The 135,615-nt window shown below is 44.4% G+C and overlaps 2 protein-coding genes across 2 annotated transcripts; both read right to left on the reverse strand.

Annotated features, from left to right (window-relative positions):
- Nucleotides 1–14,762: 14,762 nt before the first annotated feature.
- Nucleotides 14,763–77,396, reverse strand: klhl6 (kelch-like family member 6). The gene is made up of 7 exons (XM_068041929.1): nucleotides 77,005–77,396; nucleotides 66,815–66,980; nucleotides 54,174–54,623; nucleotides 41,358–41,595; nucleotides 29,103–29,305; nucleotides 25,512–25,725; nucleotides 14,763–16,377 (listed from the first exon to the last, which is right to left on the reverse strand). The coding sequence occupies exons 1-7, from the start codon at nucleotides 77,262–77,264 to the stop codon at nucleotides 16,076–16,078; spliced, it is 1,833 nt and encodes a 610-aa protein (XP_067898030.1). The 5' UTR covers nucleotides 77,265–77,396; the 3' UTR covers nucleotides 14,763–16,075.
- LOC137375176 (ADP/ATP translocase 3-like) lies at nucleotides 73,935–75,045 on the reverse strand. Its single transcript, XM_068041931.1, has one exon. The coding sequence runs from the start codon at nucleotides 75,028–75,030 to the stop codon at nucleotides 74,107–74,109; it is 924 nt and encodes a 307-aa protein (XP_067898032.1). The 5' UTR covers nucleotides 75,031–75,045; the 3' UTR covers nucleotides 73,935–74,106.
- Nucleotides 77,397–135,615: the final 58,219 nt, after the last annotated feature.

Here is a 135,615-nt window from a genome sequence, read left to right on the forward strand (position 1 = left end):
TAAACACTGGGGAATAGTGGGATATAGAGAAGTTAAACAGTGGGGAATAGTGGGACAGAGAAGTTAAACACTGGGGAATAGTGGGACATAGAGAAGTTAAACACTGGGGAATAGTGGGATATAGAGAAGTTAAACAGTGGGGAATAGTGGGACAGAGAAGTTAAACACTGGGGAATAGTGGGATATAGAGAAGTTAAACAGTGGGGAATAGTGGGACAGAGAAGTTAAACACTGGGGAATAGTGGGACATAGAGAAGTTAAACACTGGGGAATAGTGGGACAGAGAAGTTAAACACTGGGGAATAGTGGGACATAGAGAAGTTAAACACTGGGGAATAGTGGGACAGAGAAGTTAAACACTGGGGAATAGTGGGATATAGAGAAGTTAAACAGTGGGGAATAGTGGGATATAGAGAAGTTAAACACTGGGGAATAGTGGGATATACAGAAGTTAAACACTGGGGAATAGTGGGACAGAGAGAAGTTAAACACTGGGGAATAGTGGGAAAGAGAAGTTAAACACTGGGGAATAGTGGGATATAGAGAAGTTAAACAGTGGGGAATAGTGGGACAGAGAAGTTAAACACTGGGGAATAGTGGGATATAGAGAAGTTAAACAGTGGGGAATAGTGGGACAGAGAAGTTAAACACTGTGGAATAGTGGGACATAGAGAAGTTAAACACTGGGGAATAGTGGGATATAGAGAAGTTAAACACTGGGGAATAGTGGGACAGAGAAGTTAAACACTGGGGAATAGTGGGATATAGAGAAGTTAAACAGTGGGGAATAGTGGGACAGAGAAGTTAAACACTGGGGAATAGTGGGACATAGAGAAGTTAAACACTGGGGAATAGTGGGACATAGAGAAGTTAAACAGTGGGGAATAGTGGGACAGAGAGAAGTTAAACACTGGGGAATAGTGGGATATAGAGAAGTTAAACACTGGGGAATAGTGGGATATAGAGAAGTTAAACACTGGGAATAGTGGGACAGAGAAGTTAAACAGTGGGGAATAGTGGGACAGAGAGAAGTTAAACACTGGGGAATAGTGGGACATAGAGAAGTTAAACACTGGGGAATAGTGGGATATAGAGAAGTTAAACACTGGGGAATAGTGGGATATAGAGAAGTTAAACACTGGGAATAGTGGGATATAGAGAAGTTAAACACTGGGGAATAGTGGGACATAGAGAAGTTAAACACTGGGGAATAGTGGGATATAGAGAAGTTAAACACTGGGGAATAGTGGGACAGAGAGAAGTTAAACACTGGGGAATAGTGGGATATAGAGAAGTTAAACACTGGGGAATAGTGGGACAGAGAGAAGTTAAACACTGGGGAATAGTGGGATATAGAGAAGTTAAACACTGGGGAATAGTGGGATATAGAGAAGTTAAACACTGGGGAATAGTGGGACATAGAGAAGTTAAACACTGGGGAATAGTGGGATATAGAGAAGTTAAACACTGGGGAATAGTGGGACATAGAGAAGTTAAACACTGGGGAATATAGGGACAGAGAAGTTAAACACTGGGGAATAGTGGGACAGAGAAGTTAAACACTGGGGAATAGTGGGACAGAGAGAAGTTAAACACTGGGGAATAGTGGGACAGAGAAGTTAAACACTGGGGAATAGTGGGACAGAGAAGTTAAACACTGGGGAATAGTGGGATATAGAGAAGTTAAACACTGGGAATAGTGGGACATAGAGAAGTTAAACACTGGGGAATAGTGGGACATAGAGAAGTTAAACACTGGGGAATAGTGGGACATAGAGAAGTTAAACACTGGGGAATAGTGGGACATAGAGAAGTTAAACACTGGGGAATAGTGGGATATAGAGAAGTTAAACACTGGGGAATAGTGGGACATAGAGAAGTTAAACACTGGGGAATAGTGGGATATAGAGAAGTTAAACACTGGGGAATAGTGGGACAGAGAAGTTAAACACTGGGGAATAGTGGGACATAGAGAAGTTAAACACTGGGGAATAGTGGGACATAGAGAAGTTAAACAGTGGGGAATAGTGGGATATAGAGAAGTTAAACACTGGGGAATAGTGGGACATAGAGAAGTTAAACACTGGGGAATAGTGGGATATAGAGAAGTTAAACACTGGGGAATAGTGGGATATAGAGAAGTTAAACACTGGGGAATAGTGGGACATAGAGAAGTTAAACACTGGGGAATAGTGGGATATAGAGAAGTTAAACACTGGGGAATAGTGGGACATAGAGAAGTTAAACACTGGGGAATAGTGGGATATAGAGAAGTTAAACACTGGGGAATAGTGGGACAGAGAAGTTAAACACTGGGGAATAGTGGGACATAGAGAAGTTAAACACTGGGGAATAGTGGGACATAGAGAAGTTAAACAGTGGGGAATAGTGGGATATAGAGAAGTTAAACACTGGGGAATAGTGGGACATAGAGAAGTTAAACACTGGGGAATAGTGGGATATAGAGAAGTTAAACACTGGGGAATAGTGGGATATAGAGAAGTTAAACACTGGGGAATAGTGGGACATAGAGAAGTTAAACACTGGGGAATAGTGGGACATAGAGAAGTTAAACACTGGGGAATAGTGGGATATAGAGAAGTTAAACACTGGGGAATAGTGGGACATAGAGAAGTTAAACACTGGGGAATAGTGGGATATAGAGAAGTTAAACACTGGGGAATAGTGGGACAGAGAAGTTAAACACTGGGGAATAGTGGGACATAGAGAAGTTAAACACTGGGGAATAGTGGGATATAGAGAAGTTAAACACTGGGGAATAGTGGGATATAGAGAAGTGAAACACTGGGAATAGTGGGACAGAGAAGTTAAACACTGGGGAATAGTGGGACATAGAGAAGTTAAACACTGGGGAATAGTGGGATCTAGAGAAGTTAAACACTGGGGAATAGTGGGACAGAGAAGTTAAACACTGGGGAATAGTGGGACATAGAGAAGTTAAACACTGGGGAATAGTGGGATATAGAGAAGTTAAACACTGGGGAATAGTGGGATATAGAGAAGTTAAACACAGGGAATAGTGGGACAGAGAAGTTAAACACTGGGGAATAGTGGGACATAGAGAAGTTAAACACTGGGGAATAGTGGGATATAGAGAAGTTAAACACCAGTATCACCAGTAACCTGTCTCTAGATGCAGAAATCAACAAGCGCATGGGTAAGGCTTCCACTGCTATGTTCAGACTGGCCAAGAGAGTGTGGGAAAATGGCGCACTGACACGGAACACAAAAGTCCGAGTGTATCAGGCCTGTGTCCTCAGTACCTTGCTCTACGGCAGCGAGGCCTGGACAACGTATGCCAGCCAAGAGCGACGTCTCAATTCATTCCATCTTCGCTGCCTTCGGAGAATACTTGGCATCAGGTGGCAGGACTATATCTCCAACACAGAAGCCCTTGAAGCGGCCAACATCCCCAGCTTATACACACTACTGAGTCAGCGGCGCTTGAGATGGCTTGGCCATGTGAGCCGCATGGAAGATGGCAGGATCCCCAAAGACACATTGTACAGCGAGCTCGCCACTGGTATCAGACCCACCGGCCGTCCATGTCTCCGTTATAAAGACGTCTGCAAACGCGACATGAAATCGTGTGACATTGATCACAAGTCGTGGGAGTCAGTTGCCAGCATTCGCCAGAGCTGGCGGGCAGCCATAAAGACAGGGCTAAATTGTGGCGAGTCGAAGAGACTTAGTAGTTGGCAGGAAAAAAGACAGAGGCGCAAGGGGAGAGCCAACTGTGCAACAGCCCCAACAAATAAATTTCTCTGCAGCACCTGTGGAAGAGCCTGTTACTCCAGAATTGGCCTTTATAGCCACTCTAGGCGCTGCTTCACAAACCACTGACCACCTCCAGGCGCGTATCCATTGTCTCTCGAGATAAGGAGGCCCAAAAGAAGAGAAGTTAAACACTGGGGAATAGTGGGACATAGAGAAGTTAAACACTGGGGAATAGTGGGATATAGAGAAGTTAAACACTGGGGAATAGTGGGATATAGAGAAGTTAAACACTGGGGAATAGTGGGATAAAGAGAAGTTAAACACTGGGGAATAGTGGGACAGAGAAGTTAAACACTGGGGAATAGTGGGACATAGAGAAGTTAAACACTGGGGAATAGTGGGACATAGAGAAGTTAAACACTGGGGAATAGTGGGACAGAGAAGTTAAACACTGGGGAATAGTGGGACAGAGAAGTTAAACACTGGGGAATAGTGGGACAGAGAAGTTAAACACTGGGGAATAGTGGGACATAGAGAAGTTAAACACTGGGGAATAGTGGGACAGAGAAGTTAAACACTGGGGAATAGTGGGACAGAGAAGTTAAACACTGGGGAATAGTGGGACAGAGAAGTTAAACACTGGGGAATAGTGGGACAGAGAAGTTAAACACTGGGGAATAGTGGGACAGAGAAGTTAAACACTGGGGAATAGTGGGATATAGAAAAGTTAAACACTGGGGAATAGTGGGACAGAGAAGTTAAACACTGGGGAATAGTGGGATATAGAGAAGTTAAACAGTGGGGAATAGTGGGACAGAGAAGTTAAACACTGGGGAATAGTGGGATATAGAGAAGTTAAACAGTGGGGAATAGTGGGACAGAGAAGTTAAACACTGGGGAATAGTGGGACATAGAGAAGTTAAACACTGGGGAATAGTGGGATATAGAGAAGTTAAACAGTGGGGAATAGTGGGACAGAGAAGTTAAACACTGGGGAATAGTGGGATATAGAGAAGTTAAACAGTGGGGAATAGTGGGACAGAGAAGTTAAACACTGGGGAATAGTGGGACATAGAGAAGTTAAACACTGGGGAATAGTGGGACAGAGAAGTTAAACACTGGGGAATAGTGGGACATAGAGAAGTTAAACACTGGGGAATAGTGGGACAGAGAAGTTAAACACTGGGGAATAGTGGGATATAGAGAAGTTAAACAGTGGGGAATAGTGGGATATAGAGAAGTTAAACACTGGGGAATAGTGGGACATAGAGAAGTTAAACACTGGGGAATAGTGGGATATCGAGAAGTTAAACAGTGGGGAATAGTGGGACAGAGAGAAGTTAAACACTGGGGAATAGTGGGATATAGGGAAGTTAAACACTGGGGAATAGTGGGATATAGAGAAGTTAAACACTGGGAATAGTGGGACAGAGAAGTTAAACACTGGGGAATAGTGGGACATAGAGACGTTAAACACTGTGGAATAGTGGGACAGAGAGAAGTTAAACACTGGGGAATAGTGGGACATAGAGACGTTAAACACTGTGGAATAGTGGGACAGAGAGAAGTTAAACACTGGGGAATAGTGGGATATAGAGAAGTTAAACAATGGGGAATAGTGGGACAGAGAGAAGTTAAACACTGGGGAATAGTGGGATATAGAGAAGTTAAACACTGGGGAATAGTGGGATATAGAGAAGTTAAACACTGGGGAATAGTGGGATATAGAGAAGTTAAACAGTGGGGAATAGTGGGACAGAGAGAAGTTAAACACTGGGGAATAGTGGGACATAGAGAAGTTAAACACTGGGGAATAGTGGGATATAGAGAAGTTAAACACTGGGGAATAGTGGGATATAGAGAAGTTAAACACTGGGAATAGTGGGACAGAGAAGTTAAACACTGGGGAATAGTGGGACATAGAGAAGTTAAACACTGGGGAATAGTGGGACATAGAGAAGTTAAACACTGGGGAATAGTGGGACAGAGAGAAGTTAAACACTGGGGAATAGTGGGACAGAGAGAAGTTAAACACTGGGGAATAGTGGGATATAGAGAAGTTAAACACTGGGGAATAGTGGGATATAGAGAAGTTAAACACTGGGGAATAGTGGGACATAGAGAAGTTAAACACTGGGGAATAGTGGGAGAGAGAAGTTAAACACTGGGGAATAGTGGGATATAGAGAAGTTAAACACTGGGGAATAGTGGGACATAGAGAAGTTAAACACTGGGGAATAGTGGGATATAGAGAAGTTAAACACTGGGGAATAGTGGGACATAGAGAAGTTAAACACTGGGGAATAGTGGGATATAGAGAAGTTAAACACTGGGGAATAGTGGGACATAGAGAAGTTAAACACTGGGGAATATAGGGACAGAGAAGTTAAACACTGGGGAATAGTGGGACAGAGAAGTTAAACACTGGGGAATAGTGGGACATAGAGAAGTTAAACACTGGGGAATAGTGGGACAGAGAAGTTAAACACTGTGGAATAGTGGGATATAGAGAAGTTAAACACTGGGGAATAGTGGGACATCGAGAAGTTAAACACTGGGGAATAGTGGGATATAGAGAAGTTAAACACTGGGGAATAGTGGGACATAGAGAAGTTAAACACTGGGGAATAGTGGGACATAGAGAAGTTAAACACTGGGGAATAGTGGGATATAGAGAAGTTAAACACTGGGGAATAGTGGGACATAGAGAAGTTAAACACTGGGGAATAGTGGGACATAGAGAAGTTAAACAGTGGGGAATAGTGGGACAGAGAAGTTAAACACTGGGGAATAGTGGGACATAGAGAAGTTAAACACTGGGGAATAGTGGGACAGAGAAGTTAAACACTGGGGAATAGTGGGACATAGAGAAGTTAAACACTGGGGAATAGTGGGACAGAGAAGTTAAACACTGGGGAATAGTGGGATATAGAGAAGTTAAACAGTGGGGAATAGTGGGATATAGAGAAGTTAAACACTGGGGAATAGTGGGACATAGAGAAGTTAAACACTGGGGAATAGTGGGATATAGAGAAGTTAAACAGTGGGGAATAGTGGGACAGAGAGAAGTTAAACACTGGGGAATAGTGGGATATAGAGAAGTTAAACACTGGGGAATAGTGGGATATAGAGAAGTTAAACACTGGGAATAGTGGGACAGAGAAGTTAAACACTGGGGAATAGTGGGACATAGAGAAGTTAAACACTGGGGAATAGTGGGACATAGAGACGTTAAACACTGTGGAATAGTGGGACAGAGAGAAGTTAAACACTGGGGAATAGTGGGATATAGAGAAGTTAAACAATGGGGAATAGTGGGACAGAGAGAAGTTAAACACTGGGGAATAGTGGGATATAGAGAAGTTAAACACTGGGGAATAGTGGGATATAGAGAAGTTAAACACTGGGGAATAGTGGGATATAGAGAAGTTAAACAGTGGGGAATAGTGGGACAGAGAGAAGTTAAACACTGGGGAATAGTGGGACATAGAGAAGTTAAACACTGGGGAATAGTGGGATATAGAGAAGTTAAACACTGGGGAATAGTGGGATATAGAGAAGTTAAACACTGGGAATAGTGGGACAGAGAAGTTAAACACTGGGGAATAGTGGGACATAGAGAAGTTAAACACTGGGGAATAGTGGGACAGAGAGAAGTTAAACACTGGGGAATAGTGGGATATAGAGAAGTTAAACACTGGGGAATAGTGGGACAGAGAGAAGTTAAACACTGGGGAATAGTGGGATATAGAGAAGTTAAACACTGGGGAATAGTGGGATATAGAGAAGTTAAACACTGGGGAATAGTGGGAGAGAGAAGTTAAACACTGGGGAATAGTGGGATATAGAGAAGTTAAACACTGGGGAATAGTGGGACATAGAGAAGTTAAACACTGGGGAATAGTGGGACATAGAGAAGTTAAACACTGGGGAATAGTGGGATATAGAGAAGTTAAACACTGGGGAATAGTGGGACATAGAGAAGTTAAACACTGGGGAATATAGGGACAGAGAAGTTAAACACTGGGGAATAGTGGGACAGAGAAGTTAAACACTGGGGAATAGTGGGACATAGAGAAGTTAAACACTGGGGAATAGTGGGACAGAGAAGTTAAACACTGGGGAATAGTGGGACAGAGAAGTTAAACACTGTGGAATAGTGGGATATAGAGAAGTTAAACACTGGGGAATAGTGGGACATAGAGAAGTTAAACACTGGGGAATAGTGGGATATAGAGAAGTTAAACACTGGGGAATAGTGGGACATAGAGAAGTTAAACACTGGGGAATAGTGGGACATAGAGAAGTTAAACACTGGGGAATAGTGGGATATAGAGAAGTTAAACACTGGGGAATAGTGGGACATAGAGAAGTTAAACACTGGGGAATAGTGGGACATAGAGAAGTTAAACAGTGGGGAATAGTGGGATATAGAGAAGTTAAACACTGGGGAATAGTGGGACATAGAGAAGTTAAACACTGGGGAATAGTGGGATATAGAGAAGTTAAACACTGGGGAATAGTGGGATATAGAGAAGTTAAACACTGGGGAATAGTGGGACATAGAGAAGTTAAACACTGGGGAATAGTGGGACATAGAGAAGTTAAACACTGGGGAATAGTGGGATATAGAGAAGTTAAACACTGGGGAATAGTGGGACATAGAGAAGTTAAACACTGGGGAATAGTGGGATATAGAGAAGTTAAACACTGGGGAATAGTGGGACAGAGAAGTTAAACACTGGGGAATAGTGGGACATAGAGAAGTTAAACACTGGGGAATAGTGGGATATAGAGAAGTTAAACACTGGGGAATAGTGGGATATAGAGAAGTGAAACACTGGGAATAGTGGGACAGAGAAGTTAAACACTGGGGAATAGTGGGACATAGAGAAGTTAAACACTGGGGAATAGTGGGATCTAGAGAAGTTAAACACTGGGGAATAGTGGGACAGAGAAGTTAAACACTGGGGAATAGTGGGACATAGAGAAGTTAAACACTGGGGAATAGTGGGATATAGAGAAGTTAAACACTGGGGAATAGTGGGATATAGAGAAGTTAAACACTGGGAATAGTGGGACAGAGAAGTTAAACACTGGGGAATAGTGGGACATAGAGAAGTTAAACACTGGGGAATAGTGGGATATAGAGAAGTTAAACACTGGGGAATAGTGGGACATAGAGAAGTTAAACACTGGGGAATAGTGGGATATAGAGAAGTTAAACACTGGGGAATAGTGGGATATAGAGAAGTTAAACAGTGGGGAATAGTGGGACAGAGAGAAGTTAAACACTGGGGAATAGTGGGACATAGAGAAGTTAAACACTGGGGAATAGTGGGATATAGAGAAGTTAAACACTGGGGAATAGTGGGATATAGAGAAGTTAAACACTGGGAATAGTGGGACAGAGAAGTTAAACACTGGGGAATAGTGGGACATAGAGAAGTTAAACACTGGGGAATAGTGGGACATAGAGAAGTTAAACACTGGGGAATAGTGGGACAGAGAGAAGTTAAACACTGGGGAATAGTGGGATATAGAGAAGTTAAACACTGGGGAATAGTGGGACAGAGAGAAGTTAAACACTGGGGAATAGTGGGATATAGAGAAGTTAAACACTGGGGAATAGTGGGATATAGAGAAGTTAAACACTGGGGAATAGTGGGACATAGAGAAGTTAAACACTGGGGAATAGTGGGAGAGAGAAGTTAAACACTGGGGAATAGTGGGATATAGAGAAGTTAAACACTGGGGAATAGTGGGACATAGAGAAGTTAAACACTGGGGAATAGTGGGATATAGAGAAGTTAAACACTGGGGAATAGTGGGACATAGAGAAGTTAAACACTGGGGAATAGTGGGATATAGAGAAGTTAAACACTGGGGAATAGTGGGACATAGAGAAGTTAAACACTGGGGAATATAGGGACAGAGAAGTTAAACACTGGGGAATAGTGGGACAGAGAAGTTAAACACTGGGGAATAGTGGGACAGAGAGAAGTTAAACACTGGGGAATAGTGGGACAGAGAAGTTAAACACTGGGGAATAGTGGGACAGAGAAGTTAAACACTGTGGAATAGTGGGATATAGAGAAGTTAAACACTGGGGAATAGTGGGACATAGAGAAGTTAAACACTGGGGAATAGTGGGATATAGAGAAGTTAAACACTGGGGAATAGTGGGACATAGAGAAGTTAAACACTGGGGAATAGTGGGACATAGAGAAGTTAAACACTGGGGAATAGTGGGATATAGAGAAGTTAAACACTGGGGAATAGTGGGACATAGAGAAGTTAAACACTGGGGAATAGTGGGACATAGAGAAGTTAAACAGTGGGGAATAGTGGGATATAGAGAAGTTAAACACTGGGGAATAGTGGGACATAGAGAAGTTAAACACTGGGGAATAGTGGGATATAGAGAAGTTAAACACTGGGGAATAGTGGGATATAGAGAAGTTAAACACTGGGGAATAGTGGGATATAGAGAAGTTAAACACTGGGGAATAGTGGGACATAGAGAAGTTAAACACTGGGGAATAGTGGGACATAGAGAAGTTAAACACTGGGGAATAGTGGGATATAGAGAAGTTAAACACTGGGGAATAGTGGGATATAGAGAAGTGAAACACTGGGAATAGTGGGACAGAGAAGTTAAACACTGGGGAATAGTGGGACATAGAGAAGTTAAACACTGGGGAATAGTGGGATCTAGAGAAGTTAAACACTGGGGAATAGTGGGACATAGAGAAGTTAAACACTGGGGAATAGTGGGATATAGAGAAGTTAAACACTGGGGAATAGTGGGATATAGAGAAGTTAAACACTGGGAATAGTGGGACAGAGAAGTTAAACACTGGGGAATAGTGGGACATAGAGAAGTTAAACACTGGGGAATAGTGGGATATAGAGAAGTTAAACACTGGGGAATAGTGGGACATAGAGAAGTTAAACACTGGGGAATAGTGGGATATAGAGAAGTTAAACACTGGGGAATAGTGGGATATAGAGAAGTTAAACACTGGGGAATAGTGGGATATAGAGAAGTTAAACACTGGGGAATAGTGGGACAGAGAAGTTAAACACTGGGGAATAGTGGGACATAGAGAAGTTAAACACTGGGGAATAGTGGGACATAGAGAAGTTAAACACTGGGGAATAGTGGGACAGAGAAGTTAAACACTGGGGAATAGTGGGACATAGAGAAGTTAAACACTGGGGAATAGTGGGATATAGAGAAGTTAAACACTGGGGAATAGTGGGACATAGAGAAGTTAAACACTGGGGAATAGTGGGACATAGAGAAGTTAAACACTGGGGAATAGTGGGATATAGAGAAGTTAAACACTGGGGAATAGTGGGACATAGAGAAGTTAAACACTGGGGAATAGTGGGACATAGAGAAGTTAAACAGTGGGGAATAGTGGGATATAGAGAAGTTAAACACTGGGGAATAGTGGGACATAGAGAAGTTAAACACTGGGGAATAGTGGGATATAGAGAAGTTAAACACTGGGGAATAGTGGGATATAGAGAAGTTAAACACTGGGGAATAGTGGGATATAGAGAAGTTAAACACTGGGGAATAGTGGGACATAGAGAAGTTAAACACTGGGGAATAGTGGGACATAGAGAAGTTAAACACTGGGGAATAGTGGGATATAGAGAAGTTAAACACTGGGGAATAGTGGGATATAGAGAAGTGAAACACTGGGAATAGTGGGACAGAGAAGTTAAACACTGGGGAATAGTGGGACATAGAGAAGTTAAACACTGGGGAATAGTGGGATCTAGAGAAGTTAAACACTGGGGAATAGTGGGACATAGAGAAGTTAAACACTGGGGAATAGTGGGATATAGAGAAGTTAAACACTGGGGAATAGTGGGATATAGAGAAGTTAAACACTGGGAATAGTGGGACAGAGAAGTTAAACACTGGGGAATAGTGGGACATAGAGAAGTTAAACACTGGGGAATAGTGGGATATAGAGAAGTTAAACACTGGGGAATAGTGGGACATAGAGAAGTTAAACACTGGGGAATAGTGGGATATAGAGAAGTTAAACACTGGGGAATAGTGGGATATAGAGAAGTTAAACACTGGGGAATAGTGGGATATAGAGAAGTTAAACACTGGGGAATAGTGGGACAGAGAAGTTAAACACTGGGGAATAGTGGGACATAGAGAAGTTAAACACTGGGGAATAGTGGGACATAGAGAAGTTAAACACTGGGGAATAGTGGGACAGAGAAGTTAAACACTGGGGAATAGTGGGACAGAGAAGTTAAACACTGGGGAATAGTGGGACAGAGAAGTTAAACACTGGGGAATAGTGGGACAAAGAGAAGTTAAACACTGGGGAATAGTGGGACAGAGAAGTTAAACACTGGGGAATAGTGGGACAGAGAAGTTAAACCCTGGGGAATAGTGGGACAGAGAAGTTAAACACTGGGGAATAGTGGGACATAGAGAAGTTAAACACTGGGGAATAGTGGGACAGAGAAGTTAAACACTGGGGAATAGTGGGACAGAGAAGTTAAACACTGGGGAATAGTGGGACAGAGAAGTTAAACACTGGGGAATAGTGGGACATAGAGAAGTTAAACACTGGGGAATAGTGGGACATGGAGAAGTTAAACACTGGGGAATAGTGGGACAGAGAAGTTAAACACTGGGGAATAGTGGGATATAGAGAAGTTAAACACTGGGGAATAGTGGGATATAGAGAAGTTAAACACTGGGGAATAGTGGGACATAGAGAAGTTAAACACTGGGGAATAGTGGGATATAGAGAAGTTAAACACTGGGGAATATAGGGACAGAGAAGTTAAACACTGGGGAATAGTTGGATGTAGAGAAGTTAAACACTGGGGAATAGTGGGATATGGAGAAGTTAAACACTGGGGAATAGTTGGATGTAGAGAAGTTAAACACTGGGGAATAGTGGGATATAGAGAAGTTAAACACTGGGGAATAGTGGGATATAGAGAAGTTAAACACTGGGGAATAGTGGGATATAGAGAAGTTAAACACTGGGGAATAGTGGGATATAGAAAAGTTAAACACTGGGGAATAGTGGGACAGAGAAGTTAAACACTGGGGAATAGTGGGACATAGAGAAGTTAAACACTGGGGAATAGTGGGATATAGAGAAATTAAACACTGGGGAATATAGGGACAGAGAAGTTAAACACTGAGGAATAGTTGGATGTAGAGAAGTTAAACACTGGGGAATAGTGGGATATGGAGAAGTTAAACACTGGGGAATAGTGGGACATAGAGAAGTTAAACACTGGGGAATAGTGGGATATGGAGAAGTTAAACACTGGGGAATAGTGGGACATAGAGAAGTTAAACACTGGGGAATAGTGGGATATAGAGAAGTTAAACACTGGGGAATAGTGGGACATAGAGAAGTTAAACACTGGGGAATAGTGGGATATAGAGAAATTAAACACTGGGGAATATAGGGACAGAGAAGTTAAACACTGAGGAATAGTTGGATGTAGAGAAGTTAAACACTGGGGAATAGTGGGATATGGAGAAGTTAAACACTGGGGAATAGTGGGACATAGAGAAGTTAAACACTGGGGAATAGTGGGATATGGAGAAGTTAAACACTGGGGAATAGTGGGACATAGAGAAGTTAAACACTGGGGAATAGTTGGATGTAGAGAAGTTAAACACTGGGGAATAGTGGGATATGGAGAAGTTAAACACTGGGGAATAGTGGGACATAGAGAAGTTAAACACTGGGGAATAGTGGGATATAGAGAAGTTAAACACTGGGGAATAGTGGGACATAGAGAAGTTAAACACTGGGGAATAGTGGGATATAGAGAAGTTAAACACTGGGGAATATAGGGACAGAGAAGTTAAACACTGGGGAATAGTTGGATGTAGAGAAGTTAAACACTGGGGAATATAGGGACAGAGAAGTTAAACACTGGGGAATAGTGGGATATAGAGAGGTTAAACACTGGGGAATATAGGGACATAGAGAAGTTAAACACTGGTGAATAGTGGGACATAGAGAGGTTAAACACTGGGGAATAGTGGGATATAGAGAAGTTAAACACTGGGGAATATAGGGACAGAGAAGTTAAACACTGGGGAATAGTTGGATGTAGAGAAGTTAAACACTGGGGAATAGTGGGATATAGAGAAGTTAAACACTGGGGAATAGTGGGATATAGAGAAGTTAAACACTGGGGAATATAGGGACAGAGAAGTTAAACACTGGGGAATAGTTGGATGTAGAGAGGTTAAACACTGGGGAATAGTGGGATATAGAGAAGTTAAACACTGGGGAATATAGGGACAGAGAAGTTAAACACTGGGGAATAGTGGGATATAGAGAGGTTAAACACTGGGGAATATAGGGACATAGAGAAGTTAAACACTGGGGAATTTTGGGATATAGAGAGGTTAAACACTGGGGAATATAGGGACATAGAGAAGTTAAACACTGGGGAATAGTGGGATATAGAGAGGTCAAACACTGGGGAATATAGGGACAGAGAAGTTAAACACTGGGGAATAGTGGGATATACGGAGTTTAAAGACGAGGTAATAGTAGAATTTGGAAAATTAAACACTAGGGAAATTAGGCATATGGGAACACAAGAGCAAATGTAGACTATTCAACCACTCAAATCTGTTCTGCCATTCAGTTAGATTGGCCGGAATTTTATGGTCAGCAGCAAAGCGACGATGTTTGCCGTTGACCGCTGAGTAATGTGAACTTAGCTAGTTCATTGGCTGCGGCAAGAACGTTTTGGGCAGCAAGGCCTGCTGATGAAAGGATCTGTGAGGCCTAGCAGCAAGGTGCATTCCTCGTGAAGCCATTGCCACTGATGACATCACGAGCTGAAGACACACCCCTTGAGGTCAGTCTTCAGCTCAAAGGCAGGTGTTTCATAATGATTTTAAGTACTTTTAAACACTTGAGGCACTTTTTAGAACTTCTAGAAACCTTTACATACTTTTGAACACTTTAACAAACATTGACTGCTCAGAATTTTTCAGCTCGGCTCACAATTTATTTTTTTCTTTGGTTTCTGCAGTTTTATCAGCTCAATTTAATTACATGTATTTATTTGCCTCTGAAACTTTATGTAAAAATTATGATATTTTATATTTTTTCTTATCTGTGAGACTTTTGCATCATTTAATTTTAATCCCTTTTACCTCCCTTTTATCTGAACTTGAGCCTGAGTATCCCTTGCAGTTTCCCAGTTTAAACTCTCTTCCTCCCTCCTTCTCCCGACCTCTCACCCCTTTTCCCATAGTGATCAAGCTGCAGGGACATCATCTGGGGACTGTACAAGCAGAGTATGCAATGCGCAATTAAGTTAGAACTATAACAGACACACACGCACACTAACAAACATTATCTCGATATTGTACAAAATGTAGTTTAAAGGCTCCAATCAAAGCCGAATTAATCTGAAATTTAAAAAAACAGACAATTTTGGGAAATAGCATCATTAACAGCTGGAGGGAACATGTTAGAAATGTGTAATGTCTGAGAGGGATTTATAGCATCTCATACATGGCCGATGTGCTCATTGGTAGGCTTTATGCCTGCGAATATCTGCTCTAATTTAAATAGTGTAAAATCCAGTGTTACTTGTGGGTAATCAGCCCAAATTATTGCAGTCCAGGTCCCCGCCATTTGACAAAGTGGCTCAGTGGGACTGTCATCGGAGGCTCCTCCAGAGCACATTCTCAAGTGCAGCAACTTCCTGTTGCCAGCATAAATCTGCACGTGTGCATACCAGCAGTTGCGGCTTCCTTCTGACCCCAATAGCGGTGAATGTTGCTATTAGGACCACAAAATCCAGGCCATTTTGGTTGATCTGTATCTTTACTCTAATCACCCACTTTGCCTTACAAGCTTAGACTAATCAACCCCTTCCCCCAATTTAACCCTTTTAACCAGTGTGGATTCTCTCTATATCTTTCTGCTCCTGGCATGGTTCCTCTATATCCCACTGTTCCCAATGTGTCTCCATTATATCCCAATGTTTACCCAGTGTATATCCTCTATATCTAGTGTGTAGCTGCTTTATAAAAAAATTACACAAGGAATCTTTTCGGATTAGACTCCGGTTTCCAGATGTTTTGACGTTGCAGTGTTTGTCCCAGACAGCTCATTTGCAATGATTGTACAGTCAGTTCTCTGGTGACATGCAGAGGGAGCAGATCATGTCGACAGGAAAATGTTACATTAAATGCATCCAACTGTTGTGATAGAAGCTCCGGACAATACAGACACTCCAAAAGCCCTGAGGCAGGAGGCGAGTAAGTTGCCCACGATTCTGCTATCTGTCATACGGAGACCGCTCCTGGAACAATGCGACGGACGTGTGTGTAAGATTTCCTAACGGTGACACTGCCGTGGTGTGATACGCCACGGGGCAAGACGCACTCCTCCGTCAGCTTTTGCTTCTCCGTGTCCCAGCACAGCACAGTGGCAATAACCTCGTTCTTCTCGTCACGGCCCCCTGTGATAAAGAGTTTGTTGTTGCACGCCGCGATCCCACAGCTGGCACGCTCATGACCAAACTGTGTGACGAGAGTCCATGAGTCCTCAATGGGGCTGTAGCAGTAAAGGGCCTTCATTGCACCACCTTGGGAAAGAGAGAGAGAGAGAAACTAAAGCAGCAGTCAGAGATTATTGAGGCTGAAACATGGTAGAATGTAAACCAAGGATGGACATTTGGTCCAAGGACACTCCAGTTCAATATTCCATTATTACAGTGTAATGAAACCAAAGGGAGATCAAAGTTCTCCCCCTCATGTACCAGTTGTCTTACCCATGCTTACATCTACAACCCACCCCACACTCCACCTATCTACAACCTCCCCCATCTTTTGACTCCATGCCCACACCATATCCCTCACCCCCACCTACTCAACTCTCCATATCCCTCACCCCCCTACCTACTCAACTCTCCATATCCCTCACCCCCACACCTACTCAACTCTCCATATCCCTCACCCCCACACCTACTCAACTCTCCATATCCCTCACCCCCCACCTACTCAACTCTCCATATCCCTCACCCCCCCACCTACTCAACTCTCCATATCCCTCACCCCCACTGATTCAACTCTCCATATCCCTCACCCCCACCTACTCAACTCTCCATAACCCTCACCCCCCACCTACTCAACTCTCCATATCCCTCACCCCCCACCTACTCAACTCTCCATATCCCTCACCCGCCACCTACTCAACTCTCCATATCCCTCACCCGCCACCTACTCAACTCTCCATATCCCTCACCCCCACCTACTCAACTCTCCATATCCCTCACCCCCACCTACTCAACTCTCCATATCCCTCACCCCCACCTATACAACTCACCATAATCCCTCAACCCTGCCTACCTAACCCTCCCTATCCTTCAACCCCAGCTACACACCTCGCTATATCCCTCACCCCACCTACCCAACTCACCATAACCCTCAACCCCACTTACGCACCTCTCTCCATATCCTTTAACCCCCACCTACACACCTTACCATAACCCTCACCCCCATCTACCCAAATCACCATATCCCTCACCCCCACCTACCCAAATCACCATATCCCTCACCCCCACCTACCCAACTCACAATATCCCTCAACCCACCTTCCCACCATAACCTTCAACCCCACCTAGCCACCTCAACATATCCCTCAACCCCACCTTCCCACCATAACACTCAACCCCACCTCCCGACCTCACCATATTCCTCACCCCATCTTCTCACCATAACCCTCAACCGCACCTACCCACCTTCTCACTATATCCCTCAACCCCACCAAGCCACCTCAGAATATCCCTCATCCCCCCACCTACCCAACTCATCATATCCCTCAACCCCACCTTCTCCCTATACCGCTCAACCCCATCTACCCACCTTCTTACCCTATCCCTCTAGATCTTCTCTCTCCAGAATCACATCAAACCGTCCCTTGACCTCATTGTCTGCTTCAATGTTCTTCTCCAGGTAACTTATTCTTCAACTCATTTGCACCTTTTTGCCTGCCTTGCTTCCTTTTGAAATTATAACTTGTGTCCCCTGCTGATTGAATCCAGTTTCCCAAAAACAATTCCTTCCATCAGCGACTCTTTTGGTACCTGTTTTGGATTTATTAGCTAACTACTCCATGTGATAGTTACAATGGATAGAAATTAATCTCCTGAAGTTATTGTAAAGAAGTTTCTTCAGTAACAAAAGATTGTCCATAAGATGGCGCTGTTGTTTGCTCTTCACTATTGTCACACAACAAAAATAGCATTAGCTTTTACAGCAACCGCGAACACAAGAGAGCTGCATTTTTCACAGATGCCAAATTAGAGAACTTGGAAAAGCTGACAAACAGCTTCAGAAAATCTGACACAGTCCAAAAAGAGCTGACAACTCAATAAGACAAAGAACAACTGAAACACAATACATAATACAGGCCTGTGGCCAAGGCCCACTGCCTCAAGATGCTGAAAACGTCAAATAGCTGGTTGTTGGTTTTGGTATTTTTATTGATGTTTTGGGCCAAATTCCACAATTCAGTTTGTTGTTTTGTGAAGCTGCAACCCAATGGCTTCATGTATAGGAAACGTCAGAACGGAGCCCCTCGAGCCTCTTCCGGCATTCAGTTAGATCATGGTCGATCTGCATCTCAACTCCATTTAGCCACCTTTGCTTCATATCACTTGATACCCTTATCCAACAAAAATCTATCAATATCAGCCTTAAAGGTTCCAATTGTCCGAGCTTCACAGCTTTCTGGGGAAGAGAGATCCAGATTTCCACTACCCTCTGTGTGAAAAAGTGATTCCTGATTTTATTCCTCAATGGCCTTGCTCTAATTTTAAGCTTATGCCTGCTTGTTCTGTAATTGCTCCATCAGTGAAAATATCTTCTCTACATCTAGCCTATTGAATTCTTTTAATTTTGTAAAGACCTTAATTAGATTACCCCTCAACCTTCTAAAGGCAAGAGAATACAAGCCAAGTTTATGCAACCTATCTTCATATAAGGAGAGGTGAGAGTGACTCCCATTGACATCAAGGCAGCATTTGACCGAGTATGGCATCAAGGAGCCCTCACAAAGCTGAAGTCAATGGGAATCAGAGGGAAAACTCTCTGCTGGTTGGAGTCATACCTAGAGCAAAGGAAGATGGTTGTGGTTGTTGGAGGTCAATCATCTCAGCTCCAGGACATCACTGCAGGAGTTCCTCAGGGTACTGTCCTAGGCCCAACCATCTTCAGCTGCTTCATCAATGACCTTCCCTCAATCAGAAGGTCAGAAGTGGGGATGTTCGCTGATGATTGCACAATGTTCAGCACCATTCGCGACTCCTCAGATACTGAAGCAGTCCGTGTAGAAATGCAACAAGGCCTGGATAATATCCAGGCTTGGGCTGAGAAGTGGCAAGTAACATTCGTGCCACACAAGTGCCCGGCAATGAATATCTCAAACAAGAGAGAATCTAACCATCTCCCCTTGACATTCAATGGCATTACCATCGCTGAATCCCCCACTATTAACATACTGGGGGCTACCATTGATCAGAAGCTGAACTGGAGTAGCCATATAAATACCTTGGCTACAAGAGCAGGTCAGAGGCTAGGAATCCTGTGGCGAGTAACTCACCTCCTGACTCTCCAAAGCCTGTCCGTCATCTACAAGGCACAAGTCAGGAGTGTGATGGAATACTCTCCACTTGCCTGGATGCGTGCAGCTCCAACAACACTCCAGAAGCTCGACACCATCCAGGACAAAGCAGCCCACTTGATTGGCACCCCATCTACAAACATTCACTCCCTCCACCACTGACTCACAGTGGCAGCAGTGTGTACCATCTACAAGATGCACTGCAGCAATGCACCGAGGCTCCTTAGACAGCACCTTCCAAACCTCCATCTGCCACAGTCTTGCCCGCTCACTTAATCTGTTTGTGTCCCTTTGCAACTTTCTGCACCCAACCCCAAAGCTTACTGTGCTAACTTCGTATTTTCTGTAAACTTGTATATAGCTATGAAAAAAATCAGGCTTGTCAGCAAAGTTAAAGCTTCTGTAATAAAAGGGACAGTGGCAGCATGGATACAAGGTTAGCTGAGTGATAGGAAACAGAGAGTAGTGGTCAATGTTATTTTCGGACTGGAGGAGGGTATACAGTGGGGGTTCCCCAGGAGTCAGTGTTGGGACCCCTGCTTTTCTTGATCTATAGTAATGACATAGACTTGGGTGTACAAGGCACAATTTAAAAATCTGCTGATGACACAAAACTTTGAAGTATTGTGAACTGTGAGTCAGATAGAGATAGATTTCAAGAGGACATAGACAGCCTGGTGGAATGGGTGGACCTGTGGCAGATGAAATTTAATGCAGAAAAGTGTGAAGTGACACATTTTGTTAGGAAGAACAAGGAGAGGCAATATAAAGTAAAGGGTACAATTCTAAAGCGGGTGCAGGAGCAGAGGGACATGGAAGTATATGTGCACAAATCGTTGAAGGTTGCAGGGTAGGTTGAGAAAGCTGTTTATAAGGCATATGGGTATCCTGGGCTTTATAAATAGAGTACAAAAACAAGGAGGTTATGGTGTATCTTTATATAACCTTGGTTCGACCTCCACTGGAGTACTGTGTCCAATTCTGGGCACCACCCTTTAGGATGGATGTGAAGGCATTAGAGAGGTTTCAGAAAAGATTTATGAGAATGGTTCCAGAGACGAGGGACTTCAGTTACGTAGAGAAGGTTGAGAGGAGATTTGATAGAGGTGTTCACAATCATGAGGGGTCTGGACAGAGATGATAAAGTGTTCCGATTTATGGAAGGGTCGAGAACAAGAGGACATCGATTTAAGGTGAACGGCAAAAGAACCAACGACGACATGAGGAAAAACCTTTTTTTACGAATGAATGGCTGGGATTAGGAATGCACTGCCTGAGAGTGTGGTGGAGGCAGATTCAATTGCGGCTTTCAAAAGGGAATTGGATAATTATCTGAAGAGAAAAAATTTGCAGAGCTACGGGGAAAAGGTGAGGGAGTGGGACTATGTTATAACCGAGGTGGGAGGAGTACACTGTCTTTTCTAGTCCCACTTCTCCGCAGGTCACAAAATATATTTTTTAAATGTTTACCCAGTTACCGATTTGGTCAATCATATATTCTACTCTTTATCCCAGAATAAAATACACCAACCAGGTTTCTTCAGTAACGAAGCAAAGCATTAACACAGAGATTGAAATATGAAACTTCCCTTTTTAAATTCCTTACACACACAGTCGCACACACACTGAAAAAAATACAGAAATTCTCTCTGCAGAGATCAGTTGCATAAAACAGACAAAAAATAAATAAATGAGAACAGAAAGTGCCGGAAATACGCAACAGATCTGGCAGCATCTGTGTAGAGAGAAACAGAGTTAACGTTTCAGGTCAGTGACCCTTCATCAGAACTGGCAAAAGTTAAAAATGTAACAGTCTTTGAGCAAGTGAAAGGGTGAAGGGGGGGAAAGAAGAACAAGAAGAAAGGACTGTGATAGGATGGAGGGGGGAGAGATTAAATGACAGATGTCACAGCACAGAATGCAAATAGAATGCTAAATAGATGTAGCGAAAGATATAGCAGGAGTCGAGAGAGAGTGCTAATGACAGAATAATGAACAGTTCGGCACGAAAGCAAAAACATGAAAAACAAGCTTAAGACTAGCACATGGTTTAAAAATAAATAAATAATATAGTATATATACATTTATATTTTAAAAAAGCAAAAAATGAATACTTTGGCCAAATACTTGCTAAATCTTGAAGAAAAAGAGAGTAGCTATGGAAGGATGTCAGGCGTCCCTTTTGTCTGGCTTCCAGGTATACGGAAACGGATCACTGAGATCTTTTCAGAAGCAATTCGTTCTGGAGATGTCGAGAAATCGTCTAGTAGACTTTCTAGGAGACATGTGGCATCAGGGGTTTCAGCCAACACACAATTGAATCACAGGGTTTTTCAGCTTCTCAGGAGAGATGCAGCACTGGGGATTTTAGCTCTCTCACACTGGATCTTTGCAGGGTTTCTTCAAAGAGGTAGAGGAAGAAGCGAGCTGGGTTGTTCCTTTTTCCTTGGGTGGCAAAACCAACTGTCTTCAAAACAGTTCACACCCCAACTGACTTGAAAACAATATCCAAAACCCCAAAACAGAAAGTAAACCTCTTGACCTCCATAAACCTTGACATGTGGCTTCTCTGTAAACATCTTTTCCAGGTCACCAAGGTATCTGTTGTTTATTGCTTAAAGCACATGCCTTCCAGCAAGGTCATTTTTAAACAACATCTCAGTGTCCATTCCATGAACTGTCAACAACAAAGCAAAGTCCTGCTTCTAAGAAATCTTCAGCTTTCCAGTGACTCCATTGCTGGCATTTATTGCTCATCCTTAGTTGCCTTGGGAAGATGGTGGAGGGCTGCCTTCTTGAACTGCTGCAGTGGTTTGATATGACTGAATGACTTGCTAGGCCACTTCAGGGGCCAGTTAAGAATCGATCAGATTGGTCTGGGGCAGGATTCACATATAGGCCAGACTGGGTAAAAATGGCAGGTTTCCTTCCCAGGACATTAATGAACCGGATGGGTTTTTGAATGACAATCCAACAGCTTCATAGTCCCTTTTCTGGTATCAGCTTTTGAGATGTTAAGATCCAGAATTATTTTTAAATAGATTTCAAATTTTCAATCTGCCATGGTGGGATTTAACCTCACATTTTCTGGATCATTAGCCCAGATCTCTGTATAATTAGTCCAGTAACAACCACCACTTCTACCCCTTCCATTGGAAAAGGCAATTGCTCCAAGCATAAAATATGGAATTCATATGAATTTTGCTACGGTAATCTGGATTGTGCAATTACCATAGAGACGTCAATTGGGTTTAATTGTGTGTGTAATAAGCCATTTAAAATATATTTCACCAAATGTGCGTTTTGTTAGAGTTGTCACTCTCATGTGGACTAATTTCAAAGGAATTCTGTTCCAGTCCCTGATGGAGTAGCATTGTTGACACTTTGTAATCTCACCCCTGGCTCACTACGAAGGCTATTGCAGTTGCAAAGTAATGTTTATTTCACCCGCCCATCAAACTTCCTTGTAGTTTGTACCCGGTAGAGATCTGATAACTTACGCACTCCAAAATCTGCTGGTGTTTTGTAATCACAATCAGAGAAATTCTATAAGAATCACACTATGCTTTTTGCGGTTAAAAGTTGTAAAATAAAATTGTGAATTCAATGTGAAGTGCATAGCCTGTCCGCACTGTGCTTTCTCTTTAGATGCTGATTTTATTTTTTTTTAATCCTTTGTGAGACCTTTTTGGCAAAGTTCCCTGATTTCAGCTGTCAAACACGTTAAAGTTGACCTCAAACTACACGCTTGAAATTCCTGCCTTTAATGCCTGCTCCTCATCTCCCTCATACGCTTGTAAGGAGCAGCACAAGTTCAGACCATAGCCAGCACCTTGAAGCATTGCTATTTTCCCCTGTGTATTGGTATAGGTTTATACAGGCTGTAATCTTACTTGTTATTGGCTTATATCGATGAGCAGCCAATATCACTAGCCCTGACTCACTAACTCACATAGCTTCCTACCACTGCTCTCACACTCCTATAGCAGCATTTCTGGTCGAAATTGCGCTGTACCCAATCGCCCTGGCTTCACATGCACAGAGGATACATCCAGTAATTTCAGTGGAGTGATCTCTGGTAAAGTACTGAGAGAAGGTTTGAATTGCTCCCGAAATTGAGAATGTTTTCATCAGCAAAAACTTGCATTTATATAGCACCTTTGATGCAGCTGCACAGACACTAAACTGACACCAAGAAAGGAACATAGAACTGATGAGCAAATGCTTAGTCAAAGAGCTCGTGGGAGGTTTTAAGCACCATCTTAAAGGAGAAGAGAGAGGCAAAGAGGTTTGGGGAGGGAATTGCAGAGCTTAGGACCCAGGTGGTGAAGGTACAGCCACCAATGGTAGGGTGAAGGAAGCACAGAGTTGAAGGACGACAGAGATCACAGTCTCAGGATAAGGGGTTATCCATTTAGGATTGAGATGAGGAGAAACCTCTTCACTCAGAGGGTTGTGAATCTTTGGAATTCTCTACCCCAGATGACTGTAGGTGCTCAGTTGTTCAAGACTGAGATTGATAGATTTTTTGGGCACTAAGGGAATCAAAGAATATGGATATGGGGTGGGAAAGTGGAGTTGATGTAGAAGTTTAGCCATGATCTTACTGAACGGTGGAACAAGCTCGAGGGGCCGTGGGACTTACTCCTGCTCCTTTTGCCTTTGCTCTTATCTCGGAGGGTTGTAGGACTGGAGGAGATTACAGAGATAAGAAAGGGCAAAACCATGGACTGATTTGAACCTGAGGATGAGAATTTTAAGATCGAGACTTTGCTGTATAGGGAACTAATGCAGGTCAGTGAGCACAGAGTGATGGGTTAATCGGATTTTTAATCGGACTTCATGTGAGTTAGGATACAGGCAGCAGAGTTTTGGATGACCTCAGGTTTATGGGGGTGGTGGTGGAAAAGGGGAGACCGGCCGGAAGGCCAGCAATGCAGAAATGGGTCAGAATTGCTGAACGTTCGCTCAAAACAGAAGCATGTGGTTGGCAACTGTGATTTTACAGTGTGGGTGGAGCAGAGGCGTGCATCTGCTAGCCAGATGTGGAGGAGTCCTCTATTAGAAAAGTTCCACTCCAAACAGCGAGGCTGGAGCGTTTGGGTAGGGGGGAAGTGAAAGTGTTTGGGCAAACAATAATGTGCAAAAAAGCATGTGACAAGACAATAATAACGACATCATAAGACATATCCAAAAAAAACTAGTCAGCTCCAGCCTTAAGAATGGATGTTCCGCATTGAACACTACGGGAGCCCAAAAGTGACAGTTCTAAATGGCTGAACAACAACCAAAGAGCTGAGCAATGTGGATGCATTGGTTACCTTTCAATAAATTTCAATGCTTGAATGAAGCCTATGCACAATTTGAAATCTTCAAAGTTCTTCTACAGCTATTTCGACCCAATCCCAGAATGCCCGCGTGCTGGGTGTACGACATGGGGTAATCGGCCCTTTTATATACCACCGTTAAAGTTATCAGGCCAGTCAGAAATACCCGCAAACAAACAGGAAAAATGCATTTCTATGGCCCCTTATCTTCACAGCAACCCTCAGAGAGTTTTAAACCATTTAATGACACTGAGAGGGTCCAGAAAAGGTCATTCTGGGTATCAGGAATTCAAGTTATGAGGCAAGGTGAAGGAATCTGTGCTAGATTTCTTTGGACAAGAGCTGGCTTGAGAGGCCATTTCTCGACAATGGTCTACTAGCAAAGCACATGAGAAATCGGGATCTGGTAATTGGTGTGAAATTGGAAAAATCAGGAGGGAAATCAGGAAGTACTATTCACACTAAGGGCAATGGAAATCCAAACTCTCTTTTCCAGAAAGCAACGAATGCTGGGACATTAGAAATTTTCAGTTCTGAGATTGATCGATTTTTTAACAGGTAAGGTTGCTAATGGATATGGATCAAAGGTGGGGTAAAGGTGTGGATCTGAGGTACAGATCAGCCATGATCTAAATGAATGTCCAATGGCCTTTACATGTCCTTCTGTTCCTTGAACAAAAAGTTATACCCAAACTCTTTTCCCAGATGTTAACACCTACACTCACCATGGACAATACCACAGCAAAGCAAAGTACCGCAGTCCACATACCTACAACATAAATGTGGTCATTGAATGTAACGGCATTGATGCACTTGGCTTCAACAGGCATGGGTGACTTGAGGCTCCATTTATTGGGTGCAGGGTCATAGCATTGGGTCCTGTCTGTGGCCAGCTTCCCATTGGGTCCTCCTCCAATGACGTAGAGCTTCTTATTGTAGGTAGTGGCAGCAAATGAACTCACATTTACAAGGAGCGGAACGACCTGCAGCAGAGGGAATAATTTGAGTCATGATTAACTGATTCACAGAATGAAAGGAAGCTATTCAGAATAAGGGTTGTGATTGCTTAAGAAAAGTAAGAGAAAAAAATGTACTTTAGTTTCTCTGACTCTTCCCTTCAGCTTCTCTCCATCACCACCTCTACCCCTCCTACCCCCACCATCCCTGCCACCCCCTCCATTGCTGCTTCACATAAAATCCCCCAGGGACAGGGGCAGGTAGAAGAACTCCATGTGATATCAAGAAATAGCTGAGCACACTGGATACAGCTAAGGTTATGGGCCCTGACAACATCCCACTGTAGTACTGAAGACTTGTGCTCCAGAACTGGCTGTGCCACTAGCCAAGCTGTTCCAGTACAGCTACAACACTGGCATCTACCTGGCAATGTGGAAAATTGCCCAGGTAGGGCCTGTTCACAAAAAGCAAATCCAATTACTACCCCATCAATCTACTCTCATTCATCAGCAAAGTGATGGAAGGTGTCATGGACAGTGCTATCAAGCAGCACTTACTCACCAATAACCTGTAAGAAGAACGATAGCAGTCGCATTGGAACAACACCACCTGCAAATTCCCCTCCGAGTCACACACCATCCTGACATGGAACTATATCGCCGTTCTTTTATTGTCACTGGGTCAAAATCCTGGAACTCCCTCCCCAACAGCACTGTGGTTGTACCTACACCATACGGACTGTAATGGTTCAAGAAGGCAGCTTACCACCACCTTCTCAAGGGTAAATCAGGATGGACAATAAATGCTGGCCTTGCCAGCGATGCTCACATCCCATGAACAAATTCCTGAGTAATGAAAGGTAATAATGAGGTGAAGCAAACTAGCAATTTATCTTGTACAACTAATACAGTAACAAGAAGTGCCATTTACATAGTACCTGTAACATAAAAGGACACCCCAAGGTACTTCACTGAAGGGTCATCAGCTTGCCCGAATATGTAAATGAGGCCCACAGACCAATTCCTGCTGATCCTCGGGCCTCCTGGTTCAGGCATGACTCTGCAGCACTGAGTCCAGGCCTGGAAACGGGCCCAGACTAAATTCTGCCCCATATATGTCTCAATCAAGGTGAAGATTAGGAAAAACTTTTTCTCATATAGTATAGAAGACAGAACAGTCTCTGAAAGGAGGGAATTGATTCATGGGCAATTCACACCTTGAGAAAAGAGCTAGACTGCAAGCTGATGAGAATGGCGGGGGTGGGGGTCAGCACAGGGTAGAGCACTGACTGAGTCTTTTAAAGGGATGAAGTATTCCTTCAACTATAGTCTCAACAGGTGACATGCAAGGCAATTTCATGAGGGAATAATCATGCATGGCTCTGGATGGAGCAGAGTTGATAAGCCAAATTGCCTTTTCCTGGTTTACATTTTCTTATCTTAAATAATGAGAAGGCGTGGAGATGGGATTGATCCTTCAAAAAGAGTTGGATTGAGTTGAATGGCTTATTCCTGTTTCCTGGCTCAGAAACTAGTGGGTTCAAGTCCCACTCCAGGATCTTGAGCACATAATCCAGGCTGACACTCCAGTACAGTACTGAGGGAATGCTGCACTGTCGGAGGTCATAGAGTCATAGAGTTATGAAGCACAGAAACAGGCCCTTCGACCCATCATGTCTGTGCCGGCCATCAAGCCAATCTGTTCTAAACTGATTTTCCAGCACTTGGCCCATAGCCTTGTATGCTATGGCGTTACAAGTGCTCATCTAAATACGTCTTAAATGTTGTGAGTGTTCCTGCCTCCACCACCTCTTCAGGCAGTGTGTTCCAGATTCCAACCACCCTCTGGGTGAAAATATTTTTCCTCAAATCCCCTCTGAACCTCCTGCCCCTTACCTTAAATCTATGCCCCCTGGTTATTGACACTTCCGCTAAGGGAAAAAGTTTCTTCCTATTTACCCTATCAATGCCCCTCATAATTTTGTATACCTCTATCAGGTCTCCCCTCAGCCTTCTGTGCTCTAAGGAAAACAACCCTGGCCTATCCAGTCCCTCTTCATAGCTGAAATGCTCCAGCCCAGGCAACATCCTGGTGAATCTCCGCTGCACCCTCTCCAGTGCAATCACATCCTTCCTATAGTGTGGTGCCCAGAACTGTACACAGTCCTCCAGCTGTGGCCTAACTAGCATTTTATACAGCTCCATCATAACCTCCCTGCTCTTATATTCTATGCCTCGGCTAATAAAGGCAAGTATCCCATATGCCTTCCTAACCACTTTATCTACCTGTGCTGCTGCCTTCAGTGATCAGTAGACAAGTACACCAAGGTCTCTCTGTCCCTCTGTACTTCCTAGGCTCCTAGCACCCATTGTATATTCCCTTGCCTTGTTAGTCCTCCCAAAATGCATCACCTCACACTTCTCAGGATTAAATTCCATTTGCCACTGCTCCGCCCATCTTACCAGCCCATCTATATCGTCCTGTAATCTAAAGCTTTCCTCCTGCTGTCTTTCGGATGAGATGTTACACCAAGGCCCATCTGCCCTCTCAGCTGTGCATAAAGGAACCCATGGCACTATTTGAAGAAAAGTAGGAGAACCGTCCTTTGTATCCTGGCCAATATTTCTCTCTCCACCCATATCAAAAAAAAGCCAATTATCTGGTCATTTATTTCATTGCTGCTTGTGGGATCTTGTTATGCACAAATTGACAGCCGCACTATAACAGTGACTACACTTCAAAAGTACGGCATTAGCGGTAAAGTGCTGCGGGATGTCCTGAGATCATGAAAGTTCTATACAAATGCAAGTTTTTCTATGTAAAGGTTAACTACAGAATAGTAACAGCACATAGATTGGAACAATTTCTTGATTTTGTCAAGCAACTGGTTAGCTTTATATCTACTTTAAATGTTTTATTTTATTTTAGGTGTTAGCTGTGATTCAGTTGGTTGCATTCTCATCTGAGTCAAAAGGTTGTGGACCAGATCCCACTCCAGAGATTTGTACACAAAATCTAGGTTGACAATCCAGTGCTGTGTTCTCAGAGTTGCCGTCTTTCAAATGAGATGTTAAACTGGGGCCCTGTCTGCTCTCTCAGGTGCACATAAAAGACCTTGCTGTGTACAATTTGCGGTTGTGTTTCCCTGCACTACAAGAGTGACTACATTTAAAAGGTACTTCAGTGGCTGTGAAGCACTTTGGTACGTTCTGAAATCATAAAAGCCACAATCCAAAAGATGTGATACCCAGGCGTGACAGAAGTAGCATTTCAGAAAAACTGTGACACAGGAAATAAAGTGTGAAATGTACAGGAAGTACACACTATACAAAAAAACTCAATATACTATGGACTGGCATTTACATAGATAGTACGATTGTCTGATGTTCAGCTTGAGAGATACCTCTGTCCAGCAGTTGTGAAAGGGATCGTATGCTTCCACGCTGTTGAGGCGCGTAATACCATCAAAACCTCCCACTGCATACACCTTGCCACTCAGAACTGCCATCTTGTGCCGCCACCGTCCAATGTTTAAGTATTCAACCTGAATCCACTTATTTAAGGAGGCGTTGTACTTCCACACCTCGTGCTGCGTTTCCTTACCACCTGGAAAATCCCACAGAACATAGCTATTAATCTTCCAAGCACTGACCTTCCTCCCCCCGCCCCACAACCCCCCCCCCCCCGCCAAGGTGATTTTTCCCTAAAAGGGATTTTTGATAGTTGTAGGTCTTGAACCTGGGACCTTGAGATTGAAAAATACACCCCATTTTTAACAGACATGAACTTACTGGGCTGCCAATCACACCATGAGAAATATCAGGCTCCTTCAACCATCTACCTGCTTGGTGTATACTGCATCATCTGCTTTGCATGGAACAGTTCGGAAGGTTCCCACAGTAGCCTTGTGTGTAAAAAAATAGGCCAGTGTAGCAGCAAACCATACAGGCAAGAAAGGTCACAGGTTTGATCCCCAGACTGTGCTGATTCATACCACTGATACTAAAGGCAATATGAATGGACTCAGCACACTCAGCCACCATGTGGGGAAAATAAATCAGCCAATGTTTCACTGGCCCAGATAGACAATACACCTGTGTGATTATCAGGTGTGGCAGGCTGGGGCTCAGTAAAGATGTTTCCCCACCACCCCCCCCCCCCCCCCACCCAACCCCCCACAATTAAGAAGTTAAGCCGACACAAATAGACTTGACTCAGGCATGAAGAATGGTCACTTGGGTGAGGTACTGGAGATAGTGTCTGTCGAACTAAACCCTGGTGACAAACTAGAAGTTGTGGAGGAGCAGAGCGATTTGGGAGTCCAAGTGCACAAGTAACTCAAAGCTAGTGGACAGGTACAAAAATAAATCAAACAGGTTAATGGAATGTTAGCCTTTATCTCAAGGGGATTGAACTACAAAGGGGGAGGAAGTGATGCTTCAGTTGTACAAACTCATCTGGAGTACAACATTACATTCTGGGCACTTAACAGGAAGGACATACTGGCAGTGCAGATTCAACAGAATGATGTTTGACCCTGAGATGAGCTCTAAGGGGCTTAGAGGGTTAAGTTACGGGAATAGACTTCAGGAGGACATAGACAGACTGGTGAAATGGACAGATACGCAGGAGATGAAATTTAATGCTGGAAACTATAAAGTGATGCATTTTGGGAGGAAGAATGAGCAGGCACAATATAAACTAAATTGTACTATAGTGACGAGGGTGTAGGAACAGCGCGATCTGAGGGTATACACACATAAATCACAGAATCACAAAATTGCTACAGCGCAGGAGGAGGCCATTCAGCCCATTGTGTCTCCAAATGAGCAATTCACTTAGTGCCAATCTCCTGCCTTCTGCCCACAACCCTGCACATTTTTCCTTTTCATATAACTGTCTAATTCCCTTTTGAATGCTTCAATTGAATCTGCCTCCACCACGTTCTCAGGCAGCGCATTCCAGACCTTAACCACTCGCTGTGTGAAAAAGTTTTTCCTCATGTCACTTTTTCTTCTTTTGCCAATTACTTTAAATCTGTGTCCTCTCATTCTCGATCCTTTCACGAGTGGGAACAGTTTCTCCCTCTGTCCAAACACCTCATGATCTTGAATACCTCTATTAATTCACCTCTCAGCCTTCTCTTCTCCAAGGAAAACAGTCCTAACTTCTCCAATCTATCTTCATAACTGAAGTTCCTCATCTCTGGAAGCATTCTCATGAAGCTTTTCTGCACTCTCTCCAGTGGTTTCATATCTTTCCTAAAGTGTGGCACCCAGAACTGGACTCAATACTCTTAGCTGAGGCCGAACTCGTGTCTTATACAAGTTCAACAAAACCTCCTTGCTCTTGTACTCTGTCCCTATTAATAAAGCCCAGGATATTCAGTGTATTCACACCTAATCTGTACTAATGCATTGTCTTTCAACACACCATTAACATATTGTTTGCCTTTGCTCCGTGACCTTTTGGTCAGCTATGTGGCCTGGTCCAATCTGCACCTTCTCCTTTGTTATCTCTTGCCCCACCCCCACCTCACTTGCTCATAATCTGTGACTTTTCTAATATTTGTCAGTTCCGAAGAAGGGTCACTGACCCGAAACATTAACTCTGCTTCTCTTTCCACAGATGCTGCCAGACCTGCTGAGTGATTCCAGCATTTCTTGTTTTTGTTCCAGGATACTGTATGTTTTATTCACTGCTCTCTCAACCTGTCCTGCCACCTTCAATGACTTATGCACATATACACTCAGGTCCCTCTGCTCCTGCATCCCCTTTAGAATTGTATCCTTTATTTAATATTGTCTCTCCATATTCTTCCTACCAAAATGAATCATTTCACTTTCTCTGCATTGAACTTCATTTGCTCATTCCACCAACTTGTCTATGTCCTTTTGAAGTTCTACACTATCCTCCTCACAGTTCACAATAATTCCAAGTTCCGTATCATTCGCAAATTTTGAAATTGTGCCTTGTACATCAAGGTTTAGGTTATTAATATATATCAGGAAGAGCAAGGGTCCCAACACTGACCCCTGGGGAACTCCACTACAAAGTTTCCTCCAGCCCAAAAACATCCATAATTACTATTCTCTGTTTCCTGTCACTCAGCCAATTTTGTATCCATGTTGCTACTGCCCCTTTCATTCCATGAGCTATAATTTTACTCACAAGTCTGTTGTGCGGCATTGTATCAAATGCCTTCCACATCAACAGCATTGCCCTCATCAACCCTCTCTGTTACCTCCTCAAAAAACTCCAGTAAGTTAGTTAAACATGATTTTCCCTCAACAAATCTGTGCTGGCTTTCCTTAATTAATCTGCATTTGTCTATGTGCCAATTAATTTTGTCTCGAATTATTGTTTCTAGAAGTTTCCCAATCAGTGAAGTTAAACTGGCTGGCTTGTAGTTGCTGGGCTTATCTTTACATCCTTTTTTGAACAAGGATGTAACATTTGCAATTCTCCAATTCTCTGGCAGCAGCCCTGAGTCTAAGGAAGACTGGAAAATTATGGCCAGTGCCTCCGCAATTTCCACGCTCACTTCCCCTCAGTATCCTTGATGCATCTCATCCGGTCCTGGTGCTTTATCAACTTTAAGTATAGACAACGTATCTAATACCTCTTCCTCATCAATTTTAAATCCTTCTGGTGTATTAATTACCTCCTCTTTCACCATTGTCTAGGTAGCATCTTCTTCCTTGGTAAAGACAGTTGTATTCATTTAGCACCTCAGCTATTCCCCCTGCCTCCAAGTGTAAATCCCCTTTTTTGTCCCTAATCAGCACTACTTCTCCTTTTACCACCCTTTTCCTATCTATATTCCTATAGAAGACCTTTTATGTCAGCTGCCAGTCTCTATTCAGACTCTCTCTTTGCTTCTCTTATTTGCTTTCCCACTTCCCCTCTGAACCTTCTATATTCAGCCTGGTTTTCCATTATATTATCCACCTGACATTTGTCATAAGCACACTTTTTCTTCTTCATCTTAACCTCTGTCTCATTTGTCCTCCAGGGAGCTCTGGGTTTGTATAAAAGCAAAATACTGCGGATGCTGGAAATCTGAAATAAAAACAAGAAATGCTGGAATCACTCAGCAGGTCTGGCAGCATCTGTGGAAAGAGAAGCAGAGTTAACGTTTCGGGTCAGTGACCCTTCATCCAATGAATTACCCGAAACATTAACTCTGCTTCTCTTTCCACAGATGCTGCCAGACCTGCTGAGTGATTCCAGCATTTCTTGTTTTTATTTCTGGGTTTGTATACCCTACCTTTCCCCTTCGAGGGAATATACTTTGACTGTGCCTGAACTATCTCTTCTTTGAAGGTAGCCCAATGTTCAGCTCCTGTTTTTCCTGCCAACCTTTGATTCCAATTTATTCGACCCAGATCCATACTTACCCCATTGAAGTTGGCTTTCCGCCAGTTCATTATTCCTACTGTAAATTGTTCTTTGTCCTTTTCCAGAGCCAACCTAAACCATACAATATAATGATCACTGTCCCCTAAATGCTCTCCAACTGATGTTTGATCCATTTGGCCCATCTCATTGCCAATAACCAGGTCCAGCAGTGCCTCCCCTCTCATTGGACTGGAAATATACTGCTGTAGAAAATTTTCCTGAACACACTCTTGGAACTCTTGCCCCTCTCTACCCTTTACACTGCTACTATCCCAGTCTATATTTGAATAATTAAAGTCCCCTATTATAATTCCTGCACCTCTCTGTAATTTCCTTGCAAATTTGTTTCTCTACATCCTTTGCATTAGTTGCTGGCCCATAGACGACACCGAGCAATGTTTTTGTTCCTTGGCTCTAGCCAAATAGATTCGGTCTTCGACCCCTCTGGAACATCCTTTTTCTCCAGCACTGCAATGTTCTTCTTAATTGATACCACCATCCCTCCCCCTTTTATCCCTTTCCTACCTTTCCTGAATACCTTGTATACAGGAATATTTAATACACAGTCCTGCCCTTCTTTGAGCCAGGTCTCTGTTATAGCAACAACATCATATTTCCACATGTCAATCTGCACCTGTACCTCACCAGTCTTATTAACCACACTCCGTGCATTCACATACGTGCACATTAAACCTGATTCAGATGTTATTACTCCCTCCCTTACTCAGACCCATCTACAACTTACTATTCCCGACTCTAGTGCTATCTATCCCTCCCAGTATTCTGTGCACATTGGTATTGCTCCCTGATATTTCCTCCTGGCTCCTACACCCCTGCCAAGTTAGTTTAAATCCTCCTAACAAATTGCCCACATGGAATTCAGTCCCAGCTCTATTTAGGTGCTATCCATCTGGCCTGTACAGGTCCCATCTCCCCCAGAGTCAGTCCCAATGTCCCAAGAATCTAAAGCCCTCTCATCTGCACCATCTTTCCAGTCATGCATTCATCTGCTTTATCCTCTTATTTCTGTACTCACTTGCACATGTTACTGGGAGTAATCCGGAGAGTACTACTTTTGAGGCCCTGATTGCTAATGTCCTACCTAGCTCCATAAATTCTGACTGCAGAACCACATCCCTCTTTCTGCCTATGTCGTTCGTACCAATGTGTACCAAGACAGCTGGGTGTTCACTCTCCCCCCTCAGGGTGCTCTGCAGCCATTCAGTGACATCCTTGACCCTGGCACCAGGGAGGCAACACACCATCCTGGATTCATGTCTGCGGCCACAGAAACACCTGTCAATTCCCCTATCGCATCACCTATCACTATTGCTCTTCCAGTCTTCCTTGTACCCCCCTGTATAGCTGAGTCACCCGTGGTGCCATGAACGTGGTTCTGGCTGCACTCTTCAGTTGAACCATTGCTCTATTAGTATTCAGAACTGAATACTGGTTGAAGAGTGGGATGCACTCAGGGGACCCCTGCACCATCTGCCTGTTTCTACTTGACTTTCTTATTGTCACCCATTCCCTCTCTCCCTCTGTACACTTAAGCTGTGGGGTGACTATGCTATCCACGAATCTCTCAACCTCGCGGATGCACCACAGGGATGCCAGCTGCTGCTCAGGTTTGGAAACCCAGAGCTCGAGCTGCTACAACTGATGATAATTCCTGCTCAAGTTGTTATCCAGGACATGGGAAGTGTCCAGGAGTTTCCACATAGCACAGGATGTACATTCTGGAGCCGCCCTGCCATTCCTCTATCTGTTGCTTAATAACCTTGCTATTCGTAAACCTTTCGAATGCTAACAAACCTTACTAATACTCATAAGCCCTACTAGTACTTAATATACCTTACTAGTAGTAATAAACCTTACTTTAAAAAAAATAAGACTGATGAGTTTATTCTCTAGTTTATATAAGATAAGTAGGAAATACTCACCAGCCAATCACCTAACTGCTTCCCTACGATATCACACCTCAATTTGTCTTTCCGAGCATGGGCTCTAAACCTACAGACTGTCCACAATGACGGCTAGCTCTGCTTTGCTCTCGCTATTTCCTATACCTCTCCAAGTGAACTCTCACTCTCTCAGCCCTGTTTTAAGCCTGCTCCACTCTTGCTGTTTCCTGCCATTTTCTGAGTGAACTCTTGCTCTCTCAGCGCTGTTTTTAAGCCCCACACCGCTCTCAGTTTCCCGCTGCTCTCTGAGTGAACTCTTGTTCTCTCCCCACTCCACTCTCGCTGTTTCCCGCTGCTCTCCGAGTGAACTCTTGTTCTCTCCCCACTCCACTCTCACTGTTTCCTGCTGCTTTCCGAGTGAACTTGCGTTTTCTCGGTGCTGTTTTTAAGCCTGGCTCCACTCTTGCTGTTTCTTGCTGCTCTCCGAGTGATTTCTTGTTCTCTCCCCGCTCCATTCTCACTGTTTCCTGCAGCTCTCCGAGTGAACTCTCACTCTCTCAGCATTGTTTTTAAGCCCGGCTCTGCTCTCCCTGTCTCCTGTCGCTCTCTGAGTGAACTCTCGCTGTCTTCATGCTGTTTTGAAGCCCGGCTCCTCTCCCTCTCACCACTCTCCGGGTGAACTCTTGTTCTCTCCACACTGTTGTAAGCCCAGCTCTGCCCTTGCTGTTCCCTACCACTCTCCAAGTGAACTCTCGCTCTCTCCACGCTGTTTTAAGCCCGGCTCCATTCTCATTGTTCCCCGCCGCTCTCCGAGTAAATCTTTGAAGGTGGTGGGACAAGTTGAGAAGCCTGTTAAAAAATACTGGATCCTTGGCTTTATAAACAGAGGCAAAGATCACAAAAGCAAGGTAATTAAGCTAAACCTTTTAAAAATATTGGTTATGCTCCAGCTGGAGTATTATGTCCAATTCTGGGTCCACACTTTAGGAAGGATGTCAAGCGCACAAAAGACATTTACCAGATGGTAGCAGGGTGAGAGGAAAGACTAGAGAAACGGGTTGTTCCCCTTAGATCAGAGAAGGTTAAGGGGAAATTTAAAAGAGCTGTTCAAAATCATGAAGGGTTTTGATAGAGTAAATAAGGAGAAACTGTTCCAATGACAGAAGGGACAGTAACCTGTGGACACAGATTTGAGGCAATTGGCAAATGAACCGGAGGCAGCATGAGGTGAATTTTCTTTATACAGCACTCCCTCAGTACTGACGGGAGTGTCAGCCTAGATTGATGTGCCAAGTCTCTGGTATGGGACTTGAATATACAACCTTCTGACTGAGAGGCAAGACTGCTACCATGGCTGACAAAAGGTAATTGAATAAATACTTGAAGGAGAAAACTTTGCAGGGTTATGTGAAAAGGGATGGGGGAACTAGATAGCTCTTTCAAAGAGTCAGCACAGGCACATTAGGCTGAATGGCCTCCGTCTGTGTTGCATCATCCCAAGATTCTATGGCAGGTTCCATCAACTTGTATTCCTTCAGTGTAGAATTTCACGAGGTGATCTAATTGAGTTATGTAAAGTGATAAAAGGATTCAATAACGTAGATACAGAGTAGCTGCAGGCCCGATTGTAACCCATTCAGAACCTACCCATTTGCACAGAATTAAAATCGGGTCAAATTTCTTCCGGTGTGGGGATCCAGAACAAGAGGACATAATCTTAAAATTAGAGTTAGGCCATTCAGGAGCAAAATCAGGAAGCCCTTCTTTGCACAAAGGAAAGTGGAAATATGGAACTCTCACTCCAAAAGATTGTGAATGCTGGAAGAACTGAAACTTTCAAGACTGAAAACAATAGGTTTTTATTAGGCAAGAGTATCAAGGGTATCAAAGGAGAGTAAATAATGTTGAGGAACAGGTCAGCTAAGATCAGATTGGCAACTATCTGGGACTGACCCAGACTGTTTGCAATCTTCGTGTCATATTTGACCTTCTCAAGGGCAATTAGGGATGGGCAATAAATGCTGTCCTAGCCAGAGATGCCGACATTCCGTGAACGAATAAAGAAAAAGGAGAAAAGACCACCCATTTCCACCTCCGCAACATCACCCGATTCTGCTCCTGCCCAGCCCATCTGCTGCTGAAACCCTCATCCATGCCTTTGTTAGCTTTAGACTTGACTATTCTAAGGGACTCCAGGTCGCCCTCCCACCTTCCACCCTGCATAAAATTGAGGTCATCTAAACTTTACTACCTGAGCCCTAAGTTGCACCAAATCTTGTTTACCCACCAGCCCTGTGCTCACTGACCTACACTGGCTCCCATTCACCATCACCCCTGTGCTCACTGACCTACACTGGCTCCCATTCACCATCACCCCTGTGCTCACTGACCTACACTGGCTCTCATTCATCATCACCCCTGTGCTCACTGACCTACACTGGCTCCCATTCACCATCACCTCTGTGCTCACTGACCTACACTGGCTCCCATTCACCATCAGCCCTGTGCTCACTGACCTACACTGGCTCCCATTCACCATCACCTCTGTGCTCACTGACCTACACTGGCTCCCATTCACCATCAGCCCTGTGCTCACTGACCTACACTGGCTCCCATTCACCATCACCTCTGTGCTCACTGACCTACACTGGCTCCCATTCATCATCACCTCTGTGCTCACTGACCTACACTGGCTCCCATTCATCATCACCTCTGTGCTCACTGACCTACACTGGCTCCCATTCACCATCACCCCTGTGCTCACTGACCTACACTGGCTCCCATTCACCATCACCCCTGTGCTCACTGACCTACACTGGCTCCCATTCACCATCACCTCTGTGCTCACTGACCTACACTGGCTCCCATTCACCATCACCCCTGTGCTCACTGACCTACACTGGCTCCCATTCACCATCACCCCTGTGCTCACTGACCTACACTGGCTCCCATTCACCATCACCCCTGTGCTCACTGACCTATTTGTTTCCAGTTAAGCAATGCATCAGTTTTGAAATTCTCATCCTTGTGTTCAAATCCGTCCTTGGCCTGTCCCCTCCATTTCTCTGTAATCTCCTCCAGTCCTACAACCCTCCAAGATGTCTGCATTCCTCCAATTTTAACCTTTTGTGCATCACCAGTGAAGGGCTTTGGGATGTTCTACCTCATGAAAGGCGCTATGTAAATACAAGCTGTTGTTGAATGGCAGAGCAGGATTAAGGGACTGAATGGCCTAATCCTGTTTTTGTGTACCCCAGCTAAAATCACTGCCTACAGGTGACAAGGGGAGAAAACCAGGAGGGAAAACAAAAAAAGCTCTGGGTCTAACAACACAATGGAGGAGTGTGTTGCCAGAGTAAATGCAGCTTTGATTCATGAATACAAAAAATAGCACTCTGAGCATCCCCATAATCTCTTGCCATAATTCCTGTTGGTATCTTTATTTCCTCTCAGAATGCTGTCTCCAATGTTTTCCATCAGTGAAGTCAGCCTGGCAATGGGCCAATTTGAACAGAACTACCATTCGATTTATTTTAGGAGCTGAACAATTGTTTACCCAGCTGCCAGAACCAGGAATGGGACATGTGTAGCATTTTTGTTCTGAATTTTTTTGTTCATTGGGAGGAGGGTTACCGGTGCTTACTGAGCTCCCTCAAATACACCAGGTTGGGTACAACACAGGTAAGATACAGAGTAAAGCTCCTTCTACACTGTCCCATCAAATACTCCCAGGGCAGGTGCAACACAGGTAAGATACAGAGTAAAGCAGTTTCAGGGTGAGAAACTTGGGTCTCAAACCAGCGTCTTCAACTTAAACAAGGGCAATTACAGAGGTATGAAGAAAGAATAGTCTATTTTCCCAGCCCACTTTAGACTACAGGGAAAGTCAGTAGATGAGCAGTGGCAGACTTTTAAGCAGATATTTCATAACACTCAGCAAACATTTATTCCAGTCAGAAGGAAGGACTCGAAGAGAACAATGAACCACCCATGGATAACAAAGGAAGTTAAGGAGAGTATCAAATCAAAAACAAAGGTGTACAATGCAGCGAAAACGAGTGGTAGGCCAGAGGATTGGGAATTTTTTAGAAACCAGCAGCTGATGACTAAAAAACTAATAAAGAGGGAGAAAATTGATTATGAGAGTAAATTGGCAAGAAATATAAAAACACACAGTAAGAGCTTCTATGGGTATATTAAAAGGAAGAGAGTAGCTAAAGTAAGTGTGGGACCCTTAGAGGATGAGACTAGGGAATTAATAACAGGGAACAGGGAAATTGCAGATAATTTAAACCAATATTTTGCATCAGTCTTCATGGTGGAGGACACTATAAACATCCCAACAATAATAGATGAACAGGGTATAAATGGGAGGGAGGAACTTGTAACAATCTCTATCATGAGGGAAAAAGTGCTGGACAAACTGATGGGACTAAAGGCAGACAAGTCGCCAGGACCTGATGGCCTGCATCCAAGGGTTTTAAAAGAAGTGGCTGCAGATATAGTAGAGGCATTGGTTATAATATACCAAAACTCATTAGAATCCGGTAGGGTACCAGCAGATTGGAAAACCATTAATGTAACAACCCTATTCAAGAAAGGAGGGAGACAGAAAGCAGGAAACTATAGACCAGTTAGCTTAATATCAGTCATTGGGAAAATGCTAGAATCCATTATTAAGGAAGAAATGGCAGGACATTTAGAAAAACATAATGTAATCAAACAGAGTCAACATGGTTTTATGAAAGGGAAATCATGTTTGACAAATTTGTTAGAGTTCTTTGAGGATATAACAAGCAGAGTGGATATAACAAGCAGAGTGGATAAAGGGGAACCAGTGGATGTTGTGTATTTGGATTTTCATAAGACGTTTGATAAGGTGCCACAAAAAAGGTTATTGCACAAACTAGGAGCTCAGGGTATTGGGGGTAATGTGTTGGCATGGATTGAGGATTGGCTAACACACAGAAGGCAGAGAGTCGGGACCAATGGGTCTTTTTTAGGTTGGAAAGCCGTAACTAGTGGGGTGCCACAACGATTGGTCCTAGGGCCTCAACTATTTACTATCTATATTAATGACTTAGAGGAAGGGACAGAGTGTAGTGTATCCAAATTTGCTGACGATACAAAAATAGGTGGGCAGGCATGTTGTGATGAGGACACAAAGAATCTGCAAAGGGATATAGATAGGTTAAGTGAGTGGGCAAAAATTTGGTAGATGGTGTTCAATGTGGGAAAGTGTGAGATCATCCACTTTGGTCGGAAGAATAAAAAGTGAGATTATTATTTAGATGGAGAAAGACTCCAAAATACTGCAGTACAGAGGGATCTGGGTGTTCTTGTGCATGAAACACAAACGGTTAGCATGCAGGTGCAGCAATTAATTAGGAAGGCAAATGGAATTTTGGCCTTTATTGCTAGGGGGTTAGAGTTTAAAAATAGGGAAGTCATGTTACGACTGTACAGGATGTTGGTGAGGCCACATCTGGAGTACTGCATACAGTTTTGGTCCTCGTATTTAAAGAAGGATATACTAGCATTGGAGGCAGTTCAGAAAAGGTTCACTAGGCTGATTTCTGGGATGAAGGTGTTGTCTTATCAAGAGCGGCTAAACAGGTTAGGCCTTTATTCATTGGAGTTTAGAAGAATGAGAGATGATCTAAAAGAAACAAAAAAGATTTTAAGGGGGCTCGACAGGGTAGATGTTGAGAAGATGTTTCCACTAGTGGGGGAATCTCGAACTAGGGGACATAATTACAGGATAAGGGGACACTCATTTAAAACTGAGATGCGAAGGAATTTCTTCTCTCAGAGGTTGGTGAATCTCTGGAATTCTCTACCTCAGAGAGTTGTGGAGGCTAGGTCACTAAATGTATTTAAGGAGGAGGGAGTTAGATTTTTGAAATCTCGGGGAGTCGAGGGTTAGGCAGAGAAGGCCTGAAAGAGAAGTTGAGGACTGGGACAGATCAGCCATGATCTTATTGAATGGCGGGGCAGGCGTGAGGGGCTGAATGGCCTACTCCTGCTCCTATTTCTTATGTTCTTATGTTCTTATACTCCGTCCCATCAAATACTCCCAGGGCAGGTACAAAACAGGTAAGATACAGAATAAAACTCCCTCTACACTGACCCATCAAACATCCCAGGGCAGGCACAGCGCAGTTGAAATAGAGAGTAAAGCTCCTTCTACACTGTTCCATCACTAATCTGTGCTGAGATTCATTGCTCATTCTGGTTGCCTGAAGTGGAAAGTGACCAGTCCCCAGGCCTCACCTTGGCAAATGCAAAATAAGCAAATAAAAAGAACTGTCGCAGTGGGTAGTGGGACAGATGGCTCTAAACTTGCAACTCACCTGAGATGTACACCTCATTGCGGAATGTGATACACGCAAACTCCACCCATTTCTTGTTCTCACTCTCCATCTCCAGCTCCGTGATGGGCAGCTTGGCCACCTCCAGGCGACTTCGCCGGAGTGGGTCCAAACAAGTCACCTCCGACACAAACTTCTCGTCCTTCGTACAGCCACCAATTATCATGAAGACCTCTGACTGGAACTCCTGCATCCTGGGCTTTGTCCTCTCTGAAATAATCTGTGCCAATGAGAAAAGGGATGAGTGTAAAAGCCAGCAGCATGAAGTTCAGCTTGACTGAGTCCTGTGAGACAGAGTGTATAACTCGGGCAATTTGATAAGTATGGGAATTCGGTGCAGCGATCCAAGAGTGGGAGCTGAAGAATGTGTGACCTGAGAGCTGAAGCCCAGAGGCATTAATTAGGTGAGCAGGTAGGTGATTGTTTGGTGAGTTTAAAGGTTTTTTTTCCCTTTCTAAACTGGGGCAGTAGTTTAATTTTGTATTGGGGAAATTTAAGTATTGTATTAAATTTCTAGCTTAACCTGTTAAACTATTTAATATAACTACACATTATCATACACTGATATTTCTAAACGTGAAACCTAATTAGTTACATAAAACACAATAGAGATGGCAGAGCAGGTGATGTGTTGCAGCTAATGCATGTGGGAGCTGGTGGACACAAGTGTGATGCACAGCAACCACATCTGCAGTAAGTGTCTCAAGCTCGAGGAACTTCGGCTCAGATTTGATGAGCTGGAATCCGAACTTCGGACACTGTGATGCATCAGGGAGGGTGAAAGTTACGTGGACACATTGTTCCAGGAGGCAGTCACACTCCTTAAAATAGGCACTTCAGATTTGGTCCATTCTCAGGGACAGGAGGGTGTGGCTATGAATGAAACAGGTATGGGGATCCAGAAGGTAGCACTAGAGGAGCCTCAGCCCTTGCAGCACTTGTCCAACAGGTTTGAGGTTCTTGCAGCTTGTGTGGTTGAGAGCAGGGACTGCAGGGAGGATGAGCAAACTGACCACAGCACCATGGTACAGGGAACCATTCAAATGGGGGAATAAAAAGGAATGTAATAGTAGTAGTGGGCGGCACAGTGGCGCAGTGGTTAGCACCGCAGCCTCACAACTCCAGCGACCTGGGTTCAGTTCTGGATACTGCCTGTGTGGAGTTTGCAAGTTCTCCCTGTGTCTGCATGGGTTTCCGCCGGGTGCTCCGGTTTCCTCCCACCTCCAAAAGACTTGCAGGTTGATAGGTAAATTGGCCATTGTAAATTGCCCCTAGTGTAGGTAGGTGATAGGAGAATGGTGGGGATGTGGTAGAGAATATGGGATTAATGTAGGATTAGTATAAATGGGTCGTTGTTGGTTGGCACAGACTCGGTGGGACGAAGGGCCTGTTTCAGTGCTGTATCTCTAAATAAAATAGTAGGGGACAGTATAGTTAGGTGGGATAATACTGTTCTCTGAAGCCGAGAGCGTGAATCCCGAAGGCTGTGTTGCCTGCCCAGTGCCAGGGTTAAGGACATCTCCTTGGGACTGAATAGGAACTTGGAGTGAGAGGGGAAGGATCCAGTTATCGTGGCCCATGTAGGTACCACGACATAGGTAGAACTAAGAAAGAAGTTCTGCAGAATGGGTATGAGCAGCTAGGGCCTAAATTAAAAAGCAGAACCACAAAGGTAATAATTTCTGGATTACCACCTGAGCTATGAGCAAATTGGCTTAGGGTAAATAAGGTCAGAGTGTTGAATGCGTGGTTCAAAGATTGGTGTGGGAGAAATGGGTTTCAATTCATGGGGCACTGTCACAGGTACTGGGTAAAGAGTAAGCTGTACCATTGGGACGGCCTTCACCTGAATCTCGCTAAGACCAGTGTCCTGGCGAATCATCTAACTAGTTCTGTAGAGAGGGCTTTAAATGAAATAGTGTGGGGGGAGGGGGGGGGGAGGGTTTAGGTGAGGGGAAATGTAGACAGTTAACGAGTAAGGACATGGCAATAGTGCAGGGCAGAAATAGGGGTAATGATATACAGAGTGTTACAGGAAGGGACAGAATGTACAAACATAAGAGTGCACCAGAAAATAAGGTCAGAGTAGGGGAAAATAGTAAAAAGACATAATTAAAGGCACTTTATCTGAATGCATGCAGCATTCATAACAAGATGGATGAATTGACAGCACAAATATAAATAAATGGGTATGATATGATAGTCATTACAGAAAGGTGGTTGCAAGGTGACCAAGGCTGGGAACTAAATCATCAAGGGTATTTGACATTTCAGAAGGATAGGAAGAAAGGAAAAGGAGGTGGGGTAGCTCTGTTGATAAAGGATGAGATCAGTACAATTGTGAGAAATAATCTTGGCTCGGAAGTTCAAGGTGTAGAATCAGTTTGGGTGGAGATAAGAAATAGCAAAGGAAAGAAATTAATGGTGGGAGTAGTTTATAGGCTCCCTAACAGTAGCTTCACTGTAGGACAGAATAAAAATCAAGAAATAATGGGCACTTGTAAGAAAGGTTCCGCAATAATTGTGGGTGATTTTAATCTTCATATAGATTGGACTAATCAAATTGGCAAAGGTAACCTGGAGGATGAGTTCATAGAGTGTATTAGGGTCAGTTTCTTAGACCAATATATTCTGGAACCAACCTGGGAGCAGGCTTTTTTTAAACCTCATAACATGTAATGAAACAGGATTAATAAATGACCTCATAGTAAAGGATCCTCTAGGCAAGAGTGATCATAACGTGATAGAATTTCACATTCAGTTTGAGGGTGATAAATTTGGTCTGAAACTAGTGTCTTAAACTTAAATAAGGACAATTACAAGGGTATAAAGACAGAGTTGGCTAAAGTGGACTGGGAAAATAAGTTAAAAGATAAGGCATGAGAGAAGCTATGGTAGACATTTAAGAAGATATTTTGTAACTGTCAACAAAGATATATTCCATTGAGAAAGAAAGAGTCTATGAGAAGGATGCACCATCCATGGCTAACTAAGGAAGTTAAGGCATCAAATTAAAAGAACAGATGTACAATGCTGCAAAGATTAGTAGCAAAAAAATAAAGGGTGAGAAATTAGAGTATGAGAATAAACTAGCAAGAAATATAAAAACAGATAGTAAAAGCTTCTACAAATATATAAAATTGCCGACAAAAGAAACATGCTGTCGAAGCTTTTCATCTTACACTCATCAGGACAGACACAAGAATGGCAAATTTCAAAGGGAGCAACAATTTATATTGCATGTGAAAAGGGTGCTGATTGGTTGGCAAGTTGACTCTGATCGGACGAGGCGTTGCCATGGAGAATGCACCAGGGAACTACTGTCCCCCATGCTTTTGTTTAATTCAAAAAAGGCACAAATCTTAGACATGTTCTTTTTGCCTGCGGAGGCCCGGCCCCTGCATATGAATAAATGTAGCTTCTAGCAAGCGTAAATGAGCCATTTTGTGAGCCCAACTGATAATCGTAAATTGGTTGTTTGTAATTTTTAGCACACTCGGGATTGTTCAGCAAGTACTGTCCAATTAGAATTAGAATTAGAACATTACAGCGCAGTACAGGCCCTTCGGCCCTCGATGTTGCGCCGACCTGTGAAACCATCTGACCTACACTATTCCATTTTCATCCATATGTCTATCCAATGACTACTTAAATGCCCTTAAAGTTGGCGAGTCTACTACTGTTGCAGGCAGGGCGTTCCACGCCTCTACTACTCTCTGAGTAAAGAAACTACCTCTAATATCTGTCCTATATCTATCACCCCTCAACTTAAAGCTATGTCCCCTCGTGTTTGCCATCACCATCCGAGGAAAAAGACTCTCACTATCCACCCTATCTAACCCTCTGATTATCTTATATGTCTCTATTAAGTCACCTCTCCTCCTCCTTCTCTCCAACGAAAACAACCTCAAGTCCCTCAGCCTTTCCTCGTAAGACCTTCCCTCCATACCAGGCAACATCCTAGTAAATCTCCTCTGCACCCTTTCCAAGCTTCCACATCCTTCCTATAATGCGGTGACCAGAACTGCACGCAATACTCCAGGTGCGGTCTCACCAGAGTTTTGTACAGCTGCAGCACAACCTCGTGGCTCCGAAACTCGATCCCACTACTAATAAAAGCTAACACACCATATGCCTTCTTAACAGCCATATTGACATGGGTAGCAACTTTCAGGGATTTATGTACCTGGACACCAAGATCTCTCTGTTCATCTACACTACCAAGAATCTTCCCATTAGCCCAGTACTCTGCATTCCTGTTACTCCTTCCAAAGTGAATCACCTCACACTTTTCCACATTAAACTCCATTTGCCATCTCTCAGCCCAGCTCTGCAGCCTGTCTATGTCCCTCTGTACCCTACAACATCCTTCGGCACTATCCACAACTCCACCGACCTTAGTGTCATCCGCAAATTTACTAACCCACCCTTCTACACCCTCTTCCAGGTCATTTATAAAAATGACAAACAGCAGTGGCCCCAAAACAGATCCTTGCGGTACACCACTAGTAACTAAACTCCAGGATGAACATTTGCCATCAACCACCACCCTCTGTCTTCTTTTAGCTAGCCAATTTCTGATCCAAAGCTCTAAATCACCTTCAACCCCATACTTCTGTATTTTCTGCAATAGCCTACCGTGGGGAACCTTATCAAACGCCTTACTGAAATCCATATACACCACATCCACTGCTTTACCCTCATCCACCTGTTTGGTCACCTTCTCGAAAAACTCAATAAGGTTTGTGAGGCACGACCTACCCTTCACAAAACCGTGCTGACTATCGCTAATGAACTTATTCTTTTCAAGATGATTATAAATCCTGTCTCTTATAACCTTTTCCAACATTTTACCCACAACCGAAGTAAGGCTCACAGGTCTATAATTACCAGGGCTGTCTCTACTCCCCTTCTTGAACAAGGGGACAATATTTGCTATCCTTCAGTCTTCCGGCACTATTCCTGTCGACAATGACGACATAAAGATCAAGGACAAAGGCTCTGCAATCCCCTCCCTAGCTTCCCAGAGAATCCTAGGATAAATCCCATCTGGCCCAGGGGACTTATCTATTTTCACACTTTCCAAAATTGCTAACACCTCCTCCTTGTGAACCTCAATCCCATCTGGCCTAGTAGTCTGAATCTCAGTATTCTCCTCGACAACATTTTCTTTCTCTACTGTAAATACTGACGAAAAATATTCATTTAACGCTTCCCCTATCTCCTCTGATTCCACACACAACTTCCCACTACTATCCTTGATTGGCCCTAATCTAACTCTAGTCATTCTTTTATTCCAGATATACCTATAGAAAGCCTTAGGGTTTTCCCTGATCCTATCTGCCAATGACTTCTCGTGTCCTCTCCTTGCTCTTCTTAGCTCTCCCTTTAGGGATTGCGGAATCACATCTAACGTTAGACATTAGATCTATAGAAAGTTTAAGGCACAGAAAGCAGCCACTTGGTCCATCGTGTCTGTGTCAACCGAACAATTATCCACCCATTCTAATCCCACCTTCCAGCAATAGTGTTTATGTAATTACGTATTCTAGTAATTATGTTCTGAGCTTTGCAGATACAGCCTGGTTGAGTATGGTCACGTCACTATATCATGGCAATCTAGACATGCTGCCCTTTTCTGAATCCGTATTCATTGAACTTATGAACTTAGCAACTCGCACAGTTGAGTTTAACATGGTTTTATGAAAGGGAAATCATGTTTGACAAATTCATTAGAGATCTTTGAGGATGTAATTGGCAGGGTGATAAAGGGAACCCAGTAGATGTAGTGTATTTGGATTTCCAAAAGGCATTCAATAGGTGCCACATAAAAGGTTACTACACAAGATCGGAGCTCATGGCGTTGGGAGTAATATATTAGCATGGATAGAGGATTGGCCAACTAACAGGAAACAGAGAATCGGGATAAATGGATCATTTTTGGGTTGGCAAGCTGTTAGTAGTGGAGTGCCACAGGGATCAATGCTGGGGCGTCAACTATTTACAACCTATATTAAAGACTTAGATAAAAGGACTGAGTGTATTGTAGCCAACTTTGCAGACGATACAAAGATAGGTAGGAAAGCAAGTTGTGAGGAGGCCACAAAGAGATATAGATAGGTTAAGTGAGTGGGCAAAAATTTGGCAGATGGAATATAATTTGGGAAAATGTGAGGTTGTCCAATTTGGCAGGAAGAATAGAGAAGCAGAATATTATTTAATGGAGCGAGATTGCAGAATTCTGTGGTACAGAGGGATCTGAGTGTCCTTGCACATGAATCACAATACATTAGCATGCAGGTACAGCAAGTAATTAGGAAGGCAAATAGAATGTTGGCCTAAATTGCAGAGGGATGGAGTATGAAGGAGGGCACTGGTGAAACCGCGCCTAGAGTACCACGTACAGTTTTGGTCTCCTTACTTTAGGAATATACATGCATTGGAAGCAGTTCAGAGAAGGTTCACCAGGCTAATTCCTGTGATGAAGGTGTTGCCTTCTGAGGAAAATTTGAGCAGGTTAGGCCTATACTGATTGGAGTTCAGAAAAATGAGAGATGATCTTATTGAAACATGTAAGATTCTGAGAGGGCTGAACAGGGTAGATGCTGAGAAAATGGTTCCCCTCATGGGGGAATCTAGAAGTAGGGGGCACAGTTTCAAAGTAACAGGTTTCCCTTGTAAGAATTAATCTCTGGAATTCTCTTCCCCATAGAACAGTGGAGGCTGGTTTATTGAATATATTCAAGGCTGAGTTAGACAGATTTGTGATCTACAAGGAAGTCAAAGATTATGTGGGGGCAGGGAGAAATGTGGGGTTAAGGACACAATCAGATCAGCCGTGATCTTATTGAATGGCGGAGAAGGCCCGAGGGGCCAAATATCCTACACCTGCTCCTATTTCTTATGATTTTATGCTCTCATGATCAGAGTTATTCCTTTCTTCATTTGCTCTTGGATTACCCTGAAACAACATCAAAATGAGAAACTTTACTCTATTCTATCATAAGAAGGTTCCAGGTTGAATCCTTAGGCTAATCTCAACCAACCATGCGATCAATTGGTCTCAAGTATTGGCATCAAAACTACCCTCAAGTGTCAACCTTGGCTCCGTGGGTAGCACTCTTGCCTCAGAGTCAGAAGGTAGTGGATTCACATCTCCCTCCAGTACTTAGACTGAAACCTTAGTGCTGTTCTGAAGTAGTGCTGCACTGTCAGAGGTGCTGTCTTTTGGATGAGATGTTAAACTGTGGCCCCTATCTGTCCTCTCAGGTGGAAGTAAAAATCCCCTGGCTCTGTTTCAAAGAACAGCATTGGAGTTATCCCCTGTGTCCTAGCCAATGATTGACCCTCAAACAACTTCACTAAAAAACAGATCATCTGATCGTTATCACATTGCAGTTTGTGGGAGTTTGCTGTCTACAAAATTAGCTGCCAGGTTTCCTATATTACAACAGTGACTACACTTCAAAAAAAGTACTTCATTGGGGTGCCCTGAGGTTGTGAAAGGCAAGTCTTTGTTCTTTCTCAGCATCCCTGTCAAGGGAAATAACTGAGCTGGCTGTGATGCCATCTTGTTGAATAGTCCACTCAATGTTCATTCTTTGATTTGGATGAGAACGATTGCCACCTACAGAACTGGACCTCAGTGAGCGTCAGCACCTGTGAGAAAGCCCAGTTAGAAAATTGTGAGGGAGAAAACATAAATTCTATTGATGGTTGTGTTCAGGCATTTTTAATATTTCATTTGAAAGGACCGTGCCAGAAGAAATTAAATGTTGCATTGGAGTGCATGAATCTCTGTGATCTCTTCCTGCTGAACACTTGACTACACCCTCCCTTGCAGAGGGAAATTTTCAGGTGTATCTGCTCCATCATTAAGACAGCCTACTTCCATCTCCCTAACATTACCCTTCTCTACCCTGCCTCAGCTGATCTGCTGCTGAAATCCTCACCCATGTTTTTGTCACCTCCAGACTTGACCATTCCCATGCGCTCCTTACTGGTCTCCCAGCTTGAACCCTCTGTAAATTTCAACTCATCCAAAACTGCTGCCCATATCCTAACTCATCTAAACTGTGTCACCCATCACCACTGTGTTCGCTGAGCTAATTGGCTCCCGATGTAGCAACACCTCACATTTAAAATTCTCATGTTTTCAAATCCCTTGATGGCCTCACTGCTCCCTATCTCCGTAATCTCCTCCAGCCCTACAACCCTCTTAGATCTGTACTCCTCCAGTTTTGGCCTTCTGTGGATCCCTCACTTCCTTTGTCCCACCTTTGCTGGTGTACCTTCAGGGGTCTGGGCCCTTAACACTGGAATTCCCTTCATAAACCTCTCTGCCTGTCTATCTCTCTCTCCTCCTTTAACATCCCCCTTAATATTTACCTCTTTAACCAAACTTTTCGTCCTTAATTGTTCTAATTTCTCCTTCTTTGATTCAGTGACAATTTGTGTCTGATTACACTCCTGCAAAGTGCCTTGAGACATTTTATCAGGTGAAGGTGCTATATAAATGCAAGTTGTTGTTGTAATGTTGGGCTAACAGGCAATTGCCTGTGCCTCCTTAACTAACACAGGACACATACAATGCTTGAAAAACAAATATATTTCTCTGGTGCAGTATCCAATACAGTGCATCCTACCCACTAGGAAAGGATATGCTGGAGACACTTCCTGTAAGAACAGGAAATGGGTCCATCCAGTCCCATTATCAGAGACTAGGGGTGGGGCCAGAGATCAGCTTGTGGGGGAAAGCTTTTTTTAAACTTGCATTGAGGTCAACAATTTAAACTGTTGCATGGCCTCATTGTTCAACTGCTATAAAGGGTACATTTATTTCAGCACAGTCTCTATCTCTTCCACTGTCTCCATATCTAACTCTGTCTCTCTCTTTCTAGCTAGCTGTCTGAGTCTTTCTGGCTCTCTCTTTGTTTATCACATTCTTTTTATCGTCCTATGTGTTGTAGGACTTCTTACTCTGTGCTGTTTATTATCTGCAAATTTAAATCCAATCCTGTTCATTTCAGGGATTGACTGTTCCTCCAATCTGCTGGTGTTGAGTTTCATTTCAAATCCCTGTTGGTTTTGAGGCCTTGCTATTTTTGAGGTCCTGCTGGTTTTTAGGTCCGAATGGCTTGCTGCCACAGGATCGGTTTGAATTAGCCCAGATCTGGATACCTTAAAGTCTGCAGCACAGGATGAAAAACATCCATTAAAAACCCACAAAACCAGACATTATTGCCCCAGTGACATCAGGAATACAAAACAGAGCCTGGTCAAAAAAACAGACTGTGGCCAAGAACCAGCCAGAGACAGCCTATCTGGAGGAGGAAAGATAGAATCAGGAGTGGGGACAGCGTCCAGAGGCTCACTAAACCATTGGTTTAGGAGAAGCTTTCCTATTACTAACCAGTGCTGATATTCATTTAAACGCAGAGTGTGACTATTGCTATGCCACTGCTTTATACTATCCCTCAGTGGCTGGTTTCAAGCTGGATGGCTCACTTCCTCTACAGGCTGTGATCCTGTCAGCAGTAGCAGTTCTTGTCTCCTGTATTGCGTCAGGCCCAGTGTGGTTCCCCAAGCTTTTCCCCTTGTCTTATCGACTCTGCCCCTGCCCCTTTGTAAAGCATCTCCCCACCCCCACCCTGACAACTAACAGCTCTATCATTTAGCCGCAAATGTTGGTGCTGCCATGACGACTGTATCAGCCTCAGAGATCGCCATGACTAGTGCCATTTTATGGCCACGGACCACACAGAAACAAGAATTCAACATCTCATTTGTGAAGTTGCTGCCAAGGGACAGTTAGAAGAAGCAGTATGGTGATATGTTTCAGTAAAAAGCCTCTCATTGGGTGTGTTCATGGAACTGAGCTCCCTTAATGACATTTCTAACACTGAATTACTTTTACCCCCAAAAAAGGAACGGAGGTGGACACTCAACTAATAATTAATTTGCTGCTGCCTTGTTCTGCTAAAAATAATGCTTTATGTCCTTTCAACTCTCACTTCCACTTGCTGTGCTTTCCCTGTCTACATCTCCCTACTAATTTCTTTCTCTTTCTATCTCTCTTTCTCTCATACATATTGTGGGGAGGGGGGCAAATTGGTATGAGTTCTGCCTGATTCTCAGATTTAAAACAGGTGCAGGATCTATCAATTTCTGAATGTCCTGCACCCAAAATGTCTCACCAACATGGCTACCGCCATATTGATATTTGTGGTTTTTAGGCACTCCTGAGATGCATTGGACCAATTTAAATATGGAAATAGAGGTCCGAAGAATGTCTCAGGACCCTTCTGCAATATTCACCAAAAACTAGGTGGAGTGTATACAGTGTAGGCTCCAACTAATTTCAGAGTTCCACAATGGTCTAACCAGCAATCCTTAGCTTAGGAGAAAATGACTAAGTTAGGATAGCTTGATGTGAGCAGAAAATATTGAGTATCTTGAAAATTGCAATGGGACAAACTAATTTAAGAATAGTAGGAAAGAACGAAAATGAGCTCTTCATGGCCATGTAAGAAAACAGATTAGTGATTTTGAGACAAGGGAACTGGAACTATCTGATACAAATAAGGTTAGAATGAGACAAAGGCAGCAGTTGAGAAGAAGTCAAACATAACTCAGTTCAGCTATGCTTGTTTGTTAATCTGTATCAATGTGGTTTCTCGCACAAGTTGAGTCTTAACGTTTGCATAACAGCCATGGAACCTTCTACTTGTAAGTATATAGAGATATATCGCTTACGTATACTCTCAGAATGCTGTCTAATATCAATAAATATTTGCCAATGTACCAGTGACTAATGTTTTTTAGAATCTGTTCATTAAGGTTTATACAACAGCTTCCTCTAGAGCCAGAATAGGCCCCCCCAGCATTCTGTAATTATTAACACGAAGTCCGAAGACCAATTTTGGGAGATCCTTGGGTTAACCTCTTAGGGTACATGCTGCAGTTGCGCTGCTCATAGCACACTTGTAGTCAATTAATTAATTTCTACCCCACTTTCTTACTTTGTCTCTCTGTTGCTAATTTTTTCTCTTCATCTCTCACTTTCTCTAATTTTTCTGGTCTCCCGTTCTTTCTGTTTCTTCCTCCATCTCTTTGGCTCACTTTTTCTCTCCATATTTCTCTCTGTCACTCTATCTTTCTTACATACATTTTCTCTCTCTCACTCCGTCACATTTCATTTCCATTTCATCATGCTGGCCGGACTGATGAGATCCCAACCCAGTTTAGATTGTACACAGCACAGTCCTGACAAGTCACAATAATTTGCAGCATGAGGCTAGTTGTATTGTTTTAAGAAGTTTCCTCCCTCCTCTCCTGAAGGTGCTGTGAATGATTCCCTGGATAACGCCTAGTAGCATAACAAAGTGTCAGGAATGCACATTGGATGTAAGATGGCAATACAGTCCAAATGGGAAAGTCATGAATGCTGGATAAACAAAAGGATTCGTGGGTTCAGGTACGCAGATCATTAACAGATGCAAAATGTGATCGTAATGGAATACCAGGAGGTTTAGAATTTGAAAGCAAGGTAGTACTACTGCAGTTACATAGAGTGCTGTCAGACCTCAGGTTTGGGAATCTCAACTATGGAAGAAAATATTGGCCAAAGTCCATTATTGATTCAGCAGAAGGATAGTTTGTAGTTCTATGAATCTGCACATCTCGCAGGGAGCTTCACCTGCTGGGAACACGTCGAGAATTTGGACCTGTGACCACTGTGACTTTCTGTCTATAATTCCCAACATCAATGGACAAAATTCTGCACAGAAACACAGATTTGTAAAAGGTCTCCCTGTGGCCTGAAGGACTCATGAAACTAGGAAAACTTGCTTTATATTCCTTCAGGATAAGGGTGCTCAAGGCTTGATCTGATTAAGGTGTTTAAAATAATGAAAGGAACTAATAGGGTATGAGGGTCTGACTCTCTTTAGAATTTCAGTCAAGCCTGTTAAAAGTGGCCATCCTCTATATGTTACACCAGGCCGCTCAACCGTGGAGGGCATCACCTTCGGGCCCAATCGTTTTTTTCAACTGACAAGTGCACATGTGCACTTTCCAGAGGAATTCACCGAATCATGATCAGAAGCAGCCTGCTTTCCCCTCTCTTGGTTAAGCTGGTCAGCCAGAACCCCTCGCCTGTTGCTTAGCTGATACCAGTTTCAATTGAAGCTGGGGTCATCTGCATTGAATGACACAGCCCCATATTGGGCAGTGGCTTTACCAACTGGCGCGTCAGAAGAACTCACTCTTAGTTATCCCAGCTGACTGAATCCAGCTGTCAGCTCAGTGGTAGTACTCAGACCTCTGAATCAGATAGTTGCAGGTTCAAGCACCATTCCAGAGACATCAGCACACCATCTAGGCTGAGACTGCAGTGCAGCAGCAAGTGAATGTTATGCTGTCAGAGGTGCTACCTTTCAGACACGACATTAAACTGAGGTCTTGCCTACCCTCTAAGACGAATGTAAAAGATCCCAGGGTGCTGTTTTGAAGAAAAGCAGAGGAATTCACCCTGGTGTCCTCAGCCAATATTTATCCCTCAAGCAACATCGCAAAAACAGATTATCTGGTCAAGTATCTCGCTACTGTACACAAATTGGCGACCGTGATTCCCTACATTACAACAGTGACTACAGTTCATTGACTGTAAAATGCTTTGGGACATCCTGAGGTTGTGAAAGTTGCTATGTAAATGCAAGTTCTTTATTTTCCATTTCCACAGTCACCACCACAAACCAGCACAATCTGAAAGAAAAGTTTGGAATGACTATATCTGACCTCATTGCCTGACAACTGGTACATCCTGGCTTCTTGCAACAGATGAAATACGTCAGGATTTTCCCGAACAAGTTCATCGCCTTCCACTCGCTCCACAAAGTACCAGGGGTCCAGGAGGGGCAGGCGGATGTGCCTCAGGACCTGGCACAGCTGATGTCGCCTCTCAGGCTCTCGGTAGCGCACCCAACGCATCACCGTCTCAAACACCTGCTCCTCCTCCGTGACATAGAGGTCATCGCTTCTGAGAATTTCCGACAGAATCTCCGCCGGCAGCTCCAGGAATTCCTCGTGAGTCAGGACCTGCGGGAAGTGCTGTATGATGTAGTTCTGGACGCATTTCCTCAGGCTATCCAGGGAGTGAGTGTCGGCCAGCCTGAGGATCCCCACACAGTTGTCCGGGTGCAACGCCTCCGTGAGGAAGCTGGCACAAGCATCCACCATCCGCAGGAACTGTCAAACAGGAAATAGGCACATAGTCAGCAGTAACAGAATGCCTTCCCCCCCACCATCCCACCCTTTGCTTTTTTGATCCTGCCCTCTCTCTCTCTCTCTCCCCTTTCTCTCCTGCCTCTTGCTGGACTTAGTCCCTCATTCTCCACCACTTCATCCATTTTTCACATGTGAGCTCGTACTGTAAGTACCTGCAGACAATTCAACCATGGGTTGTATCACAGCCAAGCCCGATCCTGATGACCACAAACATATAATAGGAGCCACTAAATAATGGAAACCCTCACTGATATTTTTCCCTCCCTAACCCCAGGACACTGAGGCCAACTGTAGCATCCCTGCCATGTCTCCTCTCTCCCCCACCCCACCGCATCCACCCCCACGATGAGATCACTAAAGTCAAATGAGGCTTGTTTATTAAGTAGAGCAGCAACATTCAGCTTTACAGACCATAGCTGTGCAGGAAAAGAAATAAGAAGTTGCATTTATATAGCGCTTTTCACTACCTCAGGACATCCCAAAACGCTTCACAGACAATAAAATACTTTTTGCAGGAGAGTCACTCATGTGATGTAGGAAACACCAATCCAATCTCTGTGGTTAGATGGTGAGTGTCAACAGGCTAATTAACTATAGAGGGACAAACAACCAAGCCTGATCCCATTTTATCACATGCAGGAATTTCCCATCTCATATAGTATCTTGGCTTGTTGCTGGCATTATTGCCTCTGAGTCAGAAGGTTGTAGGTGTAGGTTCATAGCCCCACTCCAGAATTTGAGCAAATAAATCTAGGTCGACATTCCAATCCAGTACGGTGGGAGTGCTGCACTGTTGGAGGCGCCATCTTTTGGATAAAACATTAAACCGAGGCTCAGTCTGCTCTCTCAGGTGGCTGTGAAAGATTAATTTTATGGAGAAGGACAATAAGTTATACGAACATATGAGTCTATGAATTAGGAACAGAAGTAGGCCATTCAGCCCCTCTAGCCTGCTCCACCATTCAATAAGATCATGGCTAATCTGTTTGTGTCTCGAGTTCTGTAGTGCTCTGACAAGTATTTATCTTTCAACCCACACTACCAAAAAAGAATTCCCTCATTGCTGTTTGAGGGACCATGCTGTGCAAAAATTGGCTTCCACACTCACCAACAAAACAACAGTGACTACACTTCAAATGACAACCTTGGCTGAATGGTAGCACTCCTGCATCCGGGTTAGAAGGCTATGGGTTCAAGTTCTACTACAGCGGCTAGGCTGACACTTCAGTGCAATGCTGAGGGAGTGCTGCATTATCACAGATTGTGTCTTTCTAATGAGACAATAGACTGAGGTTCCATCTGCCCTTTCAAGTGTATGTAAAAGAACCCAAGGCATTCTCTGAAGTTGGCCATTTCTCCCTGGTGTCCTAGCCAACATTAATCCCTCAAACAACATCACCAAAACAGATTATCTGCTCATTATCTCATTGCTGTTTGTGGGACCTTGCTGTGCACGAATTGCCTGCTGCAGCTCCCTACATTACAACAGTGACTACTTTACTGGCTATAAAGCTCTTTTGGTCATCCTGAGGATGTGAAGATCGCCACTTAAGTGCAAGTTATTTCTTTCTCAAGGCCCACAGTGTGCTATTCTGTGCTCCTCATCATAGGAAGAATATTGGGGAAGGTTCAGTTAAATTCAGTGGAAGAATATCAGTAACAAAAGTTTATAGTTATGGAGATGAGCTTGAAAACCAGGACTTTTTCACTGCAACAGAGAAGGTTGAGGTGAATCTATAAGAAGATTTCAAAAATATGAAGAGTTCTGAGAAGATAAGCATAGTGAGATTGTTTCTACTGGTTGGCAAACCAGTAACAAAGGGGCACACAGTGAGGCAGATGTTAGGTGAACTCTTCATACGGGGATTTATTAAAACATGGAAAAACTTTACCACAAGTGGCTTTTAAGGCACAGGCTACAGCACCACTTAAAATGGAATTGGATAAATAATTGTAAAAGTAGAATATAATATACAGAGAAAGAGGATCAGAGCAGACAGTTGAAGACTGGCACAATAGGCTGAGCAGTCTCCTGTGCTGTAAGTCCTATGATACTCAATGTTCTTACAGTAGGTGAGCAAAAGTTAGATATCAAGCACTGCAATAGGTTGGTGTTGTGGACTCCAGCTGCACTCCCTGGAGAACAGTACAATCAATGTGAAAAAAAGGATGCCAGGTCGTATGGTGCAATGGGTGAGTCACTGGCCTCTGGGAGTCCAAGTTAATGCAATGGACTTCCTCTTCTGTCTGCTAGAAATAAAGGATCTATGTGAAATAAGTTCAGACAGTCTCTAACTAATATCTAGTGGGCAAGGAGCCACAGATAAATCATAGCAATCTCACTCAAAAACTGAAATGGAAAAATGTCATGTTCGAGTTGAGAAGCAAAATGGGTAAAATCATGTTATACTAGGGGTGTTCTATAGGCCTCCAAATAGTGAGAGAGAGATAGAAGAGCAAATCTGCAGGGAAATCACAGAGATGTGCAAGAATTATAGATTGGTGATATTGGGGAATTTTAAATACCCAAATATCGATTGGGATAATTCCAGAGTAAAGAGTAAGGAGGGGGAGGAATTTCTGAAATGTGTTCAGGAAAACTGCCTTGATCAGTATGTTCTCAGCCTAACTGGAAAGGAAGCATTGCTGGATCCAGTGCTGGGAAATGAGGTGGGCCAAGTGGATCAAGTGTCTGTCAGGAAGCACTTGGATAAGAGTGACAATCATATCATAAGGTTTAGACTCGTAATGTAGAAAAGCAATTAACAAAATAAGGTACAACGTCTAGATTGGAAGAGGGTTAATTTCAATGAGATGAGAAGGGATCTAGCCAGGGTAGAATGGAATCAAAGACTGACAGGAAGAGCTGTATCGGAACAATGGGTTATCTTTAAGGAACAGATGCCTCAGGTACAGATTAGGTACATTCCAATAAGAGCAAAAAGTAAGGGAACCAATAACAGGACTCCTTGGATGATGAGGGAGATAGAGATTATGAAGAAACAAAGAAAGAGGGTTCGTGATGCATGTCAGGTGAATTCTTCAAGTGAGAACCAGGCCATATACAATAAGTTGAGATGGGGGATGAAGAGGAAAATTACACTGGCAAAGAGAAAACATGAAAATAGAATGGTAGTCAACATAAAAGGGAACCCAAAACTCTTCCACCAGAATGTAAATAGTAAGTAGATTGTAAGAGATGGAGCGGGATCTATTAGGGACAAAGAGGGTAATATATGCTTAGAGGCACAGGGCAAGGCTTATATACTTAATGAGTACTTTGTATCAGTGTTCACTAAAGAAGTGGAATCTGACAAAATATTGGTAGGAGCACTGGATAGGGTAAAAATTGAGATGGGGGAGTACTAAAAAGGTTGGTTATGCTTAGGGTAGATAAGTCACCTGGTCCGGATGGCTTGCATCTCAGGTTACTAAAGGAAGTGGGGATGGAGATTACGGAAGAGTTTGCCATAATCTTCCAATCTTCCCTGGATGCAGGGGAGGTGCCAGAGGATTGAGTAGTGGCAAATGTGGCACCCCTATTCAAAAAGGGTTTAAAGACAGTCCTAGCAACTACAGACCAGTTAGTTTAACATCAGTGGTGGATAAGGTTTTAGAAACAATAAGCAGGGGGGGGGGAAATCGACACATTTGGAGAAGTTTAAGTTAATTAAGGATAGCCAGCATGGAATTGTAAAAGCCAGATCATGATTGACTAATCTAATTGAATTTTTTGATGAAGTAACAGAGATGGTTGGTGAAGGGAATGTGGTGGATGTTGTTTATATGGATGTTAAGAAAGCATTTGGTAAGGTAACACATAAAAGGCTGATTAACAAAACTGAGGCTCATGGAATAGGAGGATCAGTGTTCAATTGAATAAAAAATTGCTTAAGGATAGAAAACAACAAATCGTTGTAAATGGTTGTTTTTCAGACTGGAGGATGGTAGACAGTGGTGTTCCCCAAGGGTCAGTACTGGGACCACTGTTTGTTTTGCAATATATAACTGACTTGGATCTTGGAATACAGAGTAGAATCTCAAAATTTGCCGATGACACCAAACTTGGAGGTGTGGCAAACAGTGAGGATGATATGAACCGCCTGCAACAGGACATAGATAGGGTGGTAAAATGGGCAGACAGGTGGCAGATAGAATTTAATAATGACAAGTGTGAAGTGATGCATTTTGGCAGAAGGAATAGGGAGAGACAATATATACTTAATGGCACAGTTCTAAAGAGTGTGCAGGAACAGGGGGTCCTGGGGGTGCATGACATCGATCTTTGAAGGTGGCAGGACATATTGAGAGTATGGTTAGTAAAGCATATGGGATCTTGGGCTTCATAAAAAGAGGCATTGAGTACAAAAGCTGGAAAGTTATGCTGAACCTTTATAAAGCTCTGGTTAGGCCCCAACTGGAGTACTGCATCCAGTTCTGGTCACCACACTTTAGGAAGGATGTGAGGGCCCTTGAGAGGGTGCAGAGGAGATTTACCAGAATGGTTCCAGGGATGGGGGGATTTTAGTTAAAAGGTTCGGTTGGAAAAACTGGGGTTATTCTCCTTAGAGCATAGGAGGGTGAGGAGAGATTTAATAGAAATATACAAGGTTATGACAGGCTTAGGTAAGTTAGAGAGGGAAAAACTGTTCCTATTAACTAATGATACAAGGACTAGGAGATGCAGATTGAAGGTTTTGGGCGAGAGATGCAGGGAGAATATGAGGAAGAACGTTTTTATGCAGCGAGTGGTAATGACCTGGAACTCATTGCCCACAAGGGTGGTGGAAGTGGTGACAATCAGTGACTGCAAAAGGAAATTGAATGGTCACTTGAAGGAAATAGACTTGTAGGGCTACGGGGATCAAGCGGGGGAGTGGGACTGACTGAACAGCTCTGTGGAGAGCCGGCATAGACTTGATGGGCCAAATGGCCTCCTTCTGTGCCATAAATGACTCCATGACTCTAGTGTAGTCGAGCGTGTTCTTCCAAAGTTAACTCTGAACCATATTTAGAGGGAGCTTTACTGAAAACCTTTACTATAACTGCCCTAGAAAGGTTTGGTGGGACAATATTGGAGAAGCTTTATTCTGTATCTAACCCATGCTAAACCTGAATTGGGAGGGCTTGGTGAAATTAAGTAGTGGGGAGGTATTTATTCTGCAGCTAACCTGTTCTGTACCTGATCTGGCAGTATTTGCTGAGAGCGTGTGACAGGAGCTTAGTTGCAGTCATGGCTCAGTTGGTGGCACTCTCACTTCTGAGTTAGAAGGTTGTGGGTTCATGTTCTACACCAGTACTGTAGCACAATAATCAGGGCTGACACTCCAGTGCAGCACTGAGGGCGTGCTGCTTTGTCAGAAATGTCATCTTTTGGATGAGACATTAAGCTGAGGATCCGTCTACCCTCTCAGGAAGTAAACGTAAAATATCCCATGGCATTATATTGAAGAAGAGCAGGGGAGTAATCCCAGTGTTTGACCAAAAACAGATTATCTGGTCATTATCATTGCTGTTTGTGGGAGCTTGCTGTGTTCAAATTGGCTGTGGGGTTCCTACATTACAACAGTGACTACACTTCAAAAGTATTTAATTGGATGCAAAGTGCGTTGTGATGCCCTGTGGTCGTGAAAGGTGCTATATATATGCAGGCTTTTCTATCTTTACTCTGTATTTAATCCATGCTGTACCTGCCCGGAGTGTTTGATGGAACCATGTGGAAGGAGCTTTACTCAGTGCTGTCCTGACTATGATTAAAACTCACTGGACCTATGGAATGGAAGATGCTCTATTCCCTAGTGGTAACCTCTTTTTGCCTTGAACATAAATTTCACAAACAAAATCATAAACAAGAAAAGTGCTGCAGGTGAGGCGACAAGGGGGTGGAGTTTTGACATTGTGTAAAAGATTCCTTTGTGACACAAAATGTAGGAAACCCAACAAGGGAGGCAGCACTCCAGGCCTCGTGATGGGAAATTAACTGGAGGAGATTAGACAAGTAAGTTTGGGAGAACATCTGGGAAGGAGGGATCACAATATAATAAAATTTAAGATAATGATTGAGAAAGTTAAAGATAGTACAAAGACCAAAATAATAAATTGGAAAAAGCCAACTATTAGAGAATGAGATGAAGCTGAGGTGAAAAAGATTGACAATGAGGCAGAACAACAGTCGGTAATATTTAAAGCAGCAATCAGTCGACTTTAGGATAAATGTTTTTCAGTAGAAAATAAGAATAAACTAGCCAAGAATGAGATGCTATGAATTAATAAAGAGGTAAGGATAAAACTATCTAAAGTAAAGGACATAAGCAACGTCCAAAACAACAAAGAAGAGGATGGCAAAAGGGAATCTGATGATTTTAGGAAAGAGGTTAAAAAGACAAAGTGGAAACATGAAATGAAAATGTCCCAACAAACATAAAAGGAGAGTAAAATATTCTATAGGCACTTAAAAGTAGAATTAAGATAGGAATAGGACAACAAAAGGATGAGCGGAATAAATTCACTGGGGACAGGGATATGAAATGGCAGGAATACTGAATAAATACTTTGCCCCAGTTTTCACTGAAGAAGCTGACAAAGAGGAAATGACAACAGTAGAGGTCAAGAGGGTTATTATAATAGTTCAGATAGAAAAAAAGGAGATGCTAGACAACCATAAGGAGGACAAGATCCTGGGTCCACATGGACTGCACCTGCAGATAATCAAAGAGACAAGGCAAGAGATAGCACTAGCTTTAATATCCATATACTGTATAAAAATTCCATAGAGAAAACAATAGTGCACAAGGACTGGCTAACAGAAAATCAAATTCATATCTTCACTTGGTTTTACAGAACTTGAGTATTCTTAAAAAAAAAAGAGACAAGCTGTCAAAGCTTTTTGGCTTGCACTCATCAGGACAGACACAAGAATGACAAACCTCAAAGGGACCAACAATTTATTCAGCATGAGAAAAGGGTGCCGATTGGTTGGTAAGTCAACTCTGATTGGTCGGGGCATTGCCATGGAGAATGCACCGGGTAACTATTGTACCCCACACTTTTGTATAATTCAAAAAGCCTGCAAACTGGGCATGTTCCTTTGGCCTGCAGAGGGTAGGTCCCTGCCAATGAATATATGTAGCTTCTAGCAAGCGTAAGTGAGCCACTTTGCGAGCTCGACTGATAATCTTAAATTGGTTATTAGTGTAATCCTTAGCACACTTGGGATTGTTCAGCAAGAGCTGTCCAATCGCGGAATCACATCTAACACGAGACATTATGTTCTGAGTTTTGCAAGTGTGGGCTGGTTGAGTACGGTCACTACTTTGCCTATTGCGAACAGCTGAAGGGACATGCTGTTTGATTCGATTCGCCAGTCATTGGGACATATGGCCTACATACATGGCATCGCACTGGCACTGCAATGCATATACACCGCATACTCGTTTGTGTGGTAGGCAGAATACCATTTGCTCACAGTGCAGGTTTGACACTGAAATAGGGCACATCAAAGCTATACTGCAGGATAATGGCAATACCAATCAGATCATTGCTCACAATGTATTGCGCATACTTATAAATGGGCCTAAAGCCATCACTTTCGGACCTGAAAAGTACCTCAAATTACCCTGGAAGATATCTCAAAAATTTGAGCAAGAGGTGAAGCTAGTCTTTTCACACTGCTACTACACAGTAGCAACCTGAGTGGTATTTTCCAATAACAGGATGCTGCCATCAAGCCATACATCCCAGCAACTGGCGGATCCTATCAAACAGCACGTCCCTTGGGGGTCAACAGTTCTCTGGTGTATTCTCTATGGCAATGTCTCAACCAATCAGAGTCAACTTGCCAACCAATAAGCACACCTTTTCTCATGCAGTATAAATTGTTGCTCCCTTTGAAATTTGTCATTCTTGTGTCTGTCCTGATGAGTTTAAGATGAAAAGCTTCAACAGCATGTCTCTTTTTTCAACAATACTCAATTCCTATCTTCAAAAAGGGAGATAGAACTGATTCAGAGAACTTTTCACCAGTTAGCTTAATATCAGTAGTTGGAAAAGTATTAAAAGATGAAATAACAAAACATCTAGAGACAGAGAATACAATAAAAAAAAGCATGATTTTCTGAAAGGAAGTTCATGTTTAATCAGTCTTACTGGATTACTTGAAGAAACAGCAGAAAAAGAGTAGACAGAAGCAATGCAGTGGATGTGGTATACAGGGACTTTCAGAATGACTTTGATAAGATGCCACATTACAGCCTCATGACAAAGGTTGATTGAAAATTTGATTGAAACATATAAGATCCTCAGGGGTCTTGACAGGATGGATGTTTCCCCTTGTGGGAGAATGTAGAACTAAGGGGTCACTGTTTAAAAATAAAGGGTCACCCATTTAAGACAGAGTTGAGGAGAAATCTTTTCTCTCAGAGTCTTGGGAATTCTCTTCCTCACAAGAGGGTGGAAGCAGAGTCTTTGAGTATTTTTAAAGCCTGGTACTGCCTGTGTGGAATTTGCAAGTTCGCCCTGTGTCTGCGTGGGTTTTCTCCGGGTGCTCCGGTTTCCTCCCACAAGCCAAAAGACTTGCAGGTTGATAGGTAAATTGGCCATTATAAATTGTCACTAGTATAGGTAGGTGGTAGGGAAATATAGGGACAGGTGGGGATGTTTGGTAGGAATATGGGATTAGTGTAGGATTAGTATAAATGGGTGGTTGATGTTCGGCACAGACTCGGTGGACCGAAGGGCCTGTTTCAGTGCTGTATCTCTAATCTAATCTAATTATAGAGGTAGATAGATTCTTGATAAGCAAGGGGGTGGAAGCTTATCGGGGTAGGTAGAACTGTGGAGTAATCAGTTCAGCCATGAACTTATTGAATGGCGGAGCAGGCTCAAAGGGCCGAGTGGCCTACTCCCGCTCCTAATTCATATGATCGTATGTAGGTCAGGGTCTGTGGAGTCAACAGTCAGGTAGCACAATGGATTGAAAGATGGCTACAAAACAGAGGGCTGGCACATAGGGAAGTTTATCAGACTGGTAGAAAGTGAAAAGTGATGTCCTGCAGGAATCCATGCTGGTAACATTATTGTTCACCATATATTTAATTAATTTGGGCTACGAAACTGGAGGTACGGTGCCAAAATTTGTAGATGACACCAATTTCACTAATAACATGGAGGACTGCATGAGAAAACAAGAAAACATATGCAGGCTTGAGGAGTGAGCAGATAAATGGTAAAACAAATTTAATATAGCCGTGGTTTATTTAGTAGGATGTGTAAAGAGGAAGGTGATGTTAAATTTATATAGAACCTTGATTAGACTGCACTTGTGTGCTGTTCTAGTTTCCATATGACAAAACGATTACTGAAGCACTGGAGAATGTGCTGAAAATATTTACAACTATGTTACCAGAATTGAGAGGATGCAACTATCAGGAAAGATTAAGCAGGCTGGGGCTCTTTTCTCTGAAGAAGAGAAGACTAAAAGAATACCTAAAAGAGAGATAAAAGCAAAATACTGCAGATGCTGGAAATCCGAAATAAAAACAAGAAATGCTGGAAAAGCTCAGCAGGTCTGGCAGCATCTGTGCAGAGAGAAGCAGAGTTAACGTTTCAGGTCAGAGACCTTTCATCAGAGGTGTTTAAAATTATTTAGGAGTTGGATAGGGCAGATGTTGAGAAACTGGTTCCACTGTAGGTGCGTCCAAGGAGGAATAAGTATAAGATAGCTACTAACAGATCAAATAAAGAATTTAAGCAGAATGTTGAGAATGTGCAACTCATTCCCACATGGAGTAGTTGAAGGAGATACATTGATGCATTTAAGGGAATACATACATGAGGGAGAAGGAAGTAAAGGGTCATGGAGTTAGGGAAGAGAAGAGTTAACTATAGCAGAAGGAGACTCCTGTGGGGAATAAACACCAGCACAGGCCAGTTGGACCAAATGGCCTGATTCTGTGCTATAGAGGTTTCAGAGTAAGAGAGTTACTGCAGAGACAGCAAAGTGCACTGGTGTGTAAACCACACCATCCTGCTGTTTACAGACTAATCTGGACACGTGTGTGTTCAAACCATCAGGGGATACCAGTCACAAAGCATAGATGACAGACAAATAATAAACAAGCTGATGACTGCATAGAGTTGGGGATCCAGCCATCCGGCTTGTTCAATGGAGATGCCATCAACTTCAGAGAAAGGTGAGGTGACTGAAGCCTGTGGAGGAGTTTCAAATCAAATCAGAATGACTGCAAGTACGTGGAGTGGAAGATGAGATGTTTATCAGTCTGTAATATGCTTTATCATTCACTATTCAGGGAAACGATGCACAGTTTGTGGTTTGATGCAAATACTTCAGTCTATGTCAAAGATTCCAAAGGATCATGTGTAAACAAGAGATATTTCACTGTAACATTGAAGTCAATAATTGCCTTTAGGGGAATGTGGGTGGGGGAGGGCTGTGGGGGACCACCAGTGTGCTGCCCTTCACTCACCAAGAACAACACGTTTGCCCTCTAACAGTCTTTGCCATCTCACCCCTGATGGGCATTCATCTCTGCTCATTGATGTGCTGATGATAATCAACCACCGAACTCCATGATTAGCCACCGGCTATTTACGTCAAATGAGCTGGCTTGTATCTCAGATATTTTCTAATGCTATTTTAAAGCATCCTCAATGGCCAGTGGAGCTCTTAGCTAGTTGAGTGAGAGTTGAGTCTTTGGCTGATTTTAGTCCACAGGTGTAAATTGGTTCTAAATGATTAAGAACTTCTGCAATCTTCCCCTGACAGGTCAAGTGCAAACAGTGTTCAATTTTCTGGTGTAAACCTTATTTGCATAGGTACTCACAACACCAGGTGCAACCTCAAATTGGTGGTGGGTCCAACTTAAGTGAATAAGGTAATTAAAAGTGGGAAAGAAAAATCAGAAAGCTTTAGGAGACTGTTAGAAAGTGATCCGAACTCAAGATGAGTCTCCGGCAAGGTTAGAGGAGCAGGGGATCAAGCCGTGAAGGGAATCTGAGAGACAGGTACATGTCTGCCCACAAGTGACAGAGCAGTCCAGCGGCCATGCTGCTGTTTGACAGCTGCTAAAGTTGAGGTGGTGCGACAGGAGCTGCTTGCAAGGAAGATGACCCTCTATACCACCCCATGGTACTATCACCATTGGGCAGCATTGCAGCAAGCCTGCAAAGAGAGGCATCTTCTGCACATCTGCAGGCCCTATGTTGCATGGTAGCTGCAGGAATCTTTACCACAAATAACACAGCTTGGCAACTGCTCTCTGCTGGTTCAGATCCTCAGAAGACTTATCCCTGTGGTCTTTGCCAGGAAGGCGTTCCTGGATCTGCTGAGATGGTTGGCAGCTGCAGCCAATAGATTACCTTGCTACATTTTTTTTTTACATATAGTGTGAGGTAAAGAACAACCTGCTGTGATTGGAGTGTTTCTGGAAAATCGTATAGGACAACAGTCAGTCGGGCATTCACACGTCGTAGTGATACCACCCGGGATCCGCTGCCACAGCTGCCCGTGAGAAGAGGAGCCTTCAGCAGCTTTGTGTCTGCCAAAGTGAGCTAATTTCATCTCCATCTGCAGATGTGGGGGCCAGCAGGAGGGCATGGAGCACCTCTCGGGCAGCCTGACCTGCCTCGCATCCCCCTTGTAGGCCCTTGTAGGTCATCAGTTTCTTCAAAACAAATCACCTTGGCGAGTTCCAATTAGGAACCTCATTAGTTGCAATAATTTGCTGGGGGCAAAAAATATATAATAATTAAGAACGACTGGCACAAAGGCTCATGAAAACCTAAGTAGCAGTAGGAAGAATAAAAAAATTGGGGAAAATATTGTTGCATTCTATGCCCTATAAAGTAAACTTCTGAACTGTCAATCCCTAGCAGCCCTTTGGTTTCATAGCCGCAGACTGTAATTGACATCTCGTGCATCCTTTTGCTGCAAAATGGGTGTTCCATCCTCATTTGAATATGGAAATGAATGCCCAGCCTGCTGCAGATGGGAATTCCACCACCTCCCACCACCCACCTCCCCCAAGTCTTCACCAGGAAATCCCCCCAATTTAACACCCATTTTGCTGCATCAGTCCCTGTGAGTGACGATATAACAGATGAAAACTGTCCCCGTAGCAGAGGTTTTGGCTAACCTGAAAGAGACTGGCAGCCTCCAGTATCCTCTGGACATTCTGTCTGGTGATGTCGACTTTGCTGGTGTAGGTATAATCCAATAACGTCTGCATGGTATCGGCATCAACCCCCTTAATCACTATCTTTTCTTCATGCTTTTCTTTAAGGTCATTGCAAAACATCGCCCTGGGAGAGAAAGGAAATCTCGCATGAGACAATGATTCATTCATTCTCTTATTTTTTGGCAATTCCTCTTGTTGAAATCGGATCACCTGGAGTCAGGTGGAGGGTGAGTTAGGTTTGATTGTAAATTGTTCCATGGTCATCATTTAATTCTACCCCTGTGATCAGGCTATGAACCGTGCAGCACAGAAGGAGGCCATTCAGACCATCTTACTTGTGCTGGCTCTTTGAAACAGCTGCCCAATTAGTCCCGAAACCCACTCTCCCGATAGCCTTGCAAATTTCTCCTTTTCAGGTACATACTCAATTCCCTTTTGAAAGATACTACTGAATCTGCTTCCACCACCCTTTCAGGCAGTGCATTCCAGAAACTGACTGCATAAAAAAGTTGGCTTCATCTCCTCTCTGGTTCTTTTTCCAGTTATCTTAAATCTGTGTCCTCTGGTTAACAACCCTCCTGTTGGTGGAGACAGTTTTTCCTTACTTACTCAATCAAAACTTCACAATTTTGAAGTCTCTCATCTTGTAAATTTCCTCTGCACCCTCTCCAAGGCCTTGACAACCAATAACAAGAAGAGGAAGAAAACCTTAGGGGAGTTAATTCCCTCTCAGTCCCAAATCTGCCCCCCTTTACATGGCAACCAACTCTAAATTTATCTTAAATGGGTCAACAGAAGGTTGCGAATTTGTGTCCTACTCCAGGACTTGAGAACAAAAAGCAAGGCTGACACTCCAGTGCAGTATTGATGGATTGCTGAAAGAACAGGTTCCTGTGATGAGCTAATCGCCAGGCTCCTTCTCAAAGAAAAGCTGCCTTGCTAGAGCCTCAGTAAGTAGGCCCGAGCTCAGTAGCATCCTGGGAGAAACTGAGAAATGGATAAGCTACTCGAATGTATGAGGATTAGAAGATGCCAAGAGCCACGAACAATCTACAGTATCTTACTGAGGACCTTCTAACTGCTATTTATATTGAGGTGGCACGCTCATTTCCGGAAGTCACCTGCATTTTTGGCACATGGATGTTTATGCAGGCATAATTTACTGGCATATTTTCCATCAACGAGACTATATGAAGGGTCTGTAGCAACCCAACCCTTCTGGGGTGCATCATAGCCTGAAGTCACCAGCAAATTTGTTCTACCTTGTGCCATCAGCAATTGTTTGAGCCTTTGTCTGCTTCTCAGGCTGGAAGATCTTAGAAGCCCAGGGCCCCCTGAAGCCTCAGACTCCCGACTATCAATCGGAGCAAAAGGTTACATTCCTGAAGCAGCACAGGAGAGAAGAGGGATCATAAAACTAACCCCAACACTCCCCAAGCCTTGTTCCTTTAGTTCGAATATCTGTTCGAGGCGGAAATATAAGCCTATATGCAAGTGAAACCAATATATATAAAGGGCTGTAGTTTAAAATATAATAGCCTCCGCAATTCATTCCCAGACTCTCACTTCACGACTAATGTGCCCACATTGAGCATAGCAAAGTAGTGAAGACTGAGTCTGAATGCAGAGACTGGTGTAACTGTGCTGGGTTAACGTGGGAATGGGGAATAGGAGCATAGGGTTTGGTGAGTCTGATAATATCAGAGGGGGAATCGATTTGATCTGTCTAGAATGCTTATGTTTGAATTTTGCCCTGAGTATATAAATTTCCATCTTAAGGCTGCCTGATAAAACAGTGACTAGTTGAGCTATCAAATCAGCAAGGCCACAAATTTGCTCCCAAGTCTGTGTTGCAGATGGCCGATCTCAGCCTGAGTGGTGTTATGGGATTGGCGATCTCACCCTTTCATAATTGCCAACCAGCCGTGTTCAGAGTGAATGTGAGTTTTCTCAGCCGCCATTTGTGTGACATGTGTGGCCCCTTTAACATTTGGAGATTTTCAGGGCCTCAAGTTGCTGCACAGGGCCTTGCGTGAAACATCTCTTTTGCACATTCACTTAACATTGCACATCCTTAGAATAGATATATCAGACAGGGAGAGAAATTTATGTACTAATGCCTGCTATAACAGGACGATAATAGTCTCAAAATATATTGGTAACCTCACTGCCCCGTTATCACTGACGAAGGGGCCAGCAATATTATGAAAGGGGCCAATCATGGGGCATCCAGCGTGCCCGTCTGTTTCAGGAAGTAGGCCTCATTTTAATATCCAAAGCAGGATCTTAGGACGTTGATGCCATTTTTGATGAGAATTGATTGGAGCCTGCATCATCTATAGCCTGACCAGTTCCACAGTTGCTGGAACTGAAATGCCCAGCCTCTGGGCCCCACAAAAATAATTTGGGAGAATGCTACACCAGGATCTCCAGCCTCTGCGATCACAGTTCCCACTGCAGTTGCCTTGATTACCAGAAGCATGTTACATGGGGACACGTGATTAAGATAATAAAAAATAGGAGCAGAAGTAGGCCATATAGCTTCTCAAGCCTGCCCCGCCATTCAACAAGACGGCAGATCTACATCAACTCCAATTTCCTGCCTTATGTCTATATCCCTTGATTCCCTTCAAGCCCAAAAATCTATCAATCTCAGTCTTGAATATACTCAATGACCGAGCTTTATGGAATAGAGAATTGCAAAGATTTACAACCTTCTAAGTGAAAAAGAATTCTCTCCATCTCAGTCCTAAATGCTCATTCCTTATCTTGAGACAATGCCCCCTAGTTCTAGACTCACCAGCTGGGGGAAACAACCTCTTAGCATCTACCCTAGGTCCAAACATATGCTGCTGCTTTATCATCAGGTCAGAAATGGGGATGTTCACTTATGATTGCACAGCATTCGCAACACCTTAGAAACAATCCTTGCCCACGTACAGCAAAACCTGGACAACCTTGAGGTTTGGGCTGATAAGTGGCAAATAACATTCACACCACACAAATGCCAGGTAATGACCATCTGCAACAAGAGAGAATCTAACCACCTCCCCTTGACATTCAACAGCATTGCCATCACTGAATCTCTCACCATCAACATTCTAGGAGTTACCATTAACCAGAAACTTAACTGGACCAGCCATATCAATACTGTGGCATCAAGAGCAGGCCAGAGGCTGAGAATGATCTCATCCGCACAGCAAAAGTAAGTGGCACTTTGTGGTATGGCTCCGTTTGACCTGGATGTCCCCACATGGAGTGGCACATGGGTGCCACTGCCATGTCAAAGACAGGGAGGACAGGCAGGGAGGCTTGATGCCACATGAGTGGCTGCATGTGTGAAAGAACTCACCTCCTAACTCCTCAGAGTCGGTCCACCATCTAACAAGTCAGGAGTGTGATGGAATACTTTCTACTTGCCTGGGTGGGTGCAGATCCAACAACACTCAAGAAGCTCAACACCATCCAAGACAAACCAACTCACTTGATCAGCACCCTATCCACCACCTTCAACATTCACTCCATTCACCATCAGCCACAGTGGTAGTAGTGTGTACCATATACAAGATGCAACTCGCCAAGACTCCTTTTTTCAGCACATTCCAAACCCCCGACCTCTACCACCTAGAAGGACAAGGGCAGCAGATGCATAGGAATCTTAATGGTAAGTTAATTATGTTGTTCAAATACAGAGGTGCAGTGCATTGTTTAATTAAGGAGTGAGAACCAATATAGAGAGAGCCTGCTGGGACATGAGAGGGAAGCAGGAGGCAGAGTTATGTTATGCTGCATTCTGTGAAAGGATCTGTGCCTAGCTTCATTCTTCACTATTTGGCTTGGATCCATATAACAGGGAACACCACCACCTGCAAGTTCCCCTCCAAGTCACACACCATCCTGACTTGGAACTATGTCACTGTTCCTTCACTGTCGGTGGGTCAAAAACCTGGAACTCTCTTCTTAACACTGTGGATGTACCTACACCAGATGGACTGCAGCAGTTCAAGAATGCGGCACACCACCACCTTCTCAAGGGCAACTGAGTATGCACAACAAATGCTGGCCTCACCAGCGAAGCTTAGATCCCATAAAAGAATTTTTTAAAACCCTGTCAAACCCCCTAAGAATTTAATGCTTCTCAATGCGATCGCCTCTCATTCCTCTATTCCATTTTACTCAATTTGTCCTCATATGACAGCCCTCTCATCCCAGAAATCCATATAGTGAACCTTTGTTGCAACCCCTCTAAGGCTTCCTTAGGTAAATGACCAAAACTGTACACTGAACTACAGGGGTGGTCTCGCCAAAGCCTTATATAATTGCAGCAAGACTTCCTTACTCTTATACATCTCCCTGCAATAAAGGAGAACATACCATTTGCCTTCCTAATTGCTTGCAGGACCTGCATGTTAATTTTCAGTGATTAATGAAAAAGGACATCCAATTCCCTCTGCATATCAGCATTTACCAACCTCTCACCTTTTAAAAAGTATTCTGTTTTTCTATTCTTCCTGCCAAAATAGATAACTTCACATTTCCCCACATTTTACTCCATCTTCCACCTTCTTGCCCTTCAACTTATCAATGGAATGTAAAAGAGGCTGAGCCTTCGAAATTGGGGCCGTCTCTTTGCGTGGATGTGGTTGACTAGCTCCCAACTATTAAAATCGACCCCACAAGTTGGTGGGGGGGGGGGGGGGGGTTGTGGGAGGAAAGGGAGTGATCTTCCAAACTCATCACCAAAGGCTAGAGTTGTGTGACAGGCACAAGGATCAACATAATCTCCTCGAGACTCAGACTCTGCATGAAGTTCGCTGCCTCTACTGGTTGACTAGCCTGTTACCGTAGGTTGTGCAGATATATGGTCTTCCTATTGATCTAGTGGATAAAACATCACCACTATTTTTTGTGGAGTATCTTAGAGCGGATAAATAGTTAGGGCAGCAAAGTCACTTAAGATCTCTGCAGTTCCTGGGTCACTCAATGTCGTGTCATTCCTGGTGGTCCTTACTTTCATCTGGCATCTGTTTAGACACCCCAATCCCAGTCAATTTGGGGATGCCTCCTTATAAGCAGCTGGGATTTATTTACCAAGTGACCCTTCTGTTTACTCAGAGGACCCATATTTTCACCAGCATTCAAGTTTTCTCATGTTTCCTTTTTATTTACGTTTCCACTCAATCCTCCAACAGAAGTTTCACTATTGTAATCACAGTTTGAAAAGAGATGATCCAAAATGCACTGAATAACAAATTTACAGAAAGAGAAGTCTGGTAATTTTCACTTGCAACAGAAACTGAGGTTTGATTAGAAACCTTCAATATAAATGTATCATCGCCTTATGAAGTGTGTTCTGTAACAAGCTGAGAATGTGTCGTTTGTAGTGTATGCCTGGCATTGGGTTACAGAACTAGCTCAGACTCTACAATTTCAAACCACACATCTTGCTGAATAAATAGTTAGGCAGAGAATGTTCACTGATCTGAATTAATGGAAGCAACAGAGGGCATGTGGCAGAAAATTAATTTTTTAAATTACAAGGAGGTTATGCAAAAAGATTCACACACGAAAATTCGGAACTAAAGGTTTTAAAAATGAAAGCTTTGTAACCTGGCCCTGCTCGGTAACCTGGCCCTGCTCGGCAACCAGGGCCCTGCTCGGCAACCAGGGCCCTGCTCTGGCTCTGCTCTATAACCAGGCCCTGCTCTATAACCTGTCCCTGCTCTGTAACCTGGCCTTGCTCCGGCTCTGCTCTGTAACCAGACCCTGCTCTGTAATCATTCTGCTTTGTAACCAGTCCTGCTGTGTAACCTGGCCCAGTTCCAGGGTTTGTCCAAAAATATTAACAAGCTGTCAACCATGGTTCAGAGGTAGCTGCCTCACCTATGAATCTGAAGATTGTGGGCTCCAACTGCACTCCAGAGACTTGAGCACATAGTCTGGGCTGACAGTTCAGTGCAGTCTTGTCAGAGATGCTATTTTCAGATGCAACATTAAACTTCTCAGGTGGACATAAAAAAATCCCATGACACTATTTGAAGAGCAGAGCAGTGACCAGTGACATGGCCAATATTTATCCCTCAACCAACATCACAGAAACAGATTACCAGATCATTATCACATTGTTGTTTGTGGGACCTTGATTCTGCATTTCCTACAGTACAATAATGATTACACTTCAAAAGCACTTAATTGGCTGTAAAGCACTTTGTGACATTTTGGGGTTGTGAGAGGAGCTAGCTATATAAATGCTATGTCTCTCTTTCTTTCAATAGTGGTTTCTAGCCTTATAATTATTCCCTTTACGGCTTGATGCTTCTGCAACCCCATCCTGTGAGGTATGTGCTGTAGTGGGGCTGATGTCAAGGGGTGGGCTTATATTCCCTCGCAAACCTGCTTCATTGGCTGCAGGCAATGATGCAGATATGAACCTTCACTCCACTCCAAGGCAGCACCTGTTGAAGTTCTGGAACACAATTCCCCTGTGCCATCCTGGATTTGCCTTGTCTTGAATGTTTTTTCGTGAATATTAGAATTAGAATTAGAATTAGAATATTACAGCGCAGTACAGGCCCTTCGGCCCTCGATGTTGCGCCGATCATCTGACCTACACTATTCCATTTACATCCATATGTCTATCCAATGACCACTTAAATGCCCTTAAAGTTGGCGAGTCTACTACTGTTGCAGGCAGGGCGTTCCACGCCCCTACTACTCTCTGCGTAAAGAAACTACCTCTGACATCTGTCCTATATCTTTCACCCCTCAACTTAAAGCTATGTCCCCTCGTGTTTGCCATCCTCATCCGAGGAAAAAGACTCTCACTATCCACCCTATCTAACCCTCTGATTATCTTGTATGTCTCTATTAAGTCACCTCTCCTCCTCCTTCTCTCTAACGAAAACAACCCCAAGTCCCTCAGCCTTTCCTCGTAAGACCTTCCTTCCATACCAGGCAACATCCTAGTAAATCTCCTCTGCACCCTTTCCAAAGCTTCGACATCCTTCCTATAATGCGGTGACCAGAACTGCACGCAATACTCCAGGTGCGGCCTCACCAGAGTTTTGTACAGATATGGAATGACTAAGTTTAGAGAATGATTGTGGTCACTTAATATGGTCGATTCACAACTCAAGCCAACAGAAAGATACCAGATGGGCCCCATAAATAGGTGTAACTTAACAGTCCATGAATGTACAAGATATGTTACAAGTACAACACTGGTTCACGCAACATTGACGTCTGACCATTTAGACAAACTTCTTGAATTCATCGTACAAGACCAGCACGAAAGCACCACCCATGCCTCTGAGCACATTGGACCAGGCACCCTTGAAGAAAGCTTTGCCACCCTCATCCCGAAGGATCTTCTTCCAGCAATCAAGTGTTCCTTTATACATGATATCAGCTCCTTTCCGACCAGACTGCATCATCATACGACGACGAACAGTATCAAATGGGTAGGATGTCACACCAGCAACAGCTGTTACAGTCTGAGCTATCATCCAACTGACCACAATATGGGTGTTCTTAGGATCTGGGAGCATTCCTTTAGCAGTATCATAGATGCCAAAGTATGCAGCTCTGTAAATGATGATGCCTTGTACAGACACATTGAAGCCCTGGTATAACCCTTTGATGCCGTCTGACTTGAAGATCTTGGTAAGACAGTTACCCAATCCTGAGAACTCCCTCTCTGCCGCTGACTTCCCAACATCAGCGGCCAGACGTGTTCGGGCAAAATCAAGGGGATAGACAAAGCAGAGCGATGTAGCACCAGCAGCACCACCGGAAGCCAAGTTACCAGCAAAGTAACGCCAGAACTGTGTCTTGTCAACACCACCAAGGAAAAACTGTTTGTACACATCTTTGAAAGCAAAGTTGAGAGCCTGTGTGGGGAAATATCTGATCACATTGGCCAAATTACCACGCCAAAAGGACAGAAAACCTTGCTCTTTCGGGATGCGTACAACACAGTCAATGATCCCTTTGTATTGACTCTCTACTGCGATCTGTTTGCTTGCATGTTGCACCTTTAGTAGGTTGGCTGTGAGACCATTCCATAGGCTCAGGACACCTTTTGTCTTCATAATTTGCTTGAAGCAGTCCACAACCCCAGTAAAATGAACATCAACACCTCCATAATGGGGGAGCAGGGGACTCTGTGCCTGCATCTTTCTTTTAACAGTTTCAAAAGGGAAGGAGAGTGTTTGGGCAACACCCGCTGCCAGACAGCCATTCGCAAAATTCTGGAGAGGAGTGAGTTTCACACTGGGCTTATTCCAGAGCTTATCCAGGTTATTTTCAGTGTGGTGCATCACAAAGACAGTTTAACGCCTTTTTGGGAGGTTGCAATGTTTTACAGTGCTTGTTCCACTGGGGTTGGGGGTAGGAGTGTATTCTTGATCTGTCCAGACGGTACCCGTGGGACAGTTACTCTCCCCCAGAGGATGATCCACTGGGAGTCTCTCTCCCCCCAGTCACCTCTGAGGAGGATTAATCTCCTTGCAGTTATCCACGGGGAGTCTCCTTCCCGACAATGACTCGCAGGCCATCACTCTCCCCATAGTAACCTACTAGGAGTTGCATGTAAAGGGTGGTTCAGTGGTACTACTCATCTCTGCGTCAGAAGATAATGGGTTCAAGCCCAAGTCCAGGCTTGTGCACATAATCTAGGCTGACATTTCAGCACAGTACTGAGGGGAGGTGCTGCATTGTCAGAAGTGCTACCTTTCAGGTAAACTGGCTGTACTTGAAGATCAAGGGCATTCTCCTAGTGTCCTGGCCAATATTCATTCTTCAAACAACACCAAGAGGGTCAGTTTAACTTTGGTGTAAAACTGATGACGTCAATTCAGTTGCCTGTTACCTCTCTCCTGAAAATTAAGTTTGGGAGAAATGTATAACAGGCGACTGAATAATTATTACCCCTTTCACACTATCTCCCAAAAGTGAATTAACTGGTCATTATTTCATTGCTGCCTATGTGATTTTTCTGTGCACAAATTGGCTGCTGCGTTTGCTTACATACCAACACTGACTACACTTTGAAGGTAATTCATTGGCTATCAAGTACTTTTAAGAGTTCTGATGACATAGAAAATGTTATATAGATTCTTTATCAATTTCAAACAAAAGCAAAAAATATATGTGATGAAAAGGTGCCTGATGCACAAATGTGTGAGCAGGCCTATCAGCTTGCTGTCTGCAGTGGAACACACTTCTTTTGAGGTACTTCACTCCTCACACCCCTTTGTACTTTTAAATGGGCCTCTGACCTGTCTCACGCTTTGAGTTGCCAAATCAGCTTGAATGTATTCCTGCAGGTTTTGCCACATGATCTTCCACCTCCATTGGCCCTCTACAATCAAACAGCCTTACTTTCCATTCTGAAAATTTCTATAACTACTAAATGAAAGTGTTCAAAGAAAATGACAAAACAAAATTTATTAATGGCCCTATAATTTTTCGCTTGGATTGCTTGCTGCAGTGCCAGGAGATTAGCAACGTTTGCTCATAAATCTCACTCCTTGAATTTCCCCAATGTTCTGCCATAACAATTACAGATCAGCAGTCACTGTGTGAAAGAGGAAACCACACTGAGACATCAGGAACAACCCAGCTGACTCTAACCTTATTTATCAGCAATGGTAATTCAACAGTGAACAGAAGGATGGGTACAGAGTTTCAGAGAGCAAAGGAGTTGGTCACACAATAGTGAGGAACTGGAGGATTGTTATTGAATATTTATTTATTCATTTTTTTAGTCTGCAGTCTCCAGTTCAAAAATGAGACTGCCAAGGAACATTTGTGGAATAGTTTAACTCAACTGACAACTTCGATTTATATAATGCCTCTAACACAGTAAAAACATCCCAAGATTCCACACAGGAGAATTATCAGACACAAATTTGACACTGAGCCACATAAGGGGATATTAGGGTGGGTCATTAAAAGCTTGGTCAAAGAGGGAGGTCTTAAGGAGCTTCCTAAAGGAGACGAGAAAAGTGAGAGGCAAAAAGGTTCAGGGAGGAAATTCCAGAGTTTCGGGCCTAGATAGCTGAAGGCACGGTCACTGATAGCAGGACAAAGGAAATATCAAACGTTCTCGCCATGTGAACAAAGAAAAATACTCATTTTTGGCCCACCTGAAGTAACTGCTAGCAGCTGCCAGGACCACCCTGTGGCAGGAGAACTCCCTGTCATCCACACACAGCACGACGTCTGTCAGGGACCTTTCCAGACGCAGGTCTTCCAGGCCACCCTGGAGGATGGAGCAGAACCCAGTGTCGTCGAACATCATCTTCCCGTCAGATGAGCCCTCTGTAAGCCCCTTGACAGCCCAGGGGTGTTTCCCAGCCTGACTGCTCGGGGACTTGTCGGTGCTGCTCTCCACCATGTCTGCCATGTCGCATACTACTGTCTGATTGCTCCACTCTCCGCTGACTGTCGCAGCGTTTTGAGGTTTTGGAGTTGGTTGTAATGTTGCCCTTTGACGGATTTCCTGCTCACAACTCTTTTCTTATCAGAGACCAACACACTTGCAGAACAGGAAGAGCTGCACTTTCTCATTTTTCTCCAACACCCCCCATCACTAACCTGCCTTTCTTTCATGGAGTTTAGTTAGCCCACTGCATGTTAGTAAATAAATACTTCTCGTTTCAATCGCCTTTCCTTTGTGTAAAAGGGACTTGAACATGATGTACAGATACAGCTCCGGTAAAATAAGATAGTGCTCTATGCCAGGTTGGCATTGCATGCTAAGGTCAAAGCAGGGTTTGATTGACCTCAAAATCCATGAGTTTGCAAATCAAGAGTGTCAGTAATGATCTGAATCCTCAAACCATGTTGCGGTCAGTTCCTGTCCGAAGGATAACCTTCCTCAGAGCATAGTGTTTACTGATTGCTGTTTGTAGTATATATAAATGATTTGGAGGAAAATGTAGCTGGTCTGATTAGGAAGTTTGTGGATGACACAAAGGTTCGTGGAGTTGCGGATAGTGATGAGGATTGTCAGAGGATACAGATCGGTTGGAGACTTGGGCGGAGAAATGGCAGATGGAGTTTAATCCGGACAAATGTAAGGTAATGCATTTTGGAAGGTCTAATGCAGGTGGGAGGTATACAGTAAATGGCAGAACCCTTAGGAGTATTGACAGGCAGGGAGATCTGGGCGTACAGGTCCACAGGTCACTGAAAGTGGCAACGCAGGTGGATAAGGTAGTCAAGAAGGCATACGGCATGCTTGCCTTCATCGGTCGGGGCATAGAGTATAAAAATTGGCAAGTCATGCTGCAGCTGTACAGAACTTTAGTTAGGCCACACTTAGAATATTGTGTACAATTCTGGTCGCCACACTACCAGAAGGACGTGGAGGCTTTGGAGAGGGTACAGAAGAGGTTTACCAGGATGTTGCCTGGTCTGGAGGGTATTAGCTATGAGGAGAGGTTGGATAAACTCGGATTGTTTTCACTGGAACGACGGAGGTGGAGGGGCGACATGATAGAGGTTTACAAAGTTATGAGCGGCATGGACAGAGTGGATAGTCAGAAGCTTTTTCCCAAGGTGGAAGAGTCAGTTACTAGGGGACATAGGTTTAAGGTGCGAGGGGCAAAGTTTAGAGGGGATGTGCGAGGCAAGTTCTTTACACAGAGGGTGGTGAGTGCCTGGAACTTGTTGCCGGGGAGGTGGTGGAAGCAGATACCATAGAGACGTTTAAGAGGCATCTTGACAAATACATGAATAGGATGGGAATAGAGGGATACGGACCCCGGAAGTGCAGAAAGTTTTAGTTTAGGCAGGCGTCAAGATCGGCGCAGGCTTGGAGGGCCGAATGGCCTGTTCCTGTGCTGTACTGTTCTTTGTTCTGTTGATAAAGGCAGTGACAGCAACAATTTTTTATTGGGCAATTACTTTTTTTTTCTTTGATCTCTCTGAGGACAATGACACTTGTTGAGGTTCAGTCCCTTGGGCTCCGAACAGTTCATACACTGGGTTGCAAAGCTGCCTCTGTCTGTGAGTTCACAAAATTCGAGCACTAATGCAAAGCTGTATCGCTGCAGGACGATGAGAACCAGTACAACAAGTGTGATGAACAGAGTAGGCAATGGATCTCAGCAAAATACAGTCACCAGATTGATTGGGGGTCAATCATGGAAACTCGTAACCATGGAGGTGCTGAGTATTCTCAGTTAGTTCTGAGTATGTTTGGATTCAGTGCAGTGCCAAAGTCTCTCAAAGCACCAAGACCATCTCAGACAAGATCTCGTCACTAGACTAAAATGAAGCAGGCCTACCAACAAGTAATATCTTTTGGGGTTGTGGGATATCAGCTCGAATGGGATTGTTCTCTACCTTTTGTTCTTGTGCTCCATCAAGCTTTCCCAAGTCAGGAATCACATGGGTTAGGTGTTGCGTGAAGCTTCCTTCATACTGTCCCATCAAACACTCCCAGGGCAGGTACGGCAGGGGTTCGATATCGAGTAAAGCTTCCTCTATCCTGTCTGATCAAATGCTGCTTGGTAGAGCATGTGTTAAAAGCAGAGCAAAGCTGACTTTGCACTGTCCCCTGAAACATTCCCGAGTCACATGCATCAGTTAGATACAGAGAACAAACACTTCTGCCAAATACTCCCAGACCAGGAACAGCACAGGTTGGACACAGAGTCAAACTTCCTCTACACTGTTCTAACAAACGGTAACAAGTCATGCACATGCCCAACGGTGGCAAGGCTCCGTGGCGACCCTCCCTCCACCCCACCGCTCGGCAACTGGGCCCGGATTTGAATATTTAAATAGCCACTTACCATATATTATTATGCATGCCACTCCAATTCAGCCATCAAGTCACGACCTTCAACCGGACGTGCAGCACTCATGTGCCTTAAATTTCACATCCAAGAAAAGCCGGCGGCACCGAGGCGTCAGTCCTCGGAGCCTGTGAAGGTGGGTGGATGGCTGTTGTGAAGGGCGTCTCAAATCTGCATTCATGAAGGGGAGAACCGTGTAGCCTTCTTCCGTAAAGAGGGCCACTCTGCGGTCGTGAACTTTTGGGGTTGGGTTGGGGGGTGAAGGGGGCTGACTCTGCATTCAGCCAACGATGTTTGGGGGAGGGGTAACAATGGCAGTCCATGACTCCTTTATATGGGGTGGGGGCCACAAATAATAGCCAGTTTAAGGTCATGTTGCTGGTGGTCCAATCCAGGCAAGGGCAATAATCTAATTGTGGTCATGCTGCCCCACTCTTACTTAAAGCTAAGACGGGCAATGTCATGCCATACCATATAGGTGATGATGGAACACAGCTGAAGCACCAATTCACATCACTCTCTGACCTGACCGACTGAAGGTGCCATTGACCGACTGAAGGAACCAAGTACACCTGCAGCGTAGAGGTGGGGCTGGTCCACTCTGTTGATCTTGATCCAAGTGCCGTGAGGAGCCATATCCACTGGAGGCGGAACCAAGAGGCAGGCGTAGCCCATGTCGAAGCTCCCAGACGTGAGCAGCAGCAGCCACCAAAGTGCATTCGAGACCAGAGACGACAGGGGGTCTACAGGCCCCACATGACATACCTGCAGATGTCAGCAGTGTCAGACGCAATTGCGGATGTCCAGAGAGGTGGTGACCTCTCAGTGTACTGCCGAATAATGACCTGTAGCTGATGGGCTTTGCTGGACACCCTATGCCTGTGGCCCTCAAAGTGACTGTGGCTCCTAACTTTTACGCGTTCACATCATTCCAGGGACCCACCGGTGAGTTGTGTGGCTTTTCACAGTCAGCAGCGCACTGCTGTATCAGGGAGGTCACCGATGCCTTGTACAGGAGGGCTGGTGACTATGTATGCTTCAGGCCAGACCCTGAGAGTCGGCACCAGAGGGCCCTCAGATTTGGGGCCATCATGGGATCCTCACAGGTGCAAAGGGTCATCGACTGCACGCATGTGGCCAAAAAGGCTCCAGCCGAACAATCAGGTGCATTCCTGAATAGAAAGGGTTTCTACTCACCCAACATGCAGCTGGTATGTGACCACAGGAAACGCTTCAGGCAAGTGTGTGCCCGCTTTCCAGGCAGTTGCCGTGACTCATTCATCCTGCGTCATTCTCAGGTACCAATGGTCTTCACTGCACCAGCTCAGATCTAGGGCTGGCTTCTTGGGGACAAGGGCTACCCCTTGAAGACATGGCACAAGACACCGGTGAGAAACCGCACGTGATGCAGAGGAGAGATACAACGCCTGCCACGGCTCGAGCTTCCATTGAGCAGGCGATCGGCATGCTGATGATGCCTGGATAGATCAGGTGGCCCTACAATACTCACCAGAAAGGGTAGCGCATCATTGCTGTGTGCTGTGAGGGGTGGAGGGAGGCCTTGCAGGATGTTGAGAGATGGGAGCAGGAGACATCCTTGGATGATGAGGGCACAGAGGGGTTGCAGCAGCATCCACGTATGGGAGGACAGAGAGCATCGATGCAGCACAGACATGGTGAGCAGTGAGCAAGGGATGCTTGGCAATGAGTTATTGCTGAGTGCATCCATACAGTGCCACATCAGGCGTACGGGCATGGCAATGATGTTATTCCATACATTGGCAGTTCTGTCAGGTCATTGATGTAAAAGGAGGACACATATTGGTACATGGTGGAATTCATTATTCAAACAGGAAAAAGGAGACACATGTTAGAAAAGCACATTTAGTGAGAAGGAATTAATACATAGGCATGTCACCTGTGAAAACCCTTATGTGTCATGATGTCCTTTTAAAATGTTTGTGGGTGCTCCTTCATGGTGCAACTTCTGTGCTGGCAGCTCGACTGGAAGCAGGCTGCTGATCAGGACACCCTTTGGCTTTGGATGTCTTGGGCGGTCGTCCTCTGGGCACCTCTGGGCGGGCCCCAGCTGCCTGAGGGCCTCCTTTACCAATGCAGGGCTGTCCTCAGATGTCATGGCTGTTGGAGCTGGACTCACCAGTGAAGGGGCTGAGGAGCTGTTGTCCACATTGGAATCACTCTGAGGAGAGACACCAGATATGGAATGCTGGCTCACCTCCTCCCTCTCAAGGCTCGTAGGAACCTCGCTGGTCTCCTGAGAAGAACCAGTAGCAGGGAAACTTTCCAGGCGCCTGGTCTCTCTCTTGCCTAGCCACTGCTACACCCAAGTCTGCGTGCATCATTGGAATGTGGCTCTCCATAAGAGTCACCAAACTCTCCATGGAGGAAGCCTGGGACATGGCAGCTGTCATAGCCTGGATGGACTCCCCCATCATCCGCTCAAGGCTGCGCATGGTCTGTGGCATCTCCACCAGAAGTTGCATTCCCTCTCCCTGCATCTCCAGCATGCCCAGTGCTGTTGACACCAGAGGGTCATCATCAGCCTGGGGCTCAACATGGGTCCTCCAACTGTCAGAAGCCTCAGATGTCTCAGCCTCAACCAGCTGTTCGAGCGCATGTGTGGTGCTCTGACCAGCTTGTGAACCAGACTCTAAAGCCGAACGGAATCGCACCGAGGTGACTGTATCTGCGCTGGTGGAAGGTGCGGGAGTGTCATTGGACGCTGTGTCCTCTGAAGATGTCTCTTCCTCAGAGGTGCTGGAAGTCTCCAGGGTCTCTGATGCCGACTCTGCGCATTGCCCTGCAAGATACAATGTACAATGTGAACATGTCATGAATAAGACAGCATTGTGTCCAGAAATGAAATGTTTTGGGTAATCATTGTGTTTGTCATAGAACTGTATGTTCACCTGGGACCACAAGCTCCATGTCCGAAAAAGCACATCCTCCCTGGCTGCCAGCTAGCTCCAGGGCCTCCTGCTCAGCCTGTGTTGGTGGTCTAATATCTGGCATCCCTCCACTGGTCCTGGAGGCCTCCCTCGCATTGTGAGCCCTCTTCGCCTGGAAGAGCAAGGATGCAGATATTGAACATTGCCAAACAACAACATGATGGGTGTCACAACAAGGGTATTAAATCTAAAGGTGGGGGAAGCTTAATCTGAAATATGTACTCAGCCTGTATTGTAGGTGCCATGCTCTGAGCAGCAAACGAGGGCGAGTTCTTTCACACATGCAGCCACTCATGTGCCATCAATCCTCCCCACCTGACCTCCCTGTCTTTGACATGGCAGTGGCACCCATGTGGGGACGTCCAGGTCAAATGGAGCCGTACCACAAAGTGCCACTTATCTTTGCCGTGCGAATGAGATCGTTCATCCTTTTGCGGCACTGGACCCAATCTCTGCGGGTGACCCCACGGCAGCTTACCTCCTCTGCCATCTCCATCCAGGCTTGCTTGGTCAAGCGGGAGGGCTTCTTCCTACCATCACTGGGGAAAAGGACTTCCTGCCTTGCTTGTGCAGCCTGGAGGAGAGTGAGCAGGGAGGCATCGCTGAACCATGGAGGCCACCCTTCTGCGCTCCTCTGCCATCTCCGGTATCTTGCAAGGGTAGTTGTTTTGCAGCTAGGGCTCTTCACACCTCACTGCTGGCTGGTCTGCTCCAGCAGCAAGGGGTTAAATGTGAAAGAGGCTGTCTGCAGGACTGGCTGTCATTTAAATATGGTGCCAGCACCTGCTGCCTTGTCAGCGGACGCCATTCACGGCGTCATAGAGTCCACCCCCTCCATGTGATTGGGCGGGGGGGACCGACCCGGGCATGATAATCAGCCGCTGTGCACGAGATCGCAGCTGCTCCGTAGGTGCGGGCCGCCATTATTTTCGCCCACTGCCGAGATCGGCGGCGAGCTCCTAAAACCCAGCCCTTGGTCTCAGAAAAGCACACCTGCTGCATTAGTGTTTCCTCATGACCTCTCCAAGGGAGATTGTTAATTCAGTTCCAATTTGCGCCAAAAAATGTGAGCAATTGCATGCTGTAGTCACATGCCCACTAGAAACTGGTATTAGCTGTCCAAATGCAATGCAAATAAAACCTATAAAGCAGACACAGACCTCACAGATCTTATCAGTTTGGTCTACATTCAGGTCCCAGGGTGAAAGAACAGTGTCTAATGAACTGTGGCAGCCAATTTGCATTCATTATTTCAGTCTCTGTTCATTCATTAGAGTATTTCCATGATGCTACATATTTTTGGCGGTAATTTTTACCAATGAGTTAGATGAATGGGGAACAGCTGTGACAGTTTGAGTGCTCTGTGCATTTTATTTTGCCTGCAAAAGGCAATGGAACGGTTTGGTTTATCTTAAGTAGACTGGAATATAAAAATGAGGAAGTGTTGCGTCAGTTGCTCACAGCCTTGGCCAGGCCCCATCAGGAGCATTGTATTCAGTCTTGGGCACCATATCTCAGGAAGGATATATTATTGGCCTTAGAGGGAGTACAGCACAGACTCACTAGAGTGATACCAGGGTTTAAAGGATTAAATTATGAGAACAGGTTGTATAAATTTGGATTTTATTTCCTGATGGAATTGGTAATCTGGAACTCTCTTCCCCAAATGGCTGTGGATGTTTGGTCAATTGAAATTTTCAAGTCTGTGATTGATAGATTTTTGGGTATCAAGGAATATGGAGCAAAGATGGGTAAATGGAGTTAAGGTATAGATCAGCCGTGATGTAATAGAATGGTGGAACAGACTTGGATAGTCCTACTATGTCCACTCAATTTGCCTTCAGCAAGTGTAACCTCAGGGCCTAAACAATGTGGCCTGTTTGAAATGCCTGCCAAGTTAATACTGAAGGCTCAGGCAAATATGCTATATATATCCACACTGTTAGTTCAATCTAGCTATTTGCTTAGCGTCGTTAAAAGTTATATTCTGGCTGTCATCCTAATCATTGGATTTGTTGCTACCCTGCATCAGAGGAAGTTCACTTTAACCTTTAAACTCCACTGTACTGCTAGTAGAAGTGGGCCTATAGTTCCACAAAAGCAGCTGTTCCATTGAGACAGTCTGCTGATTATCATGGATATCCTGTCTCACTTTGAGTTTTGTACCCTTCCCCTCAGCCATTTCCAATAGGACATTTTAAAGTCCAACCCTTGCTCTGTTCTCTTCCACTACGTTTGCAAGGAAAGCCTTGTGGAATCTCAGGAATTCAGTGGACAATTACTGTCTTTTATTGGAGTGACCGGGGGGGGCGGGGGAGTTGTGGGGGGGGGGGGGCATGGGGGTAGGGGAGGAGGGAGGGACCTTGGGGTAGAAGCACAATCTTTGTGAAAACATTTTTAACAGAGCCTACTTTGCTTTTTTTTTCAAACATACAAAGCATATCATCACATACAGAATATTACGTGAAGGTCTTACCGTACATTTTCCTCTACAAAACTCAAAGATTGTGCCTTCTTAAATCTTCCAACTTATATCCATAATACACTATCTTTTTCTAACTCTCCTATTCCCCCATCCCCATCCCCTGAAGAAACTGATTTTTACTAGAGCAGAGTTCAATGGGCTCTGGCCCTCCCTCTCTATTTTGACAAATTACCACTATTTATGCATAACCCTAGACTTTGAAAGTCATCTAAAGAAAGAAAGAACTTGCATTTATATAGCGCCTTTCACAATCTCAGGAGGCCCCAAAATGCTATATATTGAATGAAGAGCTTTTGAAGTGCAGTCACTGTTGCAAGGTAATAATCATGGCAGTCAATTTGTGCACAGCAAGCTCCCACAAACAGCAATGAAATAATGATTGTCCATTTTAGCTGTTGGTTAAGGGGCTAAAGTTCTACTTTGAATAGTGTCATGATGTCATGATTCTTTTACGTTCAGCAAACAGGGCAGTTTTAATGTCTCATCTGAAAGACGGCATCTGCAACAGTACAGCACTCCCTCAGTCCCGAGAATACATGCTCAAGTCTGGCGTGGGACTGGAACCTACAGCCTTCTGAAGCAGAGGAGAGAGTGTTATCAACTCAGCCGTAGCTAATAGGCAATATGACCATATGGAGCATCACAGCTGACCAAGACCCTGTCTTATGCCAATGTCCATAGATGTGCACTTTCCTTTCAAGCCTAGGGGCACTAAGACAATTGTGTTGTTGTAGAGCGAGGCCATGTTCTTTGGCAACTGGGCTGACCGATCCTTTGTCCCCTTCACCGTCAGGTCAGATTACCTGAAGGTGCTGGGGATATGGTTCGGAAGGGCCGGGGCGTGCACCAAAACATGGGAGGAGCGAGTAGCCAAGGTACGACAAAAGTTGGGCATGTGGGGGCAGCGATCTCTCTCCATTGTGGGTAAGAACCTGGTCATCAGGTGCGAGGCGCTCACGTTGTTGCTCTACGTGGCGCAGGTCTGGCCCATACCCCACTCCTGCGCCGTGGCAGTCACCCGAGCCATTTTCCGCTTCGTCTGGGGATCTAAAATGGACCGGGTCCGGAGGGACACGATGTTCAAATCTCTGGACAAGGGCGGGAAAAATGTACCCAACGTGGCCCTCATCCTGATGACCACCTTCGTGTGCGGCTGCATCAAGCTGTGTGTAGATCCCCAGTACGCAAACTCCAAGTGTCACTACGTGCTGAGGTTCTATCTGTCCCCGGTGTTGCGAAGGATGGGCCTGGTCACATTGCCGCGGAACGCTCCATGCAGTTGGGTGGTGCCGTACCACCTATCCTTCGTGGAGCAGTTTCTGCGGGAAAACACCTTTGACCACCGGTCCATCAGGCAGTGGTCTGCACGGAATGTCCTCAAGGCCCTACGGGAAAAGGAAACGGTGGATCCTGTCGGATGGTTCCCCGAGCAGACCGTCAAAGTCATTTGGCGGAATGCCTCATCACCAGAACTTTCAAACAAGCACCAAGACGTAGCTTGGCTGGTGGTGAGAAGGGCCCTCCCCGTCAGATCCTTCATGCACACCCGAAGTCTCGCCCCCTCCGCACAGTGCCCCCGCGTTGGCTGTGGTGGGGAAGAGACGGTCGCCCACCTCCTCCTGGAATGTGCCTTTGCAAAGCAGGTGTGGAAAGAGATGCAGTGGTTTTTGTCAAGGTTCATCCCAAGCAGCTCTGTAACACAGGAGTCTGTGCTCTACGGGCTGTTCCCAGGGACGCACACCGAGACAAACATCAACTGCTGCTGGAGGACTATCAATTCGGTGAAAGACGCCCTTTGGTCTGCCCGAAACTTGCTGGTCTTCCAGCGCAAAGAGTTGTCCACCACCGAATGTTGCAGACTGGCACATTCCAAGGTCCAGGACTACGTGCTGAGGGACGCACTAAAGCTTGGGGCAGCCGCAGCAAAGGCTCAATGGGGAAAGACCACAGTGTAAGGTTCCCCCACCAAGCTGGACTGAGGGGCTGGATCAATGGGAAACCCCTCGAACTGTATCGTTAATATTCTGAATTGCTGTAAATGTAAAACTGTAATTGACATGACAATTGTGAAACGGAAGGGTTGGGAAGAAACTCATGACAGTATTGAAGGAAACTGATCTCCCTTGCAATGTTTGTATTTTTTGGTGCTGTTTGGAAACTGTTTGGCAATGTAATTTTTACAGATGTTTATGAATAAAGTATATTTTGGAAATAAAAAAAATAAAAAATTGTGTTGTTTCTACTATTGCCTCAGCTGAGATCAGCTCACCTCATGCAGACCAAGTATCAAACCTGGGAACTGTCTGGTCTGTATAATTCTGTACCCCAGCACAATGTTATGAACCTACTCTACCAGCATGAAGAAGCAACTGTTGAGTTATTAAGGAGGGATAATCTGGAGGGCATTGCCACTTCGGATGGATGTACAAAACTGGTGTAAATCATATTAATGATATATTCTACCATTTGCACAGTGCACAATATCACATGTCCTATAACATATTGATTATACAGAAGCACATAATGGTGCATGTATTGGCAAGAGGATACACAAATGGGTCAGTGTGCTTATGTTCTCATTGTGGGTGAAATTGGTCTTTGCCAGCCACAAAAAATGAGTTTCTAGCCAATGGGCAACATGTGTTACACACGACCAATTGAAATCAATGGAAAAGATTCATGGTGTAAAACTGTTTGTCAATTCTCTAGGATTCCTTTTCGTGCTACCATCAAAAACCAATTGCACCCTCATAGTGTCTTATCTTCTCTTTCCAAAGAACAAGGAGAATCCAATGGTCTACACGGTGCACCCAAAGAACATCACTCACTGAGGTACCAGCCAGCCCCAGCCCAATCCCACTTGAAGCTGGCACTAGCATAGAGACATATTATTGGAAAAGTTCATTGTGATGTGAGGCAGGAAGCAGAGAGTGAGTATGATTAAATAGTGGTGGGGTGAGAGTTCAGCTGGTCTAGGGATGCTCAGTGCCCTGCTTGAGTTGCAAGGTAATCCAGACCTTAGCCAGCCTGCTTCACCATACAGGCTGTTTGAAGATGAAGTCTGTGTTGATGCGTGTTGAGATGCTTCTGCACCCATAGTGGTTGCTTAGTTATATTCAGCCAAAGATCGCCTGCATTCCACTCTTCCAGTTAAGAAATGGGTACAAGAATAGCAATCTGCCTTTACATGAAATTTGGAACATCCCAAATCACTTCAGAGTGAGGACCTGTACACCAAGAAGGGTTGGAGTAGAACTGGAGGAGATAATCAAGAAGTTGGGTTCGGTTTCAATAGCCAGGAGAGACAGAGAGGGTGGAGAGGTTTAGAGTGACAGTTCCACAGTGATAGGAGGATTATGGTTGACAGCTCTGTCACCAATAGTGGGACAGCCAAGGAGTCAATAGATAGTAAACCAATGCTGGAAGAGTGGAGGGTGGGGTCTGAAGAAGGTTGCGAAGGTAGGTTTAAGTAACACCATGGAGGGATTTGTAAATCAAGATGAGCAATTTGGAATTAATGCAGTGGAATGACTGGTGAGCAGGATTTAGCTTGTGATAGAATGGGGGCAGTGGAGTCATGGATGAATTGGAGATTGTGTAGGGTGGAGTTGAAAAGCACCTGAAAGGCACCCAATGACCACAGCAGTGACGGTTAGCTAGGGATAGACATTGGTGAGATTACTGAGATACAAATAGGCAAGTTTAGCAATGGACATAAATATGTTCCGAAGAAGGGTCACTGACCCGAAACGTTGACTCTGCTTCTCTCTTCACAGATGCTGCCAGACCTGCTGAGTATTTCCAGCATTTCTTGTTTTTATTTCAGATTTCCAGCATCTGCAGTATTTTGCTTTTATTTTAGTGTGATATAAATATGGAGTTTGAAACAGAGCCAAAGAGGACACCAAGTTTATGCACTAAAGGCCTCAAGTAACTAAACAAACAGAAGGGGAGTAGGATAGGTGAAAGAGAGCTATCGTGCAAAAAACAGGATTGCTTCAGTCCCACTAGTGTTGAGTTGGATAAAGTTCTCTCTCATCCACATCATAATGTCTGATAGGAACAGCATGCGAATTCATGATAGATGGCCCTGCCATTATGAATTGCCCCTAGTATAGGTAGATGGTAGGGAAATATAGGGACAGGTGAGGATGTGGCAGAAATATGGGATTAGTGTAGGATTAGTATAAATGGGTGGTTAATGGTCGGCACAGACTCAGTGGGCCGAAGGGCCTGTTTCAGTGCTGTATCTCTAAATCCAAAAATGGCCACTGTTCTTTCATCAGATAGATCAGTGGGAATCAGATGGAGACATGCTCCAGAAGTGGTATCTCTGGTGCTGATTCAGTTGCAAATGCAGATAATGGCCCTGCAGATCACCAGTTGGCTATGGAGCTACCCTTTAGTGTGGTTCCCTCATCTAGAGGAACATACTCAGCATATACTCAGCCAACAGGAAGAAATTCACAACACACAACAGTTGACATGGGGGTAAAACACATGAAGTGTGTGTACCATAAGCACTGCAAAACCCAATAAAATTAATAATTTCTAATATATCTAGTAGTCTGTCATTCTTTTATTGCACAGAAAATAACGCATCAGTTGTCCAAGAGCCAAACAAAGTGGTGGCTCCTGAAATGCTCCCTGCGATGCAACAGTTGAGGGCAGTGGTGACATTCACAGCCTTTGGTAGTATATTCCAGAAGATTGACTGCTTCTACAAGTTTTCATGACTAGGAGGCACACCTCAGGCACAATCTCCCACATGAACTTGAGCATCTTCAAGTACGATTCCTCCACCATGTCCAGGTAACTGACTTTGTTGAGGTGCACCCACTGCGTTTAGCCAAACCCACTGTGAATGTCCATAGCCCTCTGCACTCCAATGTTATCATTTCCTCACTTAATATTGGGCAAAGAACACCTTTGAACTATTGTCTTCCTATTGCCATGGTAATATTTGGAATATCTGACTCGGAGTAAAAAACTCCCTGTTCAATTTGATTGTGCAGTCATATAATATTGAACTAGTTTATCATTGGTGAGTTTAACAAAATGTTTTTTCCTTGTTTTCATGAGTATTCATTAATCTGTTTAAGAATATCAGTGCCATTTTAACCATCGATAAATGGCACTTTCTACCAACAATATGCCACAGTCTAATTCCCCCAAAACATATTCCCAGCCAGTGAGGTTCAATACTGGGAGCACAATTCCCATAAGGGCGGCTCTCATGTTTTATTCGCATCGACTGTCTTGCTAAAATTAGCAGAGAGGAAATTCTGGTGCAAATTGTCTGCTTCCAGCCTGCCTCTAACCAAAAAAGAATTGCTTTTAACAAAAGAAACAGGAGGATGTGATGCAGGAAACCTAAAACGGGCATTGTAAATATTTGTTTGTTTAGTGGGATAATTAATTCTGTTTAGTTCCTTGTGTTGATAATGCTTGGAATTTGAATGTTGAAGGATTTCACTCATGTTTATCTCTATATGCCAGTCATTGACAGTTCTTGGAACACTTCTTTCATTGCAGAACAATAGATTTATGACTGAAAAGTGATTCAGATGCAAACAATGGAGTTTGCATATAGCACTGGCCTACAGCACTGCTTCAAAACCAGCTCTATGATATAGAATTAAAATCATATCCCTATGTAATACAGTCACACCTACCAAAGGACTTAAGTGAATCGCTCCTGATGACTAAAGAAACACCAGACTAGTATATCCTTTTCAGGATTATAAAAGGGAACTGACAAAAATAATTCAGACAAGGCAGTTGAATCCCAGGAGAGACAATTAATAAATGAGGCAGTTAGGAATAACAAGGAAAGTCAATGGATTTTTGTTGTGCCAAAAATTGACAATTGAATTGTGAAATAAATGACCAGGTAAGGGCATTAAGTTGGACAGTATGCATGGGAGTCAAGTGGCATTAGTGGAGAGGGCAGGATTGAAGCATATGGTAAGAAGATGGGCAAGAGATTGATGAAAAAGCAATGGACCTGTTAAGCCTAATGAGCTTTGCTTGTTCCTGAAGGTTTGGCAACTGCCTGAGGCTGCTCGCAAGCTTGGTGTCACATTTGAACCCAAGATGAGCTTCCAACCACATATCCACTTCATTGCTATGCCAAATGCTTCCACCTCCATAACAACACCCGACTCTGCCCCGCCTCAGCTCATCTGCTACTGAAACTCGCATCACTACATTTGTTACATTTAGACTTGACAATTCCAGCACTCTCCTTACCAACCTCCCATCTTCCACCCTACTTAAAATTGAGCTCATCCAAAATTCTGTTGCCTGTATCCTAACTCGCACCAAGACTCATTCACTCATCATCCCTGTGCTCATTGACCTACAATAGCATTCAGTATGGGGCAATGGCTCAATTCTAAAATTCTCATGCTGGTCTTCGAATCCCTCCATGACCTTGTCCCTCCCTGGGCAGGACCGGGACTGATGTCCTCGGGGGAGTATTTGCCAGAGTGGTTGGGGAGGGTTTAAACTAAAATGACAGGGGGATGGGAACCTTTGCAAGGAGTCAGAGGAGGGGGGAATCAAAAACAAGAACAAAAGACAGTAAGGGGAATAAGAAAAGTGATAGGCAGAGAAATCAAGGGCCAGAATCAAACAGGGCCACAGTGTAAAATAGTGGGAAGGGAACAAGTAATGTTAAAAAGACAAGCCTTAAGACTTTGTGCCTTAACACGTGGAGCATTGGCAATAAAGTGGATGAATTAATTGCACAAATAGATGTAAACAGGTATGATATAGTCGGGATTACGGAGACATGGCTGCAGGGTAACCAGGGATGGGAAATGAACATCCAGGGGTATTCTGTATTTAGGAAGGACAGACAAAAAGCAAAAGGCGGTGGAGTTGCATTGATGGTTAAAGAGGAAATTAGCGCAATAGTGAGGAAAGATATTAGCTCTGACGATGTGGAATCTGTATGGGTAGAGCCGAGAAACACTAAGGCGCAAAAAAGTTAGTGGGTGTTGTATATAGACCCCCAAACTGTAGTGGTGATGTTGGGAATGGCATTAAACAGGAAATTAGAGACACATGCAATAAAGGGACATCTGTAATTATGGGTGAATTTAATCTGCATATGGATTGGGCAAATCAAATTAGTCACAATACCGTAGAGGAGGAATTCTTGGAGTGTATACAAGATGGTTTTCTGGGCCAATACGTTGAAGAACCAACTAGACAACAGGCCATCCTAGACTGGGTATTGTGTAATGAGAGAGGAATAATTGACAATCCAGTGGTGCGAGACCCCTTGGGGATGAGTGACCATAATATGATAGAATTCTTCATCAAGACGTAGTTGATTCTAAGACGAGGGTCCTGAATCTTAGGAAAGGAAACTAAGAAGGCATGAGGCGCGAGTTGGCCATGACGGATTGGGAAACGTTACTTAAAGGGATGACGGTGGATAGGCAATGGCAAACATTTAAAGAGCATATGGATGAACTGTTTATCCCTGTCTGACACGAAAGTAAAATGGGAAAGGTAGCCAAACCATGGCTTACAAGGGAAATTAAAGATAGCATTAGATCCAAGGAAGAGGCATATAAATTTGCCAGAAAAAACAACAGACCTGAGGACAGGGAGCAGTTTAGAATTCAGCAAAGGAGAACCAAGGGATTGATTAAGAAGGGGAAAATAGAGTACGAGAGCAAGCTTGCAGGGAACATAAAAACTGACTGTAAAAGTTTCTATAGGTATGCGAAGAGAAAAAGATTGGTGAAGACAAATGTTGGTCCCTTACAGTCAGAAACAGAGGAATTTATTATGGGGAGCAAAGAAATGGCTGACCAACTAAATGCATACTTTGGTTCTGTCTTCACAAAGGAGGACACAAATATCATACCAGAAATGTTGGGAAACACAGGGCTTAGTGAGAGAGAGGAACTGAAGAAAATCAGTATTAGTAGAGAAATGGTGTTGGGGAAATTGATGGGACTGAAGGCCAATAAATTCCCAGGGCCTGATGGTATGCATCCCAGAGTACTTACGGAAGTGGCCCTAGAAATAGTGGATGCATTGGTGGTCATCTTCCAAGATTCTATAGACTCTGGAACAGTTCCTGCAGATTGGAGGGTAGCTAATGTAACCCCACTATTTAAAAAGGGAGGTAGAGAGAAAGCAGGGAATTATAGACCAGTCAGCCTGATGTCGGTAGTGGGGAAAATTCTAGAGTCCATTATCAAAGATTTTATTCAGAAGGCTTTCGACAAAGTCCCACATAAGAGATTAGTGTGTAAAATTAAAGTGCATGGTATTGGGGGTAGTGTATTGCGATGGATAGAAAATTTGTTGGCAGACAGGAAACAAAGAATAGGGATAAATGGGTCTTTTTCCGAATGGCAGGCAGTGACTAGTGGGGTACCGCAGGGATCAGTGCTAGGACCCCAGCTATTCACAATATACATTAATGATTTAGATGAGGGAACTAAATGTAATATCTCCAAATTTGCAGATGACACAAAACTGGGTGGGAGGGTGAGTTGTGAGGAGGATGCAGAGAGACTTCAGTGTGATTTGGACAATTTGAGTGAGTGGGCTAATGCATGGCAGATGCAGTATAATGTGGATAAATGTGAGGTTATCCACTTTGGTAGCAAAAACAGGAAGGCAGATTATTATCTGAACAGCTATAAACTGAGAGAGGGGAATATGCAGCGAGACCTGGGTGTTCTCGTACACCAGTCGCTGAAGGTAAGCATGCAGGTGAAAGAGGCGGTAAAAAAAGGCAAATGGTACGTTGGCCTTCATAGCGAGAGGATTCGAGTACAGGAGCAGGGATGTCTTGCTGCAATTATACAGGGCCTTGGTGAGGCCACACCTGGAATATTGTGTACAGTTTTGGTCTCCTTATCTGAGGAAGGATGTTCTTGCTATAGAGGGATTGCAGCGAAGGTTTACCAGACTGATTCCTGGGATGGTGGGACTGACGTATGAGGAGAGATTGAGTCAGTTAGGATTATATTCGGTGGAATTCAGAAGAGTGAGGAGGATCTCATAGAAACCTATAAAATTCTAACAGGACTTGACAGGGTAGATGCAGGAAGGATATTCCTGATGGTGGGGGAGTCCAGAACCAGGGGTCATAGTCGAAGGATAAAAGCAAAATACTGCAGATGCTGGAAATCTGTAATAAAAACAAGAAATGCTGGAAATACTCAGCAGGTCTGGCAGCATCTGTGGAGAGAGAAGCAGAGTTAACGTTTCAGGTCAGCGACCCTTCGTAGAGTCATAATCATAGTCCCCTGTCATAGTTTCAGGATATGGGGTAAACCTTTCAGGACTGAGATGAGGAGAAATTTCTTCACCCAGAGAGTGGTGAGCCTGTGGAATTCGCTACCACAGAAAGCAGTTGAGGCCAAAACATTGTATGTTTTCAAGAAGGAGTTAGATATAGCACTTGGGTCTAAAGGGATCAAAGGGTATGGGGCGAAAGCAGGAACAGGTTACTGAGTTGGATGATCAGCCATGATCATAATGAATGGTGGAGCAGGCTTGAAGGGCCGAATGGCCTACTCCTGCTCCTATTTTCTATGTTTCTCCCAATCTTTGTAACCTCCTCCAGTCCTACAACTCTTTGAGATCTCTGCACACCTCCAATTCTGGCCTCTTGTGCATTCCTGATTTTAGTTGCTCCACCATTGGCAACTGTGCCTTCAGCTGCTTAGGCCCAAAGTTCTAGAATTTCCTCCCCAAACATCTCTACCTCACTTTCATCTGTTAAAATACTCCTTAAATCCAACCTCTTTGACCAAGCTTTTGGTCATCTGTCCTAATATCTTCTTATGTGGCTCAATGTCAAAATGTTGTTTGATAATGCTCCTGTGAAGCACATTGGATGGTTGATTGGTAACTGTGTTATGTGGTGTGGTACTGAGTGCCCTGTCTATGTTGAGTTAGTTGAGATCAGCTGAAGCAGCAAGAGGGATGATACAATTGAGCTAAGGTGGGGGAAATCTAACATAGCATTATATTTTAGCCACTGCAGCTAATCTTAATAATTAATAGATCTGAAAGTTTGGTCTCAGCAACTTGAATAATTTATTAATACTTCAGCCTTATCTTATATTAATATATCAAACATAGTAAACATGCAAATCCTGCACAATCACAGTAACATACATCACTGGACAAACCTTAGATACCCACAGGATGATCTCCAGAGTCCAAAATCCAAGCTGCACGTTCTTCACCAGGAGGCTGTCCTTCTTTATACCCTGTTGTGATCCATCTATGATACCTGACTCTTTGTCTTCCCTGCAGAGTTTGGTGGGAAGCCAGCAATAGCAGCTGGATCTTGTCTAGTCTGTGATTTACAAGAATGCATTCCTTTGTACCTTCAGACTAACTTGCTTATCGTTAATTATGTCAATTCTTATAGTTTCACAATCATAGGTATAAACAACCTGAATTATAATCTAATCAATCCTATTACATGCTCTTGCTTAATCCTACATTATGATTAATGGTAGACAAAGCCCTGTCCTTTCTTCTGAACTCATTCAGTTCTATTTGTATTTGTATTTCTATGTATTTGTTAAGTTTTTACAAAAGTTTAATTTGACCCCTTCGACCTATTGCTGGCTATAGTGTCACAGTTCATGTAATAGAGAATGTCCAACCACATAACACCAAAAACTAAAGACCAATACTGTGCCATAATGTCCTGCCCTCGCTGTGGTCTAAATCACGTCATTTGTGGTGCTTGGAAAATGCTGATGTTACTTTTCTTGGATTGCAACCGTGACTCAGCTTCCCATCCAGCAACACTTAAAAGTTTAAGAGTTATTGGGTTGAATTTTAATTTGCAGGAACACATGTGTTTGGGAGCGGCTAGGGGGTTAAAACTGCTGCAATTGACAGCACACTGGGAAACCGGTTCCAAACCGGCAATTCCCGCATTTCACTCCAGTACGACAGGCTGCGTGAGCGCAACCCCCTCGGAAGAGGCGGGTTGTCAATTACCACATGTTAATCACTCAATTAGAGCAATATTTCAACATACATTTGAGCTTAGCGTTACGAGATTTCCAGGCCTTCCTGAAATTCACCAGTGAAAGCAAGGTGAGTACACAGCAGCAGTTGAGGGGGTCAAATTAACCTCAAGAAAATATGCCAATAAATAATCAATACTCACAACTGCTTTCTTACTTGTTGGTGGGAAAGGGCTTGTTCAAAGTGCTTTTGGTGCGAGGTTACTTCCTGCACTTTGGAGATCTGATCTATCAGATCAAGACAGGTGCCGCTTATCCTACCTTAGATTGGACCTCAGATGAGGACCAAGATGACCAGCAGCAGGTACAGCACACGCAGCAGCCTGCTGCTCACACACCTGTATTTGCACAGCAGAGGGGACCAGCAGAGCAAGGACCTGCAGAGAGGGTTAGCTCACTAGTGACACTACCCATGAAACAGGGCCTACAGAGAGAGACTGAGTTTCCGTGACATGTCTGAACACCAGTGTTTCAGGGGGCTCAGAATGTCATGTTAGGTCAGACATCTGCAGTCTTTTAGAAGCAGGCCTGCTGGACCTGTTACAAGCTCACAGGACAACAGTCTTGCTTGTCCTGTGTCTTTACTGAACTGAACTTGTGATGGCTGCCTGCAGTGAGTGCCTCATGGTCGAGATCACATGACTACGGTAAGCCAGGAGGCACATTAGTACAGTATTGCATTTCTATCCCAAACATTCCCCTTGCATACAAAAAATTGCATGCATTATCATTTACACTGAGTTGCCCATGCGTGTTCTCATGCATTAGCAGTTCATTATTCACGTCAGTCTCTGCACATGCATTGCACACATAGTCTTTAAATCGTGCCAGTCTCTTAATGGTGCGTGTGCGTGCTGTCGTTGGCTGTTCAGCTGGGTGATTTTCCTTCTCTGGGGAGTGTCATTCCTGTACCACGTTGCCGCGGTAACTGTTGTTCCATTTTTATTGTTGGAGCGCTGTGGACCTCTGGGATTGATGGTTGTTCTGTGGTGTGGGCAGGTGGTGAGTTCACATCTTCCTGATCGGCCGCCTGCAGTGACGGAACTCTTCTCCAGTTGGGGGTATGTATCTACGGTTGCGACAGTATATCTGGTCGTTCACTTCCACCATGTACGATCGAGGTGACAACTGCTCTACTGTGAGAATAAGAAATACTGAAATGTTGTTTCTACAGCTTGTGGAAAATTACCGAGAAGTCATTTCTACACAACATAATGAAATCACTGAAAAAGAGAACTGATAAGGGTATGTAAGTAAAGACCTTGAGACAGTACAGCAGTTAAAAATTGTGCTTAGGCAGAGAAAAGAGAAACAGCAAGAGTTAGAACAAAGGATGTAGTGAATAAGAAACTGCCCCACTAAGATAAAGGCTGACAGCTGCAAGTTAAAACACACAATGGAGAGCCAAATAAGGTAAAACAACAACAAGAGTTAGGGGCTAGAAAGTTAGAGTAGGGGGAGAAGTAAACAGAGGAGGAGACTGTAGCAACTATAGGATAGGTTAGTGTCATAATATGTTATAACCAATAATGTAAACTAAAGGCGTGGAAAAATGGATTTGTATTGTATAAACATGAACTGAATATGTTGATCGGTGTGCCTGCTTGTAGGACACCCGATCTTGCAAGAACGTTAAATAAACTTACTTCTTCAGAGTTTGACTTGGTGTAAATTATTATTAAGTGGGCTACGTTTCTCACATCTACGCAGGTCCCAAGTTGCCACTTGGGCTGTCTCTTGTTGTAAGCGTTGAAGGATTGTATGCTGGCCGGTTCTCCAATGCTCAATTCTGGCAATGGTTTGGCAGTTTTGTCAAAGTGAAATTTTACTTTCTGCTGTTTCACCTTGATTTTGTCACTCACGTCTGTTACTACTTCTGGCTTCAGTAGCCTTTTTGATATTGGAAGAGTAGTTTGGGTGGGGTGTGACATTAGTCTTTGTACTGGACTACCTTCCATGCCTTCAGTAGGTGTGTTTCTCCACTTTAGGATTGCCTTGTATACATTTGTCCTGGATTTGTTTTTTTTATTTATTATTCCTTTGGTGATTTTTCACTACCGCCTTAGCCTTTCCATTGGACTGGGGATAGTGCGGAGATGATATATGGTGTTGAATTTCCCAATCCTTTATGATGCGGCTGAATTCTTCACTCATGAACTGAGGACCATTGTCACTCATCACAATGTCTGGAATGCCATAACGACCGAAGTGGGCTATCATGCATTCTACAATCGGTAGTTGGTGAGGTCACCTGGTCTACCTCCCAGTAGTCAGAATAGTAGCCTACGGTGACAAGATAATCAGTTCCTGTGAGAGTGAAGAGGTCTACTCCCAGCTTCAACCAAGGTCTATTTGGGATATCATGTGTCATCAGTGACTGTTCATGCACTGCACTGGCTGATGTGGTCCTTGATTTCATTGCTCATGTTTGGCCAGTAGAGCACTTCTCTTGCCTTCCTCAAACTCGACTCAATTCCTTGGTGGTTTGCATGGATGTACTTTAGCATCTCTCCTCTCAACTCTTTAGGAATAATGACTCTATTTCCTTTTTCCAGGATGCCATCTTGGGCTGGCAATTCATCTCTGTAAGCCCAATATGCTGTTGTGGCCACAGGAGAGTCCTTGATGCTGTCTGGCCATCCTTTCATCAATACTTCTTGCCACACTTGTAGAGTTGCATCTTGTTGGGTAGTTTGCTTGATTTGAGCAAGGTGCTTGTCTGTCAGTTTCAATGTCTCTGCTGGGTTGATGACTTCTAGAGCATGTCAAGCTGCAGCTTCATGTTGGATCTGGAAGATTTCACACTCTGTCATAACATCCCCTACTTTCTTTATAGGGAGTGCTACTCTCAACAGCACGTCAGTGATGTACATCTGTTTCCCTTGCTTGTATGTCACATCCAGATGGTATCTCTGTAACCAGAGTAACATCCTTTGCAGATGCTTTGGAGCAGATAGTAGCGGCTTGAGGAAAATGCTTTGAAGTGGCTCATGATCGGACTCGACTGTCACTTTGTCTCTTCCAATTAGGTATTGATGAAAATGTTCACAAGCAAAGACAATGGCCAGGCACTCTTTCTCAATCTGAGTGTAGCGTTGTTCCATTTGCGTTAACGCTCTGGATGCAAATGCGACCGGTTGTTCTTGCTGCATTAGGATTGCTCCAAGTCCCATCACACTGCAGGGTAACTTTATCTTTTATGTCTTAGTATTTCAACACTGGCATTGCCTTCACTAGTTGCTTGATTTTAGTTAACGCTGCTTCTTGTTGTGTGCCCCAATACTGCATGTCCTTGGTGTAATGGTTCACCATTGGACAAGAATTTTGCTCAATAGTTGATGAATCCAACAAATCGTTGCACTGCTTTTACACCTGTTGGTCGCCACAACGCTGTTACTACTCTCAACTTTTTGGGATCTGGGCGAAGACCTTTTGCTGTCAATACATTACCGATGTATTTGACCTCAGGCATCTTTTATTGCAATTTTTTCTTGTTCAGCTTCATCTGGCAAGCTCTGTCCAGCAGTCGCACTAGATTTTGATCATGATCAGCACTGGCTTCTTCCATTGAGTCTCCGCATCCATAAACTAGCAGATCATCCACTATAGCTTCCACTCCGGGAAGATCACTAACTATCTCATGCTGTCTGCATTGATACTCCTCTGGAGCCATGGAAATGCCAAATGGCATGCGCAATCATCTGTATCTCCTGAACGGCGTCCAGAATGAAGTTAGAAAGCTTTTTTTTTCTTTAGAGATACAGCACTGAAACAGGCCCTTCAGCCCACCGAGTCTGTACCGACCATCAACCACCCATTTATACTAATCCTACATTAATCCCATATTCCTACCACATCCCCACCTTCCCTCAATTCCCCTACCAATACTAGGGGCAATTTACAATGGCCAATTTACCTATCAGCCTGCAAATCTTTGGCTGTGGGAGGAAACCGGAGCACCCGGCGAAAACCCACGCAGTCACAGGGAGAACTTGCAAACGCCACACAGGCAGTACCCAGAATTGAACCTGGGTTGCTGGAGCTGTGAGGTTGCGGTGCTAACCACTGCACCACTGTGCCGCTGCTGCTTTCATCCAGCTTCACTTGCCAGTAACCATCCTTCACATCTCGGGTAGCGAAGATTTTTGCCTTTGCAAATTGTGGCAAAATCCTTCGATGGTTGGCATGGGGTAGTGAGATCTCTTCAGAGCTTTATTTAGATCCTTTGGGTTGATGCATACTCTCAGCTTTCCGGGTTGTTTCACTGCTACCATGCTGCTAATCCATTCTGTAGAGGTTGTCACTTTCTTGATTACCCCCTTCTTTTCCAGCTCTTCTATCTTGTCTTTCAGGCTGGCCTTGAGGGCAGCTGGAACTTTCATCGGCAGATGCTGAATTGGTCTTACACTCTCATCTACTTCGATATAATATTCTCCAGGAAGACATACTAAAACTGTAAAACATCGTTGTACTCCTCTAGGATCTGTTCCATGGTCAATGGTTTCATATGCTGCAACACATTGCAAATCTCTTTTTGCACATTGAGGGTTATCTGTCCAAGCTTTAGACATGCTTCAGCTGAGACGAGTGGCTTTTGCTTGCCGTCGATGATCTGGAACTCCAGATCTTCGTTCTTGTCATTGCCATGGGCTCTGAGTAACGTGTCCTTTTGGCACTAGTTTGGTGCCATCATATCGCCTTAACCTTACTTTCGAGAGCTTCATTTTTGGATCGCCATGTTGAGCTACTTCACACAGGTCTGTGAAGGTCATGATGTTGCATGCTGCACTGGTGTCTATCTGACACTTTATGTTGACTTGATATTCCCCTTCTGCAGTCATCATTCCAACAGTCTCAAACCATTTATCACCTATCGACCTGTCTGAACCAGCTTGTTGTATGTTGTATAGTGATTCGTCAGAATCTTTGGCTGATATCTCTCCAGTGGCCATCTGTACCTGCTTGTTGTGCTTCCTTCTAGCCAAACACTTGTTAGCAGAATGATTCAGCTTCTTGCAGTGAGAACACTGCTCTCCTCATGCTGGACATGCCTTCTTCTCCTGTGCATGATGTCCTCCGCAGTATTTGCATCCTGCCCTTTGTCCATGATCTTGCTGCCCTTTTGGCCTGGAATGTCTTTCAGCATAATGCAAGGCCTGGTCTGTTCTGCCATGAATATGCTCTAGCTTCTGATTTACAACCTCAGTGCTTCTGCACATGTCAATCACTTTCCTGAGAGTAAGTTACTCCTCTCTCAGTAGACATGCTCTCACTGCAGGATCTCTTATGCCTAATACAATGCTGTCTTTAATTAGATCATCTTTTAGTTGCACAATTCACAGGATTCTGCGAGCTGTGTTAATGCAGTCACATATTGATCAATGGACTCTTTTTCACCTTGGGCCCTAATATTGAAAACATACCGTTCATAAGTTACGTTCACTTGGGGTTCAAAGTGTGCCTTCAAGACTTTCAAAATTTCTGCTGTCCGTTTTTTTTGTTCTTCGGAGAGATTTCGGATGGTATACATTTTGCAACAGTCTCTCCCCAAGAGTGATGGAAGTGTAGCTATTCGTAGCTGCTCCGGTTTGTTAATTAAATCTGTCGCAATTTTGTAATTTTGCCACTGTGAGTGGCAAAAACTGCCAGTTCTGCTTCATATTACCTTTCATTTCATCTGCGCTGGGAGAGGAAAAATTGCAGCCATTGTGACTTATCCAGTGCTTTCAGCTGTGGCCTGCTTCTTTGTTCCTTTTCTGTAGCTTCCTGTGGCTTTTAGCAGCTCTGAACAACAGTCTGGCTTGTCCTGTGTTTTGACTGAACTGAACTTGTGATGGTTGCCTGCAGTGAGTGCCTCATGGTAGAGGTCACATGACAATGGCAAGCCAGAAGGCACATTAGTACAATATTGCATTTCTATCCCTTTCAGGACCTGGTGGCCACTCATTACCAGTGGCTTTCAAAGTCAGCACCACCGTCAACATTTTGCTTCCAGATCTCCCAGTCGGCCGCCCACAAATGCATAAGATAAGTCACTACTGGGTTGTTTGTCAGGGCCAGCTATAATGTCAATTTTGCCAGCATTGATGCCAGTCCGAATGAGTGGGCACTCCCCTTTGTGACTCTGACTGGCTTCCTACAGGTGCAGGGCGCCATCAACTCCACCCCAAATCAACCAGGAGTATTTGTCAAACACAAGGGCTTCCACTCCATCAATGCGCAGCTGGTGTTTCAACCACAAAAAGATATTTCTGCATGTGTGTGCAACATTCCCAGGCAGCTACCATGGTGTTTTCATCCCGTGGTAGTCCAAGCTCCCAGACATCGCCAGACCTGCAACCCGACTTAAGGGGTGGCTGCTAGGCGACAAGCAATAACCACTACAAACTTGACTCGTGAAACCCATCAGAAACTCGACTACTGATGCCCAAAACTGCTACAATGAAGGCCATATCACTACTAGACACATGGTTGAATGGGCCACATGCTGAAGATGAACTTCAGGTGCCTAGACAGATCTGGGGTGCCCTTCAATCAGCACCAGCCAGGGTCTCCAGAATGGTTATAATTTGCTGTGCTCTGTACAACATTGCATCACATCAAGGCTTAGACCCACAGGAGCAACAAGGTGAAGAGCTCAGAACACAGCTCCAGCGACCCGGGTTCAATTCTGGGTACTGCCTGTGTGGAGTTTGCAAGTTCTCCCTGTGTCTGCGTGGGTTTCCTCTGGGTGCTCCGGTTTCCTCCCACATGCCAAAGACTTGCAGGTTGATAGGTAAATTGGCCATTATAAATTGCCCCTAGTATAGGTAGGTGGTAGGGAAATGTAGGGACAGGTGGGGATGTGGTAGGAATATGGAATTAGTGTAGGATTAGTATAAATGGGTGGTTGATGGTCGGCACAGACTCTGTGGGCCGAAGGGCCTGTTTCAATGCTGTATCTCTAAACTAAACTAAACCTCCTTGGATGATTCAGCAGGGGAGGAGGAAGAAGAGGAGGAGGATGAGGGTGATGAGGATGATGTACGCCCAGCTTCTCATATTGCTGCCAGGATGCCAGGGATGCCCTTATTAATTGCAAGGTTCACTTAGGTTGCACCAGTGGACCCATGTCACCAGAAAATGCAAGGGTGACTTTTCCCCCTCACCCCCGAATACCACTGTCACAAAACAATCCTGCAACCAACCAGCCACCCCTTGAACACACCCCCATTGGTCCCTATCAATTCATGTATTTACAGTCATCATCAAACAGGTTAGAATGCCACTTACTACCCAGCACCCAAGAATGGATGGGCAAGTAATGAAAAGAATAAGATTTCCAGGAACTAAGTAAACAACAAAAACTTATCAAAACAACATTTTCTCAGACACGCAGTTACAACATCTTGTCCAGCTACAAAGCTTTAGTCTTTTTCTGCTACTTCTACATGGAGCAACCAGTGTGGTTTCAGCAGATGTAGAGGCAGGCTGCTCAGATCACAGTTCTGACTGCTGAGATGCTCTTGGCCAATGGGGAGGCAGTGGCGTAGTGGTATTAACACTAGACTTGTAACCCAGAGAGCCAGGGTATTGATCTGGGGACATGGGTTTGAATCCCACCACAGCAGAAGGTGGAATTTGAATTGAATTAATAAATCTGGAATTAAAAAGCTCATCTAATGATGGCCGTGAGACCATTGTCAATTATTGTAAAAACCTATCTGGTTCACTAATGTCCTTTAGGGAAGGAAATCCTTACCCGGTCTGGCCTACATGGTTAACTCTTACATGCCCTCTGAAATGGCCCAGCAAGCCATTCAGTTGTACCTAACCGCTACGAAGTCAATAAAAAGGAATGAAACCGGACGGACCACCCGGCATCGACCTAGGCACCGGAAACGACAACGGCAAACCCAGTCCTGTCCACCTTACTAACACCTGGGGGCTTGTGCCAAAGTTGGGAGAGCTGTCCCACAGACTAGTCAAGCAACAGCCTGACATAGTCATACTCACGGAATCATACCTTACAGACAATGTCCCAGACACTACAATCACTATCCCAGGGTATGTCCTGTCCCAGCGGCAGGACAGTGGTCTACAGTAGGGAGGGAGCTGCCCTGGGAGTCCTCAATATCAACTCTGGACCCCATGAAGTCTCATGGCATCAGGTCAAACGTGGGAAAGGTAACCTCCTGCTGATTACAACCTACCACCCTCCCTCAGCTGATGAGTCAGCACTCCTCCATGTTGAACACAACTTGGAGGAAGCACTGAGGGTGGCAAGGGCACAAAATGTACTCTGGGTGGGGAACATCAATGTCCATCACCAAGAGTGACTTGGTAGCACCACTACTGACCGAGCTGGCAGAGTACTAAAGGTCATAGCTGCTAGACTGGGTCTGCGGCAGGTGGTGGGGGAACCAACAAGAGGGAAAAACATACTTGTCCTCACCACTCTGCCTGCCGCAGATGTTTCAGTCCATGACTGTATTGGTAGGAGTGACCACCGCACAGTCCTTGTGGAGACAAAGTCCCGCCTTCACATTGAGGATACTGTCCATCGTGTTGTGTGGCACTATCACCGTGCTAAATGGGATAGATTTCGAACAGATCTAGCAATGCAAAACTGGCATCCATGAGGCGCTCTGGGGCAGCAGCAGAATTGTACTCAACCACAATCTGTAACCTCATGGCCCGGCATATCCCCCACTCTACCATTACCATCAAGCCAGGAGACCAACCCTGGTTCAATGAAGAGTGCAGGAGGGCATGCCAGGAGCAGCACCAGGCATATCTCAAAATGAGGTGTCAACCTGGTGAAGCTACAACCCAGGACTACTTGCATGCCAAACTGCATAAGCAGCATGCAATAGACAGAGCTAAGCGATCCCATAACCAATGAATCAGATCGAGGCTCTGCAGTCCTGCCACATCCAGCTGTGAATGGTAGTGGACAACTAACTGGAGGAAGTGGCTCCACAAATATCCCCATCCTCAATGATGGGGGAGCCCAGCACAATGATGGGGGAGCCCAGCACATCAGTGCGAAAGATAAGGCTGAAGCATTTGCAACAATCTTCAGCCAGAAGTGCCAAGTTGATGATCCATCTCGGCCCCCTCCTGAAGTCACCAGCATCACACATGTCAGTCTTCAGCCAATTCGATTCACTCCACGTGATATCAAGAAACGACTGAAGGCACTGGATACTGCAAAGGCTATGGGTCCTGACAATATTCCAACAATAGTACTGAAGACCTGTGCTCCAGAACTTGCCGCACCCCTAGCCAAGCTGTTCCAGTACAGCTACAACACTGGCACCTACCCGGCAATGTGGAAAATTGCCCAGGTATGTCCTGTACACAAAAAGCAGGATAAATCCAACCCGGCCAATTACCGCCTCATCAGTCTACTCTCTATTATCAGTAAAGTGACGGAAGGTGTCATCAACAGTGCCATCGAGCAGCACTTGCTTAGCAATAACCTGCTCAGTGATACTCAGTTTGGGTTCCGACAGGGCCACTCAGCACCTGACCTCATTACAGCCTTGGTTCAAACATGGACAAAAGAGCTGAACTCAAGAGGTGAGGTGAGAGTGACATCAAGGCAGCATTTGACCGAGTGTGACATCAAGGAGCCCTAGCAAAACTGGAGTCAATGGGAATCAGGGGGAAAACTCTCTGCTGGTTAGTCATACCTAGCGCAAAGGAAGATGGCTGTGGTTGTTGGAGGTCAATCATCTGAGCTCCAGGACATCACTGCAGGAGTTCCTCAGGGTAGTGTCCTAGGACCAACCATCTTCAGCTGCTTCATCAATGACCTTCCTTCAATCATAAGGTCAGAAGTGGGAATGTTCGCTGATGATTGCACAATGTTCAGCACCATTTGTGACTCCTCAAAGACTGAAGCAGTCTGTGTAGAAATGCAGCAAGACCTGGACAATATCCTGGCTTGGGCTGAAAGGTGGCAAGTAACATTTGCGCCACACAAGTGCCAGGCAATGACCATCTCCAACAAGAGAGCATCTAACCATCTCCCCTTGACATTCAATGGCATTACCATCGCTGAATCCCCCACTATCAACATCTTCGGGGCTACCCTTGACCAGAAACTGAACTGGAGTAGCCATATAAATACCGTGGCTACAAGAGCAGGTCAGAGGCTAGGAATCCTGCGGCGAGTAACTCACCTCCTGACTAACCAAAGCCTGTCCACCATCTACAAGGCACAAGTCAGGAGTGTAATGGAATACTCGCCACTTGCCTGGATGGGTGCAGCTCCAAGAACACTCAAGAAGCTCGACACCATCCAGGACAAAGCATCCCACTTGATTGGCACACTATCCGCAAACATTCACTCCCTCCACCACCGACGCACAGTGGCAGCAGTGTGTACCATCTACAAGATGCACTGCAGCAACACACCAAGGCTCCTCAGACAGCACCTTCCAAACCCGCAACCTCGACCACCTCAAAGGACAAGAGCAGCAGATGCATGGGAACATCTCCACTTGCAAGTTCCTGTCCAAGTCACACACCATCCTGACTTGGAACTATATCGCCGTTCCTTCACTGTCGCTGGGTCAAAATCCTAGAATTCCCTTCCTAACAGCACTGTGGGTGTACCTACCTCACATGGACTGCAGCGGTTCAAGAAGGCAGCTCACCACCACCTTCTCAAGGGCAATTAAGGATGGGCAATAAATGCTGGCCTAGCCAGTGAAGCCCACATCCCATGAATGAATTTTTTAAAAATCCTCTGGGTGTCGGAGCCCATGAGAACGCTGCCAAAAACTGCTCCGCCTGCACCTGTGCAGGGCAGACGCAGCCATCATGGATGAGGCAGCTTGTAGGCTACTGACTGAGGTGAGCTGTGGGTGACAAGTAGAAGCACTTTGATGAAGTCCCCAACTTCCATGACCCCTTTCACCATCATGGGCCAGCCACACGTCACTGCTACCACTGAGCTGGAGAAAACTTTGGTGCAGATCTGTGCAGCCTTGTAAGGCCAAGGCTCAGGTATCTGTCTACCTATTTAAGCCGAAAGACATGTTGGTATCCAGAGTCTGCAAGCTGGTGTTCAAGGACCAGTTTGATTGAATCACATGATGTCCATGGCCCCAGTCACTCTATCCATGGAAGAAAGCATCATCTCCATGCCTGAGATTTCATCCCGCTCATGCTTGAGGTGGACTCCTCCAATCTTTCTGCAAGTGTGGTGAGTCTACTTTGGATGCTTGTCAGTGCATTGCACAATGTCTGCTGCTGCTCAATGATTCCCCTTTTCATCCACAGCCCATGAGGTACAACATCTGTCTCCATCACATTATCCCTTTAAATAGTGGAGTTATAATCATGTCACAAAGGTTCATATCACACCCACTGCCACTGCCGGAAGTAAAACGATAATGAGGTGGCTGAGTTAAAAAGCCATTGACAGACACGCTTACTTCCGGGTTTCTTGTGCACAATCAGACACACTATCACGCCGCAACTAGCACGTTGTAAACTTTAAATTGGGACCTTCCTCTTCACATGCCAGCAAAACAAATTCCAGAGGTGATTCCCACTTCAGCGCTCCTGTCATGGAACAGCCCCCATCAGGAGCACATGCCATAAAATTATGCATCTCAGCTCATGATTTTCTGTCCAAAGAACATTCCAATCAGGACTCCAAGATTAAATTTCGAGGAGTGATGACAGAAACTACGCTTGTATTTCCTGGAATTTAGGAGGTTAAAAGGTGATCTGATCAAAGTTTTCAAGATATTTCGGGGACCAAGCTTTTCTCCAAACATGGAAAAAGAGCTGAATTCCAGAGGTGAGGTGAGATTGACTGCCCTTGACATCAAGGCAGCATTTGACAGAATATGGCATCAAGGATCCCTAGCAGAACTGGAATCAATGGGAATTGGGAGAACTCTCCACTGATTTGAGCCATACTTAGCGCATTACCATCACTGAATTCCCCCAACATCAATATCATGGGGTTTAGCATTGACCAGAAACTTAACTGGACCAGCCATATAAAGACTGTGGCTACAAGAACAGGTCAGAGGCTGGGAACTCTGCAGCAAGTAACTCACCTCCTGACTCCCCAAAGCCCATCCACCATCAACAAGGCACAAGTCAGGAGTGTGATGGAATACTCTCCACTTACCTGGATGAGTGAAGCTCCAACAACGCTCAAGAAGCTGGACACCATCCAGGACAAAGCAGCCCACTTGATCGGCACCCCATCTACCACCTTAAACATTCACTCCCTCCAGCACTGGCGCACAGTGGCAGCAGTGTGTACCATCTACAAGATGCACTGCAGAAACTCACCAAGCCTCCTTCAACAGCACCTTCCAAACCCGCAACCTCTATCACCTAGAAGGACAAGGGCGGCAGATGCGAGGGAACATCACCACCTGCAACTTCCCCTCCAAGTCAATCACCACTCTGACTTGGAACTATATCACTGCTCCTTCACTGTCGTTGGGTGAAAAACCTGGAATTCCCTCCCTAACAGCACTGTGGGTGTACCTACACCACATAGACTGCAGCAGTTCAGAAGGCCTTCACGACCTTCTCAAGGGCAATTAGAGATGGGCAATAAATGCTGGTATTGCCAGTGACGTCCACATCCCCAGAATGAATAAAAGAATCGGATAGGATAGATTAGGAGAAACTATTTTTGCTATCTGGGGAGTCCACGACTAGGGGCATTGTCAAAAAATTGGAGTCAGATCTTTCAGTAGTGAAATTCGGAAACATGTCTTCACGTAAAGAGTAGTAGAAGTTTGGAACTCTCTTCTGCAAACAGCAATTGATGTTAGATCAATTGTTAATTTTAAAACTCAGATTGATAGATTTTTGTCAGCCCAATGTATTAAGGGTGATGGGCAAAGTTGAGTATATGGAGTTAGGTTACAGATCAGCTATAATCTCATTGAATGGTGGAACAGGCTTGAGAGGCTCAATGGCCTACTCCTGCTCCTATGTTCCTGTGTTCCTGGGAGTATTGAAGTTTAATCCTCCTTTCCCCGGCACGGACTCAATCGGCCAAAAGGCCTCCTTCTGTGCCGCTTCAACCTTTTGGGACTCCTAGTGTTCTTATAACTTTAACAGAATAAAAATCTTACATTTGCACACACTTCCTGTATGCACCATTTAACTTCCTCTCATTTTTGTGTCAACATTTCTCTTAAAACTTGTATGTGCACACTTAAAATGGCAACTGCCTGTGTAAACATGTCATACTGTACTTACAACCTCCTGCCAGTAGAGGCACTGTACTGCCACCACAGACGGGAAATGCAGTTACACTGTGAAATAGTTAGGTTGGCAGCTTCCATTATAAATGTGGATATACGCATTTATAATCAAACTACAAATATAAGTACAGAATGTATACTTTAAAATAAAAGAAGGATGCGTACCACGCTACTGTTCAATGTATTATTGAGTGAGAGAGTGAATAAAAGTAGAAATGAAAGAAAGTAATGGTGGCTTGTGACCTCTTTGACAGGTGAAACATCGCTGTATATGCCTCATGAAGCCAGCATGTTACCATGGCAACGCACCCTTCCTGTGGAATCCCAACACCAACCTTAATTTGATATTAAAATAGAGTATGTTTGAAAGAGTGCAGGATAAAACAAAGGATGAATGAGAGAACAGTTCAACATTTAGCTAATTTCTGCAGCGGTTCAAAAAGGCGACTCACCACCACCTTCTCAAGGGCAATTAGGGATGGGCAACAAATGCTGGTCTTGCCAGTGACACCCACATCCCAGGAAACGAATATCTAAATAAAATCCTCAGGACATCCCAAAGCAATTTACAGTCAATGAAGTATTTTTGAAGGATAGTCACTGTTTGCCCCAGAAAAGTTATGGGCTACAGCTTTTCTGCAGAAAAAGGATGCTTCCCTGCCCTGCAAAGTTACCTCTCGGAGCAAACCCCGGCAGTAAAATAATGGGCTGAATTTAATGAGCACCCTAGAGACCGCAACAGAGGTGGGGGAGGCACATATAATTGCGTGGGAAGGCAGGGGGTGGAGTGCCCATCGCTTCCAGACGCCTTCCAATTTAGTTTGGGGCAGGGAAGGCCATGGAAGGTCATGGAAGGCCGTCCTGCCCCAGACCAACTGAGGCCCTTAAGGGCCTCTTCCTGTCTCCACCTCAATTTAATGGATGGTGGAGGGGCCGTCGCCATGGGGAGACACTGCCAGGTAAAACTTGGCAGCTTCCTAGCAGGGTTGGGGGGGTCCCTCCTTTGGGAGCAATCCAGTGTCCCCAGAGGGTGCCCCCTGGTGGCAATGGCCGTCCTCCCTGGGAAGACCCCACCCCCACCCACCACCCCGTCGCCTGAATGGCCCTGGTGACCCTAACCCTGGCTGTCCTGGGGTCTTCTCCAGCCTTCTCATCTGCAGGACCTCTTGCAATACCGGTGGTGGCCGCCACTCCTGGTGGCACTGTCGTTACTACAGAGCTGCCGGCCTTCCGATTGACCAGCAGCTCTGGAGGTGGGAGCTCATCCCTTAAAGGGACAGCATCGCCGACAACAGTTAATTGGCTGCCTGCTCTTAATTAGCAAGATAGGTCTGATGGAGGGCTGAGGTGAGGTCTTCCCCTGCCTTCCGCCTGCTGCCAGGATTTCCGTCGCCAGAATAAAATCCGGCCCAACCTCTTTGAATGCAAGGACATATACTTTGGAACTCTTCCTGAGAACACATGATCTCTTTCTCATCTGTTGTCCTGGCTGCTCTGGACCTTGGAGACTTTATTCACTCCATTATTTCAATCCGAACAGTTTTGACATGAGGGTGCCCTCCAAGAGCAGCTCCAAGGGAGACCTCCAGTGCATCGTGAGAAGTTGCATATTTTCCTACATTCCTCCTAACGTGCATTATCTGTACCAGAAAAGGACTTGCACAGCTAAAATAAAAATGCACTCCCCTTTAATGGAAAGCAAGAGCCCTTTAACAGCGGCTGTCTCTTATATTTTCTGCCCCACCCAGCCAAAATGCCACGAGCCAAGTACCTTGTACCCATTTCCCATATGCAGAGAGTGTATTAAAGATTAGGGATAAACATCACAAGATTGGGGCGATGTGGAGAATAATGGATCCTTAAAGTGAAATTAAATGACTCTAATTAAATGATTTAGATAAATTATACAGGAAATTGTAGATACATAGGAATGAGTTACTGGATGGGATCTAATTGATGGTTTAGATGGGTAATATACAGAATAATGGATAACTGAGAGTGATTTACCAACTGGAATTTAATTGAGGGTTCAGGTTATTTAGATATACACAGCAGTGAGTAACAGGCTGAAATCTGACACAGGTACTTACTTGAATGATTTTTCGATAGAATAAGGGATGCCTGGGAGTGAGTTACAGATTGAGGAGTGTGGATGATTTATATATATAATAATGAAAACCTGGCAGAAACCAAGCCAAGGGTGGGGGATGGCAGTTAAAAACGGAGTGGTGGACCTACCTATTGTCATGCTAGGCCCCCACATGCCAAGAATAAGGCACATCAATTTTGTCATGAACATTGATTTTTAACTGTTGTTGGAGCGAGGAAATGACTTGTTAAACAGCCGCAGCTGGAAAAAAAACATTTATATTCTATCAGGCATCGAAGGTGAGGAAGCGCATTCCAGGGCCTGCTAAAGAGGATATAATCCACAAGGGCCAGGACTGGTTAGACCAGCTGGTCACATAACCACCTGGCTGTTCCAGGGATTTCTTTTTAACTGGCCACAGAGAGTTTGAAGGCAGAGTGTCTGTTTGCTCCTGCACTGAGAAGATCTCTCCTGTCTGCTCCCATCTCTTTCTCACAAGCCTCTGAATCCACTGAAGCCACATGAACCCTAAGAGAGTAAAGTCTCCTACAGTGAACAATGTTTAAGAAGAATACTGGGCCCCAATGAAAAGCAAGATCTACCTACAATCAAGGACTCTACAGTGAGTTCGAAAAACCATAACAACAACTCTTCAGATATTGCCTCAAACCTTTCCACTTTATTTTTCTTCTCTTTTCTATCTCTATTTGCATGTGTGTATCGCGTATGCATGCTAGCCTGGGCGCATCGTGTATCCGTAGGCGTTAACCAAATTAGAGTTTAAGTTTAATAAATTTCAACTTTTCTTCTTTAAACCTAAGAAAGCCTGTTTGTGCTGGTTTCTTTGCCTTATAATTGGAAAGAAGTGAACAAGGATTCACCAAGGGGGAGCTAAAACACAGTGTGTTTAAAAATTAAATTCTGTTGCAGTAAAACTAGGTGAAGGCTGAAAGTGTCCCCTAGACACCTTTCTCACCTGGTTGTAACAGAAATTGGGGGCTCGTCTGGGATTTTACCCACAGACAAACGAGAGAAATTGGAAGTGGGAAGCCAAATTGTTCCCAATCAAAAAAAAGAGCACGATTAATACAGGTTTTCTTGTGGTTGTGTGTGATTGAACATGTCTGCAACTGAAGCAAATAGCTCTCCAGGCCAGGGTGAAGTAACTTGGGATAAGTTTAAAGCAATGTCTATCGAGGAGTTGAGGAAAATGGCTGAGCAGTGTGGGATCACTGTACGTGGCAAGGCTAGGAAGTCTGAACTCCTAAGACTAGTGGCCAACCAGTTTTCCCTTGAATCTGAAGGAGCAGAAACAAGGTTAGAAGCAGACTCCCACAGGGTATTGCTAGCAAAGATACAATTAGAACAAAGGAAATTTGAATTAGAAGACAGGGAAAGAGAAAGAGAAAAAGAGAGGCAGGAGAGGAAGAAAGAGAGAGACTTCCAGAAGGAATGTGAAGAAAATGAAAGGCAGGAAAGGGAAAGAGAAAGAATATTCTGGAAGGAATGCAAAGAAAGGGAGCTGAAGTGGCTTGAGTTAACTAGGGGATGACAGAGTAACCCCAGTGAAAGCATGGCCAATATGGAGGTGCATAATTCAGGGTTGGGTACAAAATTGTTAAAACTAGCTCAACTAATTCCAAAATTCAATGAGGAGGATGTAGAAATGTTTTTTGTTTCCTTTGAGAAACTGGCAAGGCAGCTAAAATGGCCAGCTGAGGCCTGGCCTCTTTTACTACAAAGCAAGCTAACTGGACAAGCCCATGAGGTTTCTTCCTTGTTGCCAGATAAGAGTTCATCAAATTATGAACTGACCAAAAATACTATCTTCAGGGCATATGAATTAGTACCCGAAGCCTATCCCCAAAAGTTTAAAACACTCAAGAAACAAGCTAATCAAACTTATCTGGAGTTTGAAAGAAGTAAGCAGCTGGCTTTTGACCAGTGGCTGAGGGCTAAAGTACAGCTCAGCTGTGAGACTCTCAGAGAAGTAATTCTATTAGAGGCGGGGAAGTGGTGATTGAAGCAGGGATGGCGGGAGGGAGCGGGGCACTGTTGGGGGGAATGGAGGTGGCAATGGTGGCTATTGAGGGGTGAGGACATCATTGTGTGATGACGTCAGCACGCACATGCATGCATTCATACTGGCAAGCTGCCAATGTTCACATGCACTGGTGACGTCCTCTGTGTTGTCAGAAGTCATTGTGTTTTCGCTTCTGTATCTTCCTCCGTGAAGACAGACACAAAGTAATTGTTCAGTTTCTCTGCCATTTCCGTATTCTCCATTATAACTTCTCCTGTCTGTGCCTATAATGGACCCACCTTTGTCCTTGCTAATCTTTTCCTTTTCACATACTTAAAGAAGTTTTTACAGTCCGCCTTTATGTTTCTTACTAGATTGCATTCATATTCTCTTTTCTCTTTCTTTACCAGTTTCTTGGTCATTCTTTGCTGCATTATAAATTACTTCCCTCAGGCTTACCATTTTTTCTGGCAACCTTTTTAGCCACTTCCTTTGATGTAAGGCAATCTTTAACTTCATTTGTTAAACACCGTTCATTCATCTTTCCTGTTGGTTTTTTGTGTCTTAGAGGAATGTATATTTGTTGTAGACCATGTAATACTTCTTTAAATACTTGCCATTGCCTGTCTACCATCAAATCTTTTGGTGTATCTTCCCAAACCACCATAACCAACTTGCCCATCATTCCTTCATAGTATTCTTTGTTCAGATTTAAGAACCTAGTTTCAGAATGAACTATATCACTTTCAAACTTAATGTAAAATTCTATCATATTATGGTCACTGTTTCCCTTTACAGCATCATTATAATTAACCGGCAGCATGAAGTTTGTGTTGTGCCTGCATTACTTTGAACGTGCGTGGGTTAATCACGCATCGTGATACCTGCACCCGATTGCGGGGGCTAGTCAATGTAGCTCCCACAATGCTACAGATCCCTGAGAGTGAGCTACAGGTAAGTGGGTCTGTGTGCTGCAGAAAACATCCTGAGGTCTAAATGGGGCACTGCAGAACAGCTGTAATACAAACGCGCTTAAAAATGATCTACGCCAGGATCACTAGCATTTATGAGATATTTTCTAATACTTTCCTATTTGTCATCTCATAACATATCTGATTTGGATTCATTCTTGGGGCACTCGTCATTCCTGCGGTTGGCCTTTATTAAAATAGAATTATTAACATAATGGTATATAATTACCGTTCTCTTACACTTATCACACCTCTTGCTTTCAGCTTTCAGCCAAAAGAGCCCCAGAGACATTTTTGCACCATTCTTGTGTGCTGTTTTTGACTCCTTCCAGTACTATATGTAACTGGCTGTGTTTACTGCAGTGACGATGTGGAAAGTTACTTGGGGAGAAGTGCAGGTTTGGCTGGAACGTTCCTGCAATTGAATAACTTGCTGATGGTCACTGCCTGGTCTCACATGTAACAGATGGGCACATGAGCAAGGTATTGGACACAGACTTGTGCCAGTGAAACTGTGCCATAGGGGATCGACACCTGGAGGAGAGAAGAAAATTGACTGGAAAAATAGACACGAGCTATTGTAACTTTATCAATCAAAGTTGTAGCAGAAAACTTGGACAGCTTGCGGTATGTGGTCACTAAACAGAATGACATTTGTTACAAAAGCATAATGGCTCCCTAATCTATCAGTAAGCACTCATCTGATAATGAAAATAGAACAGAACTCGTGCTGTGTACAATACAAAATGATTGCTCCGAAAAGATTTGCATGTTTTGCAATAGATAAGACTTCCACCAGTTCCAGGAGCTCGCACACTGTCAGAGAGATACAGCACCAAAACAGGCCCTTTGGCCCAACAAGTCCATGCTGACCATCAACCACCCATTTATACTAATCCTACATTAATCCCATTTTCCCTCTCACATCCCCTCAATTCTCCTACCTACATGAGGGGCATTTTTTTACAATGGCCAATTTACCTATCAACCCACAAGTCTTTGGCATGTTGGAAGAAACCGGAGCACCCGGAAAAAACCCACACAGTAACAGGGAGAACTTGCAAACTCCACACAGGCAGTACCCAGAACTGAACCTAGGTCGCTGGAGCTGTGAAGCTGCAGTGCTAGCCACTGCACCACTGTGCCACCCTACTAGGTGCTGCCAACTTCTCTTTATCTTTTGTTATTTTCGGTTTGCTGCTCACCTCCTGCGTGGTTTTCAAATGAACTATCTTCCCAGCAGAGAGTGCAATCATATAGCATGCATCCAGGCCTTGGCTGATGTCTGACATTCTCTCTGAAATGACACGAAAGATTAAGAATTGCACTAGAGATCAGGATTATCTAATAACTATATTGTTTCATGACATCACAAATTCCAATAGAAATATTGTCTATCACTAAAGCATGAATTGATTATAGAATACAACACTTTCTGTACTGTCCCATTGAATACCACTAGGTTAGGTACATCATGGGTTAGATAGGCACTGTGAAGGAATAGCATCTAACCCAATCTACCACTCAGTCCCGGAGTGTGACAGGACAGTGTCTGACCCACTGTACCACCCAGTCCCGGAGTGTGACAGGACAGTGTCTGACCCACTGTACCACCCAGTCCCAGAGTGTGAAAGGACAGTGTCTGACCCACTGTACGGTCCAGTCCCAGAGTGTGAAAGGACAGTGTCTGACCCACTGTACCACCCAGTCCCAGAGTGTGAAAGGACAGTGTCTGACCCACTGTACGATCCAGTCAGAGACTTGTATTGTGAATAAACCTGAATCTTCAATTGCTTTGCCTTATAAATAATTTTAAATACATATCAATCTGACTTTACCTGATATCTGTTCTACTTTGCAATTATGTTCTTTGCATTACAGGCTCAGGCTCTCTCCCACAATATTGTAATTCACCACAGAAAGGTAATCCTCATAACCAGCCCAAATGTCCTATTAATTGAAACTTGCTCCCTCATTAAAGTGTCAGTGGTCTTACATGCTATAATGTTAACAATTAATGTATTTTATTCATTCATAGGATGTGAGTGTCACAGGCAAGACCAGCATTTATTGCCCATCCCTAATTGTCCTTGAGAAAATGGTGGTGAGCCACCTTCTTGAACTGCTGCAGTCCATGTGCAATTCCAAGATTTTGACCCAATGATGATGAAGGAATGGTGATTTATTTCCAACTCAGGATAGTGTGTGATTTGGAGGGGAACTTGCAGGTGGTGGTGTTCCCATGCACTTGTTTCCCTTGGTCTTCTAGGCTGTGGAGGTCATTTGTTTGGAAGGTGCTTTTAGTTTTTAGTTTAGTTATACAGCACTGAAACAGGCCCTTCAGCCCACCGAGTCTGTGCCGATCATCAACCACCCATTTATACTAATCCTACACTAATCCCATTTTCCTACCACATCCCCACCTGTCCCGATATTTCCCTATCACCTACCTATACTAGTGGCAATTTATAATGGCCAATTTACCTACCAACCTGCAAGTCTTTTGGCTTGTGGGAGGAAACCGGAGCACCCGGAGAAAACCCACGCAGACACAGGGAGAACTTGCAAACTCCACACAGGCAGCACCCAGAATTGAACCCGGGTCGCTGGAGCTGTGAGGCTGCGGTGCTAACCACTGCGCCACTGTGCCGCCCTGCTGTTCAAGAAGCCTGGGTGAGTTGCTGCAGTGCATCTTGTTGATGGTACACACTGTTGCCACTGTGTTCCGGAGCAGAGAGTATATGTTTAATGTGAAGGATGGAATGCCGATCAAGTGAACTGTTTTGTCCTGGACAGTGTTAAGTTTCTTGAGTGTTGTTGGAGCTGCACCCATGCAGGCAAGTGCAGAGTATTCCATCACACTCCTGGCTTGTGCCTTGCAGATGGTGGAAAGGCTCTGGGAAGTCAGAAGGTGAGTTACTCACCATAGAATACCCAGCCTCTGAGCTGCTCTTGTACTCACAATATCTATGTGGCTGGTGCAGTTAAGTTTCTGGTCCATGGTGAACATCAGAATGTCGATTGTGGGGGTTCATTGATGATAATGCTGTTGAATGTCAAGGGGAGATGTTAGATTCTCTCTTTTTGGAGATTAATCATTATTTAATATAGTCTATTGCCCAAGGACCATGCAGGATGTCCACCAGGCTCTGTCTATTCCTAAAAGAAATAAAGCAATATGTAAGATGGTTCCTTCTTCTTTGGCCTCCTTACCCCGAGAGACAATGGATAAGTGCCTGGAGGTGGTCAGTGGTTTGTGAAGCAGCGCCTGGAGTGGCTATAAAGGCCAATTCGAGAGTGACAGGCTCTTCCACAGGTGCTGCAGAGAAATTTGTTTGTCGGGGCTGTTACACAGTTGGCTCTCCCCTTGCGCCTCTGTCTTTTTTCCTGCCAACTACTAAGTCTCTTCGACTCGCCACACTTCAGCCCCGTCTTTATGGCTGCCCGCCAGCTCTGGCGATCACTGGCAACTGACTCCCACGACTTGTGATCAATGTCACAGGATTTCATGTCGCGTTTGCAGACGTCTTTAAAGCGGAGACATGGACGGCCGGTGGGTCTGATACCAGTGGCGAGCTCGCTGTACAATGTGTCTTTGGGGATCCTGCCATCTTCCATGCGGCTCACATGGCCAAGCCATCTCAAGCGCCGCTGACTCAGTAGTGTGTATAAGCTGGGCATGTTGGCCGCCTCGAGGACCTCTGTGTTGGAGATGCGGTCCTGCCACCTGATGCCAAGTATTCTCCGGAGGCAGCGAAGATGGAATGAGTTGAGACGTCGCTCTTGGCTGACATACGCTGTCCAGGCCTCGCTGCCATAGAGCAAGGTACTGAGGACACAGGCTTGATACACTCGGACTTTTGTGTTCCGTGTCAGTGCGCCATTTTCCCACACTCTCTTGGCCAGTCTGATGTAAGATGGTTAAGATGCCAGTAAGATGGTTACTTTACAGCTAACACTAATAAGTAAGGAGATTACTGAAGCAGGACAAACAAATTACTAATGGTACACAGATAGAACTAATCCACAGGAAATGAAGATACTCTTTCTAGAGTATATTTTTTGTACAATTTACTATGCGGCTAGACTTTATGATGAGTCGGTCATAAAACTTCATAATGTAACGGTTATACAATGGTGGTGGAGAAACCTCTAGAAAGAATAATTTGGTTACATAGACAAATGCAGGTTAATTAAAGAAAGCCAACATGGACCTCTTAAGGGAAAATCATGTTTAACTAACTTGCTGGAGTTTTTTGAGGAGGTAACAAAGAGGGTTGATGAGGGCAATGCAGTTGATGTGGTGTACATGGACTTTCAAAAGGCGTTTGATACAGTGCCACAAAACAGACTTGTGAACAAAATTATAGCTTATGGAATAAAAGGGACAGTAGCAAAATGGATACGAAATTGGCTGAGTGACAGGAAACAAAGAGTCGTGGTTAATGGATGTTTTTTGCGCTGGAGGAAGGTTTGTAGTAGAGTTCCCCAGGGGTCAGTGTTGGAACCCTTGCTTTTCCTGATATATATATTAATGACCTAGATCTTGGTGTGCAGGGCACAATTTCAAAGTTTGCATATGATACGAAATTTGGAAGCATTGTGAACTGTGAGGAGGATAGTGTAGGACTGCAAAAGGACATAGACAAGTTGGTGGAATTGGCAGAAAGGTGGCAGATGAAATTCAATGCAGAGAAATGTGGTGATTCATTTTGGCAGGAAAAACATGGAGAGACAATATAAAATAAAGGGCATAATTCTAAAGGGAGTGCAGGAGCAGAGGGACCTGGGTGTCTATGTGCATAAGTCATTGAAGGTGCCTGGACAGGTTGAGAGAGTAGTTAATAAAGCATACAGTATCCTGGGCTTTATTAATAGTGTCAAGAAAACCCCATATGCCAAATGAGAAATATTAATTTCATCGGTTAGAAACTTACATTAGGCTTTTAATAGAAAAAATCTTCGTTAACTTTTAAAAAACTAGCAGCCAAGATGGCCACTGCAATTTGCATCTGAAAAACCAGGAGACTGAACTGCAGTCAGATGTCTGAGAAGTCCTGGATGCAGAACAATGGCTTGCTCTAGGTAATTGAATTACCTAGGATTGCTTCACTAGCATGACAGGCAAAGCCATCTGACACATTGACTTTGAAAAAGAAAACCCCTCAGGCTTGGCATCCTGGAACCTGTGGTGCCAATTCTGAACCTTGTATTTCATTAAAAACAAAAGGGATTGAGAGAACCATGTGACTGTTCATTTCTGCAAAAACAGAAGTTTGTCACTCAGAGAAGACAAGCAGTAACAGAGTGTACAGCAGCAGAAGGCTGTGTGCTTCCCTTTCTCTCTCTCTTTCTCTCTGTCCCCAGAAAACATCAAGTTTGAAAACCATCTGCGACTGTGCACCCTCCAAGCCTACAAACTGCTACAGCCAGCGACCAGGTCAAGAGAGCCAACTACAATTCTGCCTTCGCAAAAACCCTGAGCAAAGCAGGCCAAAGCAAAGTGCACTTTGACCAGCGAGGACTTCAAGAATACAACGTTAGCCAAGGATGACCGGATCATCCACTTCACAGACTGTGTACTTAAGTTCCTTTTATTCTGGACTTTAATCCAACCACCAAATCTATTTTTCCCTCTGTAATCTATTTGTGTGTGTGTGATTCTTGTGTGAATGTGTGCATGAATGAGTTGCTTTTTTGTAGTATTTTTAAATGGGGGTTAGTGTGTTAAGCATAATAAACTTACCTCTTTCTTGTTTAAACTCAAGAAAACCTGTCTGATTGGTTCTTTCACAATCACAGTAAAGGCAAAAAGGTAAAACACTCACACAGGTGGTAAGCACAACCACTGTTTAAAAGGAATAAACCCTGTTGTAGTCAAATAAGAGGAAGGGCGAGAGGGGAGCCTGAGAACCCCTCCTCACCTGGCCATAACAGAAATTTGGGGGCTATAGTCCTGGATCGTAATGACAAACGAGAAATTGGAAGTGGGAAACTAAATTAATCCCTTGCAAAAATGTTTTTAAAACTTCAATGCAGGTTTTCTTGTGTTTCACTGCTAGAATACTAACATGTTCACATTCGAGGCCAGTACCTTCCCAAGCGAGGGTGAAGTAACTTGGGATAGGTTGAAGGCCCTATCTATTGAAGAGTTGAGGAAAATAGCTGGGCAGTTAGGAATTACTTTCTGTGCAAAAGCCAAGAAATTCGAAAGCCTAGGACTTGTGGACAACCATTTTTCCCTTGAACCTGAAGATTCAGAAATAGGGTTCGAGTTAGAAACAGACAGGGTAATGTTAGTAAAAATACAATTAGAACAGAGAAGACTAGAATTAGAATTCCAGAGAGAGAAAGAGCAGAGAGAATGCCATGAAAGGGAAAAAGAAAGGAAGAAAGGGAAAAAGAAAGTTTTCCAAAGGGAGTTAAGGCAACTAGAGCTAATGGGGGGGGTGACCCAATACCCCCAGTGAAAGCATGGCTAGTGAGGGAGCTACCCCTAGCTCAGGACAGAGTGCTAAGATCTTAAAGTTCTCCCAGTTGACTCCAAAGTTCAATGGGGGGGATGTGAAAGCATTTTTGTCACAGTGGTGAGAGCGGGAACAGGCGAGAGGAGCCGGGAGATAAAAGGAGCCGAGGCCCGAGACCAGGGGCAGCGGCGGTGAGAGCGGGAAGAGGCGAGAGGAGCCGGGAGATAAAAGGAGCCGAGGCCCGGGACCAGGGGCAGCGGCGGTGAGAGACGCTCTGCTCTGTTCTGTGGACCTGCTTGACCAGCAAAAATCGAAGTGTGACGTCACCAGAGAGCTGGTAAGTGATTGGTGGGTATTTCTTTTTCTGTGTCTTGTGTGTTTTTTTTTGTAGTTTTCGTCAAGTGATTTAAATCAGGCGACGCCGTTGCTGGTTAAGAGTACACTGAAATAGTTCTTTTTTTTTAAATACTGTGATCCAAATTAATTAATTAAATAGAATAGAGATGGCTGGGCAGGCGATGTGTTGCAGCTGTAGTATGTGGGAGCTGGTGGACGCCAGTGCGACCCACAGTGGCCACATCTGCACCAAGTGTTGGCTGCTCGAGGACCTTCGGCTCAGAGTTGATGAGCTGGAGTCCGAGCTGCGGACACTGCGACACATCAGGGAGGGGGAGAGTTACCTGGACACTGTGTTTCAAGAGACAGTGACACCTCTTAGATTAACTACCTTGAATTCGGCCAGTGGTCAGGGACAGGAGGGTGTGACTTCGAGTGAGGCAGTTATGGGGATCCAGAATTTAGTTTTGGAGGTGCCTCAGCCAGTGCCCTTATCCAATAGGAACGAGGTTCTTGCTCCCAGTGTGGATGAGGGTACAGACTGCAGGGAGGATGAGCAAACTAACCACAGCACCGTGGTTCAGAGTGCCATTCAAGTGGGGGGATAAAAGAGAAATGTAGTTGTAGTAGGGGATAGCATAGTTAGGGGAGTAGATACTGTTCTCTGCATAGAGAGTCCCAAAGGCTGTGTTGCCTACCTGGTGCCAAGGTTAAGGGCATCTCTTCTGGGCTGGAGAGGAACTTGGAGTGGGAGGGAAAAGATCCAGTTGTCGTGGTCCACATAGGTACCAACGACATAGGTAGGACTAGGAAAGAGGTTCTGCTGAGGGACTATGAGCAGCTCGAGGCCAAATTAAAAAGAAGAACCACAAAGATAATAATCTCCGGATTACTACCTGATCCACTTGCAAATTGGCATAGGGTAAATAAGATTAGAGAGGTAAATGTATGTGGGAGAAATGGGTTCCGATTCATGGGACACTGGCACCAGTACTGGGGAGAGAGCTGTTCCGTTGGGATGGGCTTCATTTGAACCATGCTGGGACCAGTGTCCTGGCGAATCGTATAACTAGGGTTGTAGATAAGGCTTTAAACTAAATAGTGAGGGGGAGGGTTCAATTGAAAGGAAGTTTAAAAAGTCGAAAACTAATGAGAGAGCAGAGGTGCAGGGTAGTGAAGGAACATACATTAATCAGAGTGTGACAGGAAGAGACAGAGAATACAAGGATAAGAGTACAGCTGAAATTAGAAACAGAGTAGGTAGAAATGGTAAAAAGTCAAAGCTTAAGGCTCATTATCTGAATGCATGGAGCATTTGTAACAAGATAGATGAGCTGACGGCACAGATAGAAATAAATGAATATGATTTGATAGCTATCATAGGGACGTGATTGCAGGATGACCAGGAGACTGGAATTTCAATTTTCAAGGATATTCGACATTCCAGAAGAACAGGCAGAAAGGAAAAGGAGGTGGGGTAGCTTTGTTATTAAAGGAAGGGATCAGTGCAGTTGTGAGTAATGATATAGGTGTCGTAGATCGTGATGTAGATTCAGTTTGGGTGGAAATAAGGAATAGAAAGGAAAAGAAATCACGGGTGGGAGTGGTCTACAGGCCCCCGAGGAGCTGCCTCTCCGTAGGACAAGATATTAATCAGGAAATAATGGAGGCGTGTAAGAAGGGCACTACAATTATCATGGGTGATTTTAATCTGCATATAGACTGGACAAGTCAAAATTGGCAAGGGTAGCATGGAAGACGAATTTGGAGAGTGCATCAGGGATTGTTACTTCGAGCAATATGTTGCAGAACCTACCCGGGAACAGGCTATTTTAGATTTGGTAATGTGTAATGAGGTAGGATTAATAAGAGATCTCGAAGTTAAGGATTCTTTAAGGGGAAGCGATCATAACATGATAGAATTTCAAATTCAGTTTGAGGGTGAGCAACTCAGATCTCAAACCAGTGTCTTCAACTTAAACAAGGGCAATTACAGAGGTATGAAGAAAGAGTTGTCTAAAGCGGGCTGGGAAAATAGACAACAGGGAAAGTCAGTAGATGAGCTTTGGCAGACTTTTAAGCAGGTATTTCATAACACTCAGCAAACATTTATTCCAGTCAGAAGAAAGGACTCAAAGAGAACGATGAACCACCCGTGGATAACAAAGGAAGTTAAGGAGAGTATCAGATCAAAAACAAAGGTGTACAATACAGCGAAAACAAGTGGTAGGTCAGAGGATTGGGAATTTTTTAGAAACCAGCAGCCGATGACTAAAAAACTAATAAAGAGGGAGAAAATTGATTATGAGAGTAAATTGGCAAGAAATATAAAAACACACAGTAAGAGCTTCTATGGGTATATAAAAAGGAACAGAGTAGCTAAAATAAGTGTGGGACCCTTAGAGGATGAGACTGGGAAATTAATAACAGGGAACAGGGAGATGGCAGATAATTTAAACCAATATTTTGCATCGGTCTTCACGGTGGAGGACACTATAAACATTCCAACAATAATAGATCAACAGGGTATAAATGGGAGGGAGGAACTTGTAACAATCTCTATCATGAGGGAAAAGGTGCTGGACAAACTGATGGGACTAAAGGCAGACAAGTCGCCAGGACCTGATGGCCTGCATCCAAGGGTTTTAAAAGAAGTGGCTGCAGAGTTAGTGGAGACATTGGTTATAATATACCAAAACTCACTGGATAGGGTACCAGCAGATTGGAAAATTAATGTGACGCCCCTATTCAAGAAAGGAGGGAGACAGAAAGCAGGAAACTACAGACTAGTTAGCTTAACATCGGTCATTGGGAAAATGCTAGAATCCATTATTAAGGAAGAAATAGCAGGACATTTAGAAAAACATAATGCAATCAAACAGAGTCAACATGGTTTTATGAAAGGGAAATCATGTTTGACAAATTTGTTAGAGTTCTTTGAGGATATAACAAGCAGAGTGGATAAAGGGGAACCGGTAGATGTAGTGTATTTGAATTTTCAGAAGGTGTTTGATAAGATGCCACATAAAAGGTTATTGCACAAAACAAGAGCTCAGGGTATTGACGGTAATGTGCTGGCATGGATTGAGGATTGGCTAACACATAGAAGGCAGAGAGTCGGGATTAATGGGTCTTTTTCAGGTTGGAAAGCCGTAACTAGTGGGATGCCACAAGGATCGGTCCTCGGGCCTCAACTATTTACTATCTATATTAATGGCTTGGAGGAAGGGACAGAGTGTAGTGTATCCAAATTTGCTGATGATACAAGAATAGGTGGAAAGGCATGTTGTGATGAGGACACAAAGAATCTGCAAAGGGATATAGATAGGTTAAGTGAGTGGGCACAAATTTGGCAGATGGAGTTCAATGTGGGAAAGTGTGAGGTAATCCACTTTGGTCGGAAGAATAAAAAGACAGATTATTATTTAGATGGAGAAAGACTCCAAAATACTGCAGTACAGAGGAATCTGGGTGTTCTTGTGCATGAAACATAAAAGGTTAGCGTGCAGGTGCAGCAATTAATTAGGAAGGCAAATGGAATTTTGGCCTTTATTGCCAGGGGGTTAGAGTTTAGAAATAGGGAAGTCTTGTTACAACTGTTGGTGAGGCCCCACCTGGAGTACTGCGTACAGTTTTGGTCCTCGTATTTAAAGAAGGATATACCAGCAATGGAGGCAGTTCAGAAAAGGTTCACTAGGCTGATTTCTGGGATGAAGGGGTTGTCTTATCAAGAGCGGCTAAACAGGTTAGACCTTTATTCATTGGAGTTTAGAAGAATGAGAGGTGACCTTATAGAAACATATAAGATTCTAAGGGGGCTTGACAGAGTAGATGTAGTGGGGGAATCTCGAACTAGGGGACATTGTTACAGAATAAGGGGACACTCATTTAAAACTGAGATGCGAAGGAATTTCTTCTCTCAGAGGGTGGTGAATCTCTGGAATTCTCTACCTCAGAGTGTTGTGGAGGCTAGGTCACTAAATGTATTTAAGGAGGAGGGAGATAGATTTTTGAAATCTCGGGGAGTCGAGGGTTAGGCGGAGCAGGCCCGAAAGAGGAGTTGAGGCCTGGGACAGATCAGCCAGGATCTTATTGAATGGCGGGGCAGGCTTGAGGGGCTGAATGGTCTACTCCTGCTCCTATTTCTTGCAAGACAGCTGAAATGGCTGGCAGAGAGCTGGATGCTGTTGTTACAAAGCAAGCTAACAGGAAAAGTCCAGGTTTATTCAATGTTGCCAGATGAGAGTTCATCAGATTATGAGATGACTAAAAATGCTATCCTGGGGGCGTATGAGTTAGGACCGGAAGTGTACCGCCAGAAATTCCGAACCCTCTGGAAGCAGCCTGACCAAACTTACCTCACATTTAAAAGAGTTAATCAGCTTGCTTTTGACCAGTGGATAAGGGCACTTAAGGTACAGCCCACATATGAAAACCTCAGAGCGGTGATCCTTCTCAAGAAATTTAAAAACTCACTTCCCCTTTCCATTAAAACCCAGGTAGAAGAACAAAAAGTTCAAGGAGCCAGGCAGGCCACAGTTCTGGCTGATGGATTTACCATTGTACACAAGTCATTGTCCCAAGGGAAACCCTTCCTTAGTCACCCCCCCCACAACCCCGAAAAGGACAAAAGGTGGAAGGGTGATAGGAGCCCGAGCAGCCCTGGGTGAGAATGGAAAGCTGGACACACAGGGGGCCCTCTTTAAGCCAAAAAAGACGATTCTGAGAGCAGGAGTGAGATCCGAAGAGCTGTGTGTTTCCATTGTAACAAGGCAGGTCACCCCGAACTGGCTGCTGGAAATTATGGGAAAAACCTTTAGGATTAATCAGGACACACCAGACCAGTGCAGAGGAAGGGACCCTGATGGAAAGCACAGCAGAGCTGGCTGCGGCTTTACTTGCAGCAGTAGGACCCAGTAAACATACTGCTGTGGGTGTGGGAAAATGTAACAAAATTCCTGAAGGTTATCAGGATTTTGTATCCCAAGGAAAAGTGACCCCCATACCCCTCGAGTGGGGCAAGCAAGCCCCATAGTCATACTCATGGATACATGGGTCACCAAATCCTTTCTGCTGGGAAAAGGCATGACCTTTTCCCCAGAGAGTGCAGTGAATGCTAAAGTGTTAGTGAATGGTATCGGAGGGCAGTATATGCCCATATCCTTATATTGGGTGCACTTGGAGTGCAACCTAGTTTCAGGACCAGTAACCGTGAGGATAGTCCCTAGTTTACCTGTGGGTGGGGTCGACCTGCTCCTAGGTAACAATCTGGTGGGGGTGAAGGTGGTAGCTTCCTCTGTATTTTTAAAGAGACCGAAAGAGGTCAGGGAGACAGGGCTGTTGCAGGAGAAGGTCCCCAGCATTTTTCCTGACTGTGTGGTGACTCGGTCCATGGTCAAACTAGTTCTCTCAGAGGAGGCTGAACTGGTACTGCAGACAGATGACCCTATGGTCTGGTTATTGGAAACCTTCTTTGGGAAGTTAGAGGACCCAAAGAATTGGTTAAACAGATCTTCCCTAGTTGAGGCTCAGCAAGCCAACCCAGTCATAAAGAAGTTAGCACAGACTGCCCAAACCGAAAGTGAAGCACAGCGAGTCCCAGAGTGCTATGATTTGAAGAACGAGGTGCTGATGAGGAAGCGGAGACCTCCTCACAGACCTGCAGACAGAGTGGACGGTGGTTCACCAGATAGTGATGCCGCCGAGGTACTGTAAAGAAATATTAAGAATGGCCAATGAGCTTCCAATAGCTGGACATGTATAAAAAACCAAAGCCCGCACAAGACAGCATTTTGACTGACCAAAACTTCACAAAGAAATGGTGGGGTTCTGTAAAACTTGCCACATGTGCCAGGTTGTGCGGAAGCCCCAACCTGGAATAAAACCTGCACCCTTAATTCCCATACTGACTTTTGGGGAACCCTTCAGCAGAGGGCTGGTGGATTGTGTGGGACCCCTGCTGAAAACTAAAGGGGACAGTCAAACACAGTGTCTGTCAGACAGTTACGGAGGAAGGGGACAAAAAGGACAGTGAGGACAGGTTAGAGGAGGGCCTGGAGCATTCCCAAATGGAACCCCCTACTGCTCGGTTAGCCAACCGTGAATTGTTGGAAAAAAATTAGACCCCACACTCTCCTCCGTAAATGCAAGCCATAGAGGCACACTACCAAGGCTGCTAACAGCATTTACAGAAACCTGCGAGGTCAAGGGAAGTTCCCAAAAAAGAAAATCAACAGTGAGAGTGATGCCTCACCTAGTTGAAGTGCCGCAGGGGAGTGCAGTGAAAGTTGGGCAGATACCTGCAAGCAGGAATGTCCCAGAGGACAAGGGGCAGATTAGCAAAGAGATCCTCCCCACAGTAAAGGGTAAAGGGTAATAAAAATACCCTAAAGTAAACAGCACTTGTGTGACTCACCAGAAAACAAAAAGTGAGGTCAGGGCGGATCTACCCACTGAAGAACAGGGCCCAATCCCCAAGCTAATCAAACCCAACAATTTCAATTCAGAATTCAGCAAGAACAAGGGCCCAGAAGAAATCTCAGGCTTAAAACCAATTTGCTACCCACTATCATTATAGGGAGAGAAATTATGAAGGTGCTGGAACCTGAATGGTTAAAGCCATGTGTTGCAGAAACAGCATTTGATGGGTTAAAGATTGTACATACAGGAGAACCTGCCTTCAACATTAATGGAAATTTGCAGACCCCAAGCTTCACCGACAACCACATGCTTATTGAAATGAACATCCCCAGGGTTTTACAAATTGATACTAGAGAAACCCTAATCCCATTTGACAAGACATTACCAGCCCAGGCAAGACTCCCAAAAAAAGAAATTAAATCAGCATCGCTGTTGCTGACTAAGCCAGCTGCAGAAGTTCTAAGAATAATGAGTGAATTTGGGGAGTGAGAGAGAATGAATGTGTGTTTTCATATTTTTCTTTTCCACCCCCTGTAATGAAATGTTCCTATGGGTAACATTACATTCTGTGTGGAACGGGAGTGTCAAGAAAATCTCGTATGCCAAATGGGAAATATTAATTTAATTGGTTGGAAACTTACATTAGGCTTTCAATGGAAAAAAATCCTAGTTAACTTTTAAAAAACTAGCAGCCAAGATGGCCACTACAATTTGCATCTGAAATACCAGGAGACTGAACTGAAGACAGAAGTCTGAGAAGCCCTGGATCCAGAACAATGGCTTGCTCTAGGTAATTGAATTACCTAGGATTGCTTCACTAGCATGGCAGTCGAGGCCTCCTGACACATTGACTTTGAAAGAGAAAACCCCTCCAAGTGTAAATATTGGCATCCTGGAACCGGTGGAGCCAATTCTGAGCCTTGTATCTCATTCAAAACAAAAGAGAGAACGATGTGACAGTCTGTCCATCTCTGTAAAAACAGATGTTTTGTCACTCAGAGAAGACAAGCAGTAACAGAGTGTGCAGCAGCAGAAAGCTGTGGGATTTCCTTTCTCTCTCTCTCTCTTCCCAGTAAACATCAAATTTGAAAACCGTCTGTGACTATGGACCCTCCAAACCTACAAACTGCTAAAGCCAGTGACCAGGGCAAGACAGCCAACTACAATTCTGCCTTCACAAAAACCCAGAGCAAAGCAGGCCAAGCAAAGCGCACTTTGACCAGCGAGGACATCAAGAATACAGCTTCAGCCGAGGACTATCGGATCATCCACTTTACAGACTGTGTACTTAAGCTCCTTTTATTCTGGACTTTAATCCAACCACCAAATCTATTTTTCCTTCTGTAATCTATCTGTGAGTGTGTGTGATTCTCGTGTGAATGTGTGCGTGAATGTGTAGCATTTTTTTTTTAGCATTTTTAAATCGGGGTTAGAGTGTTAAGTATAATAAACTTTCCTCTTTCTTGTTTAAACTCAAGAACATCTGTCCGATTGGTTCTTTCATGATCACAGTTTAGGCAGAACGGTAAAACACTCAAAGAGGTGATAAGAACAACCACTGTTTAAAAGGAATAAAACCTGTTGCAGTCAAATAAGAGGAAGGGTGAGAGGGGAGCCTGAGATCCCTTCCGCACCTGGCCGTAACAATAGGGGCATAGAGTACAAGAGCAAGGATGTCATGTTGAACTTACAAGATACTAATTCGGCTTCAGCTGGAGTACTGCATCCTGTTGTGGCACCTCACTTTAGGAAAGACGTGAGGGCATTGGAGAGAGTACAGAAAAGATTCACGGGAATGGTTCCAGGGACAAGGAACTTCAGTTATGAAGATAGATTGGAGAAGTTAGGAGGACTGTTTTCCACGGAGAAGAGAAGGCTGAGAGGTGATTTGATAGAGGTATTCAAAATCATGAGGGGTCTGGACAGAGTAGATAGAGAGAAACTGTTCCCACTCGCGAAAGGATCGAGAACGAGAGGACATAGATTTAAAGCATTTGGTAAGAGAAGCAAAAGTGACATGAGGAAAAACTTTTTCACACAGCAAGTGGTTAAGATCTGGAATGCACTGCCTGAGAATGTGGTGGAGGCAGGTTCAATTGAAGCATTATGTGCAGGGTTACAGGGAGAAGGTGGGGAAATGGCACTAAGTGAAGTGCTTGTTCGGAGAGCCTGAGCAGACAAGATGGGCTGAATGACCTACTTCTATGCTGTAACAATTCTGTGATTCTGTGATGAAAAATTCCTGCCCATCACACAGGATCCAACTTTCTCTTGGACTGAACTGAAAGTGAAGACATTTGATAAATGCATTGTGTTTATTCCAGTCATACAGTGTCTGAATAAAGACCTGGCAGCCAATCAAGTCCAAAGACACATGGAGCACCCTGTACATAAAACTGCTTAATAAGCAAGTCCTACCAAATCATCCAGATCTCATTTATCTATTAATGTTTTGACTATGTAGGATTTGAGTGAACAGCTGCAGCCTGGCTAATTTGCAGATCAAACAACCTCACTTGTTCTATAGCAAATTCATCTCCGAGTCTCCATTTGAAATGGGAAAGGGATACCATTTCCATCTTAACTCTGTTTTGTGTATTGGTCAGTCTCTGCCAGAGGGACAACAGGATTCCTTCTTCAGCTGCAGTTAGTTGAGAGCAATGTTTAAATAATTTTTGCAGGACAATGGCTCTGCATTACAGGGATTCAGCACCCACTTTCAAAAGTATAGGCACTTCTTTTCTGTGTGAGGTCTGAGCTAAGGCCCAGGAGAACCTTCTGCAAACTTATACTCCATTGTTTTGGTTGTATATCCCAGCATCCTATTAACTCTTTCATGACTTCTCCACATTCTTTGGACATTCAAAGTGCTGAGTTTCTTGTCATTTCCAAGTTTGAAAGCAACTTAGGCAACTCTTCTTTCCCAAACTCCCTGTCTTCCTCCTCCCCTGGGGAATTTTGGTTGGCATCCTTCCATCTATGAAAGATGATGGACACGCAGCAAACAATCCATTTAGGTGGGGTGTCTTCTCTTGGTGCACCTTTGCTGATGGCTGTGAAGGCCAATCCTTGAGAGGCAGGTTCTGCCACAAGTATCACACGTTAAGCTGCCAAGTGATGCTGTGAGTTGTTGTTTTTGATGTTGGCATCTGTTGCTAAGCTGCTGTAGCAACTGGTCGCCGCAGTAGTGCACACCACGCCATTTCCGTCTTTCGCCAGCTAGTGGCTCCCAAGTGTGATAGTCGACATTTAGGGCCTTCATGCCACACTTGCAAGCATCCTTGAAGCGGAGCTTTGGGTCCCCACTGGTCATCTGGCCCCGGCTACTTCACCATTCAGAAGGTCCTTGGGCATGTGACCATCTTCCATCCAGCAGATGTGTCCCATCCACTGAAGCCACTTATGTTTGATTAGCACTTGGGAGCTCTACCTTCGAGAGGACTGCTGCATTTGTGATTTTTGTCCTGCCAGGATATACCCATAATGCGCCACAAACAGCAAAGATGGAAATTATTGAGCATCTTTTCCTGGTAGCTGTAAGTCACCCATGTTTCACAGCCATACAGCAAGGTGCTGAGAACACAGGCCTTATAAACAATGAGCTTGGTCCTAAGGGTCAGCTTGGTGTTATCCCATGCACGTTTCACAAGTTGGCCAAAGGTGGTAGCTACTTTCCCTATGTGTGTATCGAGCTCTGCATCAAGGAACAGATTGTCTATCACCATGGTTCCAAGGTAGCAGAATTTGCTAACCACTTCCAGTGGGGTGTTATTTAGTCTGATCAAGGACAGAGATGCAACACCTTGTCCCATGACCATGCTTTTATTGTCAAGGAGAACAAGTTACAGGCATGGGCGAGATAGTCCATGAGTCTTTGTAGCTGAGTTTCCGTGTGAGGGACTAGTGCAGCATCATCAGCGTAGAGGAGTTTTCTGATCAGGACACGATGCATTTTGTCTTCGTTTTTAGCCTTAATAGATTTTACAGCTTGCCATCTCACCTAGTGTGCAAGTAGACTCCTTCCATATCTGCAGGGAAGGTGAAGGTCAGGGGCATGGAAAAGAAGATGCCAAACAGAATGGGGGCTAGGACACAACCCTGTTTCACTCCATTCTTCACTCCAAAACTGTCAAAAGTGGAGCCATCAAACTGTACAATGTAGTGCATGTTGCCATGGAAGAAGCTGATGAGACGGAGGAGCTTCAGTGGGACAGTCAATTTTTCCCAAAATCTTGTAGAGCCCTGCTCTGCTGATGGTGTTGAATGCCTTAGTGAGATCCACAAAAGTAAGGTAAAGGGGTATACTCTGTTCCCTGCACTTCTCTTGTAGCTGGCACATGGAGAAGATCATATCCACAATAGATCTGCTGGCACAGAAACTGCACTGTGCTTCCTGGTACACACAGCCTGCAAGTAAATGGAGACTTTTAACTATGACCTTAGCAAAGGCCTTCCCTGTGACGCTAAGGAATGAAATGACCCTGCAGTTGTTGCAGTCTCCTCTGTCGCCTTTGTTATTGTATCATGTGATGGTTTGGGCATCACGCATCTCCTGTGGAACACAGCCTACTTTCCAGCAGAGAAGGAGAAAGTCATAAAGGTGTGGCGATAGAAAGGACTTTCCATGCTTGAGCAGTTCGGCTGGGATTCCATCCTTGCCTGGTTCCCTTCAGTTCGCTAGGCGGTCTGTGGCCTTCTCGAGCTCCAGTGATGAGGGTTCTTCAGCTAACTCATCCATGACAGGAAGTTGCGGGAGAGAATCGAACACAGACCGGGAGATGTCCGACTCTCAGGAGTACAGCTCACAGTAGTGTTCAGCCCAGTGGGACATCTGTTTACCTCTGTCAGTGAGTACGTCACGATCTGCCAACTTCAGGGCAGCAACTTTGGTGATGGCCGGGTCAAGTGCCCTCTTGATGCCTTCATACATAGCTTGTAGATTTCCTTTGTCACATGCAGTTTAGATTTCTTGACATAAGCTGATCCAGTGTTAGTTTGCGCAGTATCCCCTAGGGATACACATGCTGAAAAATGCTATGTTCTGCTGTTCTTTACACGGTGTTGACTTGGGATGCATTGCAATTGCTGTCCTTTTTTCTACTTTTGGGTTCTTCCCAAGATGGCCTCGTGCACAGAAAAGCAGGTTGCACTGAGCAGTCCCCTGCACCCAGCTCCTGTCCAGCTACCAGCATTGTGGAACATATAAATAGTGAGTTTGAGGAAGGAGCACTGGGGATCAAGCACTATTTACATGGGATGAGGGGTGCGTTTAGGGGTAGGAATGTGTTGTACATCACCAGTGCTGTGGCTACAGAAAGTCTGATGAGCTGGCTTCCACTCAAGTTGGCTGCAACTCTTCTTCCAGCAGGTCTCACCTTCCGGGAGCAGGCAGGCACTGAATACTGAAATAAAAACAAGAAATGCTAGAAATATTTAGCAGGTCTGGCAGCATCTGTGGAGAGAGAAGCAGAGTTAACGTTTCAGGTCAGAGACTCTTCTTCAGAACTGACAAATATTAGAAATGTAAAAGGTTTTAAGCAAGTAAAGCAGGGGATGGGGCAAGAGATAAGATAAGGTGAAGGTGTTGATAGGACAGAGTCACAGAGATAACTGACCAGAAGGTCATGGAACAAAGGCGCACGGTATGTTAATGGTGTGCTGAAAGACAAAGTGTTGGTAAAGAGAGGGTGTTAATGACTGTAAAGCACAGAGCACTCCAAGCACAAACATTAAAAAAATACATTAAAAAAACCAAAACAGTGGGTAAGCACAGTGGAAACAAACTAAACAAACTGAAAAACCTAAAATAAAATAACCAAATAAAAAAGGAAAAAGAACAAATAACTAAGCATAAAAAGGGGAGACCCGTCATGCTCTGAAATTATTGAACTCAATGTTCAGTCCGGCAGGCTGTAGTGTGCCTAATCGGTAAATAAGGTGCTGTTCCTCGAGCTTGCATTGATGTTCGTTGGAACACTGCCTCTTCCTCCCCCACTAAACTTATTTCTTCCTATCTTGACTCTATATTTTCTCCCCTGGTCCAGTCTCTTCCCACCTAGATCCGTGACTCTTCTGACACCCTATGTCATTTTGACAATTTCCAGTTTCCTGGCCTCAACTGCCTCCTCTTCACTATGGACGTCCAAACTCTCTACACCTCCACCCCCGCCCCCCCCCCCCCCCCCCCCCACCACCAGGATGGTCTGAGGGCTCTCCGCTTCTTCCTTGAACAGAGGTCCAACCAGTCCCCATCCACCACCACCCTCCTCCGCCTGGCTGAACTTGTTCTCACATTGAACAACTTCTCCTTCAACTCCACTCACTTCCTTCAAGTAAAAGGTGTTGTTGCAGGTACCCACATGGGTCCCAGTTATGCCTGTCTTTTTGTGGAATATGTTGAACATTCTTTGTTCCAGTCCTACTCAGGCCCCCTCCCCCAACTCTTTTTCCGGTACCTTGGTGACTGTATTAGTGCTGTTCCCTGCTCCCACTCGGAACTAGAAAACTTTATTAACTTTGCTTCTAATTTCCACCCTTCTCTCACCTTTACATGGTCCATCTCCGGCACTTCCCTTTCCTTCCTCGACTTCTCCGTCTCCATCTCTGGGGATGGGCTGTTCACTAATATTCATTATAAGCCCACCGACTCCCACAGCTACCTCAACTACACTTCTTCACACCCTGCCTCCCGTAAGGACTTCATTCCATTCTCCCAGTTTCTCTGTCTCTGACGCATCTGCTCTGATGATGCTACCTTCTGATATGTCTTCCTTTTTCCTCAACCGAGGATTCCCCCCCACTGTGGTTGACAGCACCCTCAACCGTGTCCAGACTATTTCCTGCACCTCTACCCTCACTCCTTCCCCTCCATCCCAGAACCGTGACAGGGTTCCCCTTGTCCTCACTTTCCACCCCATCAGTCTCCACATCCAAAGGATTATCCTCTGCCACTTCCGCCACCTCCAGCGTGATGCCACTACCAAATGTATCTTCCCCTCCCTTCCCCTGTCAGCATTCCGAAGGGATCGCTCCCTCCGTGACACCCTTGTCCACTCCTCCATTACCCCCACCACCTCGTCCCCTTCCCACTGCATCTTCCCTTGCAATCGCAGGAGGTGTAATACCTGCCCATTTACCTCCTCTCTCCTCACTATCCAAGACCCCAAACACTCCTTTCAGGTGAAGCAGCGATTTACTTGTACTTCTTTCAATGTAGTATACTGTATTTACTGCTCACAACGTGGTCTCCTCTACATTGGGGAGACCAAACGCAGACTGGGTGACCGCTTTGCGGAACATCTCCGCTCAGTCCGTAAGCATGGCCCTGAGCTTCCGGTTGCTTGCCATTTCAACACCGCCCCCCTGCTGTCATGCTCACATCTCTGTCCTGGGATTGCTGAGGTGTTCCAGTGAACATCAACGCAAGCTTGAGGAACAGCACCCCATTTACCGATTAGGCACACTACAGCCTGCCAGACTGAACATTGAGTTCAATAATTTCAGAGCATGACGGGTCCTCCTTTTTATGTTTAGTTTTTTTTTCTTTTTCCTTTTTTATTTGGTTATTTTATTTTAGGTTTTTTAGTTTGTTTCCACTGTGCTCACCCACTGTTTTGTTTTTAAAAATGTTTTTAATGTTTGTGCTTGGAGTGCTCTGTGCTTTACAGTCATTCACACCCACTCTTTACTAACGCCTTGTCTTTCAGCACACCATTAACATGCCTTTGTTCCATGACCTTCTGGTCAGCTATTCTGTGACCCTGTCCTATCAACACCTTCACCTTTGTTATCTCTTGCCCCACCCGCACTTTACTTGCTTAAAACCTTTTACATTTCTAATATTTGTCAGTTCTGAAGATGGGTCTCTGACCTGAAACATTAACTCTGCTTCTCTCTCCACAGATGCTGCCAGACCTGCT

Source organism: Heterodontus francisci, chromosome 11, assembly GCF_036365525.1.
Source record: "Heterodontus francisci isolate sHetFra1 chromosome 11, sHetFra1.hap1, whole genome shotgun sequence".
NCBI lineage: Eukaryota > Metazoa > Chordata > Chondrichthyes > Heterodontiformes > Heterodontidae > Heterodontus > Heterodontus francisci.

What these genes read in the sequence shown, in the direction of transcription:
- LOC137375176 (XM_068041931.1), bottom strand. Translation starts at nt 75,030, where the DNA reads ATGCAGGCACAGAGTCCCCTGCTCCCCCATTATGGAGGTGTTGATGTT.
- klhl6 (XM_068041929.1), bottom strand. Translation starts at nt 77,264, where the DNA reads ATGGCAGACATGGTGGAGAGCAGCACCGACAAGTCCCCGAGCAGTCAG. An exon ending in ACCAGTTGTCAGGCAATGAG is followed by an intron (nt 41,596 to 54,173) that starts GTCAGATATAGT and finishes TCATTGGCACAG; the next exon opens with ATTATTTCAGAGAGGACAAA. An exon ending in TGACCACATTTATGTTGTAG is followed by an intron (nt 16,378 to 25,511) that starts GTATGTGGACTG and finishes CTCTTTCCCAAG; the next exon opens with GTGGTGCAATGAAGGCCCTT.